The sequence below is a fragment of the Staurois parvus genome, unplaced genomic scaffold, assembly GCF_062004578.1.
Source record: "Staurois parvus isolate SC_StPar_1 unplaced genomic scaffold, SC_StPar_1.0 ptg000503l, whole genome shotgun sequence".
Classification (NCBI taxonomy): domain Eukaryota; kingdom Metazoa; phylum Chordata; class Amphibia; order Anura; family Ranidae; genus Staurois; species Staurois parvus.
The window spans coordinates 33,053-177,231 of record NW_028318299.1 but is presented as its reverse complement, the minus strand read 5'-3'; the positions used below and the strand labels follow the sequence as shown (position 1 = coordinate 177,231).

At 45.3% G+C, this 144,179-nt stretch overlaps 3 protein-coding genes and 1 long non-coding RNA gene across 5 annotated transcripts in view; 3 read left to right on the top strand and 1 right to left on the bottom strand.

Annotated features, from left to right (window-relative positions):
• The window catches only part of LOC149451945 (uncharacterized), a 17,736-nt gene extending 13,287 nt beyond the window's left edge, over positions 1-4,449 (top strand). The window contains exons 7-8 of the mRNA XM_089689898.1: positions 2,004-2,067; positions 4,208-4,449. Coding sequence (XP_089546024.1) covers positions 2,004-2,067; positions 4,208-4,363 — 220 coding nt within the window. The 3' untranslated portion in view covers positions 4,364-4,449. The remainder of the gene's footprint in view (positions 1-2,003; positions 2,068-4,207) is intronic.
• A 28,957-nt stretch (positions 4,450-33,406) lies between these two features.
• On the top strand, positions 33,407-59,405 carry LOC149451944 (uncharacterized). 2 transcript variants are annotated; one of them, XR_016314957.1, is made up of 9 exons: positions 33,407-33,596; positions 37,605-37,775; positions 38,147-38,325; positions 40,375-40,468; positions 42,163-42,232; positions 48,550-48,586; positions 54,743-54,806; positions 57,797-57,906; positions 58,765-58,898. XR_016314957.1 is itself a non-coding variant. In XM_089689897.1 (8 exons), exons 1-8 carry the CDS (start codon positions 33,519-33,521, stop codon positions 58,921-58,923), a joined length of 852 nt encoding a protein of 283 aa, XP_089546023.1. In that variant the 5' UTR covers positions 33,411-33,518; the 3' UTR covers positions 58,924-59,405. The 2 variants fall into 2 exon arrangements, 1 of the variants encoding a protein (XP_089546023.1); XM_089689897.1 differs by lacking the exon at positions 57,797-57,906 and having other exon boundaries at positions 33,411-33,596; positions 58,765-59,405.
• Positions 59,406-63,887: 4,482 nt separating this feature from the next.
• LOC149451943 (uncharacterized) lies at positions 63,888-96,626 on the bottom strand. The gene is made up of 2 exons (XR_016314954.1): positions 96,453-96,626; positions 63,888-63,981 (listed from the first exon to the last, which is right to left on the bottom strand). It is a non-coding gene; the product is annotated as an uncharacterized LOC149451943 (long non-coding RNA).
• A 15,847-nt stretch (positions 96,627-112,473) lies between these two features.
• LOC149451942 (uncharacterized) lies at positions 112,474-142,548 on the top strand. Its single transcript, XM_089689896.1, has 3 exons — positions 112,474-112,658; positions 134,983-135,333; positions 141,764-142,548. Exons 1-3 carry the CDS (start codon positions 112,604-112,606, stop codon positions 141,946-141,948), a joined length of 591 nt encoding a protein of 196 aa, XP_089546022.1. The 5' UTR covers positions 112,474-112,603; the 3' UTR covers positions 141,949-142,548.
• The last annotated feature ends 1,631 nt before the right edge of the window (positions 142,549-144,179 follow it).

Genomic DNA, 144,179 nt, shown 5'->3' with positions numbered 1-144,179 from the left:
AGACATGAAATAGGAACAAAGCATATCTGCCACATAAAAGAGAGGAGACTGAAATAACGAGGTTGGCCTCTCTTGTATCTCCAGCCCAGGCCCCACTGAGAGCGGAATAGAGGGTGCCGAGGGACAGGAGGAACATGAGTGCCAGCAGATGTTGATAGGAGATCCCACAGCAGGAGACGTCGTCCCAAGGAGATGAGTGAGCCATCAGGTCAGGAATAGCAGCCGTGCTCAGTAGTCCAGCCCAGGTTAAAGGGGCACTCCACTTGTGCTACAGGCCCAGGATGTGTGGCTTGTGAGAGCTTTCAGTAGACTGTCCGCCGTGACACTCAGTGAGGTGCAGACCCGCAACAGAAGACAGCCGGGCAGGCACTCCAACAGGTTGGGAAGCCAAGATTGGAGACAGGAGCAAGGTTACAGGATTAGCCAGGGTCATCAACATGTGGGCAGCGAGGTACCAAATCATAAGCAGAGCCGAAGTTAGGAATAAGCCAGGTCAGGAACTGGCGACAAGTCAAGAGCAGAATCCGAGATCAGGTCAGGAGCAAGCCGGGTCAGGAACTGACGACAAGTCAAGAGCAGAATCCGAGATCAGGTCAGGAGCAAGCCGGGTCAGGAACTGACGACAAGTCAAGAGCAGAATCTGAGATCAGGTCAGGAGCAAGCCGGGTCAGGAACTGGCGACAAGCCAAGAGCAGAATCTGAGATCAGGTCAGGAGCAAGCCGGGTCAGGAACTGGCGACAAGTCAAGAGCAGAATCTGAGATCAGGTCAGGAGCAAGCCGGGTCAGGAACTGACGACAAGTCAAGAGCAGAATCTGAGATCAGGTCAGGAGCAAGCCGGGTCAGGAACTGGCGACAAGTCAAGAGCAGAATCTGAGATCAGGTCAGGAGCAAGCCGGGTCAGGAACTGGCGACAAGTGAAGAGCAGAATCCGAGATCAGGTCAGGAGCAAGCCGGGTAAGGAACTGGCGACAAGTGAAGAGCAGAATCCGAGATCAGGTCAGGAGCAAGCCGGGTCAGGAACTGGCGACAAGCCAAGAGCAGAATCTGAGATCAGGTCAGGAGCAAGCCAGGTCAGGAACTGGCGACAAGTGAAGAGCAGAATCCGAGATCAGGTGAGGAGCAAGCCGGGTCAGGAACTGACGACAAGTCAAGAGCAGAATCCGAGATCAGGTCAGGAGCAAGCCGGGTCAGGAGCTGGCGACAAGTCAAGAGCAGAATCAGAGATCAGGTCAGGAGCAAGCCGGGTCAGGAACTGGCGACAAGCCAAGAGCAGAATCCGAGTTCAGGTCAGGAGCAAGCCGAGTCAGAAACAAAGGAACACACTGGAAGAAAGCAGGACACAGGGAACAGCTGAAGACCAGTCAGCACTGACAGTGAAAAAAAGCATCCCTTAGCCCTGGTTCACATCTCTGCAGTTGTGCAGGAGCTGCGATTTGCACAGGCATGAGACCCCATTCATTTGAATGTACTCCCGTGTCCTGGGACATGCAGGGAAGAAGTCCCTGCACCACTTTGAAATCGCAGCCTACACGAGAATTGAGGTTCCCAGTACGGTTGCGATTTTCTTGCCATTAGAATTAATGGGTCCCTCATTCCTCTGTGCGGGTGGTGCGGGTGTGGCTGCAGGTATTTGTGCAGGTCCCGCACCGGCACCACCCAAAGAGACATGAACCAGGGGTTAAGGTTCTGTCCACCCCCTCCCCCCTCCCAAGTTTGGTGTGCTATACAACCACTTTATGTGCAGTAACTCATTCAAGTGACATATTGCCTCCCAGCCACCTCTCAACCACCCTCTAAAAAGTGTTCCACCAATGCAAACCTTACAAAATGTCTTTATTATATCAATTTTTAATTTCTGAGCTAGATTTGTGGTTTCTTTTGCATATGTTGGCTAAAATTCTGCCCAGGATGCTATATGTCAAAAGGGAGGAAGGTGAAATTAGAGGGTGATCATTCTTCTCTTGCATGCTCCATCTGACAATGTCTCTGCTTCTCTTCCAGTCCTGGGGTGATCCTAACTGAACTGCATAGGAGAGGCGGAATGAACGAGGAGCAATATCAGGCGGTATGTAGAGGGGGGAGCATGCTCTGTTCATGACTATTGGATTATCGAGAGCACACTATCACAGCTTGTACCCCACATCAGTAAGGTCCAGGGTCCGATAAAGATCACTGAGCTTTGTGGGGACTGTATGCGTGAGCGTTAAGCGAACCCTTTGCTTGGTGAACGTGGCCTCCAGCGTTTGATATCAATCATCATTTAGTCTTCTTCTTTTTGTCTGCATGGGAAATGTAAAGATAACCTGTGATAATACAAATATGGGACCTTCTGTTGATAAAATGGGACCTAAAGCTGTCCTGTTTTATATGGTCCATCCTATGTTTTTACATAGTGTTTGGACACCTTGGGGGGATTTACTAAAACTGGTGAATTCAGAATCTGGTGCAGCTGTGCATGGCAGCCAATCAGCTTCTAACTTCAGCTTGTCTAATTAAGCTTTGGCCATAAACCCTGGAAGCTGATTGGTTTCTATGCAGAGCTGCACCAGATTTTGCACTCTCCAGTTTTAGTAAATAATACCCCTGGGGGTCACAAATACTATTTTATTTCTAGAGTACCCCAAATGCCTTAACAATGAACTGAGCAAAATTTAACTGGAACATTCTAGTACATTTTTCATTTCTCACCTGAGGCCAAACAATAGCCTTGGAGTCTTCATCATTAACCCCGAACTCCAGGCAAACAGCTAAATGCACAGATACAATATACATAATGGTTATATATATATATATATACTGTACACTGCTCAGAAACATTCAAGGAGCACTTTGAAAAAAAACCACATCAGATCTCAATGCAGAAAATTTCTTGCTGGATATGGACGGGGTAATGTGTTAGGAATCTAAAGATGCCCCATCATTTGATGGAAATGAAAATGATCGACCTACAGAGGGCTGAATTCAAAGACACTCCGAAAATCAAAGTGAAAAAAAGATGCAGCAGGCGAGTCCATTTTGCTGAAATTTCATTGCAGCAACTCAGTAGTTTGTATGCCCCCCCCCCCCCTAGGTGCTTGTATGCATGCCTGACAATGTTGGGGGAGGCTCCTAATGAGACCACAGATGGTGTCCTGGGGGATTTCCTCCCAGATCTGGACCAGGGCATCACTGAGCTCCTGGAATGTCTGAGGTGCAACCTGGAGGCGTCGGATGGACCGAAACATGATATCCCAGAGCTGTTCAATTGGATTTAGGTCAGGAGAGCGTGGGGGCCATTCAATGGTAACAATTCCTTCAATTCCTTCATCTGATTTGTTTCACAACTACTGTCTTTCATGAATCCATGCTGTCTGTTGCATAAAATATTTTTTTACAGCAAGAACTCATCTACGTGGTCTTTTATTAAACTCTCCAGAATCTTCTCAAATATAGATGTTAAATTAACAGCTCTATAATTACTTGATAAAGATTTTGAACCCTTTTTAAATATTGACACCACATTGGCCTTACACCAATCCAGTGGTACTATGCCAGTCATTAAAGAGTCCCAAAAAAATGAGAAACAATGGCTTTGAAATGACAGAGCTCAATTCTTTAAGGACATGTGAATGTATGCCATCCGGTCCAGGTGCTTTATTCACCTTTATTCTGTCCAAATATTTCTGGATCACATCAATTGTGAGCCAATGTAGATTACTGATCTCTCAGCTCCTTCTCTTCTCGTGTCCTGGCATTGATCTCTCATCTCCTTCAGTCCTCAGGTCTTGGCATTGATCTCTTAGTCCCTTCTCTCATGTCTTGGTATTGATCTGCCTGCTTCTTCTCTCCGTGTGTCTTGGCATTGATCTCTCAGTACCTTCTCTCCTCGTGTCTTGGCATTGATCTCTCAGCTCCTTCTCTCCTCATTTCTTGGCACTGATCTCTCAGCTCCTTCTCTCCTCGTATCTTGGCATTGATCTCTCAGCTCCTTCTCTCCTCATTTCTTGGCACTGATCTCTCAGCTCCTTCTCTCCTCATTTCTTGGCATTGATCTCTCAGCTCCTTCTCTCCTCATTTCTTTGCATTGAACTCATAGTCCCTTCTCTCTTCGTATGAACTCTGTTATTTATTTCTTTATGTGTCTCTCCGTGTTCTCACTGATCTCTCAGTGTTTGCTCTCCTCATGTCTTGGCATTGATCTTTCTGCTCCTTCTCTCTTTTTCTAGTTCCTGAATCGCTTACATGAAACGCACGCCCTGGGGCGCCCTGGCACAGTGGAAGAAGTTGCCCGGACAATCGCTTTCCTGGCATCAGATGCAGCGTCATTTATCACTGGAGTGGCATTGCTCGTGGATGGTGGCCAAAACGTTATGTGTCCGTGATAAATCCACAGAGAAAATCATAGTATCATAGAGACGCCTGCGTGTATATGTGTAATCAATAAATCTTTATTTCTCTTTTTATACCAGTTCATGTCTGCTGCATATCAGTTTAAATGCTTCACATTTTCTCTAACGTTAACATAATTTCCTCTGTCACGTACCTGGTTGGAGCCCAAATCGACAAGAGGACTTCCCCCACAGCTGAGCACCGAGCACCCCTGGAGGTGCAAACAGAGAGTGCAAGGTTAAAAAAAACACGAGTGCCATTTAGGAAGATCCGCTGAAGGTTGCTTGCAGAAGGTAGCCATCAGCTGGTCTGTCAGGACTGATGGAAGGACCTCTGTAGCCCTTGGAGATATAGCAGGACCAAGGCATCTGTCAGGACTGATGGAAGGACCTCTGTAGCCCTTGGAGATATAGCAGGACCAAGGCATCTGTCAGGACTGATGGAAGGACCTCTGTAGCCCTTGGAGATATAGCAGGACCAAGGCAGCGAGCACAAGCGGGTGGTACCCGAGGCGGGAGAGGGGTCAGACTGGCAGTACTACACTGAGAAGGTTTAGTCAAGGTGGGAGCGAAGGTCATACAGAGAGTCAAGTCAGAGGATTGGTAGGAGCATGGTCAGGAATAGAGTTGGGGTTATACACAGGAATCAGGCAGAGCAGTCAGAGGAGCAAGGCAGGGTCAAACCAGGAGTCAGAGGACAGGAAAAGTCCAGAGGCAAGCTGGGTTGATAGCAGGAATTCCAAGGAACACAGGAGACACAGAAGCAAGGAGTACTGGTAGTTGAAGCTCATCCAGAAATATCTGGTCTCTTCCACAGTCCTTATATAGGGAGTTTGGTGCCAATTCCAACAGCAGGTGTGTGCGAGCGTGTCAGCAATCGCGGCAGCGCACGGGTCTACGCATGCGCAGAACGCCGATACATTCTAACCGGCGGGCGATAGGACCTAGGCAGCTGCAGCAATGGCGGCAGCCGAGCATGCGCACTCGCGATCGCGGATGCGCGCCTGGCACCAATGACAGTGCAGGGCGCACTATTTAAACCAGTCCTGCACAGACTCAAATTGCCGTATGTTCTTCATTATCTGTTCCTGCTCGTTTTTCCTGCCGATTGACCTTGTTGCCGATCCTGCCTCATCCTGACCTTTGCTGACCATCTCCTTCTCTGACCCCTGGCTCCTTTGACTACTCTCCTGCATACCCCTGATTACACTGTTCAACAAATTTTTATTTTTTGCCAGTTTTGGAAACAAAAGGATCCATTTCTTAATGAATTTCACATTCTGAGTTCAAATATAACAATGAAATTTGTCAATTGGCTCTAGTTTTTCTGTAAACGGAAAGTTTTCTACTATAGGCGTAATGACTACATAATGCACAATAATTATATAGATAGATGTCTTTCCACAAATATAAAGCAAGTGATATTGACTACATAACAAAGCCTAAATGGCATCATATATTGCATAGGATTACCAAGAAAAATTATAGCCATAAGCTAAGTTGAATCATTTTAATACTTAGGATTCTCACTAGTTTTGTCTTCAGTTTGTGTCGGTTTTGCTTCTCTTGGCTTTTCTCTTATATTCGAGGAAAGGGCTATCTCTTACAACTGTCCAGCAATAGTCAGCAAGCATTGATGGGCTCCATTTACCTTGATATCTTCTTTCCATAGCTGCAATGTCTTGATGGAAGCGCTCTCCGTGTTCATCACTCACTGCTCCACAGTTTGGTGGGAAAAAATCCAGATGTGAATGTAGAAAATGAATTTTTAGAGACATGTTGCAACCCAGATTTCTGTAAGTCTGGATGAGTTTTTCTACCACTTTCTTGTAGTCTGGTGTTTTATTGTTTCCAAGAAAATTTGATGTCACTGATACAAATGCTGTCCAGGCAGCCTTTTCCTTTCCACGCAACAGAGAAAGAAACTCATCATCATGAATAAGTTTACGAATCTGTGGCCCAACAAAGACTCCTTCATTTATTTTTGCAGCACTAAGTGCTGGAAATTTGCTAATCAGGTACTTGAAACCTGCTTTATTCTTGTCCATTGCCTTAACAAAGTTTTTCATTAATCCCAACTTGATGTGTAATGGAGGTAATAAGATCTTATTGCTGTCTACAAGTGCTGGATAGTTAACATTTTTTTCTCCAGGCTGCAATGACTGGCGTAATGGCCAGTCTCTTTTGGCATAGTGCATTTCTCTCGCACGACTGTCCCACTCACAGAGGAAGCAGCAGTACTTAGTATATCCACCTTGAAGTCCAAGTAGGATAGCAATCACCTTCAGGTCACCACAAATCGACCATTGATGTTCATCATAGTTGATGCACCTTAAAAGCTCTTTCAAGTTTTCATACGTTTCTTTCATTGAAACTGCGTAAGCAACTGGAACTGACGGCAGCTGATTGCCATTATGGAGCAAAACAGCTTTAAGACTCGCCTTTGAAGCATCAATGAACAGCCTCCACTCATCGGGATCATAGCATACGCCGATGGCTGAGATTAAACCATGAACATTGTTACATACAGCAATATCACCTTCCTGGACGAAGAATGGGATCAGATCTTTCTGACGATGACGGTAGAAAGACGTACGAACATCACTTGCTAGGAGATTCCACTGTTGTAGTCTTGACCCCAAAAGCTCTGCCTTGTTCTTTGGAAGATCCAGGTCTCTGATAAGATCGCTCAATTCCACTTGTGTAATGAGGTGTGGTTCAGTGGGTGTGGATGGAAGAAAGTCTGGGTTATGTGAGGTTGACGGTTGATGACTACACGCTTCAGGTTCTTCCTCACTTGACTCAACCACGAAGGATTCTGGTGCTTTAGGAATTGGTAGCCCCTCTCCATGAGGAACTGGACGTATTTCCGATGGAATATTTGGATAGTGCACAGATAACTTTTTCTTCTTATTTAGCCCTTTTGTTGGAGGCACCATACAAAAGTAACAATTACTAACATGATCTGTTGGCTCTCTCCAAATCATTGGCACAGCGAAAGGCATACAGTTGCAAGAAAAAGTATGTGAACCCCTTGGGATTACGTGGAGTTTTGCATGAATTGGGCATAAAATGTGCTCTGAACGTCATCTAAGTCACAACAATAGAAGAACACAGTCTGCTGAACATAATACTACACAAACATTAGATGTTGCCATGGTTTAATTGCACATAACATGTAAACATTCACAGTGCAGGGAGGAAAAAGTATGTGAGGCCCTAGCTTAATGACTTCTCCCAGAGCTAATTGGAGCCAGGAGTGAGCCAACCTTGACTCCAATCAGTGTGATGATATTGGATGTGTTGCTGACAGCTGTCCTGCCCTTAAAAAACACACACCTGTTTTGGGTTTACTGGTTTCAAGAAGCACTGTCTGATGTGAACCATGCCTCGCAGAAAAGAGCTCTCAGAAGACCTACGATCAAGAATTGTTGACTTGCATGAAGCTGGAAAGGGTTACAAAAGTATCTCCTTGAGCCTTGATGTTCATGTGTCCACGGTAAGACAGACTGTCTACAAATGGAGAAAGTTTAGCACTGTTGCTACTCTCCCTAGGCGTGGTCATCCTGTAAAAATGACTGCAAGAGCACAGTGCAGAATGTTGCATGAGGTAAAGAAGAATCCCAGAGTGTCAGCTAAAGACCTACAGAAATCTCTGGCACATGCTAACATTTTTGTTGACACATCTACAATAAGGAAAACATTAAAAAAGAATGGAGTACATGGGAGGACACCACGGAGGAAGCCATTGCTGTCCAAAAAGAATATTGCAGCACGTTTGAAGTTTGCAAAAGAGCACCTGGATGTTCCACAGCACTACTGGCAAAATATACTGTGGACAGATGAAACCAAGATTGAGTTGTTTGGGAAGAACACACAACACTATGTGTGGAGAAAAAAAGGCACAGCACACCAACATCAAAACCTCATCCCCACTGTGAAACATGGCGGAGGGAGCATCATGGTTTGGGGCTGCTTTGCTGCCTCAGGGCCTGGACGGATTGTTGTCAGTGATGGGAAAATGAATTCCAGAGTTTATCAAGACATTTTGCAGGAAAACGTACGACCATCTGTCTGCCAACTGAAGCTCCGCAGAGGATGGGTGATGCAACAGGACAATGACCCAAAGCATACAAGTAATTCAACAAAACAATGGCTGCAACAGCACAGAATACGCCTTCTGGAGTGGCCCAGTCAGAGTCCTGACCTCAACCCCATTGAAATGCTGTGGCATGACCTTAAGAGAGCGATTCACACCAGACATCCCAAGAATATTGCTACACTGAAACAGTTTTGTGAAGAGGAGTGGTCCAAAATGACTCCAGATCGTTGTGCAGGTCTGATCTGCAACTACAGGAAACGTTTGGTTGAGGTTATTGCTGCCAAAGGAGGGTCAACCAGTTATTAAGTCCAAAGGTTCACATACTTTTTCCTCCCTGCACTGTGAATGTTTATATGTTATGTGCAATTAAACCATGGCAACATCTAATGTTTGTGTAGTATTATGTTCAGCAGACTGTGTTCTTCTATTGTTGTGACTTAGATGACGTTCAGAGCACATTTTATGCCCAATTCATGCAAAACTCCACGTAATCCCAAGGGGTTCACATACTTTTTCTTGCAACTGTAGATGCCTTTTTTCCATTCAACCATTGCTCCAGTGCCGTCCCACAAGAATTGCAGCATATATGTGGTGCCCAGCTCTTGTCCTGGTCTCCTATCTTGCAGCCAAAATACAAGTTGTAGGCTTTCTTAATCATTCCTGTTATCCTCCTTTTTTGTGAGATAAAAGTTATTTCACCGCAGATATAGCAGAAATTATCTGCTTTATTCACACAAGTTGGAGGCATTACTGAGTAGCCTATATAAGCATAAAACGAAATGTAAAGACGAACTCCAATCAGCTACAGATACTGCAGCTTTTATGCAGTGAAGTGATGCAATTAAAGGCTAATATTGCATCATCTCAGTATAAATGCAATTTTCTATTGGTCACCAGTATCAATTGCGCAATATGCAGCTGAAGTTGCATCATAATTTTGAATGGCTTACGTCATTAGATGGGTGAATATATCATGGAAACTAGAGCCAATCAACATTTTTTAGGGTCATTTTAGTTTTCAGCACCCCAAAATTATGTAAGATTAGCTAATTTTATGCCCAAAACTTTTTACCTGTTGAACAGTGTTATCTGACCTCCTGTTGCTGAACCTGGTGTGTGACCCGACTACTCTCTGTCTGCTGCTCTGTACCGTTCTGTCTCCGCTGTTACCGACCCGGCCCGTCTGTCTACGCTACACTACCCTGCCATCCATCCGTCCATCCATTCAGCACGGATCTGGTCACTGCTGCCCAGGTATATCCGCCTCTTCACATCAGGCTCTCTTCCAGTACATACCTCTGGCTGCTCCCTCTACCACAGGCGGGTGCACTCAGGGGCCGAGACCTGGTCACTGTCTGCTCCAAGTCCATCCCCACCATCAGGGGCCCTGGTGAATAAGCAGACTGGGACTTAGACCCCGCGCCCTGGGGAATTCTGTCCTGTGGGTTGCTAGAGATACCGCCAGGCGGTGCATGACAGAGCGTGTGCCATGCATAGTATTGGCAATTGGTGATTGGTCACAGCTTGTCACATGGTACAAGGCTGTTGTGAATAGCCCTGTACCATGTGATCTCTGTGATCATTCACAAATTTCATATGTAGTAAGCAATGATGTCAGAAGTGACATTTTGCTTACTACTTTGCATGTGATCACTGATTGGCCAATCAGTGATCATATGATCGGAACCTCGCTGTCAAGGTCCTACCTTTTCCCAGAGGTTTTGTTACTCCATGTGCTGGCATCATCTTGGATTTCTGCTGAGCATGGTGGGAATCCTTTATGCCTTCAGGTCTCTGAGGTCCATCCCCCAGAGGGGTGTGGCTGATGACATATAAGCCTGTGGTCCGCACATGCTCTTTGCACTTGTGTCTTGTGTCTTTGTGCTGCTATTACTCTGTTCTGACTCTCGTGACTCTCCTGGAATCTGACTCGGCTTGTGACTCGACTATTCTTTGCGTTCTCCTTTGATCTGACCCTCTGTTGCTGAACCCGGCTCGTGACCTGTGATTCTCATCTGCTGTCCTGTACCGTTTTGTCCCGTTGTTGTTGACCCGGCCTGCCTGACTACCCTATTGTCTTTTCCACCAGCTACACGCCATTGGCGGCGGCCATTACCGCAACTGAGGTGTCTCGGGGGCCGCGACCTGGTTCCTGGCTGCGTCAAGTCCATCCCCACCATCAGGGGCCCTGGTGAAGGGCAGCCTGGGACTTAGACTCCACGCCCTGAGGGACTTCGGTCTGTGGGTGGTGGTTGTCGTCAGCCAGTGCGCTACATTGTTTAGGCCTGCCTGTCCGTTCCTCAGCTCCTGCCCTGACACTCGCACAGAGGTCCCGTACGACGATCGGTGTTCCACTGTGTCCGGAGGACGCAGCGGGCAACAGATCGCGGTGCTGCACGCTCCCAGGGAGCACGCACAAGCAGGGTGCGGGGAGGCCGCACCCTGCACTGCCACCGTCTGACCGTTTATATACAATGGCCGGACGGGAAGTGGTTAATGAGTTTTAGTGCACACAAACACAATAAAATACCCAAGTTTTTTGTAAAAATAAAAGATGATGTTACGCCGAGCATAGATCCATAATATCGCATACTTGTGTCAAGCCTCAGGCCCCAGTAGTCCCCATCTCCACTACCAGGGGTACTTGGATGGGAATTGCACAAGAGGTCACCCTTGTCATCTCTGGATCCACAGTCAGGTACAGGACACTATTACTCTTAGATAAATTAAAAAAACAAGTTGAAATGAATTAGGTTGGAGTTCAGCTGCTGTATGTAAGCCAAGGGGTAATGGAAAAGTGAAAAAAAAGTTATAACACATCCCAGAATATGGTGTCAGTGACACTGTCGGAGAAAATTGTACTGTTTTGTGACAGCGTGTACAGCTTAAAGGTATCTCCCAAGTATTTACAGGTGAACCTCAGTTTATGAATTTAATTTGTTCCGTGGGACCTTTCGTATTGCGAAAGATTCGTAAACCGAAACATGGTTTCCCATAGGAATGCACTGAAAACCAATTAATCCGTTCTGGAGGTCAGAAAAAAGTTTAACAAAAGTCTTTTATCTGTTTAAAACTCTTTATAAAGTGCACTTTAAAGGCATAAATACTGTACAGGGACATGATTAAAAATTAATTAGTAAATGCATTGAAAACCAATTAATCCACTCCGGAGGTCAGAAAAAAGTCAAAAAAAGTTTTATCTGTTCAGAACTCTTTATAAAGTGCACTTTAAAGGCATAAAGGGACATGATTAAAAAAAAATCGTAAATGCATTGAAAACCAATGAATCAGTTTGTATTGCGAAAAACAAATCGTAGACCGAGGCATTATTTTCAATTGATTTTCATTCGTAAACCGAAAATTCCGTTAACCGAGGCGAGGTACGCCTGTAATTCGATGAATTGTTTTTTTTTCTCCCCATATCACCCTACAAGTTACATAAAATGCAGAGTCCTTTTCTTGCTTAGTGAATATTATTTTTTTTCTGGTACATGTCCAGTCTATGGCAGCTCCCAGCTCCCCTTTGACAATCATTTGCCTATTAGCCTTAGAAATGGCCAGAATGGATTTTGAAGAATTGCCCACCATTGACTTCACTCGGGTTTAGATTAAAGTTCACATTTTCCTGATTTTATAGGAAGTTTGATGAATAACCTGCAAACTGAAACCACGCAGATTCACTCCATGGTGGGGGTAGTGGGGAGCCAGGAGTGCTGACGGGGGGCCCAAGAAGAGGAGGATCGCAAAACCATTACACAGAGGAAGGAAGTACAACATGTTTGTTATTTAAATTTTAAAAATATATAACCTTTACAATCACTTTAACTGAACAAATTGTAGATGTGCTCAGAGCAGGCTTGCAGCTTCCAGCAGAGACTTCCCAGGCAGGTCCTCTGACTGGTCATTAACAGAAATTTCCCTGACAAAGCAATTTAAAAAAAAAATCTTTGTCCATCCTGCAGTTCTGCATTCTGTAACCAGTTAAGCAGTTAAAAGCCCAGCCGGTGATTGCTGAGTCCTAATACAGTTCTGGAACTGAGTGGAGCAGACATGGCTGCACAGCAGGAGCAGGTGAGCAGTGTGTGTGTGCGCAGTGTGTGTGTGTGCAGTGTGTATGAGCAGTGTGTGTGTGTGCGCAGTTTGTGTGTGTGCAGGGTGTGTGAGCAGGTTGTGTGTGCACGCAGTGTGTGTGTGCGCAGTGTGTGTGTGCGCAGTTTGTGTGTGTGTGTGTGCTCAGTGTGTGTGTGCGCAGTGTGTGTGTGCACAGTTTGTGTGTGTGTGCAGTGTGTGCGCCCAGTGTGTGTGTGCGCAGTGTGTGTGTGCGCAGTGTGTGTGCGCGCAGTGTGTGCGCGCGCAGTGTGTGTGTGTGCAGTGTGTGTGTGCAGTGTGTGTGTGTGCACAGTGTGTGTGTGTGTGCAGTGTGTGTGTGTGTGTGTGTGTGTGCACAGTGTGTGTGTGTGTGTGTGTGCAGTGTGCGTGTGTGTGTGTGTGTGTACAGTGCGTGTGTGCAGTGTGTGTGTGCGCAGTGTGTGCGTGGGCAGTGTGCGTGCGCAGTGTGTGTGTGTGTGTGCACAGTGTGTGTGTGTGTGCACAGTGTGTGTGTGTGTGCGCAGTGTGTGTGTGCGCAGTGTGTGTGTGCGCAGTGTGTGTGTGTGCGCAGTGTGTGTGTGTGTGCACAGTGTGTGTGTGTGTGCGCAGTGTGTGTGTGCGCAGTGTGTGTGTGCGCAGTGTGTGTGTGTGCGCAGTGTGTGTGTGTGCAGTGTGTGTGCTGTGTGTGTGTGTGCTGTGTGTGTGTGTGCTGTGTGTGTGTGTGCAGTGTGTGTGTGCGCAGTGTGTGTGTGTGCAGTGTGTGTGTGCAGTGTGTGTGTGTGTGTGTGTGTGTGCGCAGTGTGTGTGTGTGCAGTGTGTGTGCGCAGTGTGTGTGTGCTGTGTGTGTGTGTGCTGTGTGTGTGTGTGCAGTGTGTGTGCGCAGTGTGTGTGTGTGCAGTGTGTGTGTGCAGTGTGTGTGTGTGTGTGTGTGTGCGCAGTGTGTGTGTGTGCAGTGTGTGTGTGTGTGTGCAGTGTGTGTGCGCAGTGTGTGTGTGTGTGTGTGTGCACAGTGTGTGTGTGTGTGTGTGTGTGTGTGTGCGCAGTGTGTGTGTGTGCAGTGTGTGTGTGTGCAGTGTGTGTGTGCAGTGTGTGTGCGCAGTGTGTGTGTGCTGTGTGTGTGTGTGCAGTGTGTGTGTGCTGTGTGTGTGCGCAGTGTGTGTGTGCTGTGTGTGTGTGTGCAGTGTGCATGTGCTGTGTGTGTGTGTGCAGTGTGTGTGCGCGCAGTGTGTGTGTGTGCAGTGTGTGTGCGCAGTGTGTGTGTGCGCAGTGTGTGTGTGCTGTGTGTGTGCGCAGTGTGTGTGTGCTGTGTGTGTGCGCAGTGTGTGTGTGCTGTGTGTGTGCGCAGTGTGTGTGTGCGCAGTGTGTGTGTGCGCAGTGTGTGTGTGCGCAGTGTGTGTGTGCAGTGTGTGTGCGCAGTGTGCGTGTGCTGTGTGTGTGCAGTGTGTGTGCGCGCAGTGTGTGTGTGTGCAGTGTGTGTGTGCAGTGTGTGTGCGCGCAGTGTGTGTGTGCGCAGTGTGTGTGTGCTGTGTGTGTGCGCAGTGTGTGTGTGCGCAGTGTGTGTGTGCGCAGTGTGTGTGTGCGCAGTGTGTGTGTGCGCAGTGTGTGTGTGCAGTGTGCGTTTAGTTTGCAGTGTGTCACCAATGACTTTATTCAGCACAGAGTTCCTATTCTTAAAGGGGACCCTTCACCCACCTAACATTGAGTAGGTCCCCCTTTGCCAGCACAACAGCCCTGACCAGACAAGGCACGGACTCAGACCATTGAAGGTTCGCTGTGGTATTTGATGTCAAGCCATCAGTAGCAGATCCTTTAAGTCCTGTACGTTGTGAGGTGGGGACTGCATCGGACTTGTATTTTTCAGCACATCCCACAGATGCTTGATTGGATTGTGATTTGGATAATTTGGAGGTCAAGTCAACATCTCAATCTCGTTGTTGTGTTCCTCAAACCATTCTTGAACCATTATTCCAGTATGGAGGGGCACATTATCTTGCTGAAAGAGGCCACTGCCATCAGGGAATACTGTTTAAGTAGGTGGCACGTGTCAAGTAACATCCATGTGAATGGCAGGACTCAAGGTTTCCCAGCAGAACATTACCCAAAGCATCACACTGCCTCCGCCAGCTTGTCTTCTTCCCATTCTTGTGTCATCTCTTCCTCAGTAAGAGACTCACATGCACCCGGCCATCCACATGATGAAAATGTATTTATCAGACCAGGCCACCTTCTTCCATGGCTCTGTGGTCTGATGCTCACCTGCTCATTGTAGGCACTTTTGGTTGTGGACACGGGTCAGCATGGGCACCCTGATGCTGCTACGCATTCCCATACACAACACACTGCGATGAACATTTTTTTCTGCTTTGAACACATCAACTTCAGGGACAACATGTTCACTTGCTGCCTGATATATTCCAGCCACTTTTAGATGTCATTGTAACGAGATAATCAATGTTATTCACTTAACCTGTCGGAGCTCATAAAGTTATGGCTGATCGGTGGATATTTCAAAGCACTGCCACTGTCATTCCGATCTTTGTTACCTAATGATTCTCTAACCAGTAACAAGCATGCAGCCATTGAATCTGAGCTGCAGGTGCTTGTTCTGGGCTGGAGGTCACCGAGTGCTGTAGTACGGATAAAGATTTCCCATACCATCCTTCAGGACGGCACGAGGAAGAGAGGCTCCTACAAACCTAAAATAGGAAACACATCATCTACAATCAGAAAAAGGTCACAGTCCCCAAGTGTCCTCAGTGTTCCTGTTTCCATAACAGGAACTTCAAAATGGTTTGTTATTTTCCCTCAGGCCTCTGTGCTAGTCGCAGTGTCCTCCCAGTATATGCTTCCCCGTGACTTCAGGGACAGCTAACCTGGAGGGATTGCATATGTGGGCCTTTTTGGCCTGTCTTTGTTAGTATCCTGCTTGGTAAACCTTCCCTCCCCACCACCTGCTAGGTTTTCCCCAACGTTCCTTCTACAACTACTCCCATGGGTGCAGAGGGAGCCCCCCATTATTCTTGTCTGGTCAGGCTCTGAGTTCTCCCTTGCATTGACTTAGGATGTGTGAAGTAGAGGGGGGCCCTCAGTAGCCAGCTGGGCCCCAGACCTCTCTGAATCCTTTGGGGGGTGATGTGCACAGCTAAAGCAGATTCATGTTCCTCCTCCCTGGGTGTCGGTGAGGTTGAAGCAGAGGTGACCAGTATCCTTGCTTACTTTCACATAGGTGACACATGAAACAGGTGATACACTTCAAGTGCCTGGGCCAGGACAGAACGTGGTCCTTGACACCACAGGTCTCCATGAATGGACAGCAATACGGATAGGATTGCCACCTCATCCCTTTAAAACCAACCACATATTAATTACACAGGTTCTGTGGCCAATTTATGGCAGATAAAGCACTAGGTGAGTTTAATTGCCACCTTAATCAGCCCCAGAACCTGTGTAATTATTTGTGTTCAGTTTTAAAGGGATGAGGTGGCAACCCTAAATATGGCCGTTGTGGGTATACCCTGGTACCAGCATCCACAGACACCAGGCCAGGAGAACAAATGGGTGGGGGATGTAGCACATGGTGGACCTTCCCACTAGTGTTACTTTAGATTTCTTCTGGTCAGCAGTGCTGCACCAGGCAGTCTGGTTCCACTATGGCAGCAACTATGAATCTGGCAGATGGCTCTGAGGTAGGCTGGATGGAGTATTTCCTATAGCTCTCCTTCCCACCAATCTCTGGTGAGGCACAGTGTGGGGTACTCTTGGGAGAAGGTCTTCTCTTTGCATGTTAGTTGCTATTGGTCTTGCCGTGCCTCTTGCAAGTGTAGGGTTCAATGTGCTTTGTACTCAAGTTCATTGGTTCCATTGGCGTAACAAGGTGGAGGCAGAGGCTGCAATCCAAACACCCTTGGAACTGTAGAGCAGAGTGTCAGCAGAATCTCCAACCTATTAACTCCTTCCTATACTTAAGTATGCAGGGCTGCTGGGGTCTACAAGGCTACGGGGGTCTACAAGGCTACGGGGGTCTGATAATGCCATTATACCTTCAATCACATTTTCCTTTTCACCCTTTTTGCAGCAAGGAGAGGTGATAGCCAGGGGGGGGGGGTTTGCTGTGGTTTAATCGGGACTTTTTTTGTGCCTAGTTTTGGGCAATAGCACACCTCAGGGTAAACGAGAAAGATAAAATGTGAATCTGCAACTTTTAATTGGGCTCCAGGCTCCTGAACTAAACATCTATGAAAGGTCTTGTAGACGGGTGCAGTTCAGCCTTGCTGCACATGTGGTGCTGTTATGGCACCTGCCATGCCATTTGTTCCTTTAAGGCCTCTGTAGGCATCATCAGGAGAGTAGCTATCAGCTGGATGACCTTGACAGCCATGTTTAGTGTGGGCAGTACTAATAAATAGAACTGTCTCTCTGTAGTTGGCACTCATTTGCGCAGTGGCTAGGACATTGACAGGACCCCGCTGGTTAGAGACAGCATGTCTAGCATTGGGAGAGGTTCCAATGGAGGAGGGACAGAGCAGGGACTGCACGTCTTTGCTGTTAGCCAGGAACTTTTCCCACCTTCAGGAGTCTTGTTGCCAGACCTGCTTCCAGCCACTTCCTTCATCAGTCCCCACTCCGGGTACCAAACGCCTGCCCCACCTACAGGCTGCATAGACAAACTTGTGTTTAATGCTTTCCTATTAATGCCTGTAGGTTTTAGACTTTTTTCACTTTAGGTCCTGGTTCACACTGGATCCGACTTTGAAATTGTGTGGCTTTACTTGAAGGTGCATGATTTCAAAGTCACATGTCAGTGTGACTTTAGGTGCGACTTCATGCATAGATGTTTATGTAAGTCGCACCCGAAATTGCAAAAAGTAGTGCAGGAAGAACTTTCATCGGGTCCGAATGACACAGTGGCTAGGTCCGCCATTTAGTGATGGCTGCTGTAGGTTCTTGAGCTCCCTGTTGGATCCTTCTATTTCCTCTAGGGGGCCATACTACACTTTATGGCCCTCTGTGGGGTCCCTCTTGACTCCCTCACTGGGGTCCCTTCCAGCTCTAAAGCCCTCCATGGGGCCTATTTTAATTCTACTCCATGTCTGGGGCCTGTCTTGGCTATATGGCCTTCAATGGGGTCCAGCATGGCAGTTTGGCCCTCTGTGGGGTCTCTCTTGACTCCCTCACTGGGCAACTATCTCTGGGCCCCTGAGGTCAGGGCCCCCAGCTGTGTGCTCTGGGTACAGGGACTCTTATGTCTTATAGCCTTATGTCTGCAGCCAATGGCACAGGAGGTGTGATGTGCACAGAAATATCTGTCCTCCCCCATCATGGTGACAAAGTTATTGCCTGTGGCAGTTTCTGGGTTTTGTATCCATCTTCAGATAATCCTCCATTCTGTGCCCATCTTCAGGTGGTGTCCCTGCAGGGGAAGGTGTGTCTGGTGACCTAAGCCAGCTCTGGGATTGGGGCTGGAACTGCCATCCTCTTCGCTGGTCTGGGGGCCCAACTGACACTAAATGGAAGAAACCAGGAGAAACTGCAGGAGACGGCCCAATGATGTGAGGCGATCTCTGGCCTGAAGGTGGAGTGATATGTCATATGTACTCTGCATGTATACAATGTGTGTTCCTCATTACTATCCCCTTATCAATTCTTTCTGTTTTTCACATTTATTAGTGTCCCCTCATCTGTTCTGTAAATATGACATTTATTACTGTCCCGTTATTTTGCTGTGTGTGACATTGTTTTACCTTCCCCTTCTGTGTATCACATGCAAGTTACCTTATCCATCCTCCCCCAATGTTCCTTATCCCCCTTAGTTATCTGGTTATCAGGTAATGTGTCTTTTCCCGCACAGCCCCTCATGGTTCCTGGAGATCTGATAGATGAGAAGGTCCTCCAGCAGATTGTAGAGGAGACAGTCAGTCACTTTGGACAGCTGGATGTGCTGGTGAACTGTGGGGGGATTCAGGTGAGGGGTCGGTGGAGAACTGCACAGTAGAAGACTATGACCGTGTGATGAACACCAATGTGTGGTGAGTGGAAGGACTCATTCAGTATAGTGAAGGGGTGGTATGGGCCATTGAAAACATTTCATATATGTGGCTTCATATATTTACTAAAACTCCAGAGTGAGCCAAAATGGACCCAACCATGGTTCACAGAGCCAAAATAGCCAACCACAGATGGCTGTAAAGCCAAGAACGGACTTACAGAGCTTCATAGAGCTGAGAAGAGCCCCATGCAGGATTTAAGAACTGATAAAGGCCACTCAAAGGGCTTAAAAGTCAAGAGAGACTTTACAAAGGGCTATAAAGTGGAGATAAACTCCTCTGTCTGGGACTCTCTGAAGGAAAGACAGCTGAAAAGTCCCGAGAGCCTAGAGTGTCCAATCTGCAAACCTGCTGAGCCCGCCATACTTTTGCTCAGTAGGTGGCTCAGCTCACCGGACTCCCAATATAACTGAAACATCATCCATGGCAGGACTGACCATTTCAATAAACAATCAGATACTACACAGGAAGAAACCTTCCAGTATTGTGTTTTGAAATTTAAATTCAGTTAACAGCACTAGTGTCAGGGGTCAGGCACACAGACCAGTAGCAATAGCAGTAGAGAGGCTCCCACCAACCAGTTGGAAAAGTACTCAAGCGGGCCTAATGGATGACACGGGTTCACCTGAGGTGCTGAGTCTAAGTGCTAACTGGTATTCACCAGAGCTCCTGATGGTGTAGATGGGTGTTGCTATATGTTAGTACCAGGCAGTGGCGTATTTACCATGGGCAAACAAGGTGTTTGCCTAGAGTGGCAATTTTCAGGGGGCAACACCACCCCCAGGGAGAAAGGACACAAGTATCAGGGATGGGGACCTGGTCACATCCACCATGAGATCCGAGGAGGCTGCACACTGCTGAAGAGTGCGGGGTTGGCCGGCTGCTTCTTTCATTCTGGAGGTTAAGGTTAGTGCATGAATCGGGCGTTTGCAGCAGGGGGGGGGTGTTAGTCGTGGTGGGGGTAGCTGGTGGAGGGATTGCGGTGATGGGCTGTGGTTGTCAAGGGTGGTGGCGGTGAGAGGGGGGCTGGTGAGGGGCGCCCAATTTTAGTGCCAAAGGGCAACACATGAACTAAATACACCACTGGTACCAGGTAGGTCATGGTCCTCAGGAATGCCCCACCAGGAGGTGGGCAAGCAAGAGTTCAGTAGCAGATATAACCGGTAGGGATCAAGCAGCAGTGTACTCAGTAAACATGCCAAAGGTTGCTAAGGAATGGTTGCAGGTCGGGATCAAACAGAAATATAGACAAGGAACAAGCCAAGGCTGGTAATGAGTAGTAGTAGAGATAAAAATGGCTGCAGGTATACAGATGAACATGATATTGACTGGAAAGGGAACAATAATCTGGCAAACAGGAAATGCAGAGACATGGCTTGAATCAGGAAATTAAAGGTTCACCAGAAACAAGAAACAAGGCAAGATTGTCCTAAGAGATCAGACAGGCAGATATCCAGCTTCTCAGGAGGCACAGTGAGAATAGCCACAGCCAGACACCACAGTGATTACAGGTTCAGATCCTGGTCCTGACAGCTAGGATAGGGACACTAAGAGGTTGATTAATTATATACTGAGTTCAGTTTCCACCAGAATCCACACTGGTTCCAGAATTATTTTAGATAAGCAGTTTATGGGCAATGTTTCAAAACAAGCCCTGTCATTACCATATACGTCTTTACCACATGTATGTTTATGAGGAGGTGAGCAAAACCTTGGACAGAAGGGTGGCGGTGAACGTGGTATACTTAGACAGAGGGGTGGGGGTGAACGTGGTATACTTGGACAGAGGGGTGGGGGTGAACGTGGTATACTTGGACAGAAGGGTGGGGGTGAATGTGGTATACTTGGACAGAGGGGTGGGGTTGAATGTGGTATACTTGGACAGAGGGGTGGGGGTGAATGTGGTATACTTGGACAGAGGGGTGGGGGTGAACGTGGTATACTTGGACAGAGGGGTGGGGGTGAATGTGGTATACTTGGACAGAGGGGTGGGGTTGAATGTGGTATACTTGGACAGAGGGGTGGGGGTGAATGTGGTATACTTGGACAGAGGGGTGGGGGTGAATGTGGTATACTTGGACAGAGGGGTGGCTGTGGATGTGGTATACTTGGACAGAGGGGTGGGGGTGAACGTGGTATACTTGGACAGAGGGGTGGGGGTGAATGTGGTATACTTGGACAGAGGGGTGGGGTTGAATGTGGTATACTTGGACAGAGGGGTGGGGGTGAATGTGGTATACTTGGACAGAGGGGTGGCTGTGGATGTGGTATACTTGGACAGAGGGGTGGGGGTGAACGTGGTATACTTGGACAGAGGGGTGGGGGTGAACGTGGTATACTTGGACAGAGGGGTGGGGGTGAACGTGGTATACTTGGACTTGCAAAAGTTTTGGACACAGTGTCCCACACACGGCTAATGTGTAAGGTAAAGTCTACAGGCTGGAACAATCCCAATGTAAATGGATAGAAAACTGGCTAAAAGATCATATTCAGAGAGTAGTGGTTAATGATTCATACTGTGAATGGTCTAGTGGTGTCAGTGGTGTACCCCAAGGTTCAGTGTAATTAGTGGGATACCCCAAGGTTCAGTGTAATTAGCGGGGTACCCCAAGGTTCAGTGTAATTAGCGGGGTGCCCCAAGGTTCAGTGTAATTAGCGGGGTACCCCAAGGTTCAGTGTAATTAATGGGGTACCCCAAGGTTCAGTGTAATTAGTGGGATACCCCAAGGTTCAGTGTTGGGACTCTTACTTTTTAATATATTTATAAACAATGTCGGATCTGAGATTATAAATCCCATCTCAGTCTTTGCAGATGACACCAAGCTGTGCCGGGGAATAAAGTCCTTACAGGATGTCTCCAATTTACAAGCCGACCTCAATGCTCTGTGTAATTGGGGAACTATGGGGCCAATGAGGGTTAATGGTGATAAATGTAAGGTTCTGCACTTTGGGGGCCAAGAATATGCATCATACATACTAGGGGGGGTACAACTGGGAGGGGGGACAATGGTGGAGAAGGATCTGGGGGTTCTGGTAGATCACAAGCTTAATAATGGCAGCAATGCCAAGCTGCGGGTTCTAAAGCGAGCAAAATCATCTCTTGTATTAAAAGAGGTATAGACTCCAGAGAGAAATCATTAGTAACACCTCATCTTCAATATGCAGTTCAGTTTTGGGCTCCAATTTACAAAAAGAACATTGGGGAACTGGAGAAAGTACAGAGAAGGGCAACCAAACTGATACGAGGCATGGAGGAGATCAGCTATGAGGAAAGATTAGAGGAACTGAATTTATTCTCAACTGAGAAGAGGAGAATAAGGGGGGGGGGATATGATCTCCATGTAGAATACATAAGGGGGGATATGATCTCCATGTATAATACATAAGGGGGGGGATATGATCTCCATGTATAATACATAAGGGGGGATATGATCTCCATGTATAATACATAAGGGGGGATATGATCTCCATGTATAATATATAAGGGGGGGATATGATCTCCATGTATAATACATAAGGGGGGATATGATCTCCATGTATAATACATAAAGGGGGGATATGATCTCCATGTATAATACATAAGGGGGGATATGATCTCCATGTATAATACATAAAGGGGGGATATGATCTCCATGTATAATACATAAGAGGGGATATGATCACCATGTATAATACATAAGGGGTGATATGATCTCCATGTATAATACATAAGGGGGGGATATGATCTCCATGTATAATACATAAGGGGGGGTATGATCTCCATGTATAATACATAAGAGGGGATATGATCACCATGTATAATACATAAGGGGGGGTATGATCTCCATGTATAATACATAAGGGGGATATGATCTCCATGTATAATACATAAGGGGGGATATGATCTCCATGTATAATACATAAGGGGGGATATGATCTCCATGTATAATACATAAGGGGGGATATGATCACCATGTAGAATACATAAGGGGGGATATGATCACCATGTATAATACATAAGGGGGGATATGATCTCCATGTATAATACATAAAGGGGATATGATCTCCATGTATAATACATAAGGGGGGATATGATCTCCATGTATAATACATAAGGGGGATATGATCACCATGTATAATACATAAGGGGGGATATGATCTCCATGTATAATACATAAGGGGGATATGATCTCCATGTATAATACATAAGGGGGGATATGATCTCCATGTATAATACATAAGGGGGGGATATGATCTCCATGTATAATTCATAAGGGGGGATATGATCACCATGTATAATACATAAGGGGGATATAATCACCATGTATAATACATAAGGGGGGATATGATCTCCATGTATAATACATAAGGGGGGATATGATCTCCATGTATAATACATAAGGGGGGATATGATCTCCATGTATAATACATAAGGGGGGATATGATCTCCATGTATAATACATAAGGGGGGATATGATCTCCATGTATAATACATAAGGGGGGATATGATCTCCATGTATAATACATAAGGGGGATATGATCACCATGTATAATACATAAGGGGGGATATGATCTCCATGTATAATACATAAGGGGGATATGATCTCCATGTATAATACATAAGGGGGATATGATCTCCATGTATAATACATAAGGGGGGGATATGATCTCCATGTATAATACATAAGGGGGGGATATGATCTCCATGTATAATACATAAGGGGGGGGATATGATCTCCATGTATAATACATAAGGGGGGGATATGATCTCCATGTATAATTCATAAGGTGGGGATATGATCTCCATGTATAAATACATAAGGGGGATATGATCTCCATGTATAATACATAAGGGGGGTATGATCTCCATGTATAATACATAAGGGGGGGTATGATCTCCATGTATAATACATAAGGGGGGGGTATGATCACCATGTATAATACATAAGGGGGGATATGATCGCCATGTATAATACATAAGGGGGGGATATGATCTCCACGTATAATACATAAGGGGGGATATGATCTCCACGTATAATACATAAGGGGGGATATGATTTCCATGTATAATACATAAGGGGGGATATGATCTCCATGTATAATACATAAGGGGGGATATGATCGCCATGTATAATACATAAGGGGGGGATATGATCTCCATGTATAATACATAAGGGGGATATGATCTCCATGTATAATACATAAGGGGGGATATGATCTCCATGTATAATACATAAGGGGGGGGGATATGATCTCCATGTATAATACATAAGGGGGGGGATATGATCTCCATGTATAATACATAAGGGGGGGGGATATGATCTCCATGTATAATACATAAGGGGGGATATGATCTCCATGTATAATACATAAGGGGGGATATGATCTCCATGTATAATACATAAGGGGGGGATATGATCTCCATGTATAATACATAAGGGGGGATATGATCACCATGTATAATACATAAGGGGGGATATGATCTCCATGTATAATACATAAGGGGGGGATATGATCACCATGTATAATACATAAGGGGGGGATATGATCTCCATGTATAATACATAAGGGGGGGATATGATCACCATGTATAATACATAAGGGGGGATATGATCTCCATGTATAATACATAAGGGGGGATAAGTCAGTCTGTTTTTTAAAAGTCAGCAGCTACAGTTTTTGTAGCTGATGACTTATTTTTTTACAGTGTGAGTGGAACTCCGCTTTATGTGTGATTTATTTACACTGAAACAAAATCCATTCAAACATCAGCAAACATAAAAATATAAGTGAACCAAAGAACCAGTGACAGAATACGTGACTAATCAACCTAAAAAACAGAATGTTTAACTAACTATATACAATATATACAGAGAAGCAGGGAAAACTGGAGGTGCAGGGAGCAGATGGGAAGGGGGAACGAAAACTGGGATGAGGAACAAGGGGGGGAAGGTACAAGGCAGCAGGGTGCAGGGCAGGAGCAAGATCAGGATCACTGGCAAACAGAATCTGGCAGTAGCAAAACACTGGAGCAAGAGGCACTAGTAGAGGAGGACCTAAATACCCTTCCAGCACCCAGCATCGGGTGGAAACTGTTTACTGGGATGTGCTGACTGCTGAGACACACCCGCTGGTGGACATTGGAACTGCAAGCTTTCCGATCTGGGGAGCACAGTGCGACCAGCAGGTGATCCAGATCCTGACTGCAGGTCTCAGCACAGGAGTCAGTTGGGCTCCTACTTAGAGTTCAGGACACAGGCCTGTGCAGCATGGTGGTGCAAGTAAAAGAGCCAAGAAAGCAGTGAGAGAGGCCCAGAGCCGTGGATCCATGAGATGCGGTAACTCAAGTTAGAAACCTGTACAGATAGTTGGCAAGATTCCTCCATCCCTGTATCCCCAATTATTCCAAAACAACCTAAAATATAGACTTTAGCAGGGGCGGACTGACCATTTGGAAACTCGGGCACTGCCTGAGGGTCCGGGGTCAGTAGGGGGCCCCATGAGATGCCCCTGGTACCTTTTTCATAGGCTTTTCTGAGTTTGGGCAAGGACACAGGGGCCTCATGATCCCCTATTGCCCGGGGGCCCCATGAGTTGTCAGTCCACCACTGGACTTCGGGTACGTGTTAGGTAGTAATTGGCTAGCATCAGAAAAGTACATGAGCACTTGACAGCAAAATGTAAGAAACTAGGCAGGTTTTATCCCAAAATAACAATTAGAGTACTATGTGAGCTGGTGAAGACTGGAACCTTGTGGAGGCCTCTTCTGCACCTCCTGCCCAACACTCCTATGCCACTTCTGCACCTCCTGCCCAACACTCCTATGCCTCTTCTGCACCTCCTGCCCAACACTCCTATGCCTCTCCTGCACCTCCTGCCCAACACTCCTATCCCTCTTCTGCACCTCCTGCCCAACACTCCTATGCCTCTCCTGCACCTCCTGCCCAACACTCCTATGCCTCTCCTGCACCTCCTGCCCAACACTCCTATGCCTCTCCTGCACTTCCTGCCCAACACTCCTATGCCTCTCCTGCACCTCCTGCCCAACACTCCTATGCCTCTCCTGCACCTCCTGCCCAACACTCCTGAAGGTGGACTTGGAGAGTCTGAGGGCACAAAGTGCTGAAGTAGCTGGCTGGTATGTCTGCATCTTAGGTGGGTAGAGCTAGAAGCCGCAGTCCTCAGGACAGGATGGTGAAGCAGCTTGGCAGGAGAGCAGAAGATGGAAGCAGAGTCAGGAGGCAGGCAGCAGTCAGTGACAGCCGGCAGCGAAGGACCAAATCAATAGACAGAGCAAGTCCAGGAGGCAGGTTGAGGTCAGTAACAGTCGGGCAAAGCAGCACAGAATCAGCAGACCAAGACAAGTCCAGTAAACAAGTCAAGGTTGGAATAATGAGAAGAACAAAGTAGAGGCAAAGTCTAGGGGGAAAGTCGGGTCATGTGTGTAGGCAGATGCAGTCTATTTTCTCCACTGTGGGTGGCGCTGAACCTGAATAGCTCCACAGCCCGGAGACATGCGTTTTTTTTCCTCATTTTTTTTTTCTTGTTGCTTGGCAGATTTAAAATGCAAAACAAATCAAAAACATGACAAAAACACATAAAAAATTCAATACATGCTTTTCTGCAGCATTTCCATTGAAGTCTATAGAACCAAAAACGCAACGGTTCGCATTCAAAAAGTCCCTGACCCATTCCAAAAACTGCACCGGGTGAAATCGCACGGGTGTGAACGTGTCCCAGAGGAAATCATGTTAAGTGAACTGTACTGCATTTCTGCAAAATGGTGCAGAAAATGCTTCGGTGTGAACCCGGGGTAATGCCCCATACACACGATAAGAAAATCGCACGGAAAGGTTCATACGAGGACCGTTCGTCCGATAATCGGATCGTTCATACACAGCTTTCGAGAGCCGATCATGACAATATCCGAAGGGACAAGCGCGAAAATTGTTCTCGTACGATACCAGATCGTGCGATTTTCATTTATTCAGTATAGTGCTCGTTCCAAAATACAATACAAATACATGACATCAATTCTGAAATTATTTTCTTTCGTACGAGAATTTTTGTATCTTTGGTAACCTTTTCACTTTTGATGTGAGAGTAGCAGGTGAAAAAAACCAGACGATCGTTCGTCCGATATTCTCATCGTATGCTCAGGGCTTAAGTCCCCGGGCACAGCGCTGCGATTTAAAATGGCGTGATTTGTGTGCAGTTTCAGGTGGGATTTCTGAAGACTTTATTGCTACGTGTGAAGATTTTCAACAATTTCTTGCTATTACAGTCCATTATATTCTATGTATGTGAAGTCGCAACAAAACTGCAAAAAAAGTCATGCAAGAACTACTTCAGAAATCGCTGTGCAGCAAATCGCATGTGTTTAGACACTGACAATCACATTCATTGGATGCAATTTTAGGTGCGATTTCAATGAGCAAATTACACCTGGAATCACACCTGTATGACCGAGCACTTATCCCTGGTTCACATCACCGAATTTCAGGTGCGATTTGGGAATTGAAGTCATACCTTAAATCAGATCTAATGAATGTGAGTGTCTTAACATACGCAATTTTCTGCGGCACGATTTCATATGTCGTTTTTTTATTACTTTTTCTGCAGTTCCTATGTTTTACATACATAGACTACAAAACACAGCAAAATGTTATGCAAAATGCAAGAAATCATTGGGAAATCTTCACAAGTTGCAAACAAATCTTCAGAAAACGCGGTGAAATCACAGATAAACACGTGATTTTAAATTGCATCCAGTATGAACCAAGCCTTAGCCCCCGGTCACACTGCCGCAGTTTCAGGTGCGATTTGGGACTTGAATTCATACCTTAAATCAGATCTAATGAATGTGAATGTCTTAACATACGCGATTTTCTGCGGCGCGATTTCAAAAGTAGTTCTTGTATTACTTTTTCTGAAGTTTGTTGCGATTTCACATACAGACTACAATAGAAATCGCAATGCAAAATGCAAGAAATTGTTGGGAAACCTTCAGAAAATGCAGTGAAATCTCAAACAAAAACGCACAATTTTAACCTACATCTAGTGTGAACCAAGCCGCAGTCAATTAGAAAAAAAAATGTTTATACAACGACAATCCTAATATATTATTTTTTTGTGATCATTTTCATCGTGTTACATAAATACTTTTAATGTGTTAAAAATATATTTTAAAAAAAGTTGAGGTCTGTAAGTCCAAGTCCTGAGTTTCTTCATTCTGTTTATGTTGATCAGTTTGCGGCTTCTGGTGAAAAGCACGACAAAGCGTTTTTTTTTTTTTTTTATCAAATCATTCTCTGTCCTGGATGTTTTCATTCCTCCAGCGGTGAAGGAGTTCATGGCACGGCAATTCAGTGTTGTGTTAATAAAGTTGCTCCAACAAAAAAAAAAATTCCTGAGCTGGACAAGAGCAGACATGGCTACACAGCAAGAACAAGTGAGCAGCGCGTGTCAGTATCAGTATGCAGTGTGTGTGTCAGTGTGCGTGTGTCAGTATGCCTTGTGTGTGTCCGTGTCAGTATGCCTTGTGTGTGTCAGTATGCAGTGTGTGTCAGTATGCATTGTGCGTGCGTGTCAGTGTGCCTTGTGCATGTCAGTATGCAGTATGAGCGTCAATGTGCATTGTGCGTGTCAGTATGCAGTATGCGTGTCAATGTGCATTGTGAGTGTCAGTATGCATGTCAATGTGCGTGCCAGTATGCGTGTCAATGTGCATTGTGTGTCCGTATGCAGTATGCGTGTCAATGTGCATTGTGCGTGTCAGTATGCAGTATGCGTGTCAATGTGCATTGTGTGTGTCAGTATGCGTGTCAATGTGCATTGTGCGTGTCAGTATGCAGTATGCGTGTCAATGTTCATTGTGTGTGTCAGTATGCGTGTCAATGTGCATTGTGCGTGTCAGTATGCAGTATGCGTGTCAATGTGCATTGTGTGTGTCAGTATGCGTGTCAATGTGCATTGTGCGTGTCAGTATGCAGTATGCGTGTCAATGTTCATTGTGTGTGTCAGTATGCGTGTCAATGTGCATTGTGCGTGTCAGTATGCAGTATGCGTGTCAATGTGCATTGTGCGTGTCAGTATGCAGTATGCGTGTCAATGTGCATTGTGCGTGTCAGTATGCAGTATGCGTGTTAATGTTCATTGTGTGTGTGTGTCAGTATGCAGTATGCGTGTTAATGTTCATTGTGTGTGTGTCAGTATGCAGTATGCGTGTCAATGTGCATTGTGTGTGTCAGTATGTCCCGCATGTGGAATGTGTCCCCAATGACTGTATTCTGTACGGAGTGTCTATCCCTAAAGGGGTCCCTTTGCTCCCCTGGCCGGCTTCTATTTCCAGGCGTTGCCGCTGTCATGCTGAGCTTTGTGACCTGATGAGTCCCTAAACTGTAAGCAGCATGTGGCCCCTGAAGAGTCCTGAAACATGACCTGCAGAAGTGTGTTCCAGGCTGGGGGGGATGGGGGGTCTCCAAGTGCTTTATTACGGATGAGGATGACGGATGGGATCCCATAGCTCACCCAGCCTGACCAGGCTGAAAGCAGAATAAACCCAAAAACGAACATTTCATATTTGGCAGCTTACCGATTCTTAGGTTCACTTTTCTGACTGCTGGAAAACGTAGTGTGGGAACTCGCTTCAAAGGGCAGAGCTTTTGTAACGCACACAGCAACTCGCTTGCTTTTTAAGGTCTTTTTAGCCCACTTTTATTTAAATGAAAGTTCAAAACATCAGCATTTTCCCACACAGGGGTATCGATCATCCACATAAATGAAAAGATTCAGCCTCCCGGCTCTCAGATATAAACCCTCTTCCTCTGGCCTTCCTCTTCAGGCTTACGTCTGTCTCCTGCAGACTCCTTCAAACATGGCTCTCGCACACAGCTGGCCCCTAGCACACAGCTACTCCCGAGCGGCCCCTAGCACACAGCTACTCCCGAGCGGCCCCTAGCACACAGCTACTCCCGAGCGGCCCCTAGCACACAGCTACTCCCGAGCGGCCCCTAGCACACAGCTACTCCCGAGCGGCCCCTAGCACACAGCTACTCCCGAGCAGCCCCTTGCTGCGTTTGGCTTCCACCTCTCCTTGGGGGAGCCCTCCTGTCTGCCTTGGGGGAGCCCTCCTGTCTGCCGGGGTGGAGTCCTGACTCTATGAAGAGGCCTGCACACACCTGTGCAATCAGTCTCCTGGCCATTCCCAAAACCTGGTCCCAGGATTGGAGATTTCATCCCTCCCAGATCTCTTTGAAATCTCCAGATCCCAAAATGGACCTTACCAACAAAGGAGGAAAGTGAAAAGCCACTTTCCTCCGTATCAAACACTTACCCCGGAGCCCCTCAACCTGCCTTGTTGAGAATCCTGGGTGACAGATCGCCACACTGTCACAGTAGGTTAAAAATGTCAGTTTAGCCGCGTTTCTGCGCGTTTGCATTTAGAAGCGTTTTTAAAAGATAACCTCAGGAGACCTTCACAAATGCCCAGAATGCACTGAAAAACAGTAAATAATGAACTATTTCAGACATTTTGAGAGGAATAGAGCGAGCAGAAGCAGAGAGAGCAGTATGTGTGGAGATGACCGGTGTTTTCTGGTTGTAGTCACTATGGATCCCATCATGAGTATAATGCGGCGCGTTCTACCATTGTTTCCTTCATGCGACACCTGGAGCTGACTGCGCTGGTGTACCGGGTCCATTTGAATACACGGAAACCGATTTGCATGCATCTCTGATGATGAAAAAAGGCTCCGGACAGCATCTGGGTATGAAGCGGCCAAAAAACGTGTCCAAACACAAACGCACATAAACGCGTTTACAAACATTTTCACGCTGTTATAAAAGTTTGGCGTTTGAAACACCAGTAAACTCTACTGAACTCAATTTTTGTGCTTTAAAAAACATGCCTGTAACCTCCACTGCCTGTAAATGACCATGTGTACACGGACACACGTAGGGAAACGAGAGTTCAGGGGATGCTGAAAAAAACGCACAACAGTTCCTAAACGTCAGTTGAGCAGCTGCAGTGTACATGAGCCCTCAGATGCTGTATTCATTCTTTTTTAGGCTTTCTTTCCATTGTTTTCCCCTGGTGATCCTGCTAGTAAGTTTGTTGTGGTTTTATTTTTTTCAACAGTACAAGCTCTCCTACAGTCAGATCAGTATCAATTAGAGGGAAGATACAAACCATTTGGCTGGGGGGGGGGTGCTTACAATGATCAGCTCTAATTTATTTATGGAAAACCTTTATCATTTGAGTATAAAGCTGGAGTCCGGTTTCAATTTGTTAGTGTATATAATTCTGCTAGTCCATCGAACACCCCCCTCCCCCCCATACTGACAATGATGCTGTGTCCCCCTGTGCTCCTTCATCCAGACTGGCGGTGCTCTAATACAAGAGGTGTGTTACTGGCCAGATCACCAGGTGAAAACAGAGGTGGGGAAGATAATAGGAAACGAAAACGAATGCAGCCGCCACATTTAAGATACAATATATTACAATTTTGGTTTGGGGTTTATACTGCTGTAAGGTGTAGTAACCCATAGCAACCGGCTTGTATTGGTGTCACTTCCTCCGGGAAACAACTGGTTACTAGACGTTACTGCACTTAAGAAGCTTTTATTAAAGTGTATGTCCAGCCAACAGGTTTGCATAGAGTTCAGAGGGACTGGAACCCCTGCTGGGTTCTTGCTGGTGTCCAGAGATTTCCCTCTTACTGGGCCAGCGCCAACCGTGTCACCAGACAGGACGGGAGAAAATCCGCAACACCCACTCCATCCGAAACAAAACACATGAAGAACGGTGTGGCTGGACAAGTGGGGAAGTGTCTCCATTTACAAACAGGATATTGTATTTACAGAGAGCAGCTAGAAAGTATCATCCTGTCTGCTACAATGTAACATTTGTAATAAATAACAACTGCTGGGTGTGAGCCGGATGAGGGGACACAGCAGGTGTTGGTTTTTCACAAACTGCCGGTTGCATTATCTGATCCCTCTCCACTCTCTGGTCCTCCCTGGGGTCCCTCCATGCTCTCTGGTCCTCCCTGGGGTCCCTCCATGCTCTCTGGTCCTCCCTGGGGTCCCTCCATGCTCTCTGGTCCTCCCTGGGGTCCCTCCTTGCTCTCTGGTCCTCCCTGGGGTCCCTCCCTGCTCTCTGGTCCTCCCTGGGGTCCCTCCCTGCTCTCTGGTCCTCCCTGGGGTCCCTCCATGCTCTCTGGTCCTCCCTGGGGTCCCTCCATGCTCTCTGGTCCTCCCTGGGGTCCCTCCCTGCTCTCTGGTCCTCCCTGGGGTCCCTCCCTGCTCTCTGGTCCTCCCTGGGGTCCCTCCGTGCTCTCTGGTCCTCCCTGGGGTCCCTCCGTGCTCTCTGGTCCTCCCTGGGGTCCCTCCTTGCTCTCTGGTCCTCCCTGGGATCCCTCCTTGCTCTCTGGTCCTCCCTGGGGTCCCTCCCTGCTCTCTGGTCCTCCCTGGGGTCCCTCCCTGCTCTCTGGTCCTCCCTGGGGTCCCTCCGTGCTCTCTGGTCCTCCCTGGGGTCCCTCCGTGCTCTCTGGTCCTCCCTGGGGTCCCTCCCTGCTCTCTGACCCTCCCTGGGGTCCCTCCCTGCTCTGACCCTCCCTGGGGTCCCTCCTTGCTCTCTGACCCTCCCTGGAGTCCCTCCCTGCTCTTTGGCCCTCCCTGCTCTCTGGCCCTCCCTGGGTTCCTTCTCAGCTCTCTGACCCTCCCTGAGGTCCCTCTCCGCTCTCTGGCCCACCCTGTGGTCCCTCTCCGCTGACTGCCCCCCCCTGGGGTCCCTTTTTGTTCTCCTGACCCTCCATGGGGTCTCTCTTTGCTTGCTGGCCCTATTGCCCCCATTACCTTTTTTTTACAGAATGTAGGTGGAAAGTGTCATCCTGAATGTACAGTGTATCTGTGTGTGATGTGTGATGTGTGGTGTTCCTGGTGACTAAAATGTAACATTTGTAATAAATAACAACTGCTGGGTGTGAGCCGGATGAGGGGACACAGCAGGTGTTGGTTTTTCATAAACTGCCGGTTGCATTATCTGATCCCTCTCCACTCTCTGGTCCTCCCTGGGGTCCCTCCATGCTCTCTGGTCCTCCCTGGGGTCCCTCCATGCTCTCTGGTCCTCTCTGGGGTCCCTCCCTGCTCTCTGGTCCTCTCTGGTGTCCCTCCCTGCTCTCTGGTCTTCCCTGGGGTCCCTCCCTGCTCTCTGGTCCTCTCTGGGGTCCCTCCCTGCTCTCTGGTCCTCTCTGGGGTCCCTCCCTGCTCTCTGGTCCTCCCTGGGGTCCCTCCCTGCTCTCTGGTCCTCCCTGGGGTCCCTCCCTGCTCTCTGGTCCTCCCTGGGGTCCTTCCCTGCTCTCTGGTCAGCCCTGCTCTCTGACCCTCCCTGGGGTCCCTCCCTGCTCTCTGACCCTCCCTGAGGTCCCTCCCTGCTCTTTGGCCCTCCCTGGGTTCCTTCTCAGCTCTCTGGCCCTCCCTGGGATCCCTCTCCGCTCGCTGGCCCTCTCTGGGGTCTCTCTTTGCTTGCTGGCCCTATTGCCCCCATTGCCTTTTTTTTTACAGAATACAGGTGGAAAGTGTCATCCTGAATGTACAGTGTATCTGTGTGTGATGTGTGGTGTTCCTGGTGACTAAAATGTAACCGTTGTAATAAATCACAATTAATGGGTCGTTTCACAAACTGCCATAATTTCCCAACAATGCTCATTATCTGTCCCTCTCTGGGGTCCCTCTCGACTCTCCACCTTGTGATGACTTTTGGACTATTTATTAAGAAAAATATTATCCCACATAAGGAATTCTGAGCTGACTGTGATGGTTAACATCCTTAGTTGATTTCAGGCGACCTTCCAGGAAGCTACAATAAACAATGAGTGGAAAAGATCTGCTTAAAAGACAACAGGATTAAACACAACTATTTGAGTTTCTGCAGATGAACAAACACAATATCATAACTGACAATCCTGGGACTAAGACCTTATTGTCTGGAGTTCTCCCAAAACCTTGGAAGGTGTGTGATCACCAAACACAACCTCTGAGCTATCACAATCAGCTATTGAATCCTGAGGTTAAACTCCAGTCCAATCTGTGTTCCCTAATTACCCAACAATGGATGAAGCTTCCTATGTCACGTCTCCGTGAACTCTGAACTCAGCATAAAGAAACTTGGTTCATTTAACCATTTCCATACCGGGCAATTTTACCCCTTCCTGCCCAGGCCATTTTTCAGGTTTCAGCGCTCTCACACTTTGAATGACAATTGCGCGGTCATACAACATTGTACCCAAACTAAAATTTTATCATTTTCTTCACACAACTAGAGCTTTCTTTTGGTGGTATTTAATCACCGCTGGGGTTTTTATTTTTTGCTAAATTAACAAAAAAAGACCAAACATTTTGAAAAAAAAAACACGTTTTTCTTTGTTTCTGTTATAAAAGTTTACAAATAAATAATTGTTCTTCATAAATTTAGGCCGAGATGTATTCTGCTGCATGTCTTTGGTGAAAATAACCCAAATTAGGATGTATTATTTAGTTTGTAGGAAAGTTATAGAGTTCACAAACTATGGTATAGATCTGAATATTGATCAATCCTGAAGTACTGACAGCCAATCTAATTTCTTGAGGTCCATGAATGTCAGAATAGTACAGATATCCCCCAAATGTCAGAACGGTACAGATATCCCCCCAAATGTTAGGACGGTACAGATATCCCCCAAATGTCAGGACAGTACAGATATCCCCCCAAATGTTAGGACGGTACAGATATCCCCCAAATGTCAGGACAGGACAGATATCCCCCAAATGTCAGAACAGTACAGATATCCCCCCAAATGTCAGGACAGTACAGATATCCCCCCAAATGTCAGAACAGTACAGATATCCCCCCAAATGTCAGGACAGTACAGATATCCCCCAAATGTCAGAACAGTACAGATATCCCCCAAATGTCAGGACAGTACAGATATCCCCCCAAATGTCAGAACAGTACAGATATCCCCCCAAATGTCAGGACAGTACAGATATCCCCCAAATGCCCCTTTTTGCAGAGTAGACAGTCCAATGTACTTCATAAGAGGAATGGCAAGTTTTTTGAAGTTGTATATTTTTTGTCATAATTTTTTGGAAAATGAAAAAATTAAAAAAATTATTTTCACTATTTTTTTTTTACATACTGTCACCAGTGCAGTACAGCATCATCATATAACTGGCATGACGGTGATCAGGGACACTGACTGGTGACAGTATGAAAAAAAAAAATATATATATTTTTTTTAATTTTTTTATTATTTTTAATTTTTTATTAAATTTTTCTTTTATTTTTTTAAGATTTTTTTTTCATATTTTACTGTGACCAAAGTAGTACAATGTTACCATAGTAACATTGTACTACTTTGGGGAAGTGATCAGTATATATATATTTTTTTTTTACACAATTTGCTTATAGCAAAGAATTACTTTGCTATAAGCAAGCATTTACCTGAATGACATCAATTCATTCAGGGTTTTTTTTTTTTTGTGCTTAGCTGTGATTTGGCCACAGCTAATCACATGACATGTGCATGTGATTAGCTGTGACCAGTCACAGCTAGACACTAGTATACAATGGATGGCATGAATGAATCCATCCATTGTATACAACTGTCATGTGACCTGCTGTGATTGGTCACAGCAGATCACATGGTACCGGCAACGGGAGCCGGTACTCAGATCTGTCATCGGCCGTGTCCGAGGTACACGGCCAGTGACAGATCGCGCCGCCGCGCGGCTCTGCAACTGCACGAACTGCGCATGTGCGGGAGCACGCCAAATGGCGTGCACCCGGAAAGCTACAGCGCTTTTGATGCCGCCAAACGGCTATAGGCCGGGCGGCTAATGGTTAAGATTACAAAAAAAAGAGCTTGGTATATCTAAACTGAAACATTATCAAAGGTAATACCCACACACCAAAATCTATTCCACAAAGTTGGGTACTGCATCCCACTCAACTGAAGATGGAAGTTATAAAATATAAGATGGTTTGTGAGTTGGGTCATTTCTATATTTCCAAAGGAAATCAGCCATCCCAATACAGTTCATATATCAGAAAAATGAGAAACCAAATATATTCACATATTTCTATGGTCCTGATTCGAGAGTTAGTGGGGAAATCATTTATACTTGAATAGGACCCATATATTATCTATAAAGACATACTGTATATATCATTAAGATCACCAGTTCATTTGTGATACCTAACTATCCCCGGTGGACAGGTAAGGAACTTCTATAGGTACGCAAACTTCTCAACCGTCCAATCAGCAAGCCCGTTGGGAAGTCCTCCGGAACAAAGAACTTGTATGGTATAAAACACCTCAAATTGAAGAAAACTTCAAAATCTTCACTAAACTACTTCTATGAACTACTTCTTCTGAAATCATCGCTAAATCACTTCATCACTTCTAACTACTTCTTAACTACTCTACTACCACTATATACTGCGCTATACTCACTTGCTACCTGCGGCCATTTTGCTGAGAACTTCCAGCTGCCATTTTGAAGGAAAAGATTTTCGCCAGAGACGCTGATGCTTATTTAAATTCTGGTGCCTGACTGACCAGAAACATTTTCTTTTCCAAACTGTATCCCACTGGGAGGCCTCACAATCGAGATTCAGGGAGTGGTGAGACTGTGCCAAATTATTGTAATTTTCTTTTATATTTCAAAATTTATTAAGATTTATAACATTTTATTGTGTGGGTAGGAATGTACTACGGTTATCTGTATAATTATTACTATAACATTTTGAGTATTGGTACTGAGGTTATATACTGCATACTGATTTGTAGTATTTGTCAGAGATACTTTCTTATTTCCCTACAGCCGCGGGTAATCGGAAATAATATCTGAAGCGCTATAGGTTGCAACTAACCCCTCAAAATTTAGTTTTACCGTATTTGATCATATATTGTATGATACCATAGATATTAGCATACTATATCTTTGATTGTGTGTACAAATATATTCATCACCAGTATTTTGCGTTTGTATTAATATATATATATATATATATATATATATATATATAAATATTTGTACATGTATAAATTTATTTATCAAAAAGGCAAATTTTGTGTATATGGTAATGAAATCACATTGGTGAAAAGAACTCAAGGAATATTATTAAGTGGTGATCCAATTATTAAGGTGTCCACATTATTGGTTTATTAAATATTTGCCGTGTTTTAACGGCTGGAGGCACTGCGATATTTTGTTTAAGGGAGAGGACACCGCCCTGTTTATTTAGAATACATTTTATCATAAACCACCTCAACCCTTTCTGGAATCCCTCCTGGTTCTCTAAGGGGTCCCTCTCTACTTTCTGGTCCTTCCCAATTGGTGCTCCAGCCCTTTCTGTGATCCTTCTTGGTTGTCTGAGGGGTCCTTCTCTACTTTCTGGTCCTTTGTGGTGTCCCACTTGGCAATCTGGACCCTAGAACTCCTACATTGGGTTCTTTTTTGCTCTGCACCCTCTGTGGGGTCCCTCACTGCTCTGCAGTCTTTCATGGGGCCTAACCTTGGTCTATGGCCCTTTGTGGGGCCTGTCTTGGCTCTGTGGGGGAAAGTTTCCCTTTTGTACACATATTACATTGTGTTTGCAGAGTGAAGGTGGAAAGTATCATCATGAATGTAAAGCTGTGTGTGATGAGGGGCTCCTGTTGACTACAATGTTGGGGGCTAGTGGGATGGAGAGGGCACAACAGGGGTCGGTGTTTCACAAACTAAAATAAGAATTTCCCAGTCTAATGGGCTGCAACAAGTACAGAAGTGGGGACGGTTGCTACATTGTATGGGGCAACTGTCTCTGGGCCCTTGAGGTCAGGGCCCCAGCTGTGTGCTCAGGCAACAGGGACTCGCTCTGTACAGGAAGTGTGCTGTGCATAGAAATATCTGTTCCTCTCCCCCCATTATGTTCACACATGACATTGTCTGCAGCATTTCCTGATAGGTTAACCCATCATTCTGTTCCCATCCTCAGGTGGTGTCCCTGCAGGGGAAGGTGTGCCTGGTGACTGGAGCCAGTTCTGGAATTGGAGCCGGAACTGCCATCCTCTTTGCTGGCCTGGGGGCCCAATTGGCCCTAAATGGAAGAAACCAGGAGAAGCTGCAGGAGACGGCCCAGCGCTGTGAGGAGATCTCTGGCCTGAAGGTGGCGTGATATGTCATATTTACTGCATGTGTTCTTCATTACTGTCCCCTCATCTATTCCCTCTGGGTGTCACATTGATTAGTGTCCCCTAACTCCTCCTATGTCATTCATTAGTGTCCCTCACAAGCAGGGGCGGACTGACAACTCATGGGGCCCCCGGGCAATAGGGGATCATGGGGCCCCTGTGTCCTTGCCCGAACTCAAAAAAGCTTATGAAAAAGGTACCAGGGGCATCTCATGGGGCCACCTACTGACCCCGGGCCCTCGGGCAGTGCCCGAGTTTCCAAATGGTCAGTCCATCCCTGCTCACAAGGTCAGATTCCTGTGTCCCCCTTGATCATCTGGTTATCAGACTTTCTTTTTTCCCACAGCCCCTCCTGGTCGCCGGAGATCTGACAGATGAGAAGGTCCTCCAGCAGATTGTAGAGGAGACAGTCAACCACTTTGGACAGCTGGATGTCCTGGTGAACAGTGGGGGGATCCTGGCGATGGGGACAGTGGAGAACACCACACTAGAGGATTATGACCGAGTGATGAACACCAATGTTCGGTGAGGGGAAGAACTCTCTCAGTATGGTGGAGGGGTGCTGTGTGATACATAACATATTTCTGTGGTTTCAAATATTTACTAATTCACCAGAACTGTAGAGCAAAACCTAAGAGGAGTGTAGCAATAAAATGGGAACCATGGAAGGCCATGGAGCCAAAGGCTGGCCCCACAGAGGTCAGTATAAAGCCAAATGGAGCCCCATGGAGGGCCCTATATTTGAGAGGGTTCCCCTCAGATGGCATAAGAGTCAACACAGACCCTACAAGGGCCACAGAACCTAGAGAGACCCCTCAGAGGGAGGTCTGCAGAGGGAAAAAGAGTGGAGTGTAACCCAAGAAGGTGAAAGAGCCCAAAGGGATTCTACTCCGGGCTACAAATTGGAAAGGGAGCCCTCAGAGAGAAGCCCCAAGAGGTTGAGAGATCCAACAGGAACTTCAGAGGGTTCCATAGACTTTATAACTGCTGTCATTTGAGGGGTTCCTACCATCCCTGCACTGAATTCCCAGTTCTACAGACCTGCTCTGCCCATTGTGAGGGGTTCCCACCATCCCTGTGCTGAGTTCCTGGGTCTGTACACCAGCTGTGCCCATCCCAGCCACGGCACCACCTGTCTGGAATTTGCATGTTCTCCCTGTGCCTGCGTGGGTTTCCTCCGGGTACTCCGGTTTCCTCCCACACTCCAAAGACATGCTGGTAGGTTAATTGGCTCCTGTCTAAATTGTCCCTAGTATGTGTATGTATGAATGTGAGTTAGGGACCTTAGATTGTACGCCCCTTGAGGGTTAGGGACTGATGTGACTGTACAATATATATGTAAAGTGACGGCGCTATATAAGTACCTGAAATAAATAAATTATGAGGGTTTCTCATCATCCCTGTGCTGAGTTCCCGGGTCTGTACACCAGCTGTGCCCATTATGAGGGGTTCCCACAATCTCTGTGCTCAGTTCACGGGTCTGTACAACTGCTGTGCCCATTCTGAAGGGTTCCCACAATCCCTGTGCTGAGTTCCTGGGTCTGTACACCTGCTGTGCATATTATGAAGGGTTCCCACCAGGGGCGGACTGACAACTCATGGGGCCCCCGAGCAATAGGGGATCATGGGGCCCGTGTCCTTGCCCAAACTAAAAAAAATGAGGTACCAGGGGCATCTCATGGGGCCCCCTACTGACTTCGGGCAGTGCCCGAGTTTCCAAATGGTCAGTCCGCATCTGGTTCCCACCATCCCTGCACTGAATTCCCGGGTCTGCACACCTACTGTGCCCATTATGAAGGGTTCCCGCCATCCCTGCACTGAGTGCCTGGGTCTGTACACCTGCTGGTCCCATTATGAAGGGTCCCCACCACCCCTGCTCAGTTTTTTAATTTTATGTTTTGGATAATGCAGCACGAGTGGGAACACCCCAAGGCGGGCCGGAACAGAGTCAGAAACTCTGGCAGGAAGTGCTCAGTACTGAACTCACTGAGAGATGTTGGAATTCTGTGCGTGACTCCGCTCACCAGGCTCCACCTATAAGCAACATATCATGCTTGGGAGGACTGACCACATAACTAAGTACACAATCCAAAACCACGCAGAAAAAGACTTTCTGGCATAATGTAATGTGTTGTGAATTTCGCATTCCATTAAGAGCACTAGGTCAGGACCACCAAGAGGTTACACATTCACGTGTTGAGCTCAGTTTCCACCAGAATCCACACTGGTTCCAGAATTATTTCTGCTTAGCAGTTTGTGGGCAATGTATCCAAAAAGGTCCCAGCAGTATTTTCTGTCATTAGCTCATGTCACCACTAGATGTCGTCATACACAGTCACATCCTAACAGAGGTTGTTGCTTTAACCCTTTCTATTCCAGAATATTATTTACTTTACATTTACAGTTTTCTAATCTGTAGGGGTATAAAGTGTATTCATCTCCAGGTATTTATTATTTCCTTAGACCATCTGATTGGGTTTATTATGCTCTACTCATTTTTTGTATCCTTGTAGGTTATACCCAACATAAAATGATTATAATATAAAATAACCCCTCATCTCCGTACTTTTCCAGGTCTCTTTTCTATCTGTCGCAACTGGCGGTGCCTCATCTCATCAAGACTAAAGGAAACATCGTCAACGTATCCAGCGTCACAGGCCAGAGATCGGTGAGGGTTTTCTTGCCCCTGTATAAATCATACATTAGAATGTTCCTTTTTTGTCTCCTGTGTGAGATGCCGCATACCAAAGAACATTTCTTCTATTGTGCGGCTTTTTATATTTTACCTTCCAAAACATTTCTCATTTTAGTCCATTTCTTCTTTTTTCACACACACCAGCTTCATCACATGGCTCCCATGGTTGACACCTCTTTATTTATTACAGTAAAACAAGTATTGTTTAAAAAACAAATGAGTTGAGAACTGTAGAACATCACTCACGTCATACCTTGTGGCCACATACCTTCTATTGCAGGCTCCGTCCCCCATGGTAGTGAAGATTTACACCCCTGCCCCCATACCACAGCATGATGCGATCTATTGGCAGACCAGGGTGGTGTCATAAGGTGGGTGGTGGTGTGCCTAGTATGAAAGCCCAGCTTCAGGGAACTTTAAAATGACTCCTTGCAGTGGGGCTGTGCCGGCTCTGCAAGGTTTAATCGCTCTTTTTGTCTAAGGGTGAGGATAAACCATTTAATCACCAAATACTCTGCTCCCCTGACAGACCGTGCTCCTTCATACTCTAGCAGTGGACTGTCCCTATGCGTCATCACTCCTGTGTAGGGCTATGGCCCCTGGCCTTGATGGTCTTGATGACGTCGGGACTGTAGACCATTGCATGGAAGAGAAGCAGTTGTGCAGGCCAGTCTAGCTACAGGGAAGAAAAATATATTTGAAATATATTTAAAAAATATTCTTCCCAAATATATTGACATATATATGAAATACTACAATTTTGGCTGTATACAATATAGGGTCCTGTGCACTCCGACACAAAATAATGATTGGTAGTGATGTGCAAATTGGGGAAATCTTACTGATTTGCCCAATCACCATCAGTGTATGAACCAGTGAATGCCCCGGGTGGCTACATTGTCTCATTTTACACAGACCACACAGACTGGCATGCAGATATTCAAATATATATGTGTATATATATATATATATATATATATATATATATATACACAAAGACAGCCTTTGCTATCAGAAGTGCACTGTTCAGGGTAGCTACAAAAGGAAAACAGGAAAGTGCAAATACCTAGTGCATTACCAGAGAGTTATTTTGTATGAAATCTAATAAATGCCAAGTAGATACTCACAAAAGTAGAAGAAAAGATGCTAAAAAACACAAGATGCCACAGTGTGTGGCAGCCACATGTATACCTGCAACCCTACTAAGCTGGCAAGTTGATTTATTTCGGGGGGGGGGCACTGATCACTGTATTGGGGTCACTGGGGATGTCGTGACACCAAGTCAGTTCCCCCCCCAGTGTCAGAATGTCCACCGCAGTCCTGCTGTAAGTCCCTGATCACCGCCATTACTAGTTGAAAAAAAAAATCCCAGTATCTATCCCGCCATTTGTAGCTGCTAAAACTTTCACGTAAACCACTCATGGGGCCCCCGGGCAATATGGGATCATGGGGCCCCTGTGTCCTTGCCCAAACTCAAAAAAGTCTATGAAAAAGGTACCAGGGGCATCTCATGGGGCCCCCTACTGACCCTGGGCCCTTGGGCAGTGCCCGAGTTTCCAAATGGTCAGTCCGCCCCTGATCACACCTATGAGAGATGAAGTACAAAATGTACATATTAAGGGAAGAATGATAAGCCACCTTTTCAAATCTTCCTGTTTATTTTCCAGTTCCCGGGTGTCCTGGCTTACTGCGTGTCCAAGTCAGCGGTGGATCACATGACCAGATGTGTCGCTCTCGGTGAGTAGGTTACAATCATCAAACACCGAACAATTGCTTCGTGATGAAGGAGAAATAATCTGAAAAATGAGCAGTGCTTGTGGCTATTGATGCTCAGATTGTGTGTGAAAATTCCTCAGATACAGATTGTAGATATTCTGCATTCATTTGCCGTTTTTTTAGACTACAAAAGGCTTAGCAACAGCAACATTCAAAAAAGTGTACTTAAATGACTTGGCACGAGGTTTGTGGTATGCAGAAAATTGTCTCCAGGGAACAGAATGTCACCTTGGTTATGGTCAGTGCTGATATTCCTCTGAATGTTTACACATTTGTCTGATGTTCCAAATTATTCTTACCCCTAGACAAAGACCAACTTATCCAAATGACCTCCCACTGTCTCGGGGAGATGCCATTTGGACAGGTTGGACCCTCCAACCTGATTGTCTACCCACACTCCTTATCTACTCCCCCCTCTTGTAGGAACATTTTGTTTTCTGATTGTCATGTCTGATGGAGATTGTCACATGGCTGTGCTCCTTACCCATAGACAAAGACCAACTCATCCAAATGACCTCCCACTGTCTCGGGGAGATGCCATTTGGGCAGGTTGGACCCTCCATCCTAATTGTCTACCCACACCGCTTATACTCCCCTCTCCTGTAGGAACATTGTGTTTTCTGATTGTCTTGTCTGATGGAGATTGTCACATGGTTGTGCTCCTTACCCATAGACCAAGACCACCTCATCCAAAGGACCTCCCACTGTCTCGGGGAAATGCCATTTGGGCAGGTTTGACCCTCCATCCTGATTGTCTACCCACACTCCTTATCTGCTCCCCCCTCCTGTAGGAACATTTTGTTTTCTGATCGTGGTGTCTGATGGAGATTGTCACATGACTATACTCATCCTTGGAGGGCCATAAAAAACGTTCTATAAACCTTTCTGTTTACCAGCCTGTAAACTGCCCACCAAGCTGTTTATAGCATCGGTTCATTTGCCTGAGAGGGGACCATTGTACAGTGCCTTGAAAGTCTTCTTACCCCTTGAAATGTCCCCCATGTTGTCTTGTTACAACCAAAACCGTCAATGTATTTTGTTGGGATTTTATGTGATAGACAAACACAAAGAGGCACATAAGTGGAAGGAAAATGAGAAATGGTTTTCAACATTTGTTTACAAATAAATATGTGAAAAATGTGGCGTGAATTTGCATGAAGGCTCGGTGACCAAGCCCCCTATGGCCAGAGTGACGGTAGAGGCCACTCATTACACACGGTTCCTCTCTGACTCCTGGGGATCGGTCTGGGTGGCGTTCATCCTCACACACATTGCCAAGTCTCTGGAGTTACTTGGTACGCTGCTCCCTCTTCTCTCTGCCGGCAAGGTGATTATGATTTGCGGTCAGCCTTGAGTAGCGCCAGAAGCACACTGAGATACTGAGATCACATGACACACAGGTGGACTCTATTTAATAATTAGGTGACTTCTGAAGGCAATTGGTTCCACTAGATTTTAGTTAGGGGTATCAAAGTAATTGTACAAATATACACCACACATTTCACAGATTTATTTTTAAAACATTTTGAAAACCATTTCTTATTTTCCTTTCCCTTCCCAAGTATGTGTCACTTTGTGTTGGTCTATCACATAAAATCCCAATAAAATACATTGACGTTTTTGGTTGTAACATGACAACATGGGGAACATTTCAAGGAGGAGGAAGACTTTTTCAAGGCTCTGTATATCTGAGTTTATCTCTCGCTTGTAATCATAATGGAATTTATGGAGAAGTGTAAACAAAACATCTGTTTCAGTGCATCAATCATTTTCTTAAGAAAATATATATATTTTATTATCTATTGTAACATTTGTGTACCTGGAGATCCTACCATTTGCAGCACTTCCAACTGCAGGCTGACAACACAAACCCATGTACCCTCAATTAGCAGCAGTGTTGTCTGCCTGCAGTGCAGACACCTCACTTTGGCCCTTTAGGCTGCCTGTCCGGTCTGGAGGAAGCATGAGTTGAGCACTGGCAGCCCAACGACCAACCTAAAGAACATGCACAGCAGGCTGACAAGACTATTGCTAATTGAGAGGCAGCAGCTTAGCATTTTCAGACTGTAATGGAACGCACTGTATCTGAAAGGATCTCCGGGTAACAAACTTCAAAACATAACTAGAACAAAAAGCTTAAGAAAATCGTCATGATCTTAATCTATCCAAAACTGAGATCATATTATTTCCTCCCCCACGTGTCCCCTCCCCTGATTTCTCGGTCAAGATCAATGGCACAACCATCAACCCATCCCCAGCTGGCAGGGTGTTAGGGGTAACCCTGGATTCTGAACTGTCCTTTCAGGCCCGCATCCAATCCCTGTCCAAATTATGCCTCCTCACCCTCTGCAAGTTCTCCAGAATACGCCCCCTCTTAACTAATGACACTACAAGGCTTCTAATTCACTCCCTGGTTATCTCTCGCCTCAACTACTGCAACTCTCTCTTCATTGGCTTACCTTTACCTAGGCTATCCCCCCCCCCCCTCCATCCCAATCATGGATACTGCTATTAGACTTCTCCACCTTGCCAACTGTTTATCTGCTACCACTCTCTGCCAATCCCTCCACTGACCTCCACTCAGTGTCCTCCACCCCTCTCTGCCAATCCCTCCACTGACCTCCATTCAGTGTCCTCTACCCCTCTCTGCCAATCCCTCCACTGACGTCCATTCAGTGTCCTCCACCCCTCTCTGCCAATCCCTCCACTGGCCTCCATTCAGTGTCTGCTACCCCTCTCTGCCAATCCCTCCACTGACGTCCATTCAGTGTCCTCCACCCCTCTCTGCCAATCCCTCCACTGACGTCCATTCAGTGTCCTCCATCCCTCTCTGCCAATCCCTCCACTGGACTCCATTCAGTGTCCTCAACCCCTCTCTGCCAATCCCTCCACTGGCCTCCATTCAGTGTCTGCTACCCCTCTCTGCCAATCCCTCCACTGACATCCATTCAGTGTCCTCCACCCCTCTCTGCCAATCCCTCCACTGACGTCCATTCAGTGTCCTCCACCCCTCTCTGCCAATCCCTCCACTGGACTCCATTCAGTGTCCTCCACCCCTCTCTGCCAATCCCTCCACTGGCTTCCACTCACCCAATGAATAAAATTCACAGTACTAACAACTTACAAAGCCTTCCACAACTCTGCCCCCGGCTACATCACCAACCTGGTCTCAAAATACTAACCAAACCACTCTCTTCGATCCTCCCAAGAACTCCTGCTCTTTAGTTCCCATGTCACCTCCTCCCATGCTCACCTCCAAGACTTCTCCTGAGCTTCTCCTATCCTAACCTACCCCAATCTGTCTGACTATCTTCTAATCTATTCACCTTTAGACAATCCTTGATAACCCTTCTCTTTAACTACTTCCATACCGGGCACTTTTACCCCCTTCCTGTCCAGGCCAGTTTTCAGGTTTCAGCGCTCTCACACTTTGAATGACAATTGCGCGGTCATACAACATTGTACCCAAACTAAAATTTTATCATTTTCTTCACACAACTAGAGCTTTCTTATGGTGGTGTTTAATCACTGCTGGGGTTTTTATTTTTTGCTAAATTAACAAAAGAAGACCAAAAATTTTGAAAAAAAACAAGTTTTTCTTTGTTTCTGTTATAAATGTTTGCAAATAAATAATTGTTCTTCATACATTTAGGCCGAGATGTATTCTGCTCCATGTCTTTGGTGAAAATAACCCAAATTAGGATGTATTATTTAGTCTGTAGGAAAGTTATAGAGTTCACAAACTATGGTATAGATCTGAATATTGATCAATCCTGACGTACTGACTGCCAATCTAATTTCTTGAAGTCCAAGAATGTCAGAATAGTACAGATATCCCCCAAATGTCAGGACAGTACAGATATCCCCCAAATGTCAGGACAGTACAGATATCCCCAAATGTCAGAACAGGACAGATATCCCCCAAATGTCAGGACAGTACAGATATCCCCAAATGTCAGGACAGTACAGATATCCCCCAAATGTCAGGAGAGGACAGATATCCCCCAAATGTCAGGAGAGGACAGATATCCCCCAAATGTCAGAACAGTACAGATATCCCCCAAATGTCAGGAGAGGACAGATATCCCCCAAATGTCAGGAGAGGACAGATATCCCCCAAATGTCAGGACAGTACAGATCCCCCAAATGTCAGGACAGTACAGATATCCCACAAATGTCAGGAGAGGACAGATATCCCCCAAATGTCAGGACAGTACAGATCCCCCAAATGTCAGGACAGTACAGATATCCCACAAATGTCAGGAGAGGACAGATATCCCCCAAATGTCAGAACAGTACAGATATCCCCCAAATGTCAGGACAGTACAGATCCCCCAAATGTCAGGACAGTACAGATATCCCCAAAATGTCAGGAGAGGACAGATATCCCCCAAATGTCAGGACAGTACAGATATCCCCCAAATGTCAGGAGAGGACAGATATCCCCCAAATGTCAGGACAGTACAGATCCCCCAAATGTCAGGACAGTACAGATATCCCACAAATGTCAGGAGAGGACAGATATCCCCCAAATGTCAGGACAGGACAGATATCCCCCAAATGTCAGGACAGTACAGATATCCCCCAAATGTCAGGACAGTACAGATATCCCACAAATGTCAGGAGAGGACAGATATCCCCCAAATGTCAGGACAGTACAGATATCCCCCAAATGTCAGGACAGTACAGATATCCCCCAAATGTCAGGACAGTACAGATATCCCCCAAATGTCAGGACAGTACAGATCCCCCAAATTTCAGGACGGTACAGATATCCCACAAATGTCAGGAGAGGACAGATATCCCCCAAATGTCAGGACAGTACAGATCCCCCAAATGTCAGGACAGTACAGATATCCCCCAAATGTCAGGAGAGGACAGATATCCCCCAAATGTCAGGACAGTACAGATATCCCCCAAATGTCAGGAGAGGACAGATATCCCCCAAATGTCAGGACAGTACAGATCCCCCAAATGTCAGGACAGTACAGATATCCCACAGATGTCAGGAGAGGACAGATATCCCCCAAATGTCAGGACAGTACAGATCCCCCAAATGTCAGGACAGTACAGATATCCCACAAATGTCAGAACAGTACAGATATCCTCCAAATGACCCCTTTTTGCAAAGTAGACAGTCCGACGTACTTCATAACAGGCATAGAGAGTTTTTTGAAGTTGTCATTTTTTGGAAATTAAGAAATTTAAAAAATGATTTTCACTATTTTTTTTTTACATACTGTCACCAGTGCAGTACAGCGTCATTATATAACTGGCATGGCTGTGATCAGGGACACTGACTGGTGACAGTACGAAAAAAAAAATACTTTTTTTTTTTATTTTTTATTACATTTTTTTATATATATATTTTTTTTATATTTTTTTCATATTTCACTAGGACTATTACCATAGTAACATTGTACTACTTTGGGGAAGTGATCAGTATTTTTTTTTTTCACAATTTGCTTATAGCAAAGAATTTCTTTGCAATAAGCAAGCATTTACCTGAATGACATCGATTCATTCAGGGTGTTTTTTTTTTTTTTTGTGCTTAGCTGTGATTTGGCCATAGCTAATCACATGACACAGCTGGGCTGTGATTGGCCCAGCTTGTTCACGTGATCGCTGTGACCATTCACAGCTAGACACACTTGTATACAATGGATGGTATGAAAGGAAGCCATCCATTGTATACAACTGTCATGTGATCTGCTGTGATTGGTCACAGCAGGTCACATGGTACTGGCAACGGGGCCGGTACACAGATCTGTCATCGGCCGTGTCAGAGGTACATGGCCGGTGACAGATCGTGCCGCTGTGCGGCTCTGCGGGCAGGCGCAATGCGCTTGCCTGGAAGGACGCCATATGGCGTCCACCTGGTTGAGCGAGCTGTTCACCTGGCCACCATCTGGCTATAGGCCAGGCGGCAACTGGTTAAAGAAGCCTATTCTGATTCTAGCTAATGCACTGTGTTTTTACATTCTCCATCAGCTCATCCCCCACAGCTATTACCCTTTGTATCACTTGACCCTCCCTCTTAGATTGTAAGCTCTAAGGAGCCGGGTCCTCTGATTCCTTTTGTACCAAATTGCATTGAAACAATGTCTACCTTCATTTTGTAAAGCGCTGCGCAAACTGTTGGCACTATATAAATCCTGTATTATAGTAATAATTCCAAACAGGGAAAATAGATTTTGGGTGTATGTACAATTAATAGAAGTCTTCTATTATTATTATTATTATTAAACTAATTATTATTAGTTTTCCTTTTACTCTAGAGTTGGCCAGTAAGCAGGTCCGAGTCAATGCCGTTTGGTGAGTAGAATTACTAAAACCTGACAAATTCTTATTATGTTGTTGGATGTTCTATCGACCCATAAAAAGACTATAGCCAGAGTTGGCCATGGTCAAACCATTTATTGAAGTTCCTTCTAACACATACACTTAGCATTTTTCAAGCAGACACCTTGAAATTTCAAAAACACATTTTTCCATCTTATCCCCAGCTTCATTCTGCCTCCATTTTTCTATACATCTCTCTACCTTCCTGGCACAATCATGCATCTTCATCAAGCCTTAACACAGGGCCATAGTGCATTCCGTCATTGTTTTAGGAACATCAGCTTCTGAAGCCCTGAAGAAGGGGGAGGATTTTTTTCCTCTCTGAATGCCTTGGCTGTAAGTGGTTCTTTTAATCATCATTTTTTTATGTTTTAATGATGCATGAAGAAACTACAGCCAATGATAGCCATGGCCAAACCATTTATTGAGGTTCCTTACAAAAAAAACGCTTGGCACATTTCAAGAACAACACATGTTCCATCTCCTCTGCCCATCCTACAATTCCTTGTGAACGTTACCTGGTGGCAGGCAGTGCTAGGTCAGAGGTCAAAGTGAGAGACTGTCCACACTTCTATCAGCTTTAATGAAGTTTATTGTTCTGAACACAGAATGGCCACCCAACCCCTTCTTTCACCCTAACAGGGTTTAGTCATAGAGGTCAAGGGGCCTCTACAATGGCTTGCTTTTGGGTGAACCTTCTGTGTTTGGAACAGTAATGCTCATTGTAGGTGACCTCATCAGAGTGCAACCCGTCTCTTTGCTTTTACACGTGAGGGGATGGGATGGTCCCCACCCAGCCGGAACCCATATCCACAGATATGTGAAAACTTGAGGCTAGGAGTGGCAGTTTTCTTTACAAAGGTCAGAAGTCATTGGCTCCTCAAGGACTGGAGAGAGTTTAACTTGAAGGATGACTATACTTTAAAGGTTATGATACATGGGTGTGAGACTTGGAAGAAAGCCCATTGCTGTCAGTTGATTTCTAGAAAAACAAAAGATCTTTCAGAAAAGATGTTTTGACTTGCTTTTGTTTGCATTCACATGGAATTCTTTATGACCCAACCCCCAAAAACTAAGTACAACAAACGTATTGATAAATACAAATGAGTGCTTCTGCTATGCATTTGTGAAAGCTTTGGATGGCAATGTTAGTGGTTTCATCCAATGCTTTAAGATCCAGTTTAAAATGTCAACTTTGCCATCAAAAGTCCTTTCAGATGTTCTCACAAATGTGGTAATGTGCCACTGGAAGCATCTGATGAAGTCTGCTAAGTGTCTTTCATGGCATCAGAGCCATGAGATGGAGCCAGGAACGATGAGTTCCAGGACATGTACTGAATGCTGTGCTCCTGGGCAATCTGAGGATCTGTACCTGAACACATGTATGTGAAGGGGAGGGCCATTGATAGCAGTGACAGACGTGACTGCATGCTGAATAGTCACCATGAATGACTTATTGGTAAAGGCAATGTGTGACAACCATACCATTCCTCGGGACTCTAACTTACAGACGGGCGGACTGACAACTTATGGGGCCCCCGGCAATAGGGGATCATGGGGCCTGTGTCCTCGCCCACACTCAAACCACACCCAAAAAAGCCTACGAAAGGTACCAGGGACATCTCATGGGGCCCCCTACTGACCCCAAGCCCTCGGGCAGTGCCCGAGTTCCCCAATGGTCAGTCCGCCCCTGCTTACAGATTAGAAATTTGTATAAAGAGAAAGCATGAATGCCTGAAATTTTAACATGTATTGTTACTAGAATTTGCAACCACTTTAAGGCTCCGTGCACACGGGGCATACTAATAACGCTGGTAACGTTAGCTGTGTAAAGTCGCATTAAAAACGTGAGTTTTTTTAGCATTATTGTATTTGCGTTTAGCAGTGTTTTGCCGCATTTTTTAACATTTTGAGTTTTTAGCATTTTTGTATTAGTGTTTAGCCACATTTTTTCATGTTTTGAGTTTTTAGCATTTTTGTATTAGCGTTTAGTGGTGTTTTGCTACATTTTTTCATGTTTTGAGTTTTTAGCATTTTTAGAGTTTTTTTTTTTTTTTTTACAAAAAAGTGTTTTGTTTGTCAAAGTCCTAAAATGCTAGTTTTCAGCAATTTGCCGTGTTTTTCAGCATTAGAGTGTTTTTACAGCTAAAAAACGTCTCTAGAAACCCACTAGTCCTGTTTTTTTTTTTTTTTTTTCCAGCCAGAAAACGCCCCTGCCAAAAAAAACGCTGATTACAGTCTGCATACACTTCAGTGTTGTCATTGAATCACTGATAAATCTCCAATCACCACCCATGCATTGTATGTCATTCATTAATACATATCCTAAACGTTATCTCTATAACAAAAAATAAAAAAATAAAATCAATAAATGAAACACATAATGTGATATCTCAAAAAAAAAAGTCTTGTGACATAAAAATTATATATAAAATAAATAGGAAATAAAATATATATATATATATATATGTATGTGTGTGTATGTATATATGTATGTATGTATGTATGTATATATATATATTATAAAAAAAAGTCCCGTGATGAAATAACTTTAAGGTATAGAAAACCTTGTGCAGTTCCCACCGTGCGCCCCCACTCAGCTGTGCACTCACCAGATATTGCCTTTGTTAAACCATACTCAAGAGGATATCCACTAATATGACCAGGACGTTCTTTCAAGAACAGCCCATTTAATGATTGATTACCAGAATAATTCAAAACTCCATTCCACCATATCGTGAAAAGAGAAGAACAAAGAATTTGCTCCAATGGTATATTACCCAAGATAGGTAGATTTATTTACTCCAAGTAATGCCCAAATAGTGTGTCTTTGTGACCAGCAGATACTGCATGGTGCTCTCACCACCTCCTGAACTGTCGGACAGAACGTCGTCACGTCACTTCCAGTTACAGATCTGCGTCACCTCCGGACTACCGCGCTGTCTTGCCCTGACGCGTTTCGTCATATCCTGACTTGCTCATAGGGGTGACGGTGCGGCTTACCGCTTATATCAGGAACCAATAATTGGAATAATTATGCCTAATTAGTTCGCCTCCATCTCACAGGAAGTGATGTACGTAACTGGCAACTCGTAGGCTGCATACTTTACTCAAAAGAGGGCAAAACACATAACATCACATTATCATAGTTTAGAGGGGGCCAAAAAGGTCGGCCCTTTCGCAACCCAACAGAGGAAGAGGAGGTCCTGTAAGGGCAGAAGAGTCCGTCGAGGCTGTAGAGCCGGTAGAATAGTTAAACAACAAAAAAAGGAGAGATTAAATAACCAAGGAATTTATAATATTAGCAAAGCCACTTTGTCCTCCAAAGAGTTAAACATTTTAAATTTAGGTTTGAAATGTGCTCCTAAGAAACCAATAGACACATTTTGTGTATATGTAGATATACATAAATATGTCAGACAATTAAATTTGAAAAAGTGCGGCTTTTAAAGCAAGGTATAGCGGCAGCAATAAGTTTTCACAAACTTTTATTAATATTTTTTATTTGGGTGGTAATTTTTTGCATCAGGTGCAACATAGTGACATTTAGATAAATTTTTTCAAAGAAATCACTTACAGAGAATATACATAGGAGAACATGCTAGGGGCGGGGGTTGGTCTGGCAACTCGTGGGGCCCCCGGGCAATAGGGGATCATGGGGCCCCTGTGTCCTTGCCCAAACTCAAAAAAGCCTATGAAAAAGGTACCAGGGGCATCTCATGGGGCCCCCTACTGACCCCGGGCCCGAGTTTCCAAATGATCAGTCCGCCCCTGGCTGGGGGGTTTACTGGCTGTAGAAAAAAATGTCAAAAGACAAAAACAGCCGCTGTAAAAATGTCTAGTGTGCATGAGGACTAACTGCTAAAACAGCAAACTAAGAAAAAAATTTCCTGTGGAGTTTTTTTTTTTTTTTTTTACCGATTTACAATTTGTCAGTTTGACAGAGAGATCTGCAAATTCTAGATGCCTGTGCAGGCTCTGATCTCCTATTCTATAAATGCCGGATGTGTTCGGAAGTCCCAATGCTGGAACTCATGTTTTCAGGGAATCGGGAGTGTTGATGGTTTTAAATAAGTGGTGTAGCGCAAACCTTGAGATTGATATTCTGTGATAAGTAACAAATAGCAGTGCTGCAAATCTACAGAATGTGCGATTGTGATAAATCACTGAGCATGGGGGGTGACACCATTTACAGAACACTTCCGGTTTGGATAGAACAGAATGTTTTCACTGAAGCACTGTTTGTTTGGGACTTTTTGATCTTTTCATATTTATAATTATTGTTTGTGCTGTACTATTGATCATTTATCATATTTAAGGTATTTTCACTTTATGAACAGCAGCATCATGTATAGTAATAATTTTTTCATATATATTTTTTTTTACAGTATGAGTTTTTGATTGTATATGAGTTGTCACGGTAGCGCAGGTATTTTTAAGTTTTGTTTGATTTCTTTATATCTAAATTGTACTAACAGATGGTAGACTACCCTGGTGGCGTTCCCCTAGCTTATGGGAGTAAGTGGGAATTTGACCTTGGAGCTACGGACACCTGATGATTGGAGCCAGGGGCGGACTGACAACTCATGGGGCCCCCGGGCAATAGGGGATCATGGGGCCCCTGTGTCCTTGCTCAAACTCAAAAAAGCCTATGAAAAAGGTACCAGGGGCATCTCATGGGGCCCCCTACTGACCCCGGGCCCTCGGGCAGTGCCCAAGTTTCCAAATGGTCAGTCTGCCCCTGATTGGAGCACAACCTGGACTGATACTAAATCTTCAACACAGAACATAGTAGCTGTCAGAGGACTAATCTTAGCACAGCTAATGTTCGTGCTGATACTACAGCTAACACTCGTTCCCGGGCGGCTAACACTCGTGCACATGTATCAGCACACAGACGAGCTCAGGCTAATATCCAGCATGCACTGCCATGTAGGCGCAGCTCTGTGTGCCATCGCGCATCAACGCATGCTTCCACGCGCATTGGTGCCAAGCTGTATGATAATCATAAAAAAATATATATATATATATATTTATTTATTATTATTATTATACGGGATTTATATAGCGCCAGTTTGCTCAGCGCTGTACATTATAATGGGAGACAGTACACACACACATATATATATATATATATATATATATATATATATATATATATATATATATATATATATATATATATATATATCTCTCTCAATCAGTATATAATATATGAGCGCTGCCCCATGTGCTCTCCTTACATTAACCAACAAACGTGATGTTCGTGTTCTTCATGCATTCCGCACGCTGTGCTCCCCACCAATGGTCTCACCGACTCCTGTGGACTCTCATCATTAAATAAGAGTCTACTCTTCGGTAGAGGAGAATATATGGCTCTGCTGTGACTTATAGTCCGCCTATGCGGCTGCACTGGCCGGTTTCAATCCAACAGCTGTGGCAGTTGAGTACTCCTACATGAGGAATGGAGGAGAAAGGCCACATAGTGTAATGCTGTTTATTAAAACCCAAAATATAAAATATATATTGTACTTACAATATTCATTCTTTATAAAGTGCGCTCCAATGGCCGTAAATGACGTCACCATGGTCCGTACCTGACATGTTTTGCCCCTCCCACTGGGCGTCCTCAGAGGTTGTTTGCAGATTTTAGTGATGGGGGCGGGGGCCGGGGCGGGGTGGTGGTGGTGGCGGGCGCCCAGTTTTCTGTTGTTTAGGGCAGCACACGAGCTAAATACACCACTGTTGACGAGGAACCCGACAAGAGGACGATTGGAGCTGCTTTATGCAAAACCATTACACAGAACAGGTAAGTATAACATGGCTGCTATTTAGAAAATAAATATTTAGTATCACTTTTAGGAGACTGATCCACGGCATCAGCTCAGAATGAAAGTGTCCAAAAGAGGATGCATTCCATGAAAAATATCTTTATTATACAGTATGTATTTTTTAAAACCAATTAAATCAATTTTTCAAATGGTGCGCAAGATTTGCTTTGTGTTGACTAGCACTTTGCTTGGGACACCATGTATTGGCAGGCCGGCCATAAACGGAAGTGATTGTGAAAGCTCCTGGATCATTCTTCTCTTGGTGCTCCAGCTGACAATGTCTCTGCTTCTCTTCCAGCCCGGGGGTAATTGTAACTGAAGTTCACAAGCGGGCCGGAATGAGTGAAGAGCAGTACCAGGAGGTAAGTAGTTGGAGGAGGTTTCCCTCCATATGATAATTCAGAAACCTTTCATTTTTGTCCTATCATGTGGAGCACACTATGGTGGCTGTACCACCCCTCCATGACTGGATGCAGATAGAGACAAGACCCCAAGGCCCAATGTCTTACTAAGAGTACTGAACCCTATGGGGAGCCTTTACTTCACCATGATACTGAACATGGCCCCAGCATTTAATAACAAACCTTATTTAGCCCCGTTCTTTTTGACTGGATGCTAAATTTAAAGGAAACCTGTGAGAGTAGGAATGTGGGAACGGTCACTAAGAACAGGACCCAGATTTTCAGATTGTTTATGACCTGAAACAAACATGAAGGTCACAGTCATAGAAATAGGATGGACACGGTCACTGCTGATTGTAGTGAAAAAAAGATAAAAAGAAAAGCTAGAAAGTGGATAATCAACGCTGATAAGACCTGAATGGCAGATCTTCCATAGGCCAAATCCGTTGTTTAACCCCTTGCCTACCAGGCACTTATACCCCCTTATTTACCAGGCCAATTTTCAGCTTTCAGCGCTGCCGCACTTTGACAATTGCGCGGTCATGCAACATTGTACCCATATGAAATTTTGATCATTTTTTTCTCACAAATAGAGCTTTCTTTTGGTGGTATTTAATCGCCACTGGGCGCTTTACTTTTTGCGCTATAAATAAAAAAGTGCAAAAAATTTGAAAAAAAAAAAAAAGTTTCTTTGTTTCTATTATAAAATTTTTCAAACAGGTAATTTTTCTCCTTCACTGATGTGCGTTGATGAGGCAGCACTGATGGGCACTGATAGGCGGCACTGATAGGCACTGATAGGCAGCACTAAAGGGCACTGATAGGCAGTACTAATGAGGTGGCACGGATAGGCAGCACTGATAGACAGCACTAATGAGGTGTCACGGATAGGCGGCACTAATATGCAGCACTGATAGGCAGCACTGATAGGCAGCACTGATAGGTGACACTGATGATGGGTACTGATAGACGGCACTGACTGGCATCACTGCTGGGCACAGACTGGTGGCACTGACTGGCACAACCGCTGGACACTGACTGGTGGCACTGACTGGCAGCACTGCTGGGCTGCACTGGTGGGTGGCACTGGTGGGCAGGCACAGGTGGGTGGCACTGGTGGGCACAGGTGGGTGGCACTGGTGGGCACAGGTGGGTGGGCACAGGTGGGTGGCACTTCTGGGCACAGGTAGGTGGCACTTCTGGGCACAGGTGTGTGACACTGCAGAGTGGCACAGGTGGGTGCACTGCTGGGCACAGGTGGGTGATCTGCTGGGCACAGGTGGGCGGAGCTAGTGGGCGCACTGCTGGGCACAGGTGGGCGGAACTTGCGGATGCCACTGCTGGGCACCGATCATCAGGGCACTGATCATCAGTGCCCTGATGATCGGTGCCGATCCCCGCTCTGACAACCGATCTGACAGCGTGAGGAAAGTGCAGCCGAGAACCGGCACTTGCATTTCCCTCTGATCAGCGTGTCATTGGACACCGCTGATCACGTGGTAAAAGGCCGCTGTGATTGGCCTTTTACCACATCACGTGATCAGCTGTGTCCGTAGGACACAGCGATCACGGAGATCGCCGGGTGCGCGCCCCCTGGGGCGCGCAGGAGAGCGCGTTCTGGGAGGACGTCATTTGACGTCCACTCAGAACTGGCCGGCCGCAGTGCAGCCGTCATTCGGCTATCTGCGGTCGGCAACTAGTTAAAGAAACTAAAGTCAGCGATACATGGATCAAAACTCTGCTGGTTCAGCAGGGACCTGTCGAAATGCATCCCTGGACAGGCTGGTTGTCCTGAAGTTGATCCATGGATTGAATTCAGTACAACCAGCCTGTCCAAGTTTTTTTCATGATATGGCTGCTAGCAGCCACCAGCAGTGATCATTGTGTTCTGCCAGCAGGGAAGGCTCCCTGTTTGCAAAACACAATACTTCTGCAAGAGGGATACCCCCATTTACACTGACTGTTGATGGGGAAAAGAGCAATTGTGTTGGAAGGAAGGATAATCTATGGACTGCTTAGGCTGAACTCCAGAGGGATAAGAGACACAAATTCATACAACTCTGTAATCATTTATACATCACTAAATGTATTTTTATAATTACAAGCAAGCCATATATTAACCATTTTTCTTTCTTTGAACTATGGGTTGGAAAGAAAATTGCTTGATTCCCCCATCAGCACAGTTAGCGTTGATGGATAATCCCCCTCCCCCCCCTTCCCCCGCAGTGCTATTGTGTTCTGACGGAGGTGGGTATAGCCACCAATAGTGATTGGACAAAAAGAAATGCCCAACTTCAGTACTTCCAGCCTGACCATAGATGGATCAAAACTTGACTTTCTTTACTGTCTACATTTGACCTGGTATTAGCCTCTTGCAGCATAGGGAGTCAGTCATTTGTGCTGCAGTGCTCATGGCCTGAGAAGGTACATGGCAGTGAGATGAGCTAATCAGTCTTCTGATTCTCTGCCTTTCAATGGCTGAGGTGGGGGAGGGACAAGATCTGTAAGTATAGCTTTGTAATTCACAAGACTGGATGGACAGAAGTACTCTCTTGACATATAAAACAACTCTCATGTATGTATTGCAGCTGATGTCCCTATTGGAAGATTTCCTCTATTCCTGTTCTGGTGAAAACTCGAATTAACCATCACTATCTATCCGAATGATAATAGTCACCAGGATAAATCGCAATAAAAACCTGTTAACTTTTTCTGACTGAATTCCCAACTCCATCCAAAACGTGTCTTGGCTTTGATTTCTCAGCTACTTTTCTCCTCATGTCTTGGCTCTGACCTCTCAGCTACTTCTGTCTGTGTCTTATCCCTCATCTCTCAGCTCCTTCTCTCCTTGTATAATGTAATTGATCTCTCAACTTCTTCCCTTCTCGTGTCCTACCATTGATCTAACAGCTCCTTCTCTCCCCATCTCTTATGTAACGGAACCGACCCAGACTGTGCTTGAGTACTTCCGTTAGAATACCGCTTCCCCGTCCGAACACCGAAAACAGAAACCACAGACGACCATACAAGACTAGACACCAGTCTTGAAGTAAACCAGGAGGTAGACTAGTTTCTTTGAACACAGATACAACATATATACACTCAGGGGACAGTCCCCCCTCCCTGTATAATGACACAGGGCGAGTCAATCTACATTTAGTAACAAGAGACACAGAGGTATTTCAACTTCACACCAGCAGACAGTCCCATCATGAGGGAGGGCTGCTGGAGACACCCCCCCCCATACTAATACACATAAATACATACATCCCATAATAGTTTGCTCCCAAGCCAGACAGACAATAGAACAATGGGATGCAACCACATGGCATTAAACAATCAACAACCCCTCACTCCATTATTAGGACAGATCACCCTGTACCCCTAACAGGCACAGGGTGACTTACACATAAGAGGGATATGGGGAGCTGAGACCCAGTGAGCTGGGTTCCATGGGCCCCTCACCCAAAGTGAGTCCCGTCACATCTTGGCACTGATGTCTTAGCTGCTCCTCCCCTCCATGTCTTGGCAGTGATCTCTCAGTTCTTTTTGATGTGTACCTTGGCATTGTGTTTGATTTTCCAGCTCTCTCAAGTCTTGGCTTTGATTTTTCAGTTCTTTCTTTTCTTGTGTTTTTGGTTTTGACCCCTCAGCTCCTTCTCTCCTTTTTCCCCTTATGTCTTAGCATTGATCTCTCAGCTTCTTCTTCCCTTGTGTCTTGGCATTGATTTCTCAGTTGCTTCTCCCAACGTGTCTTGGCATCTTCTTCTCCCAACGTGTCTTGGCATCTTCTTCTCCCAACGTGTCTGGGCATTGATCTCTCAGGTCTTTCTCTCCTTGTGATTTGGCCTTGATTTTTCAGGACCTTCCCTTCTTTTGTCTTGGCATTGATCTTTCAGCTCCTTCTCTCTTATTCCAGTTCCTGAAGCACACACAGGAAACACACGCCCTGGGGCGCCCTGGCAGAGTGGAGGAAGTGGCCCGGACAATCGCTTTCCTGGCATCAGATGCAGCATCCTTTATAACTGGAGTGACAATGCCTGTGGATGGGGGCCGCCATGCTATGTGCCCAAGATAGATCTACAGACACCAGAGCAAATCATGAAATCGTAGCTCCTCTGGGGTTTATATCCGTAGATGTGCAATTAATAAATATCCAATTTTCGTTAATAACAGATCATGTCTGCCATAAATTGCTCTGTATTCTGCACAATCTTTTTCTATCTCTCTGTGGTTATTGATGAGGAAGCAGTTCACAGATGTTGCATTGTATACTTTATACCTACAGTATGTGTATCACTATGTGTCCAATAACAACTGCTTGAATTCCAGAATTGTATGACTCTCCTCTGACACACATATTCCTGAAAACGTAAACATTTCTAAATGTTCTCTTAATTTAATCATCAGTCGACTCTTTACCTGTCCTGGCACCAGCTACTTTCAAATTTCATCTGGATGCCATGCATAGTGAAGCAATGAGTACCTTCGTCGGAGGAGGTGTATGAGCAAAAGTGTCTGAATTGTATATAATTAAAACATCAGCATTTTCACCACTAATGTTGAAATCACATGGTCTTGATTATAAGCAAAGGATTAGGGTTCGTCAATTTGTATCCAACTAAAAATGGGCATAAGAAGAGTCCCCCACATGGTTGAAAAGAGCTTTTTGTAACCAGTCCCCCGCTGCCTCTACATGGAGAACTGAATGATCAAAGGCCATTGAACGCTCAGTTCTTGGTCTTCAGCAAGCAGAGAGCCGGGGACTGTTAGCTGGCTCTCTGCTTACTGAAGTTTTAGTCCACTGTCAGCTGAAAATGGGTCACAGGAGTATAGAACTAAGTGCACTCCTGTGACCCACAGGAGATGTACAACCAAAAGAGCCTTGGTCCTACTTCTTGTAATGGGAAGAAGAGGGGAATGGAGGGTGTGTGAGTTGTTCCAATGCTTGAGCTCCAAGTGTCAGGAGATAAAAACTAGGATTCAGCCGCATACCAAGCTTTATATATATTAGCATTACTTGCTGGCCAGGCCCTCCTCTGTGCCTCCACCCCCGTGGTGCTGTTGGCTTCTCTCATCTCCTTCCCACCAGCAGCCACAAGCCCACAATAGGATCCTTCAGGATGGTGAATGAGGGACGGGTCTGGTAAATATGTTACATTTACCAGCCCTTTCTTTTCCTGAATGAACACAGTGATGGGTACCAATCACTTACTGTGTTCATTCATATCAGAAGCATAGTAAACTGTGTTTTTTTTATTGGGGGGGGGGCTGTCAGGTTGGGTTTATGGGGCCCCGTGGTTTCTAACAGCAGCTCTGAATGTGTATACCAGATCTTTCAATTCAACCTCGGAATGATAAAGTCATTTACCATATTAACGATCTCTATGACCAGGGTGATTTCAAAACATTCACAACTCTGTCTTCAGAAAAAGTTTTAACTGTACAACACAGAATATCATAGATACTGAATTCAGACTACATAGAAGGTCTTGGCAATACTATCATTCTGGCCACCTTGGCATGAAAGGTATTTATTTAATAACTTACGTCAAGTAAAATTGGATATGGTTAAAGGTTAAAACCCGTTATGGAACAATGAGAGAGAGTTTAATGACCATCATATCCTATCACAATGGTCTGCTGAATTTAGAGTTGGGAGTTCTTTCCAAAAATCCTACTTTGATGGTGTTTGAAAGCATTTTGTACTTTCAAATTTAAATGTTAATTTCTCTCCAGGGTATTGGAGAGGATGTAATCAAATAGGCAATACACACCACATTTTTTGGACCTGCAAGGGGATAACTAGCTTTTGGAGGCAAATGTTTTGCACTCTCATGGAAGCAACATTGTTTGAGATAACATTATCTTCTGTGATGAAGCTACTGAAGCTTGGCATTGATGCAATTCCATATTTGTTTCATACATTAGTAATACATATCCTTATGACAGCAAGACTGATGATTATGAGCAATTGGAAGACAAATATGTCTCCTAGTATTCTCCATACCTTTGAACTGGTTCATGTACATTGCTCCTACGAACCAATGTGGGCTTCCAGCAGGGGGACTTATGTGGCTGCTGCCAAACAATTGCATCCATGGGTGAGTTGGTACTCTTCTAGACGTGGATCTAGCACTTCAATACATTGTTGATGACCCAGTGATGAGGATAAGTCATTATTAGTGATTAAGATTGGTATATGCTAGTCCCTTTGATATCTGACCCTGACCCATTTAAAGGCTCTTCTCTTTAGAGCTGTTTACTTCTTTTTGTTTACATTCTGTTGGTTTTCTTTTCCCTGGACCTGATTTTGTGGGACCTATGAATCTACATTACTGGTTGTGAAACCTGGTTATTACTCATAATTACTATCTTTACTGCTGGATCAATATTGGGAATTCCTTGTTGTATATGTATTGAAAACTTCCTTGTTTGTATTGTAGCACCTCCTAGATACTGTAGGTGTCAGGTTAGGTAAACTTTAGTTACTAGCTCTGTGTAATCAGTGGAGCTAATTATTTTGGTCCGTTCTGTTTCACTGGCTGCAGGATTGACTGCTTCCCTCTGCCTGTCGGGAGGGTTCTGGAATATGGTGGGCTGGGAGAGCCAAATCTGCAGCTAATTATTTTTGCAGCCCTGTCCAATCCTTGGAGAGAGGTGCCCAGGTGGTGGCTGGGAGGGAGAATAAATATTCTGAGATTTGGTGCAGAGGGGTTTTTGTCCTAGAGGAGGAAATCACAGCCTGGAGGGCAGCTGCACTTCTGGGCAGCCTGCCATGTGTCTGCTGCCCATCAAGGTCCCAGGTAGGCTAGCTGGAGGCCTATTCTGCTGAAATCCATTGAAGATGACTGGCAGGCTGTCTGTGAGGGTTTGGGTCTGTGAGTACAAACTGGGGTAAGAGATCTCTGAGACTGTGTTCTGCTACTCTTGTGCTAGAGTCTGCATTGCTCAAGGGGGACAATATTGATGTTGGCCTGGTATAGCTCAGTCAAATATTTGTTGCAAGCAAGGACTGTGTTCATATTTTTGGGAGGAAGATAATGCAAATTGCTGCTTAAAGTTGGTGAAGTATCCCATAGTTACCCTACTCCTATCCCTGTTCAAGTTCTGCAAAAAAGCATCAGAAAAACATATTCCTAGACTGTACCCCTAGACTGTTCTTTGAGCCAAAGGAGTGACTGTGCCTGGCTGTGGGTGCAACTATGAGAAAAGACCTTCGGGACCTAAACAGTTGGCCTCTGCTGGAATGAGCTGTTCAGTGTGTTTATTGAAAACTTCATAAAAGTCTATTGAAAGTAAAGCCCCCAGCATTCTTAAAGCAGTTTGTCAAAGTCATAAAAATCTAAAAAACTGACCTCCTAGAGAAGAGGCATTGCCTGTTTTTGATTCCTCCCTTCTTGTCCAGCGCAGCAGCCTCTGGCAGTCTCTTTGGCATGTAGCACTTCAGTAGTGTTGGAAGCCCATGTTCCCTGCTGTGCACCATGGTTCCTTCTTCCTCTTGATGAGTCCCATAGTGATGAAAGGGTTGGAGGAAGGAACCACAGCATACTTCCAAATGTGTTTCATGCAGAAGAGTCTTATGTAGACAGCAGTGCTTTAACAGAAGGAAGGTAGGAGACACCAGCTGTCATAGAGGTAAGTAGAATACCTATTTTATTGCAGTGTACGTTTATTTACATTTAATTACTCTGATGAGATCCCTTTAGGAAAACTATCAAAAACAACCTTAAAGGACAACTTCACTTTATTGTAGTTGTCCTTAAATCCATGCCCTCATCTTCTTTACTACAACTCATCCAGCACTATACCTTTCTCTCCAATCCAGCAATGTTCCCTGTGGTAGCAGGACCCTAATTCACCACCATCAATGGTCATGTGGGCTAGGGGTCCTTCCTATCGTTCTCTTTCAACAGGAATTAGATGGGGTACCAAAAAGACAAAATTAGGTGCTGCTCAGGTAGGGAGGTGAAGTCCAAACTAGACTGCTGGCTGGGATAGGGAGCTTGTCTTAGCTCCAAGCTGCAGCAGAGTCAGAAGGAATAATCCATAAGCTGCACATCAAAGGCAGACCCATGTGCATGTGGTGAGATGAATGGCTGTCTCAGCCTGAACTAGAGCCAGGCGTTGGCCCAATACATTTCACTTAGCCTCTGGAAGCTTAATCTTGACTAAGCTCCAAGGGGTGAACTGAAACACATTGGTGTGTGGCCTGACTAGAGTCCGGGCTGAGGCTGCCATTCATCTCACCTCATGGACATGGGTCTGCCTTTGAGGTGTGGCTTATGGCTCTTTCCTTTTGACAATGGGCTACCAAACATCTGAATTATGTTGGACCTACGTTGGAAATATTTCTCACCTTCCCTCAACTATTCAAACCTCGCTCAGAGCATGGAAGACTCTGGTAAACTCCCCATTGGGAGAATGTCAAGCCACTCTCCCAATCCCTTTATCCATCTAATCAATGTGTACAGGTCTGTAGCTAAGTACATATCTCCAGTCTTCATGTATGGGGCCCAGGGCAGCAGGGGGACGCAGGCAGCTGGTGAATTGAATGTCGGCAGGGGGGCTGATCTGCACAACAGGAAGGGGGAGAGTAATTACTGGATCTGAAATGCATTGGGCATGGCCTGGCTAGAGTCTGGGCTGAGGCTGCTATTCATCTCACCTCATGTACATGGGTCTGCCTTTGATGTGCAGCTTATGGATCTTTCCTTTTGACAATGGGGTACCAAACATCTGAATTATGTTGAAACTCCACCATCTTAGTAATTTACATGTTCCCAGCCAGACGCCCAACTCTAGAAATAAAGGAATGTCCATATGATCAGGTATTTCCCATACATACACACACAAGTATGCCTCCTCCTTCTTCCACCCATTAAAAACCAGAACTGTACAGTCTGAATTCAAATGTAACACGGGGGTGACCGATCAGAACTTCCATACTCCTCAGTTGTAGGTACCCTTAGATGGGTAGTCCCAAAGGGGGCCTATACTGGGCCTGCGTCAAAGAACATACTCCACTTGAACTATATAAACGAAGATTCCAAGTATTTATTTTAGTTATCATAGAAGACCAAAAACAACCATCCGATACGTTTCAGGGGTGTTAAGGCTTCCCTCTTCTTCAGGTCTAAAGAGAATATAAACATTCAAAGTTGAAATTATAACAAGACAAACAAACAAAAAAACAAAATCAAGAAAGGAAAAAGATAAAAACAAAGAAAAAACTGCAGAATATACATTTGGAAATAAAGGAAAAAACAGCGCAAACATAGACCTTTACATGAAATCAATATTACAAAGTGCAAACATAAGTGAAAAATTGATCAGTGGTAAAGTCCATCAAAATAAACCAAAGTTCAAAAAATATTAGTGCAAAAAAGAAAAAGAAAAAAGAAAAAAAGAAAAAAATATTTTCAAATTCTTCTTCTAATATAGAGGAACTTCCACCTTCCACCCGTGAAAACCAATATCAAATGCACTCACCAGATAAAGGTGAAAAAAACGCCTACGGAGTACAAACCGGAAAGGTCTTGAGAACGCCCGATGGGAGGGGCGAAACGCGTTGACGCATTTCCGGTTTGTACTCCGTACGTCTGACGTCACTTCCGGTGAGTGGAGCGCACGCTGAGCGGTGCGTTCCAGCGGCCATCTTTTGGGATCTGTATATGCGGTGTCTCTGTAGAGCTTCTGCTGAAACCTGGAGCTGTGATGTGAGATTCCGTGGGAGGTTGCCTTGCATCTACTGTTTATCTGGAAGAAACTGATCCTAATAAATATGCCTTTTTAAATTGAATTGAATGTGAGTGACCTTAATCCTTGATTTCACTTATGAATGGTGTCTTACAATATTACACTATCTGAGATTTTTTTCTCCCTGGTCGGATGGTGGAGCCTATGGTGGAGAGGAGGATTCCTATAGAGTGGATACGAAAGAGGGTGTAGGATCCCATAAAATTCCTAAGAGGCGTTTTTTTCACCTTTATCTGGTGAGTGCATTTGATATTGGTTTTCACGGGTGGAAGGTGGAAGTTCCTCTATATTAGAAGAAGAATTTGAAAATATTTTTTTCTTTTTTTCTTTTTTCTTTTTCTTTTTTGCACTAATATTTTTTGAACTTTGGTTTATTTTGATGGACTTTACCACTGATCAATTTTTCACTTATGTTTGCACTTTGTAATATTGATTTCATGTAAAGGTCTATGTTTGCGCTGTTTTTTCCTTTTTTTCATTGTTTGTGTTGATCACAGTGCACAGCAGCAGGATAGAACCTGTATTAGAGTGTTTTACTAGGCGCAGGAAGAATTTTTGGACATTTGGAAATAGTTGGATTGACCTCTGAGCTCCAGGGAAATGGACAGCTGAACTCTTTTTCATTGACAGGACATTTTCTTTCAACAATTCCCATATTACTTCCACATCATAGATATTCCATATAATTTTATATTTACCTTTATTTTTTTAATCTTCTTATTATTATTCATATTCTGATTTACATATTCATTATTTATGTTATCTTGTAAAGCCCTGATGAAGAGGGGACCTTCTAGCCCCTGTAACAGGCTGGGTTGTTGTGTTTGGACTTCTATCATAAAATGGATAAAATAACAGCTGATCTCCCTATGGCGGCCTAAAATCTGGGCAGCCAGGATCACATGGTCTTTGGCATTGTGAGTATTTCACTTCATTATAGACTGCAAAAGATTGTTTTGTACTCAATCAGATTGGTCCTGTCTGGCAGACTCGCAGTGCGATAAGATCAGGGGTCTCCACTTTTCAGTACAAGGGCCCCTTGTTACTATCATATTTCTCCTTACATCAGAGTCTCCCTTCCATCAGTGTCCCTACTACAGTCCCCTTTACATCAGGGTTCCAATCAGAGTCCCCTTCACTCAGGGTCCCCATTACAGTCTCCTTTACATCAGAGTCTCCCTTAAATCAGGGTCCCCATCAGAGTCCTCCTTACATCAGGTTGTCCATCAGAGTGTCCAGTTGTATCAGGGTCTTCATCAGAGCTCCCCTCCTTACATTAGGTTTCCCACCAGAGTCACCCATTACATCAGGGTCCCAATCCAAGTCCCCACTTGATCATCAGGGCCCAATCACAGTCCCCCTTACATCAAGGTCCCCATCAGAGTTTTCCTTATATCAGGTTCCCCATCAGAGTGCCCACTTGTATCAGGGTCTTCATAAGAGTTTCCCTTGTCACATAAGGTTCCCCACTTACATCAAGGTCCTAATCAAAGTCCCCACTTACATCAGGTTCCCCATTGAAGTGCCCACTTGTATCAGGGTCTTATTTAAAGTTCCCCTTCTTACATTAGATTCCCCAACAGAGTCCCCCTTACATCAGGGTCCCAATCAGAGTCACCTATCAAGGTGCCTACCAGAGCACCCTTTTCATCAGGAGCCTCATGAGAGTTCCCCCCTTACATCAGGATTACAGTCAGAGTCCCCCTTACATCAGTATCCCCATCAGAGTCCCCCCTTACATCAGGTTCCCCGTTGGAGTGCCCTCTTATATCAGGCTTTTCATCAGAGTTCTTCTCCTTACATCAGGGTCTCAATCAGAGTCCCCACTGACATCAGGGTTCACTTTCAGTGTCCCCCTTACATTAACATCCCTATCAGAATCCCCCTTACATCAGGGTACCCATGAAAGTCCCCCCTTACATCAGTTTGCCCACTGGAGTTCCCACTTATATCAGGGTCTCTATAAGAGTTTTTCTTTACGTCAGGATCTCCATCAGAGTTCCCCCTTACATCCAGGATCCCTTTAGCTCCCCCTCCCCCCTTACATCAGAAGTGTAGATCATAGGCAACCTCTGCCCATATTGAGGATATAGCACTGACCGTAGCTGGGGGCTGGATGAAATCTTGTAGTGGCCTATGGTCCATGGTGTGGAGACCCCTGGCTTAGATGATTGTAAAGAAGCAGAACCTGTATATGTGATTCATAGATACGTCTTTTCACATGTACCACATACATATTGAATTGGACATTATATGTATACAATAACATAGACAAGATTGTTTGCAGAATAAGTTCACACCCGTCTGAAATCATGACACAGACCATACACGTTGTCACCATAAAGGTTCTCCTAAGGGGTTAAGGTACACTCGTGTTTGTCTTCATGTTTGTTGACCGAAGGCAGAAAAGCAGCAGAATTGGACCTTTTCAGGTAGATAAGAACCAGTTTACAAAGCAGGAGGGTCTGCCAATTCTTTGCCTTTTTGCTCCAACACGTGCTGGAGTGTCAGTAAGACCTAGAAAGGGCCTCCTCAGTCCTGCAGCTCCCAGGAGTAGGGCTGGTTTTTGAAATGAACTTATTTTCAGTCTCTTCCAGCAGCCTGTATGGCATTAGACACAATCCTACGGTGATGGCACAAAACCTTCCGCCTGTCCCGCTGCCGGACAGCAATTATTTGTGATGGTTGCATGAAAAATGCCAACCGGCAAAGGGAAACCTGGAAAGGGGCCTTCGGTGGGATCTGCGACCCCAAAGCACCTGACATCTGGAAGGCATTATTTTCAGGATTGACGAGCGGCAGGAGCTCAAGTGGGTAAGGAATGGGCACAGGCAAGGCATTTGCCTAGGGCGACATTTTTCAGGGGGGGGGCAGCACTGCCCCACGGAAGAAGGGACACATGTGGCATGGGGACCTGGTGGGTTCCGTGAGAGGCTACGGGTTACATGACGTTGGATGCACAGCCAGACTCTCGTTCCTGGGGATGTCCAGAGCTTCAAAGGTGAGTGTCTTAATCTCTCTCGCCATGGGGGATGGTGGCTGGTGTATGGGGGGCAGTGGTACTGGAAGGGTGTTGTTGGTCAATGTCAGGCTCTCTCTGCAGCGGGTGCCTAGGGCAGCACAAAATCTAAACACACCATTGGGCACAGGGTATGTTTGTATTGGGCATGACTGCCTGGCTGTTGGGCTATTGGACATGACTGCCAGAAACTTGTAGTGTAAAAACTGCTTGCATTGTTCTGCCCATTTACTTGCATATGACATTTGAGGTGTTCACACGTGAACTCATTCTCTTGGCTACAACATTCATATGTTCTAGTCCCGAGGATAGAATTACATTCATATCTGAATAAATGATGTCACGGCGCTCCTCCTGGAATGTGGATTTGAAACATTTTTGTAACGCCCCTCAGGGCTCATTCATATGTTCAGCAATCGTTTCCACCCCTCAGAAGTGTAATCTACAGCAGATGACTTTTCAGAGACATTTAAGAGGCAGTAAATGGAGGCAACACTGCAATACAATCACGGCGTGGCTCCAAGACTTGCATGGGTCGCACTCAGCATGTACTACAATGTGCTGCTTAATGTCTGCTGCAGCCATGAAACAGCATTGTAGCCACAGCATGTGCACAGTCCTGAGAATCTGCATGTTTGTGTCCAGATGGGTGGTTGAGGAGGTGGTAAAACCACAGCTCAACTGGCTGGTTTTACCACCCCCTGGATGCATGTGTGAACAAACCCTATGGGCCCTTGCACGCAGTACTGATGTATGAACACCAGATCTTCCTGCGAGAAAGTTGTTGCACAAAAAACCTGATTGTGGTCCATATAGTGTGTGCGTTTGCATGAGTATATGTGCATTTATAGGTGTAAAAGTTCTTCAAGCTCTCAGAATGCAAAAAAAGATGATCAAGAGGGAGGTGCCGATTAAGTAAAATACCAATCCATAGAAAGCAATGGGCTGTCTTCAGATGAAGAAACAAAGTATAAGAATAAGGCTAATGTGGATCTAAGATTTATTAACATCAGATGGGAGATAGAGAGATACAAAGTAACATTGTTTATAAACATCGATCAGACGGGAGATAGAGAGATACAAAGTAACATTGTTTATAAACATTGATCAGACGGGAGATAGAGAGATACAAAGTAACATTGTTTATAAACATTGATCAGACGGGAGATAGAGAGATACAAAGTAACATTGTTTATAAACATCGATCAGACGGGAGATAGAGAGATACAAAGTAACATTGTTTATAAATATCGATCAGACGGGAGATAGAGAGATACAAAGTAACATTGTTTATAAACATCGATCAGACGGGGGATAGAGAGATACAAAGTAACATTGTTTATAAACATTGATCAGACGGGAGATAGAGAGATACAAAGTAACATTGTTTATAAACATTGATCAGACGGGAGATAGAGAGATACAAAGTAACATTGTTTATAAACATCGATCAGACGGGAGATAGAGAGATACAAAGTAACATTGTTTATAAAACATCGATCAGACAGAAGATCGAGAGATACAAAGTAACATTGTTTATAAACATCGATCAGACGGGAGATAGAGAGATACAAAAGTAACATTGTTTATAAACATGGATCAGACGGGAGATAGAGAGATACAAAGTAACATTGTTTATAAACATGGATCAGACGGGAGATGGAGAGATACAAAGTAACATTGTTTATAAACATCGATCAGACGGGAGATAGGGAGATACAAAGTAACCTTGTTTATAAACATCGATCAGACGGGAGATGGAGAGATACAAAGTAACATTGTTTATAAATATCGATCAGACGGGAGATGGAGAGATACAAAGTAACATTGTTTATAAACATGCTGGCTGCTGAGGGATCTATTGTAGCTGGGGGATGATTGCTGCTGGTGAGGTCTCTTGTTGATGGTAGGAATCTACTTTGGAGGGAGAGGTCTATTGTTGCTGGTAGCTGGAGGATCTATTGATGCTGGCTGCTGGGAGAGTTACTGTACAGATGTTGGCAGGGACCTGTTGTTGCTGGGGGAGTCTGTTGCTGCTGGGGTGAATCTATTGTTGCTGGGGGGGTCTTATGTTGCTAGGGGATTGGTTGTTGCTGGTACGTATCTACTATGGAAGGAAAGGTTTATTGTTGCTGGCTGCTGGAGGACCTATTGATGCTGGTTTCTGGGAGATCTACTGTACTGCTGCTGTTGTTGGGGGGGGTATTTTTCATGGGGTCTCTTGTTGCTGGGGGTCTGTTTCTGCTGGGGGTGAACTATTGTTGCTGGGTGCAGATTTTGTTGCTAGGGGATAACTTGTTGCTGGTAGGGGTTTACTGTAGAGTGAGGGGTCTATTGTTGCTGGCTGCTGCAGGACCTATTGATGCTGGTTGCTGGGGGGGCTACTGTATTGATGCTGGCAGGAGTCTGTTGTTACGGGGGGGGGGGGGATATTTATTGTTGTTGGGGGGATTTAAAAAAAACATACTTCTCTTTTAAATTTCCAAAGCAGCCTCCACAGCATCCAATGGCTTCAGAAATGTAATGATTGACATAAAAGGTAACAGTTTGTTGCTGCACATCCACAGCTCTACGTTGGAAGGACTCCCTCTTACATCCAAGATTTGACAAACGTTTTCAAGGCATTGCAGGAGATTAAAAGGGGAGAAGTCTGGATTTCAGGACACAGATGTGACTTTTATAAATACAATAATTGATTGTGTCCTGCAGAGAAACATGTTCTGGTGAACAAAAGAAAATATAGGATTTTATATTGATTATCTAAATGATACAACATGACTGTTTTATGACTGAGAAGTGATTATTTCTGGAGAAGGTTGGCATACCTACTGTATAGAAATGTCCACACCCAGATCTGCCAACTTGTTTTGGGAATTCTATCTGGTCTGGAGGACAATAGGCTGGGTGCGGATCTCATGCTATGTAAAGGAAATGAGATTACATTATAATTTTTTGAATGGTTCCCAAGCAGAACCATTCTATTGAGGATTAATGCCAATCCTGTCAATTTAGTCGGAATAAACTTTGATTTGTGTCCCAAGGACCTTTGATGACATTCCTTATTAATTGGATTCTGGTTATCTGGATCATTGATGAATGTTTCTTAACCACTTCCAGTCCGGACACTTTCACCCCCTTCCAGTCCGGACACTTTCCCCCCCTTCCAGTCCGGACACTTTCCCCCCCTTCCAGTCCGGACACTTTCCCCCCCTTCCAGTCCGGACACTTTCCCCCCCTTCCAGTCCGAACACTTTCACCCCCTTCCAGTCCGGACACTTTTACCCCCTTCCAGTCCGGACACTTTTACCCCCTTCCAGTCCGGACACTTTCACCCCCTTCCAGTCCGGACACTTTTACCCCCTTCCAGTCCGGACACTTTTACCCCCTTCCAGTCCGGACACTTTCACCCCCTTCCAGTCCGGACACTTTCACCCCCTTCCAGTCCGGACACTTTCACCCCCTTCCAGTCCGGACACTTTTACCCCCTTCCAGTCCGGACACTTTCACCCCCTTCCAGTCCGGACACTTTTACCCCCTTCCAGTCCGGACACTTTTACCCCCTTCCAGTCCGGACACTTTCACCCCCTTCCAGTCCGGACACTTTTACCCTCTTCCAGTCCGGACACTTTCACCCCCTTCCAGTCCGGACACTTTCACCCCCTTCCAGTCCGGACACTTTTACCCCCTTCCAGTCCAGGCCAATTTTCAGCTTTCAGCGTTATCACAGTTTGAATGACAATTGCGCGGTCATGCAATACTGTACCCATATGAATTTTTTAACATTTTTTTGAGACAGATAAAGCTTTATTTTGGTGGTATTTATTCACCGCTGGGATTTTGATTTTTTTTGCTATGTAAATGAAAAAGTCCAAAAATTTTGAAAAAAAGTGTTTTTCTTATAAAATTTTGCAAATAAATAATCTTTCATCATAAATCTTGGCCAAAATGTATTCCGTTATATTTTTAGTAAAAAAAAAAAAAAAATTGGCCAAATTAGTTTATAACCAAAAAAGATCATTTTTAAACATTTTTTTTACATTTTTATTTTATTTATATTATTATTTATGGGGTTTTTTTTACATACTGTCACCCTAGCAGTACAGTGTCACCATGGTGACACTGTCCTACTTGTGGGGGGTGATGAAGATTTTTTTTTTTACAGTGATTGCTTTTACATCCATATAGAATGTAAAAGCAATCATTTCTGTCTATGGCATTAGACACAATCCTACGGTGATGGCACAAAACCTTCCGCCTGTCCTGCTGCCGGACAGCAATTATTTGTGATGGTTGCATGAAAAATGCCAACCGGCAAAGGGAAACCTGGAAAGGGGCCTTCGGTGGGATCTGCGGCCCCAAAGCACCTGACATCTGGAAGGCATTATTTTCAGGATTGACGAGCGGCAGGAGCTCAAGCGGGTAAGGAATGGGCACAGGCAAGGCATTTGCCTAGGGCGACATTTTTCAGGGGGCGGCAGCAGTGCCCCTCGGAAGAAGGGACACATGTGGCATGGGGACCTGGTGGGTTCCGTGAGAGGCTACGGGTTACATGACGTTGGATGCACAGCCAGACTCTCGTTCCTGGGGATGTCCAGAGCTTCAAAGGTGAGTGTCTTAATCTCTCTTGCCATGGGGGATGGTGGCTGGTGTATGGGGGGCAGTGGTACTGGAAGGGTGTTGTTGGTCAATGTCAGGCTCTCTCTGCAGCGGGTGCCTAGGGCAGCACAAAATCTAAACACACCATTGGGCACAGGGTATGTTTGTATTGGGCATGACTGCCTGGCTGTTGGGCTATTGGACATGACTGCCAGAAACTTGTAGTGTAAAAACTGCTTGCATTGTTCTGCCCATTTACTTACATATGACATTTGAGGTGTTCACACGTGAACTCATTCTCTTGGCTACAACATTCATATGTTCTAGTCCCGAGGATAGAATTACATTCATATCTGAATAAATGATGTCACGGCGCTCCTCCTGGAATGTGGATTTGAAACATTTTTGTAACGCCCCTCAGGGCTCATTCATATGTTCAGCAATCGTTTCCACCCCTCAGAAGTGTAATCTACAGCAGATGACTTTTCAGAGACATTTAAGAGGCAGTAAATGGAGGCAACACTGCAAGACAATCACGGCGTGGCTCCAAGACTTGCATGGGTCGCACTCAGCATGCACTACAATGTGCTGCTTAATGTCTGCTGCAGCCATGAAACAGCATTGTAGCCACAGCATGTGCACAGTCCTGAGAGTCTGCATTTTTGTGTCCTAATGGGTGGTTGAAGAGGTGGTAAAACCACAGCTCAACTGGCTGGTTTTACCACCCCCTGGATGCATGTGTGAACAAACCCTATGGGCCCTTGCACGCAGTACTGATGTATGAACACCAGATCTTCCTGCGAGAAAGTTGTTGCACAAAAAACCTGATTATGGTCCATATAGTGTGTGCGTTTGCATGAGTATATGTGCATTTATAGGTGTAAAAGTTCTTCAAGCTCTCAGAATGCAAAAAAAGATGATCAAGAGGGAGGTGCCGATTAAGTAAAATACCAATCCATAGAAAGCAATGGGCTGTCTTCAGATGAAGAAACAAAGTATAAGAATAAGGCTAATGTGGATCTAACATTATTTATTAACATCAGATGGGAGATGGAGAGATACAAAGTAACATTGTTTATAAACATCGATCAGACGGGAGATAGAGATACAAAGTAACATTGTTTATAAACATCAGACGGGAGATGGAGAGATACAAAGTAACATTGTTTATAAACATCGATCAGATGGGAGATAGAGAGATACAAAGTAACATTGTTTATAAATAGAGATGAGCGAATCGAAGTAGCCGAAGTGGAATTCGAGTCAAATATCGGAAAAATTTGAATCCGAAAAATAGCCTAATTCGGACGCGCGAATCCAAATTTTTCCGAAAATGGCGGCTGACATGTGCGGCGACGGAGCGGGGATGTCTGGGAAGGCACGCAGACAAGGCGCGCTGACCCATAATGCATTCCTCAACGACATGTGATCGCATCAGCCAATCAGCAGCCAGCCAGCCAGCACTGTGTAATGGTCGAGCTATAAATAGCGGCCATTTTGGAATTCTTCATTTGCCTGCAGTCATTGAACAGAGGCAGACCGCTCTGTATTAGGGACAGAGTTAGGGCCACAGAAACGATACTTGGGGACAGAGAAACGATACTTAGGGACAGAGAACTATTACTCAGGGACACAGATTTGTTAATTAGGGCCACAGAATCGTTACTTAGGGACAAAGAAACGCTAGTTAGGGACACAGAATTCATACTCAGGGACAGACAGAATTGTTACTGAGTGCCAGAGAATTGTTACTTAGGGCCACAGAAACGTTATTAGGGCCACAGAATTGTTACTCAGGGACAGACAGAATTGTTACTGAGTGCCAGAGAATTGTTACTTAGGGCCACAGAAACGTTATTAGGGCCACAGAATTGTTACTCAGGGACAGACAGAATTGTTACTGAGTGCCAGAGAATTGTTACTTAGGGCCACAGAAACGTTATTAGGGCCACAGAATTGTTACTCAGGGACAGACAGAATTGTTACTGAGTGCCAGATAATTGTTACTTAGGGCCACAGAAACGTTATTAGGGCCACAGAATTGTTACTCAGGGACAGACACAGAATTGTTACTGAGTGCCAGAGAATTGTTACTTAGGGCCACAGAAACTTTAGTTAGGGCCACAGAATTGTTACTCAGGGACAGACACAGAATTGTTACTGAGGGCCACAGAACTGTTACTTAGGGCCACAGAATTGTTACTCGCACAGACACAGAATTGTTACTCGCACAGACACAGAATTGTTACTGAGGGCCACAGAACTGTTACTTAGGGCCACAGAATTGTTACTCGCACAGACACAGAATTGTTACACAGGGACACAGAACTGTTACTGAGGGCCACAGAACCGTTACTTAGGGCCACAGAATTGTTACTCGCACAGACACAGAATTGTTACTCGCACAGACACAGAATTGTTACTCGCACAGACACAGAATTGTTACTGAGGGCCACAGAACTGTTACTTGGGGCCACAGAAACGTTAATCAGGGACACAGAATTGTTACTGAGGGCCACAGAACTGTTACTTAGGGCCACAGAATTGTTACTCGCACAGACACAGAATTGTTACTCAGGGACACAGAACTGTTACTGAGGGCCACAGAACTGTTACTTAGGGCCACAGAATTGTTACTCGCACAGACACAGAATTCTTACTCGCACAGACACAGAATTGTTACTCAGGGACACAGAACTGTTACTGAGGGCCACAGAACTGTTACTTAGGGCCACAGAATTGTTACTCGCACAGACACAGAATTGTTACTCGCACAGACACAGAATTGTTACTGAGGGCCACAGAACTGTTACTTGGGGCCACAGAAACGTTAATCAGGGACACAGAATTGTTACTGAGGGCCACAGAACTGTTACTTAGGGCCACAGAATTGTTACTCGCACAGACACAGAATTGTTACTCGCACAGACACAGAATTGTTACTGAGGGCCACAGAACTGTTACTTGGGGCCACAGAAACGTTAATCAGGGACACAGAATTGTTACTGAGGGCCACAGAACTGTTAGGGCCACAGAATTGTTACTCGCACAGACACAGAATTGTTACTCGCACAGACACAGAATTGTTACTGAGGGCCACAGAACTGTTACTTGGGGCCACAGAAACGTTAATCAGGGACACAGAATTGTTACTTAGGGCCACAGAACTGTTACTTAGGGCCACAGAATTGTTACTCGCACAGACACAGAATTGTTACTGAGGGCCACAGAACTGTTACTTAGGGCCACAGAATTGTTACTCAGGGACACATAATCGTTTAATTAAAGAGTATGTCAGACAACATGCAGAGGAGTGGCAGAGGAGGCAATGTTTTAGGAGCGAGCAGACGTGGCAGCAGAGGAAGGGGTCGAGGCAGCACTATTCGCAGCCAGAGGCCAGTGCTCCCGGTGTCATCCAGCGGTCGTGTCTCCACCGACAACCCTGCCGTCATCGATTGGTTGGCTCGGTCGTCTTCCTCTTCCCAGGTCACCTCTGACACCTACAACCAACGGTCGGTGGGTACGTCAGACACAACCGTTAGTTGGCATGGCCCGGGACCAAGCCCACTGAAATCACGTGTCCTCTACCTGCCCCTGTCCTTTGGTGTTCCCTCACCAAGCGAAGTATCGCATGCTGTGGGCTCAGCCCCACTGTACAGTGAGGAAGAGCTAACAGAGGGCGGTCAGGAACGGGGGGAGACATCCGCCTTTTCAGCAGCCAGGCGAAGAAGTACTGGCGAGGAGAGTGGCTCTGTAGCCGGTCTAGAGACAGGTCTGTCTCCTGACCCAGACGCAGCCGAGGGGGCTAGTAGTGAGGCGGAGACCCTACTTGATGATGAGGAGGTTGATCGCACTTGGCAGCCTCGTCGTCATCAGGCAATTTCTTCCGCATCATCAGGAGAAGAGGGTGGCAGCTTGGCAGTGAGCGAAACAGTCGGTGGGTTGCCCAGGAGACAGCAGCAGGGTCGCAGCAGTGTCAGTGGAAGCAGTGTCAGTGGAGCCAAACGGCCACGGAGTAGAGCACCAGCTCCACTGCAGCCTACCACCACGGCCAGTAGTGGTGCCGGTGTGCACGGAGGAAGCAGCAGTCAGCCAGTGAGGAGTATCGGGGGCAAAGTTTCCTACTCGGCGGTGTGGCAATTTTTCGTCAAGCCGCCCGAGGAAGTAAACGTAGCCGTATGTCGACTATGTGGCCAGAAAGTCAAGCGTGGCCAGGGGGCCCATGTTGGGACTACAGCATTGCGGCAGCATATGCAGCGTCGCCATTTGGTGGCCTGGGAAAACCGTGATAAAGATACGGCGGTTCTGCCCGCCCCAGCCCCCGCTCCATCACCCGCTCCGTTACTTGCTCCGTCACCCGACGTCAATCGCCCTCCATCAGCCAGTCAAGGCTCCAACACCTCTGCTGAGGGGAGTTGTCGCTCGTTGGCATCTTCCGCTCGTTCAGATGCTCCTTCTCCTGCTACTCCTCTTCACGGATTCCGTCAGCAGTCTTTTTTGGAATCCGTTTCCAAGAGACAACAGTTTGCGAGCACGCACCCGACGGTGCAAAAGCTGAACGTCCTCCTGTCCAAGTTGCTGGTGCTGCAGTCCCTCCCTTTCCAAGTGGTGGACTCAGCACCTTTCAGAGAAATGATGGCTTGTGCCGCGCCGCGGTGGAGAGTGCCAAGCCGTCATTTCTTCGCCAAAAAGGCAGTGCCAGCCCTGCATTCACATGTAGAAGACATGGTGGGCCAGTCTTTGAGCATGTCGGTCTCTGCCAAAGTGCACGGCAGCGCCGACGTGTGGAGCTGTAACTACGGTCAGGGACAGTACATGTCATTTACGGCCCACTGGGTGAACGTGGTGCCGTCACAGCCGCACCAGCAACTTGGACAGGTCACGCCGCTTTTGCCTCCACGTTTGCACGTCCTTGGTCCACAAAAGATGTCCGCCTCTACCACCTCTTCTTCCGCCGTGTCCTCAGCCGCCACCCCCGTGCCAAGTCCCATTACTCGACCGGCATATCACATGTGCAGGGCGCAACGGTGTCACGCTGTTCTGCACCTGGTATGCCTTGGCGAACGTAGTCACACAGGGGAGGAACTTCTGAGTGTAATGAACAGAGAAATCGACAGATGGCTGTCTCCGCGCAAACTGAAAATCGGAACCATGTTGACCGACAACGGAAAGAACATGGTGTCTGCTCTGCGTCAAGGAAGGTTGTGCCATGCGCCATGCATGGCTCACGTGTTCAATCTGGTTGTCAAGCGGTTCCTAAAATCCACCATCCCACTGCAAGACATCCTTAAAATGTCACGTAAACTTTGCATGCATTTCAGCCATTCCTACACCGCAAAGCACACCCTCCTTGAGCTGCAGCGGCAGAACGGAATTCCACATCATCGCCTGATCTGCGACGTTGCAACAAGGTGGAATTCAACCCTACATATGTTAGACCGCCTTTACGAGCAGCGAAAGGCCATCACCGATTTCCTGATGTTACAAGCGGATAAAGGTACTCCCCTGTGTAACTTCGATGTCAGCCATTGGCAGCTCATGCGTGACACCTGCCGCTTGCTCAGGCCCTTTGAGGAGGCCACGCTATTCGTGAGTCGGCAGGACTATGGGATGAACGACGTCATTCCTCTGTTGCACGTCCTTGAACAAATGCTGTTAAAAATGGCTGGTCAGGGTGCGGTAGACGTGGCGCACAGATCTCAACGCCACATGACCCCTGTGGGGGCAGGACAGGAAGAAGAGGAGGAGGTAGAGGAGGACATTTGTGCTCAGGAATTATTGAGTGAAATGGGTGGTTTTTCCACTCAGCGGACAGGAGTGGAGGAGCAGGAGCATCTGGTAGAGGAGGAGGAGACAGAGGACCCAGACGCACCATGGCAGTATGCTGTGGAGATGGAGGCAGGGAGTCCCTCGCATTCCTTGGCACAAATGGCCCATAGCATGCTCGGTTGCTTGCGTAGCGACAGCCGAATAATAACCATCAGACAGAGGGATGACTTTTGGCTGTCCACCTTGTTGGACCCTCGCTACCGTTCCAAAATGGTGGCCTTTTTCACACCTGCTGAGAGGGAGGCCAAAATAACGTACTATAAAAACCACCTATGTAGTCAGTTGGTCTCTGCCTTTGTGCGCCAACGTCCATCCTCAGACACTGTGGGCCCTGTGCGCTCGCGTTCCGCTGCCATGGCAGCAGGGGAGGGGAGGGGTGGGGTGGTAGGAGCAGTGGCAGCTCCACCAGCAGCGGCTGCCTCAGTCTGCAGTCGATGATGAGTAGCTTTCTTCACCAGCGCAGTGAGGAAACTACTAACCAGCCGCAGCAGCAGCAGCAGCAGCATCAGGTGGACCTGGAGCAGGACCTCAAACAACAGGCTTGGGCCTACTTGGACAGCACCCTGCCAACCGAGGTAGACAATCCCCTTGACTACTGGTCAACGAAACTTGACCTTTGGCCCCAACTAGCTGAATTTGCCCTTGAAAGGCTGTCATGCCCCGCCAGTAGCGTGGCATCGGAGCACGTGTTTAGTGCGGCAGGAGGTATTGTAACTCCGCGGAGGACACGACTGTCCACCCAAAGTGTGGAGAGACTCACGTTTGTGAAAATGAATCAGGCGTGGATTAGTCTGGATTTCAAACCACCAGTTCCTGACACAACTGACTAAATCCGCCATGAATCATGCCCCAAACATGTGCCACTTTCAGGTCTCCTCACACTGCTGGTGTGTAGAATTTTTTGACATAGGGTGCTGGCAGATTACGGGCCTCCCATTGCTGCTGCCAGGCCCCTAATCTGCCATAGGCCCCTATATACCGCCTCCTCATGCTGCTGCCAGGTCCAGAGTCTCTCATGGGTCCCTGTACGGCCTCCCATTGCTGCTGTCTCCATCGCCACACTCTGCCATGTGCCACTTTCAGGTCTCCTCACACACTGCTGTTGTGTAGAATTTTTTGACATAGGGTGCTGGCAGATTACGGGCCTCCTATAGCTGCTGCCAGGCCCCTAATCTGCCATAGGCCCCTATATACCGCCTCCTCATGCTGCTGCCAGGTCCAGAGTCTCTCATGGGTCCCTGTACGGCCTCCCATTGCTGCTGTCTCCATCGCCACACTCTGCCATGTGCCACTTTCAGGTCTCCTCACACTGCTGGTGTGTAGAATTTTTTGACATAGGGTGCTGGCAGATTACGGGCCTCCCATTGCTGCTGCCAGGCCCCTAATCTGCCATAGGCCCCTATATACCGCCTCCTCATGCTGCTGCCAGGTCCAGAGTCTCTCATGGGTCCCTGTACGGCCTCCTATTGCTGCTGTCTCCATCGCCACACTCTGCCATGTGCCACTTTCAGGTCTCCTCACACACTGCTGGTGTGTAGAATTTTTTGACATAGAGTGCTGGCAGATTACGGGCCTCCCATTGCTGCTGCCAGGCCCCTAATCTGCCATAGGCCCCTATATACCGCCTCCTCATGCTGCTGCCAGGTCCAGAGTCTCTCATGGGTCCCTGTACGGCCTCCCATTGCTGCTGTCTCCATCGCCACACTCTGCCATGTGCCACTTTCAGGTCTCCTCACACACTGCTGGTGTGTAGAATTTTTTGACATAGGGTGCTGGCAGATTACGGGCCTCCTATAGCTGCTGCCAGGCCCCTAATCTGCCATAGGCCCCTATATACCGCCTCCTCATGCTGCTGCCAGGTCCAGAGTCTCTCATGGGTCCCTGTACGGCCTCCCATTGCTGCTGTCTCCATCGCCACACTCTGCCATGTGCCACTTTCAGGTCTCCTCACACTGCTGGTGTGTAGAATTTTTTGACATAGGGTGCTGGCAGATTACGGGCCTCCCATTGCTGCTGCCAGGCCCCTAATCTGCCATAGGCCCCTATATACCGCCTCCTCATGCTGCTGCCAGGTCCAGAGTCTCTCATGGGTCCCTGTACGGCCTCCTATTGCTGCTGTCTCCATCGCCACACTCTGCCATGTGCCACTTTCAGGTCTCCTCACACACTGCTGGTGTGTAGAATTTTTTGACATAGGGTGCTGGCAGATTACGGGCCTCCCATAGCTGCTGCCAGGCCCCTAATCTGCCATAGGCCCCTATATACCGCCTCCTCATGCTGCTGCCAGGTCCAGAGTCTCTCATGGGTCCCTGTACGGCCTCCCATTGCTGCTGTCTCCATCGCCACACTCTGCCATGTGCCACTTTCAGGTCTCCTCACACACTGCTGGTGTGTAGAATTTTTTGACATAGGGTGCTGGCAGATTACAGGCCTCCAATTGCTGCTGCCAGGCCCCTAATCTGCCATAGGCCCCTATATACCGCCTCCTCATGCTGCTGCCAGGTCCAGAGTCTCTCATGGGTCCCTGTACGGCCTCCCATTGCTGCTGTCTCCATCGCCACACTCTGCCATGTGCCACTTTCAGGTCTCCTCACACTGCTGGTGTGTAGAATTTTTTGACATAGGGTGCTGGCAGATTACGGGCCTCCCATAGCTGCTGCCAGGCCCCTAATCTGCCATAGGCCCCTATATACCGCCTCCTCATGCTGCTGCCAGGTCCAGAGTCTCTCATGGGTCCCTGTACGGCCTCCCATTGCTGCTGTCTCCATCGCCACACTCTGCCATGTGCCACTTTCAGGTCTCCTCACACACTGCTGTTGTGTAGAATTTTTTGACATAGGGTGCTGGCAGATTACGGGCCTCCTATAGCTGCTGCCAGGCCCCTAATCTGCCATAGGCCCCTATATACCGCCTCCTCATGCTGCTGCCAGGTCCAGAGTCTCTCATGGGTCCCTGTACGGCCTCCCATTGCTGCTGTCTCCATCGCCACACTCTGCCATGTGCCACTTTCAGGTCTCCTCACACACTGCTGGTGTGTAGAATTTTTTGACATAGGGTGCTGGCAGATTACGGGCCTCCTATAGCTGCTGCCAGGCCCCTAATCTGCCATAGGCCCCTATATACCGCCTCCTCGTGCTGCTGCCAGGTCCAGAGTCTCTCATGGGTCCCTGTACGGCCTCCCATTGCTGCTGTCTCCATCGCCACACTCTGCCATGTGCCACTTTCAGGTCTCCTCACACTGCTGGTGTGTAGAATTTTTTGACATAGGGTGCTGGCAGATTACGGGCCTCCCATTGCTGCTGCCAGGCCCCTAATCTGCCATAGGCCCCCATATACCGCCTCCTCATGCTGCTGCCAGGTCCAGAGTCTCTCATGGGTCCCTGTACGGCCTCCCATTGCTGCTGTCTAGATTGCCACACTCTGCCATGTGCCACTTTCAGGTCTCCTCACACACTGCTGGTGTGTAGAATTTTTTGACATAGGGTGCTGGCAGATTACGGGCCTCCCATTGCTGCTGCCAGGCCCCTAATCTGCCATAGGCCCCTATATACCGCCTCCTCATGCTGCTGCCAGGTCCAGAGTCTCTCATGGGTCCCTGTACGGCCTCCCATTGCTGCTGTCTCCATCGCCACACTCTGCCATGTGCCACTTTCAGGTCTCCTCAAACACTGCTGTTGTGTAGAATTTTTTGACATAGGGTGCTGGCAGATTACGGGCCTCCTATAGCTGCTGCCAGGCCCCTAATCTGCCATAGGCCCCTATATACCGCCTCCTCATGCTGCTGCCAGGTCCAGAGTCTCTCATGGGTCCCTGTACGGCCTCCCATTGCTGCTGTCTCCATCGCCACACTCTGCCATGTGCCACTTTCAGGTCTCCTCACACACTGCTGTTGTGTAGAATTTTTTGACATAGGGTGCTGGCAGATTACGGGCCTCCTATAGCTGCTGCCAGGCCCCTAATCTGCCATAGGCCCCTATATACCGCCTCCTCATGCTGCTGCCAGGTCCAGAGTCTCTCATGGGTCCCTGTACGGCCTCCCATTGCTGCTGTCTCCATCGCCACACTCTGCCATGTGCCACTTTCAGGTCTCCTCACACTGCTGGTGTGTAGAATTTTTTGACATAGGGTGCTGGCAGATTACGGGCCTCCCATTGCTGCTGCCAGGCCCCTAATCTGCCATAGGCCCCTATATACCGCCTCCTCATGCTGCTGCCAGGTCCAGAGTCTCTCATGGGTCCCTGTACGGCCTCCTATTGCTGCTGTCTCCATCGCCACACTCTGCCATGTGCCACTTTCAGGTCTCCTCACACACTGCTGGTGTGTAGAATTTTTTGACATAGAGTGCTGGCAGATTACGGGCCTCCCATTGCTGCTGCCAGGCCCCTAATCTGCCATAGGCCCCTATATACCGCCTCCTCATGCTGCTGCCAGGTCCAGAGTCTCTCATGGGTCCCTGTACGGCCTCCCATTGCTGCTGTCTCCATCGCCACACTCTGCCATGTGCCACTTTCAGGTCTCCTCACACACTGCTGGTGTGTAGAATTTTTTGACATAGGGTGCTGGCAGATTACGGGCCTCCTATAGCTGCTGCCAGGCCCCTAATCTGCCATAGGCCCCTATATACCGCCTCCTCATGCTGCTGCCAGGTCCAGAGTCTCTCATGGGTCCCTGTACGGCCTCCCATTGCTGCTGTCTCCATCGCCACACTCTGCCATGTGCCACTTTCAGGTCTCCTCACACTGCTGGTGTGTAGAATTTTTTGACATAGGGTGCTGGCAGATTACGGGCCTCCCATTGCTGCTGCCAGGCCCCTAATCTGCCATAGGCCCCTATATACCGCCTCCTCATGCTGCTGCCAGGTCCAGAGTCTCTCATGGGTCCCTGTACGGCCTCCTATTGCTGCTGTCTCCATCGCCACACTCTGCCATGTGCCACTTTCAGGTCTCCTCACACACTGCTGGTGTGTAGAATTTTTTGACATAGGGTGCTGGCAGATTACGGGCCTCCCATAGCTGCTGCCAGGCCCCTAATCTGCCATAGGCCCCTATATACCGCCTCCTCATGCTGCTGCCAGGTCCAGAGTCTCTCATGGGTCCCTGTACGGCCTCCCATTGCTGCTGTCTCCATCGCCACACTCTGCCATGTGCCACTTTCAGGTCTCCTCACACACTGCTGGTGTGTAGAATTTTTTGACATAGGGTGCTGGCAGATTACAGGCCTCCAATTGCTGCTGCCAGGCCCCTAATCTGCCATAGGCCCCTATATACCGCCTCCTCATGCTGCTGCCAGGTCCAGAGTCTCTCATGGGTCCCTGTACGGCCTCCCATTGCTGCTGTCTCCATCGCCACACTCTGCCATGTGCCACTTTCAGGTCTCCTCACACTGCTGGTGTGTAGAATTTTTTGACATAGGGTGCTGGCAGATTACGGGCCTCCCATAGCTGCTGCCAGGCCCCTAATCTGCCATAGGCCCCTATATACCGCCTCCTCATGCTGCTGCCAGGTCCAGAGTCTCTCATGGGTCCCTGTACGGCCTCCCATTGCTGCTGTCTCCATCGCCACACTCTGCCATGTGCCACTTTCAGGTCTCCTCACACACTGCTGTTGTGTAGAATTTTTTGACATAGGGTGCTGGCAGATTACGGGCCTCCTATAGCTGCTGCCAGGCCCCTAATCTGCCATAGGCCCCTATATACCGCCTCCTCATGCTGCTGCCAGGTCCAGAGTCTCTCATGGGTCCCTGTACGGCCTCCCATTGCTGCTGTCTCCATCGCCACACTCTGCCATGTGCCACTTTCAGGTCTCCTCACACACTGCTGGTGTGTAGAATTTTTTGACATAGGGTGCTGGCAGATTACGGGCCTCCTATAGCTGCTGCCAGGCCCCTAATCTGCCATAGGCCCCTATATACCGCCTCCTCGTGCTGCTGCCAGGTCCAGAGTCTCTCATGGGTCCCTGTACGGCCTCCCATTGCTGCTGTCTCCATCGCCACACTCTGCCATGTGCCACTTTCAGGTCTCCTCACACTGCTGGTGTGTAGAATTTTTTGACATAGGGTGCTGGCAGATTACGGGCCTCCCATTGCTGCTGCCAGGCCCCTAATCTGCCATAGGCCCCCATATACCGCCTCCTCATGCTGCTGCCAGGTCCAGAGTCTCTCATGGGTCCCTGTACGGCCTCCCATTGCTGCTGTCTAGATTGCCACACTCTGCCATGTGCCACTTTCAGGTCTCCTCACACACTGCTGGTGTGTAGAATTTTTTGACATAGGGTGCTGGCAGATTACGGGCCTCCCATTGCTGCTGCCAGGCCCCTAATCTGCCATAGGCCCCTATATACCGCCTCCTCATGCTGCTGCCAGGTCCAGAGTCTCTCATGGGTCCCTGTACGGCCTCCCATTGCTGCTGTCTCCATCGCCACACTCTGCCATGTGCCACTTTCAGGTCTCCTCAAACACTGCTGTTGTGTAGAATTTTTTGACATAGGGTGCTGGCAGATTACGGGCCTCCTATAGCTGCTGCCAGGCCCCTAATCTGCCATAGGCCCCTATATACCGCCTCCTCATGCTGCTGCCAGGTCCAGAGTCTCTCATGGGTCCCTGTACGGCCTCCCATTGCTGCTGTCTCCATCGCCACACTCTGCCATGTGCCACTTTCAGGTCTCCTCACACACTGCTGGTGTGTAGAATTTTTTGACATAGGGTGCTGGCAGATTACGGGCCTCCTATAGCTGCTGCCAGGCCCCTAATCTGCCATAGGCCCCTATATACCGCCTCCTCGTGCTGCTGCCAGGTCCAGAGTCTCTCATGGGTCCCTGTACGGCCTCCCATTGCTGCTGTCTCCATCGCCACACTCTGCCATGTGCCACTTTCAGGTCTCCTCACACTGCTGGTGTGTAGAATTTTTTGACATAGGGTGCTGGCAGATTACGGGCCTCCCATTGCTGCTGCCAGGCCCCTAATCTGCCATAGGCCCCCATATACCGCCTCCTCATGCTGCTGCCAGGTCCAGAGTCTCTCATGGGTCCCTGTACGGCCTCCCATTGCTGCTGTCTCCATTGCCACACTCTGCCATGTGCCACTTTCAGGTCTCCTCACACTGCTGGTGTGTAGAATTTTTTGACATAGGGTGCTGGCAGATTACGGGCCTCCCATTGCTTCTGCCAGGCCCCTAATCTGCCATAGGCCCCTATATACCGCCTCCTCATGCTGCTGCCAGGTCCAGAGTCTCTCATGGGTCCCTGCACGGCCTCCCATTGCTGCTGTCTCCATCGCCACACTCTGCCATGTGCCACTTTCAGGTCTCCTCACACACTGCTGGTGTGTAGAATTTTTTGACATAGGGTGCTGGCAGATTACGGGCCTCCCATTGCTGCTGCCAGGCCCCTAATCTGCCATAGGCCCCTATATACCGCCTCCTCATGCTGCTGCCAGGTCCAGAGTCTCTCATGGGTCCCTGTACGGCCTCCCATTGCTGCTGTCTCCATCGCCACACTCTGCCATGTGCCACTTTCAGGTCTCCTCACACTGCTGGTGTGTAGAATTTTTTGACATAGGGTGCTGGCAGATTACGGGCCTCCCATAGCTGCTTCCAGGCCCCTAATCTGCCATAGGCCCCTATATACCGCCTCCTCATGCTGCTGCCAGGTCCAGAGTCTCTCATGGGTCCCTGTACGGCCTCCCATTGCTGCTGTCTCCATCGCCACACTCTGCCATGTGCCACTTTCAGGTCTCCTCACACTGCTGGTGTGTAGAATTTTTTGACATAGGGTGCTGGCAGATTACGGGCCTCCCATTGCTGCTGCCAGGCCCCTAATCTGCCATAGGCCCCTATATACCGCCTCCTCATGCTGCTGCCAGGTCCAGAGTCTCTCATGGGTCCCTGTACGGCCTCCTATTGCTGCTGTCTCCATCGCCACACTCTGCCATGTGCCACTTTCAGGTCTCCTCACACACTGCTGGTGTGTAGAATTTTTTGACATAGGGTGCTGGCAGATTACGGGCCTCCCATAGCTGCTGCCAGGCCCCTAATCTGCCATAGGCCCCTATATACCGCCTCCTCATGCTGCTGCCAGGTCCAGAGTCTCTCATGGGTCCCTGTACGGCCTCCCATTGCTGCTGTCTCCATCGCCACACTCTGCCATGTGCCACTTTCAGGTCTCCTCACACACTGCTGGTGTGTAGAATTTTTTGACATAGGGTGCTGGCAGATTACGGGCCTCCTATAGCTGCTGCCAGGCCCCTAATCTGCCATAGGCCCCTATATACCGCCTCCTCATGCTGCTGCCAGGTCCAGAGTCTCTCATGGGTCCCTGTACGGCCTCCCATTGCTGCTGTCTCCATCGCCACACTCTGCCATGTGCCACTTTCAGGTCTCCTCACACTGCTGGTGTGTAGAATTTTTTGACATAGGGTGCTGGCAGATTACGGGCCTCCCATTGCTGCTGCCAGGCCCCTAATCTGCCATAGGCCCCTATATACCGCCTCCTCATGCTGCTGCCAGGTCCAGAGTCTCTCATGGGTCCCTGTACGGCCTCCTATTGCTGCTGTCTCCATCGCCACACTCTGCCATGTGCCACTTTCAGGTCTCCTCACACACTGCTGGTGTGTAGAATTTTTTGACATAGGGTGCTGGCAGATTACGGGCCTCCCATAGCTGCTGCCAGGCCCCTAATCTGCCATAGGCCCCTATATACCGCCTCCTCATGCTGCTGCCAGGTCCAGAGTCTCTCATGGGTCCCTTTACGGCCTCCCATTGCTGCTGTCTCCATCGCCACACTCTGCCATGTGCCACTTTCAGGTCTCCTCACACACTGCTGGTGTGTAGAATTTTTTGACATAGGGTGCTGGCAGATTACGGGCCTCCCATTGCTGCTGCCAGGCCCCTAATCTGCCATAGGCCCCTATATACCGCCTCCTCATGCTGCTGCCAGGTCCAGAGTCTCTCATGGGTCCCTGTACGGCCTCCCATTGCTGCTGTCTCCATTGCCACACTCTGCCATGTGCCACTTTCAGGTCTCCTCACACACTGCTGGTGTGTAGAATTTTTTGACATAGGGTGCTGGCAGATTACGGGCCTCCTATAGCTGCTGCCAGGCCCCTAATCTGCCATAGGCCCCTATATACCGCCTCCTCATGCTGCTGCCAGCTCCAGAGTCTCTCATGGGTCCCTGTACGGCCTCCCATTGCTGCTGTCTCCATCGCCACACTCTGCCATGTGCCACTTTCAGGTCTCCTCACACTGCTGGTGTGTAGAATTTTTTGACATAGGGTGCTGGCAGATTACGGGCCTCCCATAGCTGCTGCCAGGCCCCTAATCTGCCATAGGCCCCTATATACCGCCTCCTCATGCTGCTGCCAGGTCCAGAGTCTCTCATGGGTCCCTGTACGGCCTCCCATTGCTGCTGTCTCCATTGCCACACTCTGCCATGTGCCACTTTCAGGTCTCCTCACACACTGCTGGTGTGTAGAATTTTTTGACATAGGGTGCTGGCAGATTACGGGCCTCCTATAGCTGCTGCCAGGCCCCTAATCTGCCATAGGCCCCTATATACCGCCTCCTCATGCTGCTGCCAGCTCCAGAGTCTCTCATGGGTCCCTGTACGGCCTCCCATTGCTGCTGTCTCCATCGCCACACTCTGCCATGTGCCACTTTCAGGTCTCCTCACACTGCTGGTGTGTAGAATTTTTTGACATAGGGTGCTGGCAGATTACGGGCCTCCCATAGCTGCTGCCAGGCCCCTAATCTGCCATAGGCCCCTATATACCGCCTCCTCATGCTGCTGCCAGGTCCAGAGTCTCTCATGGGTCCCTGTACGGCCTCCCATTGCTGCTGTCTCCATCGCCACACTCTGCCATGTGCCACTTTCAGGTCTCCTCACACTGCTGGTGTGTAGAATTTTTTGACATAGGGTGCTGGCAGATTACGGGCCTCCCATTGCTGCTGCCAGGCCCCTAATCTGCCATAGGCCCCTATATACCGCCTCCTCATGCTGCTGCCAGGTCCAGAGTCTCTCATGGGTCCCTGTACGGCCTCCTATTGCTGCTGTCTCCATCGCCACACTCTGCCATGTGCCACTTTCAGGTCTCCTCACACACTGCTGGTGTGTAGAATTTTTTGACATAGGGTGCTGGCAGATTACGGGCCTCCCATAGCTGCTGCCAGGCCCCTAATCTGCCATAGGCCCCTATATACCGCCTCCTCATGCTGCTGCCAGGTCCAGAGTCTCTCATGGGTCCCTGTACGGCCTCCCATTGCTGCTGTCTCCATCGCCACACTCTGCCATGTGCCACTTTCAGGTCTCCTCACACACTGCTGGTGTGTAGAATTTTTTGACATAGGGTGCTGGCAGATTACGGGCCTCCTATAGCTGCTGCCAGGCCCCTAATCTGCCATAGGCCCCTATATACCGCCTCCTCATGCTGCTGCCAGGTCCAGAGTCTCTCATGGGTCCCTGTACGGCCTCCCATTGCTGCTGTCTCCATCGCCACACTCTGCCATGTGCCACTTTCAGGTCTCCTCACACTGCTGGTGTGTTCAATTTTTTGACATAGGGTGCTGGCAGATTACGGGCCTCCCATTGCTGCTGCCAGGCACGTAATCTGCCATGGGCCCCTATATACTGCCTCCTCATGCTGTGACGTTGCAACAAGGTGGAATTCAACCCTACATATGTTAGACCGCCTTTACGAACAGCGAAAGGCCATCACCGATTTCCTGATGTTACAAGCGGATAAAGGTACTCCCCTGTGTAACTTAGATGTCAGCCATTGGCAGCTCATGCGTGACACCTGCCGCTTGCTCAGGCCCTTTGAGGAGGCCACGCTATTCGTGAGTCGGCAGGACTATGGGATGAACGACGTCATTCCTCTGTTGCACGTCCTGGAACAAATGCTGTTAACAATGGCTGGTCAGGGTGCGGTAGACGTGGCGCACAGATCTCAACGCCACATGACCCCTGTGGGGGCAGGACAGGAAGAAGAGGAGGAGGTAGAGGAGGACATTGGTGCTCAGGAATTATTGAGTGAAATGGGTGGTTTTTCCACTCAGCGGACAGGAGTGGAGGAGCAGGAGCATCTGGTAGAGGAGGAGGAGGAGGAGACAGAGGACCCAGACGCACCGTGGCAGTATGCTGTGGAGATGGAGGCAGGGAGTCCCTCGCATTCCTTGGCACAAATGGCCCATAGCATGCTCGGTTGCTTGCGTAGCGACAGCCGAATAATAACCATCAGACAGAGAGATGACTTTTGGCTGTCCACCTTGTTGGACCCTCGCTACCGTTCAAAAATGGTGGCCTTTTTCACACCTGCTGAGAGGGAGGCCAAAATAACGTACTATAAAAACCACCTATGTAGTCAGCTGGTCTCTGCCTTTCTGCGCCAACGTCCATCCTCAGACACTGTGGGCCCTGTGCGCTCGCGTTCCGCTGCCATGGCAGCAGGGGAGGGGTGGGGTGGTAGGAGCAGTGGCAGCTCCACCAGCAGCGGCTGCCTCAGTCTGCAGTCGATGATGAGTAGCTTTCTTCACCAGCGCAGTGAGGAAACTACTAACCAGCCGCAGCAGCAGCAGCATCAGGTGGACCTGGAGCAGGACCTCAAACAACAGGCTTGGGCCTACTTGGACAGCACCCTGCCAACCGAGGTAGACAATCCCCTTGACTACTGGGCAACAAAACTTGACCTTTGACCCCAACTAGCTGAATTTGCCCTTGAAAGGCTGTCATGCCCGGCCAGTAGCGTGGCATCGGAGCACGTGTTTAGTGCGGCAGGAGGTATTGCAACTCCGCGGAGGACACGACTGTCCACCCAAAGTGTGGAGAGACTCACGTTTGTGAAAATGAATCAGGCGTGGATTAGTCTGGATTTCAAACCACTAGTTCCTGACACAACTGACTAAATCCGCCATGAATCATGCCCCAAACATGTGCCACTTTCAGGTCTCCTCACACACTGCTTGTGTTTTCAATTTTTTGACATAGGGTGCTGGCAGATTACGGGCCTCCCATAGCTGCTGCCAGGCCCCTAATCTGCCATGGGCCCCTATATACCGCCTCCTCATGCTGCTGCCAGGTCCAGAGTGTCTCATGCCATGTGCCACTTTCAGGTCTCCTCACACACTGCTGGTGTGTTCAATTTTTTGTCATAGGGTGCTGGCAGATTGCGGGCCTCCTATAGCTGCTGCCAGGCCCCTAATCTGCCATGGGCCCCTATACCGCCTCCTCATGCTGCTACCAGGTCCAGAGTCTCTCATGGGTCCCTGTACGGCCTCCCATTGCTGCTGTCTCCATCGCCACACTCTGCCATGTGCCACTTTCAGGTCTCCTCACACACTGCTGGTGTGTTCCATTTTTTGTCATAGGGTGCTGGCAGATTACGGGCCTCCCATTGCTGCTGCCAGGCCTGTAATCTGCCATGGGCCCCCGTACCGCCTGGTCACGCTGCTGCTGGGTCCACAGTGTGACATGGGTCCTTGTACCGCCTCCCATTGCTCCCACTGCATGTGCCACTTTCAGGTCTCCTCACACTCCTGCTGGTTTCCATTTTGTCATAGGTTGCTGTATGGCCTCCCATTGCTGCTGCCTCCACCGCCACACTGTGGCTCCAAACACTGGTTTTGGCCCCGTGGCTGGCCAAATGAGTGAAGTGTGCGGTGATTCTAAGATCGACGGCACTCATCTGCATGTCATACTGACTGACAGTATTATTTCTCTTCCCCAGCAGACTCCAAGGGCATTTAAATTAAAGGTACAGTGTTCTGCACTAATATTAAGTCTCTCTGAAGGCTAGAAACACCCTTTTTTAAGTTAAATTCACAGCGAATTTATTCGACTCGAATCGAATATTGTCCACGAATTCGCCGAATCAGTCGAATCGAATTTTTCATTTCTTCGCTCATCTCTATTTATAAACATCAATCAAATGGGAGATAGAGAGATAAAAAGTAACCTTGTTTATAAACATCGATCAGACGGGAGATAGAGAGATAAAAAGTAACATTGTTTATAAATATCGATCAGACGGGAGATGGAGAGATACAAAGTAACATTGTTTATAAACATCGATCAGACGGGAGATAGAGAGATACAAAGTAACATTGTTTATAAATATCGATCAGACGGGAAATAGAGAGATACAAAGTAACATTGTTTATAAACATCGATCAGATGGGAGATAGAGAGATACAAAGTAACATTGTTTATAAATATCGATCAGACGGGAAATAGAGAGATACAAAGTAACTGTTTATAAACATCAATCAGATGGGAGATAGAGAGATACAAAGTAACATTGTTTATAAACATCGATCAGACGGGAGATAGAGAATTAAAAAGTAACCTTGTTTATAAACATCGATCAGACGGGAGATGGAGAGATACAAAGTAATATTGTTTATAAACATCGATCAGACGGGAGATAGAGAGATACAAAGTAACATTGTTTATAAACATGCTGGCTGCTGAGGGATCTATTGTAGCTGGGGGATGATTGCTGCTGGTGAGGTCTCTTGTTGATGGTAGGAATCTACTTTGGAGGGAGAGGTCTATTGTTGCTGGTAGCTGGAGGATCTATTGATGCTGGCTGCTGGGAGAGTTACTGTACAGATGTTGGCAGGGACCTGTTGTTGCTGGGGGAGTCTGTTGCTGCTGGGGTGAATCTATTGTTGCTGGGGGGGTCTTATGTTGCTAGGGGATTGGTTGCTGCTGGTACGTATCTACTATGGAAGGAAAGGTTTATTGTTGCTGGCTGCTGGAGGACCTATTGATGCTGGTTTCTGGGAGATCTACTGTACTGCTGCTGTTGTTGGGGGGGATATTTTTCATGGGGTCTCTTGTTGCTGGGGGTCTGTTTCTGCTGGGGGTGAACTATTGTTGCTGGGTGCAGATTTTGTTGCTAGGGGATAACTTGTTGCTGGTAGGGGTTTACTGTAGAGTGAGGGGTCTATTGTTGCTGGCTGCTGCAGGACCTATTGATGCTGGTTGCTGGGGGGCTACTGTATTGTTGCTGGCAGGAGTCTATTGTTACGGGGGGGGGGGGATATTTATTGTTGTTGGGGGGATTTAAAAAAAAAAAAAACATACTTCTCTTTTAAATTTCCAAAGCAGCCTCCACAGCATCCAATGGCTTCAGAAATGTAATGATTGACATAAAAGGTAACAGTTTGTTGCTGCACATCCACAGCTCTACGTTGGAAGGACTCCCTCTTACATCAAAGATTTGACAAACATTTTCAAGGCATTGCAGGAGATTAAAAGGGGAGAAGTCTGGATTTCAGGACACAGATGTGACTTTTATAAATACAATAATTGATTGTGTCCTGCAGAGAAACATGTTCTGGTGAAGAAAAGAAAATATAGGATTTTATATTGATTATCTAAATGATACAACATGAATGTTTTATGACTGAGAAGTCATTGTTTCTGGAGAAGGTTGGCATACCTACTGTATAGAAATGTCCACACCCAGATCTGCCAACTTGTTTTGGGAATTCTATCTGGTCTGGAGGACAATAGGCTGGGTGCGGATCTCATGCTATGTAAAGGAAATGAGATTACATTATAATTTTTTAAATGGTTCCCAAGCAGAACCATTCTATTGAGGATTAATGCCAATCCTGTCAATTTAGTCGGAATAAACTTTGATTTGTGTCCCAAGGACCATTGATGACATTCCTTATTAATTGGATTCTGGTTATCTGGATCATTGATGAATGTTTCTTAACCACTTCCAGTCCGGACACTTTCCCCCCTTCCAGTCCGGACACTTTCCCCCCCTTCCAGTCCGGACACTTTTACCCCCTTCCAGTCCGGACACTTTCCCCCCCTTCCAGTCCGGACACTTTTACCCCCTTCCAGTCTGGACACTTTTACCCTCTTCCAGTCCGGACACTTTCACCCCCTTCCAGTCCGGACACTTTCACCCCCTTCCAGTCCGGACACTTTTACCCCCTTCCAGTCCGGACACTTTCACCCCCTTCCAGTCTGGACACTTTCACCCCCTTCCAGTCCGGACACTTTCACCCCCTTCCAGTCCGGACACTTTTACCCCCTTCCAGTCCGGACACTTTTACCCCCTTCCAGTCCGGACACTTTCACCCCCTTCCAGTCCAGGCCAATTTTCAGCTTTATCACACTTTGAATGACAATTGCGCGGTCATGCAATACTGTACCCATATGAATTTTTTAACATTTTTTTGAGACAGATAAAGCTTTATTTTGGTGGTATTTATTCACCGCTGGGATTTTGATTTTTTTTGCTATGTAAATGAAAAAGTCCAAAAATTTTGAAAAAAAGTGTTTTTCTTATAAAATTTTGCAAATAAATAATCTTTCATCATAAATCTTGACCAAAATGTATTCCGTTATCTTTTTAGTAAAAAAAAAAAAAAAAAAAGCCAAATTAGTTTATAACCAAAAATGATCATTTTTAAACATTTTCTTACATTTTTATTTTATTTATATTATTATTTATGTTTTTTTTTTTACATACTGTCACCCTAGCAGTACAGTGTCACTATGGTGACACTGTCCTACTTGTGGGGGGTGATGAAGATTTTTTTTTTTTTTTTTTTTTTTTTTACAGTGATTGCTTTTACATCCATATAGAATGTAAAAGCAATCATTTTCTCTTTCTCTCTGTCTGCATTCTTGCAGTCATTGAGAAATACTGAATGAGCTGTGATTGGTCACACCTTGTCACATGGTACAAGGCTGTTGTGAATAGCCCTGTACCATGTGATCTCTGTGATCATTCACAGATTTCACACGTAGTAAGCAATTATGTCACAAGTGACATCTTGCTTACTACTTTGAATGTGATCACCGATTGGCCAATCAGTGACCACATGATCGGGACCTCGTACAGACGACCCCGTTCGACGATCAGTGTTTCACTGTGTCCGGAGGACACAGCGGGCATCGGATCGCGGTGCTGCGCGCTCCCAGGGAGTGCGCACAGCTAGAAAAGGCGGGTGCCGTTTATGAACGGCAACCCGCCCCCTGGAATGCCGCCACCCTGCCGTTTATAAACATCAGGCGGATGGCAAGTGGTTAATATAAACGTTACATGTTAATTATTAGTTATATATTTCTCAGAATTACTCCACCCTGAGAAAATGACTGAATAATCAGAATCTTTTGAATAACTTGAATAAATATGACAAAGGATCTTTCAGTCCTTTGTCAGAATTATTATCAGCTGTTCCACTGGTAATCAAAAAGGGTGGGAACGTATTATTGGATGCAGCAGATTATTAGAAATAACTGAACAGGTTGTCAGGTGGCAGAGCAGTCTCTCAACAAGGGCCCCACCCTAGGCTGATGGGAGTTCTTTGAGCTGTATAACAAGGCATTCCCTCCAAGGACCAGCACTGTAAGGGTTCCTCTCTTCCATTGATTAGCATTGTAAAGGGAAACTTGCCCTTTGTTTTCCAGTATAATACCATATCATTTAATGTAATGATTGCATGAACTGATAAATAAAAACAAAACACACGGCTCCAGGTTGGTTCCGTCTTCCTGTCTTGGAAATTCGCTTTAACGAATTTCTCCTTACCGTGAGTACTCGCAGTTGGATGCGCAGAAATCCCCCATAAAGCTGTGCGAATCCCGCTTACCACGACTGCAGCTAAACTACACGATTCCTGCCCATCCAAATACTTTGGTTCTGTTGAATTGTGGGTGATTGGAGCTCCGTTACCCTAGAATGATCACACGACACTCTAAGGCTGGTTGCAATCCACATAAGGGCTGATTTTAGACCCAGCTCTCTGTTTTATTAAAAATACACACATGCCCCCCACATGAATAAAGTCAATCCCTCCCACCGAACAATGCAATGGGGATTGCCTATACAGAGGATGTACATTCCAATTGGAGCATAGCCTTTGCTATTATCTATCACTGGTCCTCCCCCATGAGTCTTCTGAGGTCAGCAGACTTCCTCCCCTTCCCCCCTATGAGCCATCTGAGGTCATATTTCCTGTCCTACTAGCTTCTATTGGTATGCAAAATTCTCTGCACAAGCATCTCCCTAAAAATATCAGTCTGTACCTGGATGGGCCCGATACGATCTTTATTAAAACACATCCATCCTGATACAGTTCAGATTAGTAATGGGTTGTAAGATATGCATAAGCCTACACGTGGAGTTCACACCGCTTGCGCATTGCGTTATGAAGCCCACGTGGTACCATGCTGCTGATATGCGGATACAGGCCCACGGTCTACTGACAGCAGCATTTGCATGGAATGCCGTGGTGGTATACACGCCGGTCTATAAGCGCAGATCTGCCATCTCATCCATTACCAAGCTGAGTACTGTAATACATACATTGTACATGCGCATGGCCCAATTGCAGCCTTCAGAGCTTTAATTAAGCCACACGAGAGACATATGAATAACACGAATATATGACACATTTAAAGTTCGACCAATAATACAAAATTTCCATGACATTCCACACACACACTAAATCCCAGGCGCTGGCTCTGTCCCCAATATACAAAGATCTGATGGCCGCACATCCAGTAAATCACCTTTATTTCTTCTTATAGCATATTCCACAAATATGACAGGAATACGGGATTCCACTAACACGTTTCACGCTCCACTAGCGCTTAGTCATAGCTCCTGCATCCCTGTCATATTTGTGGCATAAAGTGATTATTTTTGTATGTGCTGCATTTTTTGGATAATTGTCTTCCTTTATAAAAATGTTTACACACCCACTACACTTAGTCTGCGCTCTTTGCTCTGTCTCTTTGCAGACAACGAGGCACACAAATTCCCCCATAGTAAGCGGCTTGCTATGGGCGCACTCAGCAGAAGGGAAGGGCCAGGAGCACTGGTGGGGAACTCGAGAAGAGGAGGATCAGGGTTGCTCTGTGCAAGACCATTACACAGAGCAGGTGAGTAGAACATCTTTGGTATTTAACCCCTTGATGCCGCGGCTGGGTCTTGATGCTGAGCGGCCATATATTTGTGTACTTTTTGAAAACACATATGTGAACAGAGCGTGTGTCCTGTGCGCTCCAAGCATATATGTTGGTGTCTCATGAAAAGGTCCCGATCTCCCCTTGCAATCGGGACCTTTTCCGATCATGTGACTGCTGTGACAACGAATCACCACGGTCACATGACCCTAAAACCCCGCCCCACCTCCTGGCATCTGAAACCCCTTAAAGGGCTGGGAGACGCCAACGTGAAGAGGTTAAAAAAATATGTTTAGAATTCCTTTATTATTTATTTCAGGTACTTCTATAGCGCCATCAATGTACGCAGCGCTTTACATATACATTGTACATTCACATCAGTCCCTGACCCTCAAGGGGCGTACAATCTAAGGTCCCTAACTCACATTCATACATACACATACTAGGGACAATTTAGACAGGACACAATTCACCTACCAGCATGTCTTTGGAGTTGGGAGGAAACCGAAGTACCCACGCAGGCACAGGGAGAACATGCAAACTCCAGGCAGGTGGTGCCATGGTTGGGATTTGAACCAACGACCCGAGTACTGCCAGGCGGAAGTGCTAACCATTTAGCCACTGTGCTGGTTTAAAAGGTTAGATAATATCTCTACAGGATAATAAGAGGAAATTGAAACCAGAAAACGATTAGTGAGGAAGGAAATCAAAGTCGGTGAATATTTAATTTGAATGAACTAGTGCCTTGTAATGATATTTGAATTTTTGTTGCTTTTCACTAAGATTACAAAAAAACGTTTTTGTCCTGTAGTGCAAAGGCACTACTAGAATGAAAAAAACATGTTAGAATTGAACAGTATATAAAGAGGGAGATGATGACTAGCTTTTTTATTTTTATTTATTTTTTTATTGTATATGACATTGGGGACCAGATTGTAAATTCTTTAAGTGAGATTTATTTACAGTGAAACCAAAACCATTCAAACATCAGCACACAGCAAACAAAACATACAAGTGAACCAAAAACCCAGTGACAGAATACCTGACTAATACACCTAACAAACTGGAGATGCATTGAGTAGATGGGAAGGGGAACAAAACTGGGAAAAGGAACGAGGGAGAGCAGAAGCAAGGCAGCAAGGTAATGGGTATAAGGTACAGAGCAGGAGCAAGATCAGGATATCTGGAAACAAGATTTGGCAGTGGCTAGGCAAAACACTGGAGCCAAAAGACACTAAAAAGGAGAACCTAAATACCCTCCCAGCAGCCAGCATCATGTGAAAACTGCTGCTGGGAAACACCCACTGGTGGGCACTGGAATTACAACCCTCCACCCTTGGAACCTCTGTGCCACTTGCTGGTGATCCAGGTCCTGACAGACATTTTCTGTAGGGTTAAGAAATGAGAACCATCCATTTAGGATATTAACAGCGATCGGCAGTGAGAACTTCTGTGCGCCTTGAGAACAATAGCAGCCTCAACCTTGAAAAGCATTGTGCACATTTAGAATATATTCCAAGGTGAGGGTAAACCACGTACCCTGCGATCTAATATAATTATATAATACACTAAATTACACTATATTATATTTTTGATGTAAGTAAGCACCTTTCTAGTGGCTCACGAGTATTAATTAATTTAAAAAAAAAAAAAATTGTGCACATTTAGGTTGCACAGTGACCTCACTCTACACATGGAAGTTCCATCATGCCTCCGCAATCCTCACCAGCCAGGACTGTATGTTGATTCTGACATTGAGTACAATTATGAGGGAAATAAGACCAGTAAGCTTTTGCACCATAAACCACCTATTGATACCAATGGGATTCGTTTCAAAGACTTTCTTAACCCCTTGCCTACCAGGCACTTATACCCCCTTCCTTACCAGGCCAATTGTCAGCTTTCAGCGTTGCCGCACTTTGATTGACAATTGTGCGGTCATGCAACATTGTACCCATATGAAATTTTGATCATTTTTTTCTCACAAATAGAGCTTTCTTTTGGTGGTATTTAATCGCCACTGGGCGCTTTACTTTTTGCACTATAAATTAAAAAAGTGCAAAAAATTTGGAAAAAAAAAAAAAGTTTCTTTGTTTCTATTATAAAATTTTTCAAACAGGTATTTTTTCTCCTTCACTGATGTGCGTTGATGAGGCAGCACTGATGGGCACTGATAGGCAGCACTAAAGGGCACTGATAGGCAGTACTAATGAGGTGGCACGGATAGGCGGCACTGATAGACAGCACTAATGAGGTGTCACGGATAGGCGGCACTAATATGCAGCACTGATAGGCGGCACTGATAGGTGACACTGATGATGGGTACTGATAGACGGCACTGACTGGCATCACTGCTGGTCACTGACTGGCGGCACTGACTGGCACAACCCCTGGGCACTGACTGGTGGCACTGACTAGCAGTACTGCTGGTCACTGACTGGCGGCACTGACTGGCACAACCCCTGGGCACTGACTGGTGGCACTGACTGGCAGTACTGCTGGGCTGCACTGGTGGGTGGCACTGGTGGGCAGCACTGGTGGGTGGGCACAGGTGGGTGGCACTGGTGGGCACAGGTGGGTTGGCACAGGTGGGTGGAACTGCTGGGCACATGTAGGTGGCACTTCTGGGCACAGGTAGGTGGCACTGCAGAGTGGCACAGGTGGGTGCACTGCTGGGCACAGGTGGGTGCACTGCTGGGCACAGGTGGGTGATCTGCTGGGCACAGGTGGGCGGAGCTAGTGGGCGCACTGCTGGGCACAGGTGGGCGGAGCTAGTGGGCGCACTGCTTGGCGGAACTTGCGGGTGGCACTGCTGGGCACCGATTATCAGGGCACTGATCATCAGTGTCCTGATGATCGGTGCCGATCCCCGCTCTGACAACTGCCGGTTCTCGGCAGTACTTTCCTCACGATCTGACAGCGTGAGGAAAGTGCAGCCGAGAAACGGCACTTGCATTTCCCTCTGATCAGCGTGTCATTGGACACCGCTGATCAGGTGGTAAAAGGCCGCTGTGATTGGCCTTTTACCACATCACGTGATCAGCTGCGTCCGTAGGACACAGCGATCACGGAGATCGCCGGATGCGCGCCCCAGGAGAGCGCGTTCTGGGGGGACGTCATATGACGTCCACCCAGAACTGGCCGGCCGCAGTGAAGTCGTCATTCGGCTATCTGCGGTCGGCAGGTAGTTAAACTTCAGGTTCTATTTAAAGGTTTGAGTATCAGTTTTTATGACAAGAAATAAAGTTTCAGATTTTAACATTTTTTTTATCATATCAGGTGATTAACCATTTGACGCCCGGCCAATAGCCGTATGGCATCCGGAAAAATGTACTAGCTTTGCGGGAGGCCGCCATATGTGGGCGACCTGCCTACACATAGAATGCATGAAGGTCTAAAACCTTCCTCCTGTACGACCACTTAAACTTCATTCCTTTCATCATTCAATCTTAAACTTCATTCCTTTCACCATTCAATCTTAAACTTCATTCCTTTCATCATTCAATCTTAAACTTCATTCCTTTCACCATTCAATCTTAAACTTCATTCCTTTCATCATTCAATCTTAAACTTCATTCCTTTCATCATTCAATCTTAAACTTCATTCCTTTCACCATTCAATCTTAAACTTCATTCCTTTCACCATTCAATCTTAAACTTCATTCCTTTCACCATTCAATCTTAAACTTCATTCCTTTCACCATTCTATCTTAAACTTCATTCCTTTCATCATTCAATGTTAAACTTCATTCCTTTCACCATTCAATCTTAAACTTCATTCCTTTCATCATTCAATCTTAAACTTCATTCCTTTCACCATTCAATCTTAAACTTCATTCCTTTCACCATTCAATCTTAAACTTCATTCCTTTCATCATTCAATCTTAAACTTCATTCCTTTCACCATTCAATCTTAAACTTCATTCCTTTCACCATTCAATCTTAAACTTCATTCCTTTCACCATTCAATCTTAAACTTCATTCCTTTCACCATTCAATCTTAAACTTCATTCCTTTCACCATTCTATCTTAAACTTCATTCCTTTCATCATTCAATGTTAAACTTCATTCCTTTCACCATTCAATCTTAAACTTCATTCCTTTCATCATTCAATCTTAAACTTCATTCCTTTCACCATTCAATCTTAAACTTCATTCCTTTCACCATTCAATCTTAAACTTCATTCCTTTCATCATTCAATCTTAAACTTCATTCCTTTCATCATTCAATCTTAAACTTCATTCCTTTCACCATTCAATCTTAAACTTCATTCCTTTCATCATTCAATCTTAAACTTCATTCCTTTCACCATTCAATCTTAAACTTCATTCCTTTCATCATTCAATCTTAAACTTCATTCCTTTCATCATTCAATCTTAAACTTCATTCCTTTCACCATTCAATCTTAAACTTCATTCCTTTCATCATTCAATCTTAAACTTCATTCCTTTCACCATTCAATCTTAAACGTCATTCCTTTCACCATTCAATCTTAAACTTCATTCCTTTCACCATTCAATCTTAAACTTCATTCCTTTCATCATTCAATCTTAAACTTCATTCCTTTCACCATTCAATCTTAAACTTCATTCCTTTCATCATTCAATCTTAAACTTCATTCCTTTCATCATTCAATCTTAAACTTCATTCCTTTCACCATTCAATCTTAAACTTCATTCCTTTCACCATTCAATCTTAAACTTCATTCCTTTCACCATTCAATCTTAAACTTCATTCCTTTCACCATTCAATCTTAAACTTCATTCCTTTCACCATTCAATCTTAAACTTCATTCCTTTCACCATTCAATCTTAAACTTCATTCCTTTCACCATTCAATCTTAAACTTCATTCCTTTCATCATTCAATCTATATACAATCTGTAGTGCCGTGGTTTTGACTTTGTTGCAAATTCTCAAAGTTTACACAAACTTAAACACTTCTTTCTGTATCTGAGTTGCTGCTGCAGAAGAGTGCTGGCGGACATTATGACCAATAAAAGGGTTATTAAGTATCCATGCTGACATGCGTTCCATCCACCAAAGACCTGGATTGTTAAACCCTTTGTTCTATGGAGTTATTACAATACAAACAAAAGGTCGTCTTTATTGTTGGGCATTACACGGGTGACAGGACACGGGAGGGCTGGTCATGAACACATTGCTCATGAAGTGTATAAAGCTGGGAGTGCAGGTTTATTATACAGGTAGATCCTTTGTAGGGCAGTTATTGGGCAGTTTGAAGCAGGTTTACTGATGAAGAGCTATGAGAGCATGTTTATACCCGACGATACGGCGCTGAGGAAGAGGGAGTCATATGAATGGAAAACCGCATAAAAGATCAATCTATTCCAACCACTTCAGCCCCGACACCTGTACACCCCCATGGATGAATGGGCCTACTATTCAGCAATCACTTTGTCATTCAATACTTCAAATTTTTCAGTGGAGACGCGGGATAACGCAGTTCCAGCACCTCCAGTACTGAATGTATGTAATGGCAAGGGGTGTGGGGTGTACTGGAGGGTCTATTGATGCTGGCTGTTGGGGGATTTATTGTGACTGGTGGGGACCCATTTTGTGTGAGGGTCTATTGTTGCTGGTGGGGGTCTTATGTTGCTGGTAGGAATCAACTGTTGAGGGAGAGGTTGCTGGCCGATGGAAGATCTGTTGTTGCTGCTGGGGGTCTAATGGTGCTAGGGTATATCTTTTGTTGCTGGCAGTGAAGTTTTGTTGTGGGTGATCCATTGTTGTTGTGTGTAGAGATCTATTGTTGCTGGTGTGGGGTCTTTTGCTGCAGGGGATCCATTGTTGCTGGAGTGGGATCCATTGTTACTGGGGAAGTCTATTGTTGTGTGGGGGGGATCTATTATTGCTGGCTGCAGGGGATCTATTTTACTGCTTTTCTTGTTATCATTAACAAATTCCATACAAATTATTTGGCACCACAAAATAATACTTGGTTTTGTATTCTCTAAAAGGGGAAGTACTGGGGGGTGGGTAGGGGTGGAACCAAGGGATGGTGCTCAGAGGAGGGTAAGGGGTGGAGACTCAGAAGGAGGAATTCTTGCACCTATTCTTTGAGAAGTAATTTGCCTGGAATTGATAAATAACAAGAAAAGCAGCAAAATAGAAAATTTGCAGCTAGATATACTAGATCCCCCAGCAACAATAGACCCCCCAGCAACAACAGACCCCCCCAGCAACAACATGTCCCCTCCCCCCCACAAAAATATCCTGCCAGCAGCAATAGAGTAGCTCTCCCAGCAGCCAGCATCAATAGACCCCTCACTCTGCAGTAAACCCCTACCAGCAACAAGTTATCCTCTAGCAACACAATCCACACCCAGCAACAATAGATCCCCCCAAGCAACAATAGACTGATTCACTGATATAGTGAATGCAGGGTCCGGGGAGAGCGGATATAGTGAATGCGGGGTCCGGGGAGAGCGGATATAGTGAATGCAGGGTCCGGGGAGAGCGGATATAGTGAATGCAGAGTCCAGGGAGAGCGGATATAGTGAATGCGGGGTCCGGGGAGAGCGGATATAGTGAATGCGGGGTCCGGGGAGAGCGGATATAGTGAATGCGGGGTCCGGGGAGAGCGGATGTAGTGAATGCAGGGTCTGGGGAGAGCGGATATAGTGAATGCGGGGTCCGGGGAGAGCGGATATAGTGAATGCGGGGTCCGGGGAGAGCGGATATAGTGAATGCGGGGTCCGGGGAGAGCGGATATAGTGAATGCGGGGTCCGGGGAGAGCGGATATAGTGAATGCGGGGTCCGGGGAGAGCGGATATAGTGAATGCGGGGTCCGGGGAGAGCGGATATAGTGAATACGGGGTCCGGGGAGAGCGGATATAGTGAATGCGGGGTCCGGGGAGAGCGGATATAGTGAATGCGGGGTCCGGGGAGAGCGGATATAATGAATGCAGGGTCCGGGGTTTAGATTTTGCATTCTCCAGCTTTAGTAAATAAACCCTCCAGTTTGATATGATCTGCACCCGTTCATTGCATGGCATGTTGGCTGATATCCGGATACAATAGAAGCATTAGAGCAATATTTTTTAATGTTGTTTTTTGTCTAAAATTTTTTTATACAATATAGCACAACGATTTGTCAGAGCCATATTTTCAGTAAAAAAATACACTAAAGTAAATTTAATGCACAAAAACACAATATATTACCAAATTTGTTGTTTAAAATATATATAATAAGGTTGCTTTGAGCAAACAGAAAACACCTTTGTTAGGCCTTAAAATGTAGTGAGCCCGTGAAAGCGTAACAAAGTTCACTTATCAAAAATGATCTTTCCATTTCAGTTTGGAGTAAAAAATGTTGTTTATTTCATTTAAATACTAATTCTTACAGCATGGCAGCTGGAAATCATTCTGCAAATGTTTGGTGTCTCCAAAAATATGATTTATAGAACCTTTGTCTCCATTTATTTTCCAGGAGTCACTTTTCAGGTATAACTGGCAATAGGAGTTAACCAGTTCAGTTCTCACGTCTGTACGGCTCCTACGGGCTGAAGAAACGTTTACATCTCTGCAACTACTGATTTGGCAATAGCCTTAGCAATAAAGTCATTTTTTTTTAGGGCAAACAAGGCTTTCTGTTGGCAAAAAAATATTTTTTATGCAATCCATCAACAAAAATACCTAAAACACTTTGTTTCTAATCAGTGATGTTTTAAAAAAAAAGTTACTTTGTATCTCCCATCTGATCGATGTTTATAAACAATGTTACTTTGTATCTCCCATCTGATCGATGTTTATAAACAATGTTACTTTGTATCTCCCATCTGATCGATGTTTATAAACAATGTTACTTTGTATCTCCCGTCTGATCGATGTTTATAAACAATGTTACTTTGTATCTCCCGTCTGATCGATGTTTATAAACAATGTTACTTTGTATCTCTCTATCTCCCGTCTGATCGATGTTTATAAACAATGTTACTTTGTATCTCTCTATCTCCCGTCTGATCGATGTTAATAAACAATGTTACTTTGTATCTCTCTATCTCCCGTCTGATCGATGTTTATAAACAATGTTACTTTGTATCTCTCTATCTCCCGTCTGATCGATGTTTATAAACAATGTTACTTTGTATCTCTCTATCTCCCGTCTGATCGATGTTTATAAACAATGTTACTTTGTATCTCTCCATCTCCCGTCTGATCGATGTTTATAAACAATGTTACTTTGTATCTCTCCATCTCCCGTCTGATCGATGTTTATAAACAATGTTACTTTGTATCTCTCCATCCCCCGTCTGATCGATGTTTATAAACAATGTTACTTTGTATCTCTCCATCCCCCGTCTGATCGATGTTTATAAACAATGTTACTTTGTATCTCTCCATCTCCCGTCTGATCGATGTTTATAAACAATGTTACTTTGTATCTCTCCATCTCCCATCTGATCGATGTTTATAAACAATGTTACTTTGTATCTCCCTATCTCCCCTCTGATCGATGTTTATAAACAATGTTACTTTGTATCTCTCCATCTCCCATCTGATCGATGTTTATAAACAATGTTATTTGGTATCTCTCTACCTCCCATCCGATTGATGTTTTATAAACAATGTTACTTTGTATCTATCTTCCGTCTGATCAATGTTTTATAAACATTGTTACTTTGTATCTGTCTCCCATCCAGGGGCAGACAGACCATTTGGAAACTCGGGCACACAGGGAAGCCAGAGGTGCACTTTGCTGCACCCGTGGATCAGTTTGAAAGCAGCCTAATAGCCCTCTTATTGGTACAAACATATAGAAAGGTGCAGCGCTTATATGTTAAACCTGCAAGATATTAAAGTGCAAGAGTGTATCACTGCAAAACGCAGGTCGGGTATAGTTGTTATAATGCCCCTTGTAGTCTCAATTTGCCACACAAATATATAGTTCACAATCTCCCAGTGAGTAGGGTGAGGTGAAGGATCAAATGGATCCCTGTTGACACACGGTGATAGCCAAAAAGGTGATGTATGGTGATATCCAAAATTGGTAAAAGATTGTGCACTCACCAGATGCACAACCAATATGCGCATGTAAGAGATAACCGCTCTCAAGGTATGGTTCCAGGACTCATCAAAGGCCAGATCTGGTCAATCTCTGCGATGTAGACCCCCAGCTGTCATGCATTGCTCTCTCCCCTATTGCTCTTTGCTCTGCAGGTAGTTGGAAGCTCACCAGAGAGCCCCAGAGAGAAACAAGGAGGCCAGAATAGCGTGATACCGCTTAAACATGCGTGCGTTTATTTCAGCAAAAAGGGTATAGTAAAACAATACAAAAGGGAGGAACTGCGGCACAGTGACGTTTACCACCGCCGGCACCATTGGGGTCCCGGCGGCCAACTTTCTTGTCTGGTCAGTATTGTTTTACTATACCCTTTTTGCTGAAATAAACGCACGCATGTTTAAGCGGTATCACGCTATTCTGGCCTCCTTGTTTCTCTCTTACATGCGCATATTGGTTGTGCTTTAATATCTTGCATGTTCAACATATAAGCGCTGCACCTTTCTATATGTGAATTTTTGGAGGTTGTTTTTGGTACCTTTTGTGTTCAGCGGCTTCATTACCTTTAGCGCTCACTTATACCTATTTTTACAGTATAGGTACAAACATGCCTATCGCAACAGTGGGGTGTATGTGCTGTTTAATACACTGAACATTTCCTCTTCCAGCTTCTTCTGGCATTGCTCTCCAGCCTGCTAGAATTGCTCTCCAGCCTGCTAGAAGAGTCCCAGTTGAAGTGCAATTGGTATCACTCCATCTGGGACAGGAGCTGGTGCTGCAGAGGAAGCATTGGCTTTTGGCTCCGCGGCCGCCTACTTCCCTCATTGCTCGGACCGGCTCTATGCACTCTGATGCTCTGGGATGACGATTCGGCAACCCATTGATCATGATCTGGGCTTGCTGTTCTGCCATCCCAGAGCATGGGCTTCCCTTGTTTGGGGGCCACACGGGAGGGCTACTGTTTGAGAACCCCTGATCTAGATGAAATCCTTGCCACAAACTCTGCACTCCGTCTGCTGGCTGATAAAGCGTATTATTCAAGTGGAACACACTGCTCGCTGATTCTAGACACCAATTTTATCACCTTGAACTGAGGAATTGGCAATTTAACCCCCCTGGCGGTATTCCCGACTGTAGCTCGAGGTAAAGTTTCAGCACCACAAGTGGTAACCCCCCCCCCCTCCCCCCCCGAGCTACACTCGGGAATACACTGCAGCGTTGCTCAGGGATCTCTTCTGCACTCACCTTGCCCTGCGCTCCCGCGATGTCCCTCCTGCAGTGTCCCTGGCAATGTAATCCGGCGGATGCCTTCATCTGTCTTCCGGGTTCCGTTCCCTGCGATGTCGGGATGTACGGGGGGCAGAAAATGCAGGAAATTTAAAAATGGCAAAAAGTGACACACTAAAATCACTAAAATCACATAGTATTCCATTCCTGTATCAAACCATTTCACATACATTGTGTCCCGAGTGCTTTGTCCGGCGCCCTGCCTGCATTTTTACTGTTCTTTCTGCCTTGAAACTGAGAAACGTCCATGGCGTCCAAAAAGCGTCCCTTTAGGTCAGACGCGGTTTTAGACCGGCTAGAGAACAGCGATAGTAAATCAGAACCACTTGCAGAATTGAGTGATAATGATTGGTGGGGGAAATTCCTCATCAGACACTGAAAACGATTCTGCGACTTTGCTCAGCGATGTGCGAACTTGGCGCTCTATTTAAAATGTCAGTGTTTTTGGTTTGATTATATTATTGAATTACATTATTATATTATTATTTTTTATGATTATTTATTAAATTATAATTTATAATTTCGTGTTTCAAATATTAACATACCTGGGATGTTTACTAGACTACTACAATAAAAAAACTACATGTTTCCATGCAAAACAATGTACCGCTTTGAGCACAGAAATACTGACATAATCAGACCACTAGGGAGGCTACAGCCACAAAACACGTTTTATTCTGTAAATTTGATCATACCTATCCTTTGGCTAACCACTTTGTCTAATCAAACTACCGACTTTTTTTTTTTGCATTGTCAATTTTTTTTTGCAATTTGTTCACCCACCTGAGAACCCCACAGAGCACCCAGGATGGGAATGCCTGAGACATAGAGATCAACCACACTGACTCTACATGGATACAGGTTTTCTCCACCCAAGCCCCAGGAAGGCTGCAGGTTGAAGCCTCATGAGATGTAAATCCATTTTGACCCTGTTCCTTTTTATTGTAGAAGCATTTTATCCTTGTTTCTGAAATCATCTACTACACTAGAAGGGCTCTTCCCCCTACCTCAGTTTTCTTTTTTGGTGGACAATCTGAGCTATACCAGAGACCATTGGTCAGCTCCTCAAGATCCTTTGGCCTGCAATCTACCACCACACCCTAGACCAGGTTCTTAACCAGGGTTATGTGAAATCCTAGGGTTCCTCCAAATTTCTAGGGGTTCCTTGAGCAATGAGAAACATCTGCCTCTTAGCTAAGTTCCCACTGACACCATTGGTCTCTTTAGCTATCTATAAGAGGGAATTATTTCTAATGGCTGCAAGTGTAAGGGGCATTTTCCCACTTATTACACTAATGCATCATGAGCTGTAGACTGTCATTCTTAGCAGAGGTTCTCTGAGACCCAGTGGCATAGCTACAGGGGCCACAGGGGCCAAAAATGGCAACCCCGCCCCTGCTCCAGGGGACCCTTGCGGCTGGTAGAGAATGTCTGTCAGGCCAAACTCCCCAACATCAGCTGACCTGTACACAGCACCGAGAGCTCGGTTAGACAGGGAATACACTCAGCAAAGTGAAATAAAAGTGGGAGAGCTGCCTTCCCTAGTGCTGTGCTCCGTCTCCCCCCCCCCCCCCCAGCTGTGTGATTGAAGGTTCTGTACTGTTCTAGGCAGCAGCATCAGTGCAAGGGCACTCTGAAAACGAGTACTATACTCTATTCACAGCATACTAGCGGTGAGGACAGATGAAGGGACACTGCATTTGTTTACAGCCCCCTGCACATTCCAACACAACAAGTCTATAAAATGCCTTAAAATTCACTAAAAGATTAGTTCATGTGACCGGTATATACTGTAAAACAAGACAAAACAAACATGTAAAACAAACAGTTCATTGCACAGTACAATGCATCAATGCATGTCAATGGACATCAAGAGTGTGTATGTAGTGCAACCGTCTATTGCCCTTTTCCAAAAGTTGGGTACACGTTGGCCAAAAATTGGCTGGTTCAGGAGAAACCAGTCGACTTTCAGTCAGTATGTACAGCTGTCACTCCGATGGAAGCTGATCTAACAACTGGCCTTTGGTTGAAGGAACATGCTGGAAAACCAGAATCTGATCAGTGTCTGTGGCCAATGGGTGGGTGTGAGGGCAGAAGAGCCTCCCTGCTGTAAGAACACAATAGAACAGCAGGGGAGATCACCACACCAACATTGCTTGTGTTGGTATGGTGGTCTGGTTTGTTTTTTTTTTTTTTTAATTCAACCAAAAAAAAAAAAAAAAAAAAAAAAGCACTATCAGTGTGTACCTAGTTTAATACTCAACTTTCCACTAATCTTAGGTCTATTACTAATCCCACCCTAATCCCACACACTTAACACCTCTTATCTGGTGATTATATGACACACACTATATTGTCAAAAGTATTGGGCCCGCCCTTCAAATCATGTGATTCAGGTGCTCCAATCCCCTCCATGGACACAGGTGTATACAATCAAGCCCCTAGGCATGCAGACTGCTTCTACAAACATTTGTGAAAAGAATGGGTCGCTCTCAGGAGCTCAGTGACTCCAAGCGTGGTCCCGTGATAGGTGGTCACCTGGGCAATAAGTCCATCCGTGACATTTCCTGGCTACTAAATATTCCACGCTCAACTGTTAGTGGGATTATAACAAAGTGGAAGCCACTGGGAACAACAGCCACTCAGCCACCAAGTGGTAGGCCACGTCACATGACAGGGCGGGGTCAGCGCATGCTGAAGCGCACAGTGCGCAGAAGTTGCCAACTGTCTGCAGAGTCAATAGCTAAAGACCTCCAAACTTGGTGTGGCCTTCAGATGAGCCCAACAACAGTGCGTAGAGAGCTTCATGGAATGGGTTTCCATGGCCGAGCAGCTGCATCCAAGCCTTCCATCACCAAGTGCAATGCAAAGCTTTGGATGGCGTGGTGTAAAGCACGCCACCACTGGACTCTATAGCAGTGGAGACGTGTTCTCTGGGGTGACCAATAACGCTTCTCTGTCTGGCAATCCGATGGGACGTGTCTGGGTTTGGCGTTTGCCAGGAGAACGGTACTTGTCTGATTGCATTGTGCCAAATATAAAGTTTGGTGGATGGGGGATTATGGTGTGGGGTTGTTTTTCAGGAGGTGGGCTTGGCCCCCTAGTTCCAGTGAAGGGAACACTCAAGGCATTTTGGGCAATTTCATGCTCCCAACTTTGTGGGAAGAGTTTGGGGATGGCCCCTTCCTGTTCCAACATGACTGCGCACCAGTGCACAAAGCAAGGTCCATAAAGACATGGAGGAGCCAGTTTGGGGTGGAGGAACTTGACTGTCCTGCACAGAGTCCTGACCTCAACCCCATAGAACACCTTTGGGATGAATTAGAGCGGAGACTGCGAGCCAGGCCTCCTCCCCCGACATCAGTGCCTGACCTGACAAATGTGCTTCTGGAAGAATGGTCCAACCTTCCCATAGACACCCTCCTAAACCTTGTGGACGGCCTTCCCAGAAGATTGGAAGCTATTATAGCTGCAAATTGTGGGCCAAATAAATATTGAACCCTACGGACTAAGACTGGGGGGGGCATTAAAGGTCATGTGTGTGGAAAGGCCGGCGGCCCAATACTGCGGGCAATATAGTGTATAAAAAGTTCATTTATTTCAGTGCAGCAACTTAAAAGGTGAAACTAATATATGAGACTCATTCCATGCAAAGCAAGATAGTTCCAGCCGTGATTTGTCATCATTGTGATGATTATGGCTTACAGCTCATGAAAACCCCAAATCCACAATCTCAGAAAATGAGAATCTTGTGAAAAGGTGGAATAATCTCGGCTCAAAGTGTCCCACTCTAATCAGCTCATTCAGCCATAACGCCTGCAAAGGGTTCCTGAGCCTTTAAATGGTCTCTAAGTCTGGTTCAGTAGGAATCACAATCATGGGAAAGACTGCTGACCTGACACCATCACTGACACCCTCCATAAGGAGGGAAAGCCTCAAAAAGGTAATTGCAAAAGAAGTTGGATGTTCCCAAAGTGCTGTATCAAAGCACATTAATAGAAAGTTATGTGGAAGGGAAAAGTGTGGAAGAAAAAAGGTGCACAAGCAGCAGGGATGACCGCAGCCTGGAGAGGATTGTCAGGAAAAGGCCATTCAAAAGTGTTGGGGACTGTCACAAGGAGTGGACTGAGGCTGGAGTCAGTGCATCAAGAGCCACCACACACAGACGGATCCTGGATATGGGCTTCAAATGTCGTATTCCTCTTGTCAAGCCGCTCCTGAACAACAAACAACGTCAGAAGCATCTTACCTGGGCTAAAGAAAAACAGACCTGGTCTGCTGCTCAGTGGTCCAAAGTCCTCTTTGCTGATGAGAGCAACTTTTGCATCTCATTTGGAAACCAAGGTCCCTGAGTATGGAGGAAGAATGGAGAGGCACAAGGACCCAGAGTGTGGAGGAAGAATGGAGAGGCCCAAGGACCCAGAGTATGGAGGAAGAATGGAGAGGCCCAAGGACCCCGAGTATGGAGGAAGAATGTAGAGGCCCAAGGACCCCGAGTATGGAGGAAGAATGGAGAGGCCCAAGGACCCCGAGTATGGAGGAAGAATGGAGAGGCCCAAGGACCCCGAGTATGGAGGAAGAATGGAGAGGCCCAAGGACCCCGAGTATGTAGGAAGAATGGAGAGGCCCAAGGACCCCGAGTATGTAGGAAGAATGGAGAGGCCCAAGGACCCCGAGTATGGAGGAAGAATGGAGAGGCCCAAGGACCCCGAGTATGTAGGAAGAATGGAGAGGCCCAAGGACCCCGAGTATGTAGGAAGAATGGAGAGGCCCAAGGACCCCGAGTATGGAGGAAGAATGGAGAGGCACAAGGACCCAGAGTGTGGAGGAAGAATGGAGAGGCCCAAGGACCCAGAGTGTGGAGGAAGAATGGAGAGGCCCAAGGACCCCGAGTATGGAGGAAGAATGTAGAGGCCCAAGGACCCCGAGTATGGAGGAAGAATGGAGAGGCCCAAGGACCCCGAGTATGGAGGAAGAATGGAGAGGCCCAAGGACCCAGAGTATGGAGGAAGAATGGAGAGGCACAAGGACCCCGAGTATGGAGGAAGAATGGAGAGGCACAAGGACCCCGAGTATGGAGGAAGAATGGAGAGGCACACACTGCAAGATGCTTGAAGTCCAGTGTGAAGTTTCCACAGTCTGTGTTGATTTGGGGAGCCATGTTATCTGCTGGTGTTGGTCCACTGTGCTTCATTAAGTCCAGGGTCAACGCAGCCGTCTACCAGGAGATTTTGGAGCACTTCATGCTTCCTTCCCAGACGAGCTTTATGGGGATGCTGACTTCATTTTCTAGCAGGACTTGGCACCTCCCACACTGCAAAAAGCACCAAAACCTGGTTCAATGACCGTGGGATTACTGTGCTTGATTGGCCAGCAAACTCGCCTGACCTGAACCCCATAGAGAATCTATGGGGCATTGCCAAGAGAAAGATGAGACACATGAGACCGAACAATGCAGAAGAGCTGAAGGCCGCTATTGAAGCATCCTGGTCTTCCATAACACCTCAGCAGTGCCACAGGCTGATAGCTTCCATGCCACGCCACATTGAGGCAGTAATTGCTGCAAAAGGGGCCCAAACCAAGTACTGAGTACATATGCAGCTTCTACTTTTCAGAGGTGCGATATTGTTCTATGTACAATCCTTGTTTTATTGATTGCATGGAATATTCTCATTTTCTGAGATTGTGGATTTGGGGTTTTCATGAGCTGTAAGCCATAATCATCACAATGATGACAAATCACGGCTTGAACTATCTTGCTTTGCATGGAATGAGTCTCATATATTATTTTCACCTTTTAAGTTGCTGCACTGAAATAAATCAACTTTTGCACCATATTCTCATTTTTAGAGTTTCACCTGTATGTGGTCAACTTTAGATTTACCAAACTATGTCATATAAGTGCAAGACAAGGAGGACTGATTCCCCAACCAAGGCATTTGGGCTTTTCTGGTTTATTTTAAGAGATATTTGAAAGTTACTTCCTTCATCTTAGAAGTCAACAGTCACTGCGTTCTGTAAACACAAATGTTCCTCTGTAGACTATGCGATAGAGAAGAACAATTAAACATTAAGCTCCAGGCGATCGTTCTAATTTTGAATGTCAGTTGCCAGCATCCTACAGTGGAATTTCAAGTTTATGATCTGTCAGTAAATGAAGGTGGAGATTGTAGCTGGGCGACGTATGGGAAGTGTACAGTAAGAAGAATAAAGTAGTTGTGACAGTACGAGAGGGAGCTGGAAGCACCTAGATCTGCTTAATTCTTCATCCTTCCGTGACAAATCTCTATCTTTTCAATTCTTCTACAGCAGAACAATGACTGGCACGGGGCAAGATCTGATTCTCATCTTGTGTCTCCTCCTCAGAAGAGGTGAGTGAATGAAGCACATCAATATTTTATCTTTACTCCACAAAAGTCACAGAAAGCTAGAAGATCGGCAGCAAAAACATGGTCCATTGAGTCATCTGGCCTGGTTATTTGCTATTGTTCTTTTTGTATAGAACTGTGTCTATCTATAACACGCTTACATTCACTCATTGTTCCAAGAAACCACACCTTTCAGTAAAATAATACCTTCTAATGTTACCCTTGATTTCCGTTCAACAAAAGCTTTATTGTAGAGTAACTGGAGCGTGCAAAATCTGGTGCAGAAGCCAACAAGCTTCTGGGATTTATTGCCAAAGCTTAAATTGAACAAGCTGAAGTTAGAAGCTGATTGGTCGCCGTGCACATCTGCACCAGATTCTGAGTGCTCCAGTTTTAGTATATCTATCCCAATGTATTTGAGAAGCAGCTGTTTGAACAACAAGCCATGCCGAAATCCAGCACATGTACACCCTACTTACGGTCCATCAAGATGAAAATACAACATAAAGCATAGGCAACCAATTATACGAGGTTCAGCAGTGGGAGGCCTAGTGTGCCAGGGAGAGTCCCCGCAAGATGAGAAAGAGGCATAATATTCATATTGGGTTGTATAATGTGGCAGGTCAAAGCAAGCAACCAACCGATGAACAGGTCCTTAACTCTTAACTGTCCTTAATTCTCAAATGACTTGTTTCCAGTAAATGGGAACAAAGTGTCCTGGAGTCCACAGAGAAAAGAAATGTAATATGTCTCCAAATATGGAAAGGTTTCTTCACAGTGAGAGCTGTGAGAATGGGGAATAGACTCCCTCAAGAGTTGGTTGTGGCCAGCTCAGTGGATTGCTGTAGGAAAGTCCTGGATTCTTTCTTGGATACACAGAATATAACTGGATATAACATTTATAGGGAAAGTTGATCCAGGGAATATCTGGGGGGATCAGATCAGAAAGGAATTTTTTCCCCTGCAGGAGCAAATTGGATTGTGCTTTGCTGGGTTTTTTGCCTCTCTCTGGATCAACTGTGGGTGTATGAGTATAACTTTTTTTTTTTTTTTTTAATGGTTGAACTGAATGGACTTTTGTTTTTTTGTCAGCCAGACTAACTATGTAACTATGGCAGGAGGGGCATTACATGCCCAATGATGTATCAGGTCGGCAACTAAAAGATGGACCCAGTTACCCAGTTTACAGAAGGCACAAGATGAGAAAGAGGCATAATATTCATATTGGGTAGTATAATGTGGCAGGTCAAAGCAAGCAACCAACTGATGAACAGGTCCTTAACTGTCCTTAATTGTCAAATGGCTTGTTACCAGTAAATGGGAACAAAGTATCCTGGTAGGAGGGACATGCCCATCCATGTATCAGATCGGCAACTAAAAGATGGACTCAGTTTACAGAAGATTGGGGGGGAGGATTTTCCCTTAGGGGGTCTAGCAGTAGCCAGGAAAGGCACACAGATCGCATCTTTCAGTGCTCCATGGCATCTGTAAGGGACCGTCTGGCGGTACCTCTAGCACTGTGAGGAAGAACAACAAAAAGAAGCGCACCAACCTTGCGCATTACCTCAGTAACCAAAATTTATTGAATAAAAGAATGGTACTCACAAACAGCGAATAAAAACAGGCATGTAAGTCATCAAAGGGACTTTAAAGGCAAGATGCGGGACAAGCCTTCTTCCTCAGAGCTCTGAGGAAGAAGGCTTGTCCTTCGAAACGCGTCAGCTGTACTGAGTGGCTTCCTCCATGATGGGATTCGCATTTGCATCTTGCCTTTAAAGTCCCTTTGAGGACTTACATGCCTGTTTTTATTCGCTGTTTGTGAGTACCATTCTTTTATTCAATAAATTTTGGTTACTGAGGTAATGCGCAAGGTTGGTGCGCTTCTTTTTGTTGTTCTTCCTCACAGTTTCGTTTGGGCTTCCCCAGCCTTGGTGTGGAGCTGCACGACCTTGTCTATTTCGGTGGTTCCTTCCTTTTTTGGAGTTTATTCCATCTACTCACCACCGGTCTGGGTCCTGGAGCGCAGGAGATATCGCATTTTGTTCATTGTGTTGGGTACCTCTAGCACTCCACTGGTCAGGTTTCCCCAGAGCGCGGAGTCTAAGTCCCGGAGCACTTGTTCACCAGGGCCCCTGATGGTGGGGATGGACTTGGAGCGCACCGAGACCAGGTCGCGACTACTGGGTACACCCATCAGTGGTAGAGGCGTCCGCCAGAGGCTCCCGCAGGGTAAGAGCCTGATATGAGGAGGTCAGGAGATCCCGACGGGATGGATGGATGAGAAAATGCAGGGTCAAACAAGCAGAGTCGGGAGCCATGGGGTTGGTGCGGTACAAAGCAGCGGGCAGAGAATAGTCGGGTCACACTGCAGGTCAGCAACAGTAGATCAGATCCAACAGGGGGCATCCAGGAGAGAGGTCAGGCAAGCCAAGGGTCAGAGCAGGAGAGTACAGCACAGTCAGGGACAATCCGGGTCAGCAACAATCAGAATTCAGGTATACACAGGATCAGGAACATAAAAAGACCAAACGGCAACCAGTGACAGCTCAGGGGGATTTAAATACTGCGCCCTGTGCTGTCATTGGTGCCAGGCGCGCACCCGTGGATCCTAGTGCGCATGCGCAAGTTCCGTCGCCGCGGCCGGCCCGGACCTAGCGCCCACATCCCTGTGCAAGGCGGCGCACTGCGCCTGCGCTGGGACCAGCGCCGCGGCTATCCCTGACAGCATTAATTTGTTATACTCTTGATTTTCTGCTTGTTGGAGGACAACCCCAATGTGTCCTTTTCTCCATTCAAGAGCAAAGAGGATGTCCTTTAATTGTACATAATGGAAAACAGCCATATAAATGCCACAGCTGTAAAAAAAAAAAAAAAAAAATGGAAACATCCTCCATTTTATTCTCCAGGGCCCCTGCTTTAAAAAATGTATGTATATATATATAATGGGCTCTAATGCATTTTCGAACAAGAAAACACAGATGGGTACATCCTAAAGGCCAGGAAAGACAAAAAAATGACAAAAAGGACGGGAAGAGAGAGAGAGAGAAGAAAGCAAGGAAAAAAGTCAGGGTAGAGAATTTTCCCTTAGGGGGCCTAGCAGTAGCCAGGAAGGGTACACATGTCGCATCTCTTAGTGCTCCATGGCATCATGTTGTTATACTCTTGATTTTCTGCTTGTTGGAGGAGAACCCCATCCCCCTGCCTAAAAAAGGAACCCTGTAAAATGTCCATATTACTAAAATTGTTTGAAAAATAAAATAAAAATACAATATTTAAAAAAAAAAAAAATAACATGAAGCTACACAATTGTACAACACCTCACACATATAACCCACCAGAACCGAAATTGATTACAAAACCTGCAAAACCCCCAAAAACAATTGTCCGCACCATAAAATCTGCATGGAAAAAAAAAAAAAAAAATTACTTTGCTCCAAACTACACAATTATACAACCACCTAAAAATAAAACATGCATATTTGAAACATTAAAAAAAAAAAAAAAAATCAATACTTCAGGCCAAATGTAATGTTATCATCCATCAGCAAACTCAATAGAGATCTGGATGACACGGACCCAGGGCAGTAAGCCATATACTGTACATAGTATGTGTTGTGTCATTTTACAAATAAACTCATAAAAAAATAAAATATATAAAATGTTTATATTACTAATTAAAAAAATCTGAAATCAGATAACCCTCATAACCAGCACCACCCCACCCTACGCAATAAACTGACCCAAATAACGCCTGTGCAAAAATATGAAAAATATATGGAAAAATCAAAAAACAAAACAAAATAAAAAAGTAGACGTATAAATGCGTATGTTACAAAGTAGAAAAAGTTTGAAATTGATATTTCTAATAAACCATCATTGCCCCAACCAATAATAACCAAAATAACACCTGTTCAAAAAAAGTAAAAAATATGCAAAAATACAAAAAAACTTAAAGAACGCCCCCGTTCCCCAAAAATTAAATTAGATATATATTAATGTGTATTTTACAAAGTACAAAAATCTGAACATACCAAAAACCAACACATAAGCTCTCTGCCAGTTGTCCCTATGTTATACTTTATGATCCAGCACTGGTACCGGTTACACCATCCTTCTCCTTTTGGAAAGCTTAGTATTTTTATCATTTTTATTGATTTACTGACTTTTTTAAATTTAAATTTGTTGCATTTTTTTATGCATTTTTACACAGGCGTTATCCGGGTTGGTGTAAAACAGTGTTTCTCAACTCCAGTCCTCATGGACCCCCAACAGGTCATGTTTTCAGGATTTCCATTATTTCGCACAGGTGATTTGATCAGTTTCACTGCCTTAGTAATTACCACAGCTGTTTCATCTGAGGGAAATCCTGAAAACATGACCTGTTGGGGGTCCATGAGGACTGGAGTTGAGAAACACTGGTGTAAAGGATCGAGTTGGGATGGTATATAGGGTTTTCAATCTTTTGATTTTTGAATTTTAAAATATACACATTTATTCATATATTTAATTTTGCATGTGTTTATTTTGTGAATTACAATACATATATATATATATCTCAACTATGGGTATAGGATAGTGTGTATGGAAGGATTTTCAATTCATTTTTCCTTTTTGTGTGAACTAATATGTAACAGGGTGAAAATAGATGCATTTAGATCAGGGCAATTTTTGCCGTGAGGCAAACAAGGCGTATGCCTTGGGCGGCACTTTTCAGGGGAACGGTGCCACCCCCCGGAACAAGGGATGCTGGTTGTCCTGCGTCGTGCTGAGGAGGCTCCGCGGCAGGGGCGGACTGACCATTTGGAAACTCGGGCACTGCCCGAGGGCCCGGGGTCAGTAGGGGGACTCCATGAGATGCCCCTGGTACCTTTTTCATAGGCTTGTTTGAGTTTGGACAAGGACACAGGGGCCCCATGATCCCCTATTGTCCGGGGGCCCCATGAGTTGTCAGTCCGCCCCTGCTCTGAGAGGCATCGGGGTTGGCCGGCAGCTGGAAGAGTTGAGTGAGGGGAGCCGGGGAAGCAGCCTTGAAATTCAAGGAAGGGAGCCGGGTTTCCAGGGAGCTGTGATGGGGTGTCTCTCCTGGGTGGTGGTGGTGCGCAGGAGGGTCATGGGTGCGGGGGGCTGGTGGGTGACGGGGGTGGGGGATGTGGTTTTGCAGCAGATTTTTGGTGTTGCCTAGGGCAGCACAAATCCTAAATACCCCAGTGATTTAAATATCCTTTAACTATAGTTCTTCCACAGATACATCCTAAAGGAACGCCTCTCTTTTCCTTTGTGTTCCCTCTATCTCTGTGGGCTATGGGCATGGAGATATGGGGACCCCTGGTGCCTGCTTTGCACTAGAAGTCCCAAGAGGGTTCCACATTGCGTTTCTTTCATTTACCTTAACCACTTGCCTGCCCTCATACATGAAAATATCTGCATTTTTTCTTTTTCACTGGAAAATTACTTAGAATCACCAAACATTGTATATTTTTAATGCAGCGGACCTAGAAAATAAAATGGCGGGTGTTTCAATTTTTCATGTCACACAATATTTGCACAGTGGCACCTTTTTAAGAAAAAAAAAAGAAAAGACTTTAAAATGAATTTCAGTGCACACAAACACAATGTAATACCCAGTGTTTTGGTAAAATATAAAAGATGATGTCAGGCCAAGTAAATAGATACCAAACATGTCATGTGTTAGAATTGTGCACTCCCGTGGAATTGAAGCAAATTACATTCAATTATCCATAGGCATTGCTTTAAAAGCCTTTCCAGGTTTCCAGATTGGAGTTAAACAGAAGGTCTGGTGCTTGAATTATTGCTCTTTTGGAAAAAAATAATGAATTTCAATGCACAAAAAAAATCATAATATAATACCCAGTTGTTTGGTAAAATATAAAATGTGATGTTACATGCCTAACATGTCACACTTTCAAACTGCACACGCTTGTGGAATGGCGACAAACTAGGGTGCTTACAAATCTCCATCGGAGACGCTTTATAAGCCTTTACAGAGTTAAAGAGGAGGTCTGGTGCTACAATGATTGCTCTTGCTCTGATGCTCGCAGCAGGGGCGGACTGACAACTCATGGGGCCCCTGGGCAATAGGGGATCATGGGGCCCCTGTGTCCTTGCCCAAACTCAAAAAAACCTATGAAAAAACAAAAGGTACCAGGGGCATCTCATGGGCCCCCCACGGACCCCAGGCCCTCGGGCAGTGCCCGAGTTTACAAATGGTCAGTCCGCCCTGGTTCACAGCGATACCTCACAGGAGTGGTGCAATCAACATTTACATATGCGTGTGAGACCAACATGCGTGTTCTCAATTGAGCATGAGCGTGGAGCGGGGAGGCACTTTAGCTTTTTAAAATTTAATTTCGTTATTTCAATTTATTTTTTTACACAGTGTCTTTATTTATTTTGCTTGTGGGACACAGTATCTTTCATTTTTTATTTTTTGAGTCTGGGACCTACATGCATGTTCTCAACTGCGTGTGGGCATGGTTGGCGGGGGCACTTTAGCTTTTTAAAATTTAATTTAATTATTTCAATTTATTTTTTTACTCCATGTCTTTGTTTATTTATTTTGCTTGTGGGACACTGTATCTTTCATTTTTTATTTTTTTGTGTGTGGGACCTACACACACGTTCTCAATTGCGTGTGAGCATGATGGGCAGGGGTCGCTTTAACTTATTTCAAATTCAGTTTTATTATTTATTTTAGTTAAATGACATTTTTTAAACTGTGTCTTTATTTTTATGAGATATATACACATACATACATACATACATACACACACACATATACATACATACATACATATATATATATATATATATATACGTATATATATATATATATTATATATTTGCATGTGTAATGCTTTATTTATTTGCACGTGGGACACTGTAACTTTATTAATTTCTTAATTATTGTGTGTGGGACCTACAGGCATGATCTCAATTGTGTGTGAGTATGGGGGAAAGGAGGGGGGGTGCTTTACCTTTTTTTAATTTAATTTTCTAATTTATTTTATTATTTTTTTATTTTTTTTCTAATCAACTTTATTGCTATCATCAAGGAATGAAAATGCAGCAGCCGGGGCGGGTGCGGGTGGTTGTGGGTGAGGGAACAGGAGCAATTCCTGCCCCCTCAACCACCCGCAATAGTGTGAACCTAACCTTAATTTTTTTTAATCAACTTTATTGCTATCACAAGAGATGAACAACATCCCTTGGGATAGCATGGGCTGTGACAGGTCCTCTTTATGGAGAGATCTGGGGTCTGTTGGACTCCATATCTCTTCTCTGCCCTCCAAAGCATCTGATCGATATATAGAGGTATGCTGCTACTGGGGTGGTAAATTCCTGGGACATTGGTGACAACAGTATTTATTCTTGGGTTTAGACGCGCTGTAATTTTAGAACGATTTGCCTCCTATGTATTGTTATTTCAAATTGCTTCTATTTCTGCTCTTCTAATAGACACTCCCAGACACCTCCAGCCCAAAGCCCTCGTTATGTTCATTCCTATGAATGATAATCCCCGTCGTCATCTGAGACAATTTACTTTGTCACATTCTTTGATCCTGTCTGAATGTCTGTTACACTAATGCTGGTAATCTGTGAGGTCATCCTAGTCAAATGTCTTCTACATCCATCCCACCTACACATCTGTTACATTAACGCTGATGACGTCATAATCGCTGTAATGGTGGTAATTTAATCAGGATACCTCACACGTTAAACGCCCTAAACCTTTACAGGGTGGTATTAAAGAGTAACTCCACCTTTGCTGAGAAAAAACCCTCCCCTCTGGGTGATCTATGCACATTTCAGGGACCAAACTGTGTAGCAGATTCCTACCGTTTGTTATTCTGAAACAATTGAGTACTGACGGGATACTTTTTTTATTTGCACTAACATGCAATTTTGAGGACAAGCTTTTGGGGAGTGTCCCCTTCTTCAAGGTCCAAGAAGTACTGATCACAAAGTTGAAGCAGAATGTTAGAAGAGATGTGGGGGATGAGAAAAAAAAAAAAAAAAAAAGACTAAAGATAAGACACAGCAAAAGCAAAGACTGGGGGGGGAGACAACACTCACAGAGGGAGTCATGCTTGAGGTGATAGTCATAAAACTGTTGGATAATGATTGAGGAATCCCATTTCCTAATTAAGGCCGTTATTGGGAGTGTGATATTTTAGTTGCAGGGGATGCCCAAAATCTGACTTGTATCTTAGTGCAGGCTGCTGGGAAAATCAGTGGGCCGATCACACGGGCAGTAAATGACAAAGCTGGGGGGTGTATAAAGTAAAGCTCTGCTGATTGAAAGGGAAAGATCATTTTTAATAATGTTGAATTACAGTATGACTTGGTATTTCTAATGTTTTGATACCTATACACCAATGTATTGCCTTTCATTTCCATATTAAACTGAAGGAGTTATTTTACAGCATGAGGGTTTACAATCCCGTTATGTTCTGTAAATTGTGAGGTGGGGCCTCCATGGATCGGACTTGTTTTCTTTCCAGTATTATAAATCCCTGTCAAATGTATGTATGACACCTGAAAAGTCCCAGTTCTTTCATCTTCTCCTTTTGGCACCTGATTTGGGGAGGTGGTAAAGCTAATAGTATATCTGGCCACCCCTTTAACCACCTCTTTACCGGGACAATTCTGACATTTCACTCCTAAGTGTAAAAATCTGCATTATTCTGGTAGAAAATGAAATAGAACCCCCAAACATTATCTATCTATTATATATCTATCTATCTATCTATCTATCTATTTATCTATCTATCTATCTATCTATTATCTATCTATTATCTATCTATCTATCTATTATCTATCTATCTATCTATCTATCTATCTATCTATCTATCTATCTATCTATCTATCTATCTATCTATCTATCTATCTATCTATCTATTATCTATCTATTATCTATCTATTATCTATCTATCTATCTATCTATCTATCTATTATCTATCTATCTATATGAGATATATATATATATATAGCAGAGGCCTTAGAGAATAAAATGGAGGGTGTTTCAATTGTTTTTTACAGCTGTGGCATTTATATGGCTGTTTTCCATTATGTACAATTAAAGGACATCCTCTTTGCTCTTGAATGGAGAAAAGAACACGTTGGGGTTGTCCTCCAACAAGCCGAAAATCAAGAGTATAAAAACGTGATGCCAGTGAGCACTGAGAGATGCGATGGGTGTGCCTTTCCTGGCTACTGCTAGACCCCCTGAAGGAAAATTCCCTACCCTGGCATTTTTCCTTGCTTTCTTCTTTCTCTCTCCCCATCCTTTTTGTTGTTCCTCTTCCGCCTTTTCTGGCCTTTAGGATCTACCCAACCTTCTGTAAACCGAGTAACTGGGTCCATCTTTTAGTTGCCGACCTGATACATCATTGGGCATGTAATGCCCCTCCTGCCATAGTTACATAGTTAGTCTGGCTGACAAAAAACAAAAGTCCATCCAGTTCAACCATTAAAAAAAAAAAAAAAAAAGTTATAATCCTACACCCACAGTTGATCCAGAGGAAGGCAAAAAACCCAGCAAAGCACGATCCAATTTGCTCCTGCTGGGGAAAAAATTCCTTTCGGATCTGATCTCCCCAGATATTCCCTGGATCAACTTTCCCTATAAATGTTCTATCCAGTTATATTCTGTGTATCCAAGAAAGAATCCAGGACTTTCCTACAGCAATCCACTGAGCTGGCCACAACCAACTCTGGAGGGAGTCTATTCCACATTCTCACAGCTCTTACTGTGAAGAAACCTTTCTGTGTTTGGAGACATATTACATTTCTTTTCTCTGTGGACTCCAGGACACTTTGTTCCCATTTACTGGAAACAAGTCATTTGAGAGTTAAGGACAGTTAAGAGTTAAGGACCTGTTCATCGGTTGGTTGCTTGCTTTGACCTGCCAAATTATAGGATCCAATATGAATATTATGCCTCTTTTTCGTCTTGTGAGGACTCTCCCTGGCACACTAGGCCTCCCACTGCTGAACCTCATATAATTGGTTGCCTATGATTTATGTTGTATTTTCATCTTGATGGACCTTAACCTCCCTGGCGGTATTCCTGAGTGTAGCTCGGGGTAAAATTTGAGTACCAAGAGCGGTAACCCCACCTGAGCTACACTCGGGCTTACCATGCGGCGTTGCTCAGGGGGTCCCTGCAGAACTTACCTTGTCCTTCGCTCCCGCGATGTGTCCCCTGCAGCGTCCCCGGCCATCTCCTCCGGCCGATGCCGGCATCCGGCTTCCGTGTTCTGGTCCCTGTGATGTCGGGACGGCGGCAAATTTGAAATTTTTTAAAAATGTAATTTTTGCTGTCATTGCTGTTTCAACCCATTTCACATACATATTGTCCCTACTGCTTTGTCCGGCGCCCTGCCTGCATTTTGTCTGTTCTTTCTGCCTGGAAACTTTGAAAAGTCCATGGCGTCCAAAAAGCGTCCCTTTAGGTCAAAATCGGTTTTAGACCGGCTAGAGAACAGCGATAGTAAATCAGAACCACTTGCAGAATTGAGTGATAATGATTTGTGGGGGAAATTCCTCATCAGACACTGAAAACGATTTTGCGACTGAGCTCAGCGATGTGCGAACTTGCCTCTGTATTTAAAATTTCAGTGTTTTTGGTTTGATTATATTATTGGATTAAATTTATTATTATATAATTATTTTTTATGATTATTTATTACATTATAATTTATGATTTCGTGTTTCAAGTTGTATCATCCCCGGGATGTTTACTAGACTCTTGTCCGGACAGATTTCAGTGAGTTATTCCTAAAAATTACAGCCTACAATAAAAAAACTACATATTTCCATGCAAAAAAATGTACAGCTTTCAGCACAAAAAAAAAATCGGAAAGAATCATACCGCCAGGGAGGTTAAGTAGAGTGCACATGTGCTGGATTTCGTCATGGCTTGTTGTTCAAACAACTGCTCAGATACATTGGGATAGATATACTAAAACTGGAGCACTCAGAATCTGGTGCAGATGTGCACGGCGACCAATCAGCATCTAACTTCAGCTTGTTCAGGTAAGTTTTGACATTAAATTCTGATTGGTTACTATGCAGAGCTGCACCAGGGTTTTCACTCTCCAGTTTTAGTAAATCAACCCCCATTGCATGCTAGAGGAGAAGAATGTCAGCAAACAAAGTCTATGTAATGTATTAAAACAATAAAGTAGCTAGATCAGGGTTGTATCTAGCTCAGTGCCAAGGGTCAGTGTCAAAGGTCATAGTCAGTGTGTTGAGGGCTTGTTTGGATATGTGACAAGAACTACTACTCCCCTGAAAAGCATTCTGTCTAGAGATGAGCGAATCGAACTTGGCGAACTGGAATTCGTTTCGAATATTAGGAAAAATTCGATTCGCACCGAATCCGAATTTTAGCAAACTTCGGATGCACGAATCGAATTTTCCCCGATCAGCAAAAAGTGTCACTGCAGAGAGCTCCGCTATTTCTGACAGTTCTGACAGTTCATTTACAGCGGTTGAAACATTGTATCTATTTGTTTCCATTTAGGATACAGATGTTTTTATTCGGAAACAAATAGATACAATGTTTCAACCGCTGTAAATGTGAAGGAACTGTCAGAGAACTGTCAGAAATAGCGGAGCTCTCTGCAGATACACTTTTTGCTGTACTGGAATTCTTCTTCTTTTCATTCTTCTTCTTTTCATTCTTCTTCTTCTTCTTTTCATTCTTCTTTTCATTCTTCTTCTTCTTCTTCTTCTTTTCATTCTTCTTCTTCTTTTCATTCTGCTTCTTCTTCTCATTCTTCTTTTCATTCTTCTTTTCATTCTTCTTTTCATTCCTCTTCTTCTTCTTTTCATTCTTCTTCTTTTCATTCTTCTTCTTCTTCTTTTCATCTTTTCATTCTTCTTCTTCTTTTCATTCTTCTTTTCATTCTTCTTTTCATTCTTCTTCTTCTTCTTTTCATTCTTCTTTTCATTCTTCTTCTTTTCATTCCTCTTCTTCTTCTTTTCATTCCTCTTCTTCTTTTCATTCTTCTTCTTCTTTTCATTCTTCTTCTTCTATTCATTCTTCTCATTCTTCTTCTTCTTCTTTTCATTCTTCTTCTTCTTCTTTTCATTCTTCTTCTTCTTCTTTTCTTTCTTCTTCTTCTTTTCATTCTTCTTCTCATTCTTCTTTTCATTCTTCTTCTTTTCCTTCTTCTTCTTTTCATTCTTCTTCTTCTTCTTTTCATTCTTCTTTTCATTCTTCTTTTCATTCTTCTTCTTCTTCTTTTCATTCTTCTTTTCATTCTTCTTCTTCTTTTCATTCTTCTTTTCATTCTTCTTCTTCTTTTCATTCTTCTTCTTCTTCTTTTCATTCTTCTTCTTCTTCTTTTCATTCTTCTCATTCTTCTTTTCATTCTTCTTTTCATTCTTCTTCTTTTCATTCTTCTTCTTTTCATGCTTCTCATTCTTCTTCTCATTCTTCTTTTCATTCTTCTTCTCATTCTTCTTTTCATTCTTCTTTTCATTCTTCTTCTTCTTTTCATTCTTCTTCTTTTCATTCTTCTTCTTTTCATTCTTCTTCTTCTTCTTTTCATTCTTCTTCTTCTTCTTTTCATTCTTCTTCTTCTTCTTCTTCTTCTTCTTCGTCGTGCCCCGTGACTGCCCAAATGAGTGAAGTGTGCGGTGATTCTAAGATCGACGGCACTCATCTGCATGTCATACTGAGTGACAGTATTATTTCTCTTCCCCAGCAGACTCCAAGGACATTTAAATTAAAGGTACAGTGTTCTGCACTAATATAAAGGCTCTCTGAAGCCTAGAAACCCTTTTTATAAGTTAAATTTGCAGCAAATAAATTCGCATTGAATCGAATTTCTCCCGCAAATTTGGCGAATCAGCCGAATCGAATTTTTGAATAATTCGCTCATCTCTAATTCTGTCCCTTTTTTATAGACATTGGAGAGGCAGTGAGAAGGTGATATGTTGTATCCTCACCACCTGATCTAACCCTTGAAATGGCATACTGCTATGCCCAGGGCTGCAGTTAAAAACCATGAGGGCCCAAACAGCCAACCTGACAGGGCGCCCCCCTCCCCGTCAAAGTTTCAGTTATGAATGGACACAGTAAGTGGGTACCTATCACTCACTGTGTTCATTCGGGAAAGGAAGGGCCTGGTAAATGTGACGTATTTACCGGACCCTTCCCCCACTCTCCACCCTGAAGGATCCTATTGTGTGCTTGCAGCTACCGATGGGAAGAAAAGGAGTGAAGCCGGCATCACTGTGAAGGCGCATGGGGGGGGGGGGGTTTCCTTGGCAGCAGGGGGAAACATATGGTGCACATGGAGGGTGATGGGTACAGTGTGGGGGGAGGGCAATTACTAGGACTTATCCCTTGTATGGTTCTCTCTGCAGTAGCTGAAAGCCAGTGGGAGGGAGAGGAGAAGAAGTCAGCAACTGCAGAGAGAGACATGCATAGGATTGGTTACAGAATTGCCCTCCCTACTGATCACCCTCCCTGAACACATCTGGTTCACCCAGTTCCCCCCTGTTGGCCTAGGCCCTGTACAGGAGGCCTGGTGGTCCCCCCTTATCCATGGCCCATGCCTCAATCACAGGTAATGCACAAGGCGGTTACAGGGCAGCCCCATAGACTTGCATTGGTAACCTTCCATTGCAGCAACCCCATTGAAATCAACATAGTTACGTAGTTAGTCTGGCTAAAAAAAATAAATAAAAAAATTCCATCCAGTTCAACAAAAAAAAAAAAAAAAGTTATAATCCTACACCCACAATTTATCCAGAGGAAGGCGAAAAACACAGCAAAGCACGATCCAATTTGCTCCTGCTGGGGAAAAAATTCCTTCCTGATCCCCCGAGAGGCAATCGGATATTCCCTGGATCAACTTTCCCTATAAATGTTATATCTAGTTATAAGACATGCTGTTTATTTCTCTACGGCTGCAAAGTACAGCATTGTGACCACGGCATGTGTACTCGTGTGTGCGCTCCTGACCAAATGAAACGTATTAGGAGGGTTTCATACCCTGATGGATCAGCTTGTGTGCTGGAAGACACAATAAAAGTGTCTTGAGGTTTTTATTTGGTGTGCGGTGCCTTTCCTCTCCTCCGGAGTATGGTACAGACCATGGCAATGCAGGACGTCTTGTTGCCTTGGAAGTTACATTTTTATTCCAATAACATTTTATTGAAAAAAGTTGTAACAGCCGTAATTTATTTCAGGTACTTATATAGCGCCATCAATGTACGCAGCACTTTACATATATATTGTACATTCACATCAGTCCCTAACCCTCAAGGGGTGTACAATCTAAGGTCCCTAACTCACATTCATACATACACATACTAGGGACAATGTAGACAGGATCCAATTAACCTACCAGCATGTCTTTGGAGTGTGGGAGGAAACCGGAGTACCCGGAGGAAACCCACGCAGGCACAGGGAGAACATGCAAACTCCAGGCAGGTGGTGCTGTGGTTGGGATTCAAACCAACGACCCGAGTACTGCCAGGAAGAAGTGCTAACCATTTAGCCACTGTGCTGCCAATGAGCAGCGTACATCTCTCAGAATACATTGCAAAGTAAACATGAAGCGACATATGATCGGAGATCCAATACACAGATTCAGTATACAGGATAACAATCTCATCCCATGAATCCCAATATCTGTCTTGTATGGCATTGTGCGATGTGATAGGGGGAACTGTGTGCTACGGCACGTGTAGCAAGCTATCCCTTATGATAAATGGATGCACATGGCTTCAGTGAAGTGTAACTATCATTCAGTGGAGAAAAAAAGTCAGTTACCTGAGAGTGGGAGGTAAGTAGTCAGCAGTGAGATGGTGCTGAAAAAGTGGAGGAAGGCGAGAGAAAATAGAGAGCAGAGGACAAAAGTTGGGGTACAGGGAGAGGAGAAAGGAAAAAAAGGGGGGGTTGGGATGTGGGTAAGGATAAAGTTATTATTATACAGTATTTATAAAGCGCCAATAGTTTGCTCAGCGCTGTACATTACAAAGGGGGACAGAACATGTGACAGAACAATACCATACAATGCAAAACATGAGGGGATCGAGGGCCCTGCTCCTTGGAGCTTACAATCTAGGAGGGAGGGGATGGTGGCACAGGAGGAGATAGCTGTGGGGGATGGAGTGGTAGGAAGAGTGGAGGAGGTCGGCAAGTTAGCAGGGGGTTGGGTAGGCTTCCCTGAAGAGGTGGGTTTTCAGGGTGCGCCTAAAGTAGAGGAGAGTAGGTGATAATCTGATGGATCGGGGTAGGGAGTTCCAGAGGATGGGTGACGCCCTGGAGAAGTCCTGGAGGCGGGCATGGGAGGAGGAGACCAGGGAACTAGAGAGAAGGAGGTCTTGTGAGGAGCGGAGTGTGCGTGTTGGGTGGTACTTGGATATTAGGTCGGTGATGTAGTTCGGGGCAGTATGGTGGACGGCTTATTATTATTATACAGTATTTATAAAGCGCCAACAGTTCGCTCAGCGCTGTACATTACAATGCCAGCCTACCCCAGTCTAATAATGGCCATTGTCGGCAAGGAACATGGATAAGTATAACTTATCAAAAGAGGGGGATAAGAAAGCCAGTTCAAACTGCCAGCCAGTCAGCCAACTATCAAAAACCAAATTAGCCCGTCTAAGAACATGCGTTTAAAAACAGGGGATTAGTTAGCACACATTTGCAAATACATACGTAAGCCACAGAGCCACATCACGGCCCCCTGAGTATCTGTGGTCCTAACTCTAGAAATCTTGAGAGTCCTCACAATGGAGGCACATGCAATTAAATGGATAGAAACAAGGAATGGCCATTCTCAATCCCTACAGAACAAAAGCAGGTCAGGATCTGAATTCAGGTTTTCTTGAAAAGCAGAGAGCTGACCTAAAGAATCTATAATTTTCTGCATAAAACTGGAGTTTGTTGTAACACTTCAGCCGGGGCTACACAAGAACATTTTTGTATTCCTAGGTTTACGCTCTACATATTAACCACTTCAGCACCAGTGACATACCGGTACATCTTGGGACTTTGAGTGGTCATACCAGGTTGATGCCTGCAGCTACAGGCGCCATTCCAGTATTGCTGCTTTGTGCTGGTGATGGGCTGTTTATGGAAAAGTGATCCTAGTGGCTAATTAGCCACTGGATTGCTTTTGCAGGCTGAGGAAGGGAGTCCCCTGGCTACTTTTCACCTCCTTGCAGGGCTGTCCCATCCTACTGGAGAGCCCGGGAGTGCAGCCAGAGTTTACGAGATGAACGAGGACCGGAATGTCCCTGATCACCTCTATGGTCTAAGAAACCAGAAGCAACGAGTATTTAGTCACTTCCAGTTTTGCCTGATGTAAACAAACCATTATTGGCTTGGGAAAGCATTGTATCAAACCGATCTTGGTATGATCCAATGCTTTTAAGGGCAGACAAGAGATCTGGGTTCTAACAGACCCTAGATCTCTCAGTAAAAAGGATCTGGCACTTCCCACGCTATCACAAAGGATGTTGTTCATCCCTTGTGATAGCAATAAAGTTGATTCAGGGGCAGACTGACAACTCATGGGGCCCCCGGGCAATAGAGGATCATGGGGCCCGTGTCCTTGCCCAAACTCAAAAAAGCCTATGAAAAAAAAAAAAAGGTACCAGGGGCATCTCATGGGGCCCCCTACTGACCCCGGGCCCTCCGGCAGTGCCCGAGTTTCCAAATGGTCAGTCCGCCCCTGAGTTGATTAAAAAATTAAGGTTAGGTTCACACTATTGCGGGTGGTTGCAGGTGCAAGAACTGCACTTTCCCCCTCACCCGCAACCACTCACAGTAAAAAAGCACTACTCTTTAAAAACACGAGGGGGTGCTGTTCATTCTTAATGGCACCCCCATGCATCTAAAAATGCTGCAGGAATCCCTTTCCTGCGTGAAAGGCAAAACACACCAGCCCATACAAATGGGCTGCAAAGCTGAAATAGTGTGATTCCAGCCTAAAGGTACAGTGTAAAAATAATTAAAAAAATAAATAAAATAAAAATGTAAATTGCTCTCACAAACAGTGTTGGTCCCAAAAACAGTGATAGCACCGCACATGTGAAGTATCGCCCCGAACGTCAGATAGAGAACAGTAATTCTAGCACCAGACTTCCATGTAAATATAAAGTGGTGACCTGTAAAAGCTTTGAAAGCATCGAGTATGGATAATTTAACTTATGTAGTTTGACGACTTTCCACTGTCCTGCGCAGTTTTACAGAGTGACATGTTTGGTATCTATTTTCTAGGCGTAATATCATTTATATGTTACCAAAAAAATCTGGTATTATATTGTGTTTCTGAGCATTAAAATTCATTAAAGTGTATTAAAATAAAACACTGCACAAATACCACATGACATAAAAAATGGAAACACCCACCATCTTATTCTCTAGGGCCTCTGCTTAAAAAAAAAAAAAACTATTATCTATCTATCTATATATATATATATATATATATATATATATATATTTATTTTGTTTGGGGATTCTAACAAATTTTCTAGCAAAAAAAAATTCAGATTTTTACATATATGTGAGAAGTGTCAGAATAGGCCTGGCCTTAAAGTGGTTAAAGTCTTGCACTATCTGGAACATCTCGATAACTGAGTGTGCCTATAAAATTATATAGAATCGTCTGTCCTTTAAAAATATACACTATATTGCCAAAATTATTGTCCCCGCCCTCCCAATCATGTGATTCAGGTGTTCCAATCCCCTCCATGGACACAGGTGTATACAATCAAGCCCCTAGGCATGCAGACGGCTTCTACAAACATTGGTGAAAGAATGGGTCGTTCTCAGGAGCTCAGTGACTCCAAGCGTGGTCCCGTGATAGGTGGTCACCTGGGCAGTAAGTCCATCCGTGACATTTCCTGGCTACTAAATATTCCACGCTCAACTGTTAGTGGGATTATAACAAAGTGGAAGCAACTGGGAACAACAGCAATTCCCACAGCCACGTAAAATGACAGAGCAGGGTCAGCGCATGCTGAAGCGTACAGTGCGCAGAAGTTGCCAACTGTCTGCAGAGTCAATAACAGGGGCAGACTGACAACTCATGGGGCCACTGGGCAATAGGGGATCATGGGGCCCCTGTGTCCTTGCCCACACCTAAGCCTATGAAAAAGCCAATGAAAGGTACCAGGAGCATCTCATGGGGCCCCCTACTTTCCCCGGGCCCTCGGGCAGTGCCCAAGTGCTCAAATGGTCAGTCCGCCCCTGGTCAATAGCTAAAGACCTCCAAACTTGGTGTGGCCTTCAGATGAGCACAACAACAGTGCGTAGAGAGTTTCATGGAATGGGTTTCGATGGTCAAGCAGCTGCATCCTAGCCTTACATCAAGTGCAATGCAAAGTGTTGGATGCCGTGGTGTAAAGTACATTGCCACTGGACTCTAGAGCAGTGGAGCCATGTTCTCTGGAGGGACCAATCATGCTTCTCTGTCTGGCAATCCTGTGGATGTGTCTGGGTTTGGCGGTTACCAGGAGAACGGTACTTGCCTGACTGCATTGTGCCAAGTGTAAAGTTTGGCTGCGGGGGGATTATGGTGTGGGGTTGTTTTTCAGGGATTGGGCTTGGCCCCCTAGTTCCAGTGAAGGGAACTCTTAAGGCATCAGCATACCAACACATTTTGGACAACTTCATGCTTCCAACTTTGTGGGAGGAGTTTGGGGACGGCCCCTTCCTGTTCCAACATGACTGCGCACCAGTGCACAATGCAAGGTCCATAAAGACATGGAGGAGCCAGTTTGGGGTGGAGGAACTTGACTGTCCTGCACAGAGTCCTGACCTCAACCCCATAGAACACCTTTGGGATGAATTAGAGCGGAGACTGCGAGCCAGGCCTCCTCCCCCGACATCAGTGCCTGACCTGACAAATGTGCTTCTGGAAGAATGGTCCAACCTTCCCATAGACACCCTCCTAAACCTTGTGGATGGCCTTCCCAGAAGAGTTGAAGCTGTTATAGCTGCAAAGGGCGGGGCCAACTCAATATTGAACCCTACGGACTAAGACTGGGGGGCCATTAAAGGTCATGTGTGTGGAAAGGCAGGCAGACCAATACTTGGGGCAATATAGTGTATCTTTACGTTTGCTCATAAAGTAACATGATGAATGTTTTTAGCAAATGTCTGTTTTAGAGAAAATGTTTTCTACTGAAACACAATGTGAATGTTCACTAATAGATGACTTGCTGGAGGCCCAAAGCGGATGAGTATTTGTAGAAGTGTAATTAAGTGTTCCTGCATGGCGACCCCTTCCTGTTATCTCACATATATATTCTTATTATTATAGCCAAATTTACCCCCCTAACTCCTCCCACAGTTTTTACACTACATAGACAGTAATATACGGAAACGTGCGGATTGTTCCCGATTGGTGCGCTATTACTTTGTGGAACGTTTCCCCGAATGGTTCACGAAATATCGACTTTTTGTGGTGAAATTGGTCCCATAGGAATGAATGGCGGAATGTTCAAAACTAGAGTGGGAGCTGAAAAATCAGGACATGATTTCTAAACTGCCATCACTCTGTCATTTTCAAGCCCACCTACACAAATCGTATATCAAAACGTTCAGCTATCCCTGCTGCCACTAACAATGTTCACGGCTAAGCCATAGTCCTGATAGTTTTCACAATATGACCATTTGTTTGTAACTCACCCCTCCCATTGACATTCATTGAAACTCCACTCTAGCCACCTGAAATTTGAAGGGCAATTTCTAAACTGCAACTGTGCCTTCATTTTTAATATTTCAGAGACATACTATACAACAAAATGTAGGTCTTGGTCTTGTGATTCTCACAATATAAAGCTCTTCACTGTAGGATTTACAGTTTTAAAACTACAACCATTTGAAGATGGCAACCGCCAGTGAAGTGAGCAAGTTGGAGCAGTTTGTTTCTAACCGCTCTTCTCTGCCCTTGCTGTAGAGTGAGTTGCCATAGGAACCCATAGGAACCCAGGTGTGTGAGCAGGCAGCAGAGTGACAAAAGCTACTCCGCCCACTCCAGTAGTATATGATTGTAATTTGTAAAATGTGCCTTAATTGGATACGAATTACAGACAGTTCATTGTTGCATAACGTGTGCTAGGGAGGTACCAATCATTAGGTCACCAGCCAGAGTCATTTAATTTAAATAAAGAGCCAAAAATATTTTTGGTACCTAATTATATCCTCACTTTCACATTTGCAATGCCTGAGCAAGAATTTTCTCACCTATGTATAAACTTCAACCACAAGACACAAAATCTTTTGTAAAAAAAAACAAAAACAAAAACAAAACAATTCTATGTAAAAACAAGAGACGCCTAATTGAAGCAAATTGCCGACAATTGGAGTTATTATGGTGAAGGTGTCTGACAAGGACACAGCATTCCTTTGTTACAAAGCATGGCCAGATAGACAGTGTTTTTGCTTTAGAGACTCTATGACTTTGGAGAATCAGATCTACACAAATATTATTTTAAAGGCAGTTGTCAATTAACATTTTATGCAAAACTCTTGTTTTCTTTTTTTTTTTTTAAGGTAAAGTTTATTTATTCAGAGTTGCCATCGTGGAAATATTTACTCCCGTGTGCACTACTTTCTTGGACTACTACAGTCACCTTCAGTAATAACTAAAGGGGGGGGGGGTGAATGAAGAGAAATAGTAGGGGTAGAGGAGAGGGGAGTAGGAAGATAGGAGTGTAGAAGAGAGGAAGATGTGAGGAGAGCAAGAGGGAGAAGAAGAAGTGGGGAGAGGAGAGTAAGGAAGAGGAGAGGAGGGTAGGAGGAGAGTAGAAGAGAGGAAGAGGAGGAAGATGTGGGGAGCGGAGAGGAAGACATAGGGAGAGGAAGAGGAGAGAGAAGAGTAGAAGCAGAGTTAAGTAGAAGACGGGAAAGAGGAAAGGAAAGGGGGGCATAAGAGAGGGAGACGAGATGAGAGGAAGAAAAAAAAAAAAAAAGAAAAAACAGGAGAGGAAGGAGGTGAGTAGAAAAAAGAGTAAGAAGAAGAGGGAGAGAAAGAGAAAAGGAGAGTATAAGAGAGGAAGAAGAAAAGAGAAAGAGGAGAGGAAGCAGAGAGGAGAGTAGAGGAAGAAGACAGAGAGGAGATGAAGAGAAGAGAAAAGTAGAAAAGAGGAAGAAGAAAAGTGAAAGAGGAGAGGAAGAAAAGAGGGAGAGGGAAAGGGAAAGGGAAAGGGAGAAGAGGGGGCAGAGGAAGGAGAGAGAGAGAGAGAGAGAGAGAGAGAGGAAGAAAAGAACAGGAGAGGGAGAAGAGGAAAGTGGAAAAGAGGAAGAAGAGAGGGAGAAATGTGGAGAGAGAAGAGAGGGCAGAGGAAGTAGAAGCGGGAGAGGGAGAAGGAGAGGAAGAGGAGAGGAAAGTAGAAGTGGAAGAAGAAGAAAAATATGAGTGAGAAGAGGAAGATGAAAGGAAGAGGAAGATGAGAGTAAGAGGAAGATGAGAGGGAGAAATATTGAAATGGAGAGGGAGAAGAGGGGACAGATGAAGAAGAAGAGGGAGAGAGGAGATGAATAGGGAGAGAGGAGAAGAGGACAGGATAGAGAGAGAGGAAAGAAAAGAAGAGAAAGGTGAGGAAGAATTTATACTGAGCATTTGATAAAAAGGTATAAACTGGGCTTATGTTACGTAATAGGCGTAGGTCACAATGAGGAGTAGATGTAGAAATGAAGGCACACGCCCCTTTTCCCTAGATGTCTACCAAACATCAATCCATTTGGTTCTCCTCCAGTGTTAAATGAATTGTAGTGCTCTTCCATGATGCAGTAGTGGCTATCCTGCCCACTGAAAGGTGGTTCCATGAACAGTGAAGACTGTTCAGCCCTTCATTGATGTATATCCAATGTTTATTTTCACTTTCATTATTCATAATGGCCATGTTACCTATTAATGAACTTTATTATAGCATTTACGAGGGGTCTTTAAAAAGTTTCCGCATTTTATAAAACTCAATTTATTAGGAATTTCTAAAACAAAGTGGCAACTCTTCTACAAAACTGCAAGGTCTGTCGACTATCCAGACAGACATAACTCTCTCAGACACGACCAATCACTATTCTTCTCTCCTTTTGCAATAAAAATATAAAAGAGTGGAAATGTTTTGAAGACCCTTCATATTTCTGTTGACACTTTGGCTGTTTTTTCTGTTTGTGAGTTTATCTGATGCTAGAATGCTTCGTAAATAAACATCATATTAAAAGATTCTCAAAAAATATGTTTTCTGAATGATTTATATTATGCATTTTGTCCAAAATGAAAAAAATTTACAGTAATTTAATAAAAAATAATCTCTCTTACAGTCTGCAGTGACTTTGTGTCGGAGGACCTGCACGTAGTGGAAGGGATCCTAAAACAGCACGTTACTTTACCATGCTCCTTCGTCATCCCATACAATTGGAAAGGCCAAGACATTCACATTACTTGGTTCAAAAACTTTACTGACAAATTGCTGGACTGCATGGTGAGGGACAGAAAGACTCCGGTGTGCCAGAAATATCCAGACTCCTCCAGAGTTCAGCTCTCCTGGAAATTCTTGGGAAATGGAGACTTGGACATATACAGCTTCCAGGAATCAGATAAAGGGCCATACCAATGCTGGGTTATCTTTGATGATGCGTATCAAAGACAGGACACCTTGCTCCGTGTTCACAGTAAGACCTGATTGTGCTACTCAAAGGACATTATGCAAAAATAATTTCCCATTATGGGTGAGGTAGAGCTGAATTTGACTCTACGGGGGCATCAGAAATCTGGCAAGTAAATCTCCTTCCATTTCTAATATGGTACCAATAGAATGGACTTGGCTTTTCATATGAGCTACTGTAGTCACTCATGTTGCAGGAGTGTATGGAAAATCTGCTAGAGGGCATAGGGAGGAATTACTGTTTCATTGGCCCTCTAGGTGGCACTAATACAGTTTTTTTTTAATTAAAACAGGGATTCCTATCTACAGCAGGGGTCTCCAAACTTTCTAATCAAAGGGCCAGTTTACCATCCTTCAGACTTTAAGGGGTCAGAAACTATGGACATTGGGATTAAAAAACATCAGTGGGAGGAATTGTGCCCCATCGTTGGTGTCAGTGGAAAGAATCTTGCCCCATCATTGGTGTCATTGGACCCCATTGTTGTTGTGATTGGGAGGAATTGTGTCCCATCGCTGGTGTCAATGAGAGGAATTGTGCCCCTTCATTGGTGTCAGTGGGGGGACTTATGCCCCATTGTTGGTATCAGTGGATGAAAAAGTGCCCCACGGGCGGGATAAAAGCAAGCAAAGGGCCGCAGTTTGTAGACCACTGATCTACAGTATCTATCTCTATGGACAAGGACAAAAGTTTATATTCCTGCTATTGGCCTGTTTATTTGGCACTAACATTGTCTCTCTCACTTTGATCAGTTTGAAAAGAAAAATAATTTAGACATTGCAAAGTTATTTACAAAATTTTAAAAAGGCCTATTTTAATTCTGTGCTTTATTTAATACAACACTAAAATAATTCAAAAACTAAAAAATGAAAAAAAAAAACCCATTGAAATATTGATGGCAAGAAAAACAGAAATCAAAAATAGAAACCAGTATAATAACAGCAAAAAGTGGTAGAATGGAGTTGTGGACATGGGATATGCTACACATGCCCAAAAAAGTAATTAATTATAGTCCTGTCCTTCTTCCCAGCTATCATTCACCCCCTTGGACTTGCCAGGTAGCAGTACCCATTGTATAAACAGAATTACAATAACAATAGCTGCTGTTAAAAAGCCAGTTATGTATGTGTTTGCTAATATATATATATATATATATATATATATATATATATATATATATACAGTTGCAAGAAAAAGTATGTGAACCCATTGGGATTACGTGGAGTTTTGTATGAATTGGGCATAAAATGTGCTCTGAACGTCATCTAAGTCACAACAATAGAAGAACACAGTCTGCTGAACATAATACTACACAAACATTAGATGTTGCCATGGTTTAATTGCACATAACATGTAAACATTCACAGTGCAGGGAGGAAAAAGTATGTGAACCTTTGGACTTAATAACTGGTTGACCCTCCTTTGGCAGTAATAACCTCAACCAAACGTTTCCTGTAGTTGCAGATCAGATCTGCACAACGATCTGGAGTCATTTTGGACCACTCCTCTTCACAAAACTGTTTCAGTGTAGCAATATTCTTGGGATGTCTGGTGTGAATCGCTCTCTTAAGGTCATGCCACAGCATTTCAATGGGGTTGAGGTCAGGACTCTGACTGGGCCACTCCAGAAGGCGTATTCTGTGCTGTTGCAGCCATTGTTTTGTTGAATTACTTGTATGCTTTGGGTCATTGTCCTGTTGCATCACCCATCCTCTGCGGAGCTTCAGTTGGCGGACAGATGGTCGTACGTTTTGCTGCAAAATGTCTTGATAAACTCTGGAATTCATTTTCCCATCAATGACAACAATCTGTCCAGGCCCTGAGGCAGCAAAGCAGCCCCAAACCATGATGCTCCCCCCGCCATGTTTCACAGTGGGGATGAGGTTTTGATGTTGGTGTGCTGTGCCTTTTTTTCTCCACACATAGTGTTGTGTGTTCTTCCCAAACAACCCAATCTTGGTTTCATCTGTCCACAGTATATTCTGCCAGTAGTGCTGTGGAACATCCAGGTGCTCTTTTGCAACTTTTAAACGTGCTGCAATCTTCTTTTTGGACAGCAATGGCTTCCTCCGTGGTGTCCTCCCATGTACTCCATTCTTGTCTAATGTTTTCCTTATTGTAGATGTGTCAACAAAAATATTAGCATGTGCCAGAGATTTCTGTAGGTCTTTAGCTGACACTCTGGGATTCTTCTTTACCTCATGCAGCATTCTGCGCTGTGCTCTTGCAGTCATTTTTACAGGACGACCGCGCCTAGGGAGAGTAGCAACAGTGCTAAACTTTCTCCATTTGTAGACAGTCTGTCTTACCGTGGACACATGAACATCAAGGCTTTTGGAGATACTTTTGTAACCCTTTCCAGCTTCATGCAAGTCAACAATTCTTGATCATAGGTCTTCTGAGAGCTCTTTTCTGCGAGGCATGGTTCACATCAGACAGTGCTTCTTGAAACCAGTAAACCCAAAACAGGTGTGTGTTTTTTAAGGGCAGGACAGCTGTGAGCAACACATCCAATATCATCACACTGATTGGAGTCAAGGTTGGCTCACTCCTGGCTCCAATTAGCTCTGGGAGAAGTCATTAAACTAGGGCTTCACATACTTTTTCCTCCCTGCACTGTGAATGTTTACATGTCATGTGCAATTAAACCATGGCAACATCTAATTTTTGTGTAGTATTATGTTCAGCAGACTGTGTTCTTCTATTGTTGTGACTTAGATGACGCTCAGAGCACATTTTATGCCCAATTCATGCAAAACTCCACGTAATCCCAAGGGGTTCACATACTTTTTCTTGCAACTGTATATATATATATATATATATATATATATATACATACACACACACAGTGGGGATCGAAAGTTTGGGCACCCCAGCTAAAAATTTGTATTAATGTGCATAAAGAAGCCAAGGAAAGGTGGAAAAATCTCCAAAAGGCATCAAATTACAGATTAGACATTCTTATAATATGTCAACAAAAGTTAGATTTTATTTCCATCATTTACACTTTCAAAATAACAGAAAACAAAAAAATGGCGTCTGCAAAAGTTTGGGCCCCCTGCAGAATTAATATCTTGTACTTCCCCCTTTGGCAAGTATCACAGCTTGTAAACGCTTTTTGTAGCCAGCCAAGAGTCTTTCAAATCTTGCTTGAGGTATCTTTGCCCATTCTTCCCTACAAAAGTCTTCCATTTCTTTGAGATTTCTGGGCTGTCTGTCACGCACGGCTCTTTTAAGGTCTATCCATAGATTTTCAATTATGTTGAGGTCAGGAGATTGTGAAGGCCATGGCAAAACCTTCAGTTTACGCCTCTTGATGTAATCCCCCGTGGATTTCGAGGTGTGTTTAGGATCATCATTGTCCATTTGTAGAAGCCATCCTCTCTTTAACTTCAGCTTTTTCACAGATGGAATCAAGTTACCGCCCAAAATTTGCTGAAATTTTATTAAATCCATTTTTCCTTCTACATCAGGCTTGTCTATATGTTCATTTGCAAAGTTCAAACGATGATTTTTGTGGTGAGGACGTAGAAGAGGTTTTCTTCTGATGACTCTTCCATGAAGACCATATTTGTACAAGTATCTCTTTATAGTGGAATAGTGTACCACAACTCCAGTGTCTGCCAGATCTTTCTGGAGGGATCGTGCAGTCAAACGTGGGTTTTGAATTGTTTTTCTCACAATCCTGCGAGCTGTTCTGTCTGATATTTTTCTTGGTCTTCCAGATCTTGCTTTAACTTCCACTGTTCCTGATGACTGCCATTTCTTAATTACATTCCGAACAGAGGATATTGACATCTGAAAACGCTTTGCTATCTTCTTATAGCCTTCTCCAGCTTTGTGAGCGTCAACTGTTTTCAGTTTCAGTTTTCTAGACAACTGCTTAGAAGAACCCATGGTGCTGATTGTTGGGGCAAGGTCAGATGAGTCGGGGCATTTACAACCTTTGAGATTGACATAACCTGGTCTTCCCAGACGATGATTGAGAACAATCCATGACACTGGCAGGTCTCAGCTTTGCAAAGGGGGCAGTGCATGCTATAAATTCTGCAGGGTGCCCAAACTTTTGCAGACGCCATTTTTTTGTTTTATGTTATTTTGAAAGTGTAAATGATGGAAATAAAATCTAACTTTTGTTGACATATTATAAGAATGTCTAATCTGTAATTTGATGCCTTTTGGAGATTTTTCCATCTTTCCTTGGTTTCTTTATGCACATTAATACAAATTTTTAGCTGGGGTGCCCAAACTTTCGATCCCCACTGAATATATACACACACACACACACATATATACACACACACACATACATATAGTGTTAGTTTGTGGTAATTGTTAGGGTTAGTATTTCAGCCCCAACATTTACTTCTAACCCTAACCTTTAATCCTACCCTTGCCCTTAACCCTTTGAGGACCAAGGGACGTATTTGTCCCATGTTTTTAATTGCGTGTATCATCTGATTAAGAACTTGAAACTCTTTTTTTTTTTTTGGTTTGAGTCAAAATATTAGTTCTTATCAACAAACAAATGGATCTAGCTTTTTGCCAATTATTGCATGAAATGGCTTAGTTACAGCAACCGAAGTGAACAAACTTTAAAATCAAAAAAATTGATTCTTTTGGCGTTCCAAAATCTTACGGTCCTCAAAGGGTAATCCCTAACCCTAATATGCAGTTTAGGTCACATGAAGGTTTCTGCACTACTTTGATGACTTTGATGCTAAATTGATGCTACTTTGGTGCCAGAGAGTGTAAAGTCGTATCAAAGTTGCACTACATGAACAGAACTGTCATGCTTTTTAATTAGCAAACCCCCCTCCCCCCTTGCAAATCACATCAAAAACGTGGCAAAAATGCAACACTTGAATTTTTGGTGTGGGTCCATTGAAGTCCGTTACATGCAAAATGCAATCTGCTGCAGAAAAAAAGTCTGACCCTTTACAAAAAACACAGCGGCTCAAAAAGCACAGATGTGAACTAGATCCAAAGGAAACCATTTTAACCATTTCAATACCGTGCAATTTTACCCCTTCCTGCCCAGGCCATTTTTCACATTTCAGCGCTCTCACACTTTGAATGACAATTGCGCGGTCATACAACACTTTACCCAAACTAAAATTTTATCATTTTCTTCACACAACTAGAGCTTTCTTTTGGTGGTATTTAATCACCGCTGGGGTTTTTATTTTTTGCTAAATTAACAAAAAAAGGGCCAAAAATGTTGAAAAAAAATACACGTTTTTCTTTGTTTCCGTTATAAAAATTTACAAATAAATAATTGTTCTTCATAAATTTAGGCCGAGATGTATTCTGCTACATGTCTTTGGTGAAAATAACCCAAATTAGGATGTATTATTTAGTTTGTAGGAAAGTTATAGAGTTCACAAACTATGTGATAGATCTGAATATTGATCAATCCTGAAGTACTGACAGCCAATGTAATTTCTTGAGGTCCAAGAATGTCAGAATAGTACAGATATCCCCAAATGACCCCTTTTTGCAGAGTAGACAGTCTGATGTACTTCATAAGAGGAATGGCGAGTTTTTTGAAGTTGTATTTTTTTTGTCATAATTTTTCGGAAAATGAAAAAATTAAAAAAATTATTTTCACTATTTTTTTTTACATACTGTCACCAGTGCAGTACAGCGTCATCATATAACTGGCATGGCGGTGAACAGGGACACTGACTGGTGACAGTATGAAAAAAAAATATATATATATATATATATTTTTTTTTTTTTTTATTATTTTTAATTTTTTATTACTTTTTTTTATTTTTTTTTAACATTTTTTTTCATATTTTACTATGACCAAAGTAGTACAATGTTACCATAGTAACATTATACTACTTTGGGGAAGTGATCAGTATTTTTTTTTTTTTTTTTTTTTTTTACACAATTTGCTTATAGCAAAGAAATTCTTTGCTATAAGCAAGCATTTACCTGAATGAAATCGATTCATTCAGCTTTTTTTTTTTTTTGTGCTTAGCTGTGATTTGGTCACAGCTAATCACATGACATGTGCATGTGATTAGCTGTGACCATTCACAGCTAGGCAGTAGTATACAATGGATGGCATCATGAATGAAGCCATCCATTGTATACAACTGTCATGTGACCTGCTGTGATTGGTCACAGCAGGTCACATGGTACCTGCAACGGAGCCGGTACTCGGATCTGTCATCGGCCGTGTCTGAGGTACACGCCCGGTGACAGATCGAGCCGCTGCACCGCTCTGCATTAGCGCAAACGGCGCATGTGCGGGAGCACGCCAAATGGCGTGCACCCGGAGTGGAGAAGCAACTTTGAAGCCGCCAAACGGCCATTGGCCGGGCGGCAAATGGTTAAATGGACTGTAATGCATTTCTGCAAACTGGAAAATGCACTGAGTTCTGCATAAGTGTGAATCTTTGGTAAAATACTGTATTTCTTTGTGCAGGTGACACCACTACCAGGCGGGAAGCATCTGCTCTTCAGGTATTTATCGGCTGGCAGTCAATGTTGGTGGTGTCTACATGGAATGTTCTTCTACTCAGTGGATGGCCCTTTGCCCTTTTACTTGCCTGGTTCCTCCTTTCTCAGCGACGCCACAACCACAGACAGAAAAAATATATTACGATCTAACTGAGCCCAACCAAAATCTCATGATGATATATGGAGCTACCAGATAATGCCCTCAACCCTGGACCAAGAGCCTTGGAAGTTTTGGGTTGTTCTTGCGCATCATTACCTCTTGACTAAGAAAATATCTTTTGTTTTGCTTTCTACTGATACATTTGGAATGTGAAACCTCAGAACACCATCTCAGGTTTTTCAATATCTGTGGCTGGGTACACAGATAGAGGTAGTATAATGCACCCAAGATGAGAAAGAGGGAAGGGCAGAAGACGTCAGAGAGGGCAGCTTTATAACACTGGTTTTGTCAGACCTACATAATGATCCCCTCCTATCTGCCATGACTGATATACCCAGAACTTTTGTGGTTTTGGACTTGGATATTCTAATTTTTTACTTCTTCATCTCAAATTTCTAACCAAAGAATTGGAGACTTGGGATCAACTCAGGGAATATCCTGTAACCTGAAATTTACATAACATGGAACATTCAGAAGTATTTTGGAATACCAAGGACAATGTTCATATGTTTTACTTAGTTACAGTTGACTTTGAAATATAAATATTATGGATTTTCTGTCGGAATAAACTTTTATTTAGATGTTTACAAGGTCTGTATTAACGGTCTTGATAACTCATAATCTATGAATTGCATTGTCTAGGCTCGCAGAATGGAGAGTGTGATTGTCTCAGAGATAATATGGTCACCATCAGTGAACAGAACAAATGTACAGTTTCCTGGAGAAGACCAACAACAAGGAGTACATTGCAATGACCCATACCAGACAAATGGAACTCTGATTTTATGGACTAAGAACCATGGGAGCACCTCAATATTCACTATATTGTCAAAAGTATTGGGCCAGCACTCCAAATCATTGGATTCAAGTGTTCTAATTACCTCCATGACCACAGGTATATACAATCAAGCCCCTAGGCATGCAGACTGTTTCTACAAACATTTGTGAAAGAATGGGTCGCTCTCAGGAGCTCAGTGACTCCAAGCGTGGTCCCGTGATAGGTGGCCACCTGTGCAATAAGTCCATCCGTGACATTTCCTGGCTACTAAATATTCCACGCTCAACTGTTAGTGGGATTATAACAAAGTGGAAGCAACTGGGAACAACAGCAACTCAGCCACCAAATGGTAGGCCACGTAAAATGACAGGGTGGGGTCAGTGCATGCTGCAGCGCACAGTGCGCAGAAGTCACCAACTGTCTGCAGAGTCAATAGCTATAGACCTCCAAACTTGGTGTGGCCTTCAGATGAGCCCAACAACAGTGAGTAGAGAGCTTCATGGAATAGGTTTCCATGGCCGAGCAGCTGCATCCAAGCCTTACATCACCAAGTGCAATGCAAAGCGTTGGATGCCGTGGTGTAAAGCACGCCGCCACTGGACTCTAGAAGCAGTGGAGACTTGTTCTCTGGAGTGACCAGTCACACTCCTCTTTCTGGCAATCCTATGGATGTGTCTGGATTTGGTGGTTGCCAGGAGAACGGTACTTGCCTGATTGCATTTTGCCAAGTGTAAAGTGTGGCGGAGGGAATGGTGTGGGATTGTTTTTCAATGGTTGGGCTTAGCCCCCTAGTTCCAGTGAAGGGAACTCTTAGGGCATCAGCATACCAAGACATTTTGGACAACTACATGCTCCCAACTTTGTGGGAAGAGTTTGGGGAAGGCTCTGTTCCTGTTCCATCATGACTGTGCACCAGTGCACAAAGCAAGGTTCATAAAGACATGGAGGAGCCAGTTTGGGGTGGAGAAACTTGACAGACCTGCACAGAGTCCTGACTTCAACCCGATAGAACACCTTTGGGATGAATTAGAGTGGAGACTGAGAGCCAAGCCTTCTTGTCTGACATCAGTGCCTGACCAGACAAATGTGCTTCTGGAAGAATGGTCCAACCATCTCATAGACACCCTCCTAAACCTTTTGGACGGCCTTCCCAGAAGAGTTGAAGCTGTTATAGCTGCAAAGGGCGGGGCCACCTCAATATTGAACCCTAGGGACTAAGACTGGGAGGCCATTAGTTCATGTGCATGGAAAGGCCGGCCGCCCAATACTTTTGGCAATATAGTGTATGTTCACCCTTAGGCAATCACCTTAGTACAAATAATAGAGGTGATCTAAAGGCTGTGATTGACAAAAAAAAATTCAATAGCAAGCAACAAATATAGAAATATCTACAGATCCAAAGCTCTGTTCAAAACCAACCTCCCTTGTACATGGACAACCTGG

Coding starts and splice junctions, on each gene's coding strand:
- LOC149451944 (XM_089689897.1), top strand. CDS start 33,519: ATGAACAAACACAATATCATAACTGACAATCCTGGGACTAAGACCTTA. Junction 37,776..38,146: donor AGGAGATCTCTGGCCTGAAG/GTGGCGTGATAT, acceptor TTTTTCCCACAG/CCCCTCCTGGTCGCCGGAGA. Junction 38,326..40,374: donor GTGATGAACACCAATGTTCG/GTGAGGGGAAGA, acceptor GTACTTTTCCAG/GTCTCTTTTCTATCTGTCGC.
- LOC149451942 (XM_089689896.1), top strand. CDS start 112,604: ATGACTGGCACGGGGCAAGATCTGATTCTCATCTTGTGTCTCCTCCTC. Junction 112,659..134,982: donor GTGTCTCCTCCTCAGAAGAG/GTGAGTGAATGA, acceptor TCTCTCTTACAG/TCTGCAGTGACTTTGTGTCG. Junction 135,334..141,763: donor CACCTTGCTCCGTGTTCACA/GTAAGACCTGAT, acceptor TTCTTTGTGCAG/GTGACACCACTACCAGGCGG.